General features: G+C 42.1%; 1 protein-coding gene across 1 annotated transcript; it reads left to right on the top strand.

Annotated features, from left to right (window-relative positions):
* Window positions 1-29,679: 29,679 nt before the first annotated feature.
* LOC109158521 lies at window positions 29,680-30,198 on the top strand. The gene has a single exon (XM_019306434.1). The coding sequence runs from the start codon at window positions 29,680-29,682 to the stop codon at window positions 30,196-30,198; it is 519 nt and encodes a 172-aa protein (XP_019161979.1).
* The last annotated feature ends 113,981 nt before the right edge of the window (window positions 30,199-144,179 follow it).

The following is a 144,179-nucleotide window of genomic DNA, read 5'->3' as shown; positions in this document are numbered from 1 at the left end:
CCGCCTTGCAGGAGGCGGCTAAGTACAGAAATAAAGGCTCACCCGCCTGAGGGGTAGACAATACCGAGGGTGTCGAGAGGTATTGTTTCAATTCCTCAAACGACTGCTGGCACTCCGGGGTCCAAGCGAATCCTTCCTTCTTCTTCATGGCTTCGAAGAAAGGCACGGTCTTATCCGCCGCCTTGCTCAGGAAGCGGCTAAGGGCGGCCAATCGGCCGGTCAGCCGTTGCAGGTCTTTTACAGTGCTGGGAGGCTGCATGTCGACGATGGCCTGTACTTTCTCAGGATTAGGCTCGATACCTCGCTTGGTGACCATGTAGCCCAGGAACTTTCCCCCTTGCACGGCGAACGCGCATTTCTTAGGGTTCAACCGGAGGTTGTACTTTATCATCACTTTAAAGCAGTCGGCCAGATCTTCGGCGTGTTTGCTCTCCTCTCGGCTCTTGACGAGCATGTCGTCGACGTACGCGGCCATTGATTTTCCCAGCAGGTGCTGGAATAGTCGGGCTACCATTCGGGTATATGTGGCTCCGGCGTTTTTGAGCCCGAAGGGCATGACTCGGTAACAATAAACCCCGTCCGGCGTAAAAAATGCGGTCTTTTCTTCGTCCGCCGGGTGCATGAATATCTGATGATACCCCCTAAAGGCGTCCATAAAGCTCAACAGTGCCGACCCCGCTGTCTCGTCGACCAATTGATCGATCCGAGGTAAGGGAAACGGGTCTTTTGGGCAGGCCTTATTAAGGTCGGCGTAGTCCACGCACATCCGCCACATCGGGGGCTTGGGTACAAGGACCACATTCGCTAACCACTCCGGGTACTTAACCTCGCGGACGTGTCCGGCTGCTAGTAGCGTGCTCACTTCCTTCTTCACAAATTCTCTTCGGTCGTTGGCCAGGTACCGCTTCTTCTGCATGACCGGTCGATGCTCGGGATCCACGGCGAGTCTGTGCGATATGATCGATCGGTCAACGCCAGGCATGTCCTCCGGGCCCCAGGCGAAAACCATCTGGTGTTCCCGGAGCACCTTTATAATCTCTTCCTTTACTTTCTCGGGGAGGCCGACTCCAATTCGGACCCGTCGGTCCGGCTGTGTGGGGTCGATCTCGACTTCTTCCAACTCGACGACAGGCTCTGGCCGAGGTATTATCGTCTTTTTTGGGGGCCTCTTGGTGATCTCATGGACCTGCATCTCGCGTTGGCCCATCCCTCTGCATGCCTGTAGATAGCAGTCGCGGGCGACTTTACGGTCACAGCGCACCGTACCTATTCCGTTTGGCGTGCGGAATTTTAAACAAAGATGCTCGATTGAAATCAGAGCTCCTAGATCCTCGAGACCCGGTCGGCCGAGTATAGCGTTATGCGAACAGGCCAGGTTCACCATAATGAACTTCATGCTGAGTTTCTGTACATCTGGGTAACTGCCAATCTCAACTGGAAGCGTGATTGATCCTTCCGCCTCCACCGAGTCCCCTGTGAAACCGGCGAGGGGAGTTTTGACAGGACTCAGCTGTTCTCGAGTCATTCCCATTTTGATGAAGGTTTCTAGGTATAGCACATTGACGCTGCTTCCGGTGTCTACCAGGATTCGTCGAACGACAACGCCATTGATGTCCATGGCTATAACCAACGCATCCCGATGCGGTATTTCCCCGGCTGGTAAATCTCGGTCGGTGAACACGATGGGCTCTCGGCACACCTTTTTAGGGTTCTCCTCGCGTCCATACACCGTCCCAACGTACAACTGGCGGGCACAAGCTTTTCTGGTGTTCGCTGAGTCACCACCTTCCGGCCCGCCGACTATCATGTTGATAACTGGCTTCTGGCGCCACTGAGCCTCCTCCTCCTCGGGAGCCGGCTGCTTGCCTCGACTGTTTTCGGCAACTGCGGCGGGATCCTCATCCCCTCGATTGACTGATCTCCGCCTCCACTGATTAGGAGGCACGGTTCCTTGCTGAATGATACCCTCCATGATCTTCTTCAGGTGGAAGCATTCCTCCGTGCTGTGGGTATAAGATTTATGATAACGACAGTACTTAGAGGTCTTACCAGTCTCTTCGTTCGTTGCGCGATCGTCGGTCGGCGGAGGTGGAGGCAGGGCAACCGCTTGTATCTCGTGGACCGGCCGTTCGGGAACCGGCCGATAGGCGTGGACGACGGGTCTGTCGTACGGTCGTCTGACCTCGGGTCGCCGAGTTACGTCCGGGCGCCTTTCCTTGGTTTCAGCTCGCGTCCTCTTCCCGCTGGCGGATCCGCCGACTTCGCGCTGCCGCTTATGCTTCACAGCTTGCTCTGTGTTGGCCCTCTTGTTGGCCATATGAATGGCTTCTGCGTAGGTGGCCGGGTAACTGTCCCTCAAGTCTCGGTATAGCTGGCCGGACCGCAAGGACTCGATGAAGAAGGTGAGCGCCGTCTGGTCCTCGACCTCCTCTATGGACTGGATTTCTTTCTGCCAGCGGGCTAGATAGGTTTTCAAGGACTCGCCCTCATCCTGATGAATGTCGCCCAAGTGTGTTAGGTCCTTTTGTGGTTTGATATTAGCGGCATAGTGTGTAACACCCCGTGTTACGACCCCTAAAACCAATTAAATCGTTTAATTAATCACCTAAGAGAAAGAATTAAATCACAACAATTAATTAGGGAGGCCCACCATAGTCCACGGGTCCTTATCCCTAAACCCAATCCTTAATCCCAAAAGAAATAGAGTTAGCAAACCTATAGTAATTAGGCCTAAGTAAGACTCTTAGATATATAAATAGGGAACACAAGGAGGCACTTAGAATCCCCACCACAAGAATAACGCCCCACCACCCCAAAAAGAGCTCCAAGAATCCCCTTAGAAGAAATCAAGAAAGCAAGAAAGCTTAAAGAAAGATCCTTCGTAGCCAAGGAATTAATTAAGGCTAAGAGGTAACCCATGTCTCAACAAAACCTATTTTCATAGCTATGATTCCCCCTTAGGATTTCCCCATATTATTGTGTATTGATGATTTGTGATATTATTATTGATGATTGATGGGATAATTCCATGGGTAATCTTGATAATGGGAGATTCTTGATAATTATGGTGTTCTTGATGCTTATGTGATTATTTGTACCGAATCTTGTAATTAGAAGACGAACCGTATTCTTGTTGATGCAAAAGTAATTAGAACCCTAGGTTGATGTTCTTGTGGCGTTCTTGATGCTTGTGTGATGTTCTTGATGCTTACCGAATCTTGTAATTAGAAGACGAATCGTATTCTTGTTGGTATAAAAGAGATTAGAACCCTAGGTTGTATCGTATGATATTATTCTTGGTGTATCGGGTGGGGAAATCGCATGTTTGGGTGTCGATTATGTTTAGAAAAGCATGATAGGTTATGTGCCGTACGTTTCTCGTATGTGATCCGTTAATTGTCTACGTGTTGATCGTTAATTGCGTTGTAAAGTGTCTAAGCATGGTTTCGGTTTCCACAATGGTTCCCGGGGCGTTTTGTGTATAAAGAGTCAGTGGGGGGTAGGGGACCCGCCACCTACCCGCGGCCAGAAGGGACGTCTCTGGCAGCGGGAAGCCGGCGGGCGGGCCGCTGCCCGCCGGCGACCCGCTGCCCGGAACAGTGCTTACCGGCGGGTGGCCCCCCCACCCACCGGCTACCCGCTGGAAATCTCTCCCATTCGGGACCCCGGCTTCCCCGTTTGATGTTTCCCCGATCCCCGTGGTGTCCCAACGGACTCCGTTCATCGTGCCGTGTCTAGTTTGATGTTTCGGGTACCGTTCGTAGGTTTATGAGTCTTATATATTGCATGCTAGTTGAATTGGTATCCCGTTGACCTAGGTGGAAGAAGTATGAACCCCTTAGGACCATTCTTAGTATGTGAAGGATCACGCATAGGTTTTGTTATACGCTTTCTCCCCTTCCCAATGTGTTAATGTGGGTTGCATGTGCTTGCTATGTGTTATGTGTGCATGACACCCCAATTCGGTTGCGATCGGATTGGTTATTCCTGAGCTGCGGTTCAGAGGCTGGCTGTAGTCAGATTTACACTCTTGGGCTGCGGTCCACCGTTTGGTTGCGATCAAACGTTTCTACATGAGCTGCGGTTCATACTTTCCTGGCTGCGGTCAGATGACATACTCTTGGGCTGCGGTCCACTGTTTGGTTGCGATCAAACTATGATGAGCTGCGGTTCATCGGTCGGTTGCGATCGACCCCTCTGTGTTGCGATACGAGGCAGGGTGCTGCGGGGCCGTGTCAGAGCTATATGCGCCGACCCTCATGTATGGGCATGCGATTGGTCCTGTGGCGCCAACAAAGTGTGCTATGTGATGAGATATGGATGAGTTGTGATTATGAGTATCTTGGGGGATGTGACTATGGGATTTATGCTGGGGATTGTTTATGTTGGTTTATGATTATTAATTGTGCTCAGCTTTATCTGTCTTGCCTGTTGTGGATTGTATACGCTTGTTATAACTGTTGCTTGTGTCTAGCCTTATCTGTCGAGTCATTCCCGGTTTTAAAAGCTAGAGTTCGTAGGATATATCTTCATGCTCAAAATGGTTTTCGTATATCTATATATATCTCTATATGTATTGTATTTCAACGCGTTGGAGTGGGTTACCAGCATCTCTCGCTGAACAGATATATTTGGCTTTCAGGCACAGAGGATTAGAGCACTGGAGCGCGCTAGATTAGAGCGTAGAAGTAGAGTAGTTTCCCTTTCGGCCTGCGTTCCATGTTATGCATTTATATTTCGGAGGATATTAGTTAGATAGCCTGTGCACCTGGGTCCTCTAGCCCAGGTGTGGCATAGCACCCCGTACGCTTATGTTATACTTTGGGATTTAATGAGACGTTATCCTTGTTATATAAGATTTAAATGTCTTGAAAATCTGGGGTGTTACAGTTGGTATCAGAGCCTAAGTTTGACCCTAGGAAAAGACTCTTATGACCGGACTTTAGGACATTAGGCTTGAACTCTAGGTACCTAGGAACATAGGACTCGGAAATCTTAGGGCGCGCAGTGAGATTGTGAAACCTACACATAATTCCCCGCACTTTACCCTTCCCATTCTAAAGCCCTCCCCCACTTATCACTTTATAAGAAGTGCATCGAACTCTAACTTAACGTTCTTATAAACGCTGACCAGAAAGACGATAGCATGGCCCCAAACAGAAGACAATCAAGGACCCCAGAGCCCGCCACTGACGATCCCTTGACCCAGACCTTACAACATCTAACGCAAGTCGCGCATGCACTAAGTGACGTAGCCCTTCGCAACAACAGGCCCCCACCGCCTCCATCAAACGCAAACTCAGACATCGCCTGACAAGTTTCAAACCACCGACCACCAACGTTCTCAGGAGAAGAAGACCCCACGGTCCTAGAAGAATGGATCCGGACCCTTGACAAGATTCTAGGAGTAGTAGAATGCCCGGAGGGACGTCGCGTAGAGATAGCCTCGTTCTACTTCGGACACGAGGCCGATCTCTGGTGGATCCACGAGGGGCCCACTTACCGACAAGAACCGGGATTCAACTGGGAGAGCCTCAAGACACGACTACGAGAACGATTTTATCCAACCCATGTGAAAGCATCCATGTACGAAAAGTTTCTCCATCTGAAACAAGGAACGGCCACCGTCATGGAATACCATAAACGATTCCTCGAGCTGGCGCGCTTCGCGCCAGAGCTAGTCCCCACCGAGGTGACCAAAATAGAAAGATTCGTATCGGGCCTCAACTTCGAAGCCCGGAAGGCACTAGTGGTAAGCAGACCTCAAACCCTCAATGAGGCTTACTCCAGTGCCGCAAATCTCTATCGAATCCAACTACTCCAACGCGGAGTTCAGGAACAAATACGAAGGAGAAACACCGGGAGTGGGGCACCGCCGGCGAAAAGGACGAGAAACGACACCGGCGCAAGATCGAACAATCCGGCCAATCAAAGACCGCCCCTGGGGAACAATGAAGCTAATCCAAGAAGCTACCCTTGCCCGAAATGCAACAAAAGCCATAGAGGCAAGGATTGCATGGGCAACCCCTGGCGATGCTTCAATTGCGGAGAGGAAGGACACAAGCCCTTCCAGTGCACTCGACCCCAAAGTTCACGCCCCACCGCCGTGGGTCAACACGGGGGCACCGGTCATCAAGGGAGTTACGGCGCTCCTGGGAAAATATTTGTTATGAGCCACACTCAGGCCAACCTTGGAAACGAGGAGGACCTCGGAGAAGGAAATCCAATCCCGGAAGACGAGGACCATGCGGACCCCACGGAAGAAAATCAAGAAAGCGAATACTGTCTGGGATAAGCCGTCACACCCCCTTGTCATAAAAACCACTTACTTAGCTTAGCTATTTCGGAATTATTATGAATAAAGATTTTTGGTCGAATTTCGATTCCACCACAGAGGTAAAACACAAGTTATATCACCAACCCAACCCTTCCCCCATTAAAGGACAAAATAAGGAAAAAAAGACAAGGACCACACCATCAATAAATATTTAATGTTACCGTTAGGAATGGAACCTTGCACCTCTCCTCTACAAGCTAAAGCCCTAACCACTAGCCCATGAGTGTTTCTTAAAACCACAAGGGAACACCCCCTTGTTAAACCCCTCCAAATCCCTAAAACCCACAAAACCCCCAAATCAAAAACCCTTCTCCTTCTTCTTCTTCCTCCCCTTCTCCTTCCCCATTATTCCCTTCCCCCTCTCACACCACACCGCCCCACCCAAGGAACCCGGCGACCACCCAACGCCACCGCCAACGAATCTCCACCGCCCGCCAGCGCCACGCCACCGCCCCAGCGGACCGCCCCAGCGGACCGCCCCCGTCGCCCACGACGCACCCGGCAGCAACCCGCTGCCACGCAACGCCGAACGCACGAGGCTGCCGCCACCAGCACGCCGTCGCCTCCCCTCGACGGACCGACGCCAGAACGCCGCTTGCCGACGTCTCCCGCGAAAACAAAGAAAAACCGCCACCGAGAATTCACCGGAAAACTCGCCGGAAAACCGCCGCCGTCTCGCCGGAAAAGGAATCGCCAGAAAACGTCACCAACAAACGAGCACCACAATGCCAAAGAAACCCCTCGGAATTCGCACCCCGGAGTGGAGCAATGCCGATTACACCGTAATCGGAGGTAAAGCACTTGAACCCGACCAATTCTCTCCGGAATTGGTTGACATGCTTAAACATCAAGGGCTCTTAGACACTTACCTCGCCATCAAAGGGGATACATACCCCGACTTGGTGAAAGAATTCTACCAAAACCTTGTGGCCACCAAACGAGGCGACAAGGTAGAAATCACCCCCAAGGTCCGTGGTAAGGAAATTGTGCTTTCCGAGGGCCGGCTGGCCAAGCTCTTAAAATTGACCACCACGGGTGTGTCTAACTATGACCGAAAGGGGTGGATTGATACCCAAACTACAGGATACAAGGATTACCTCGGGTACCTACTCGGGAAGGAGGACGGGTTCACCTTAGCCACACGGCCAAACCGGAAGTGGCTATCGGCGGAGCAAAAGATATTGGTTATGATTGTAACCGATAGCCTCTTACCCACCAATAATAAAAGCAAGGACGTAGGGAGCCTAGAGTGCACCTTTGCTTATCTCTTGAAACATAAAATCAAGTTCAACCTGCCGGCACTCATGCTAAAGCACATGGAATTCTGCAAGACAAACAACCGGCTTAGTCTACCCTACGGGATGATCCTAAGTTGGATCATGGAAAAGAAAGGGGTGGACCTAAGCCACACCGAGGTCAAGACCGCCAATGGCATGGTTTTCAATGCCCAAAACCTCCACCGCAACGACATCTACTACACCGAAGGGGGACATTACCTCACCCTCGAAGAAATTTGCCAAAAACCCGAGGAAGAGCGGAGAGAATTGGTTGACCGGTTGGACATCTCCAACAAGAAGCTCAAGCGAGCCATGCAAGATTGTGGGGGGCTCGGAGGGAAATGAGGAACAGGAGGAGGATAACGGGCCTAACCCGTCAGTGCACCCACGGTTAGGAGGGGACCCGAGGGGACAAAACGAGGGTTCGGTCAATGAGCGCATTCTCGCACAACTCAACCGACAGAACCAAATCATGGAAGAAGGGTTCTCATCCTTGATTCGCACCACGCGCGCACTCGATCAGAGGGTGGCAGCGATCGAGGCCGCCTTGGGCACTCGTGGGGCATCCAGTTCCAGCGCAGGAAACCGAGGTAGACCCAAAACCCTTCTATCACAACACCACCAGAAATCCAGTCTACCCCGACTAAGGCGAAACGTGGGGCCACATTCCTAACCAGGAGGCCAAAACGTATGATGCCTAGGGGTGAAAGAATGGTTTAACGCACCGGGCTTCGGGGACGAAGCCCCCTTGTAAGGGGGGGGAGAGTGTAACACCCCGTGTTACTGTAACACCCCGTGTTACGACCCCTAAGATCAATTAAATCATTTAATCAATTACCCAAAAGAAAGAATTAAAACACAATAATTAATTAGGAAAGGCCCACCATAGTCCACGGGCCCTTATCCCTAGACCCAACCATTAGTCCCAAAAGAAATAGAATTAGCAAGCTCATAATATTAGTTCCTAACTAGGACTCCTAAATATATAAATAGGGGACTTAAGAGGCACCTAGAAACCCCCCACAAGAATAACGCCCCACCTCCCCAAAGAGCTCCAAGAATCCCCATAGAAGAAATCAAGAAAGCAAGAAAGCTTAAAGAAAGACCCTTCATAGCCAAGGAATTAATTAAGGCTAAGAGGTAACCCATGTCTCAACAAAACCTATTTTCATAGCTATGATTTCCCCCGTAGGATTTCCCCATATTATTGTGTGTTGATGATTTGTGATATTATTATTGATGATCGATGGGATAATTCCATGGGTGATCTTGATATTAGGAGATTCTGGATAATTATGGCGTTCTTGATAATTATGTGGAGTTCTTGATGATTATATGTCGTTCTTGATAATTGTATGGCGTTCTTGATGCTTATGTGTTATTTGTACCGAATCTTGTAATTAGAAGACGAACCATATTCTTGATGATGTAAAAGTAATTAGAACCCTAGGTTGACGTTCTTGTTGCCGTTCTTGATGCTTGTGTGATGTTCTTGATGCTTATGTGATATTCTTACCGAATCTTGTAATTAGAAGACGAATCATATTCTCGTTGATATAAAAGTGATTAGAACCCTAGGTTGTATCGTATGATATTATTCTTGGTATATCGGGTGGGGAAATCGCATGTTTGGGTGTCGATTGTGTTTAGAAAAGCATGATAGGTTATGTGCCGTACGTTTCTTGTATTTGATCCGTTAATTGACTACGTGTTGATCGTTAATTGCGTTGAAAAGTGTCTAAGCATGGTTTCGGGTTCCACAATGGTTCCCGGGGCGTTTTTGTGATGAAAAGAGTCAGTGGGGGGTAGGGGACCCGCCACCTACCCGCGGCCAAGACGGGCAGTCCCGGCAGCGGGCAGCTGCCCGCCGGGCACCCGCTGCCCGGAACAGTGCACGCCGGCGGGCAGCCGGCGGGTGGACCCCCACCCACCGGCTACCCGCTGGAAAATACCCCAACCCGGGATTTCGGCTTCCCCGTTTGATGTTCCCCCGACCCCCGTGGTGTCCCAACGGACTCCGTCTATCGTGCCTATGTCTAGTTTGATATTTCGGGTACCGTTCGTAGGTCGTATGAGTCTTATATATTGCATGCTAGTTGAATTGGTATCCCGTTGACCTAGGTGAAAGAAGTATGATCCCCTTAGGGTTATTCTTAGTATGTGAAGGATCACGCATAGGTTTTGTTATACGTTTTCTCCCCCTTCCCAATGTGTTAATGTGGGTTGCATGTGCTTGCTACGTGTTATGTGTGCGTGTCACCCCGAATTGGTTGAGATCAATCGGGCTATACGGGCAGTCGGGTGGGCTGAGAACCATACCGGCTGTTAACCAGGCCGGTAGAGACCGGTCAGGTATATAAATATTATATAGGACTAAGTTCCACTATACGGGCAGTCGGATGGGCTGAGAACCATACCGGCTGTTAACCAGGCTGGTAAAGACCGGTCAGGTATATAAATATTATATAGGACAAAGGTCCACTATACGGGCAGTTGAATGGGTTGAGAACCATCCCAACTGTTAACCAGGCTGGTAGAGACCGGTCAGGTATATAAATATTATATAGAACTGCGGTTCATTAGTCGGTTGCGATCGGCTCCCCCGTAAGGTGAGATGGGGCAGGGTGCTGCAGGGCCGTGTCAGAGCTATATGCGCTGACCCTCATGTATGGGCATGCGATTGGTCCTGTGGCGCCAACAAAGTGTGCTATGTGATGAGATATGGATGAGTGTGTTTATGATTATATTCAGGGATGTGACTATGGGATCTATGCTGGGGATTGTTTACATTGGGTTATGATTATTAATTGTGCTCAGCTCTATCTGTCTTGCCTATGGAGGATTGTATACGCCTGTTATAACTGTTGCTTGTGTCTAGCCTTATCTGTCGAGTCATTCCCGGTTTTAAAAGCTAGAGTCTCATAGGATATATCTTCATGCTTTAAAAGGGTTTTCGTATATCTATATATATCTCTATATGTATTGTATTTCAACGCGTTGGAGTGGGTTACCAGCATCTCTCGCTGAACAGATATATTTGGCTTTCAGGCACAGAAGATTAAGTCACTGGAGTGCGCTAGAGCTTGGAACATAGAAGTAGTTAGTTTCCCTTTCGGCCTGCGTGCCATGTTTATGCATTCATATCATTGAGACATTAGTTAGTTAGCCTGTGCACCTGAGTTCTCTAGCTCAGGTGTGACATAGCACCCCGTACTCTCGTACTCTGTTTGGGATTTAATGAGATTTCACCTTTATTTTATAAGTTTTAAATATCTTGAAAATCTGGGGCGTTACAGTTACGACCCCTAAAACCAATTAAATCATTTAATTAATCACCTAATAGAAAGAATTAAATCATAACAATTAATTAGGGAGGCCCACCATAGTCCACGGGCCCTTATCCCTAAACCCAATCCTTAATCCCAAAGGAAATAGAGTTAGCAAACCTATAGTAATTAGGCCTAAGTAAGACTCTTAGATATATAAATAGGGAACACAAGGAGGCACTTAGAATCCCCACCACAAGAATAACGCCCCACCACCCCAAAAAGAGCTCCAAGAATCCCCTTAGAAGAAATCAAGAAAGCAAGAAAGCTTAAAGAAAGATCCTTCGTAGCCAAGGAATTAATTAAGGCTAAGAGGTAACCCATGTCTCAACAAAACCTATTTTCATAGCTATGATTCCCCCCTTAGGATTTCCCCATATTATTGTGTATTGATGATTTGTGATATTATTATTGATGATTGATGGGATAAATCCATGGGTAATCTTGATATTGGGAGATTCTTGATAATTATGGTGTTCTTGATGCTTATGTGATTATTTGTACCGAATCTTGTAATTAGAAGACGAACCATATTCTTGTTGATGTAAAAGTAATTAGAACCCTAGGTTGATGTTCTTGTGGCGTTCTTGATGCTTGTGTGATGTTCTTGATGCTTATGTGATATTCTTACCGAATCTTGTAATTAGAAGACGAATCGTATTCTTGTTGGTATAAAAGTGATTAGAACCCTAGGTTGTATCGTATGATATTATTCTTGGTGTATCGGGTGGGGAAATCGCATGTTTGGGTGTCGATTATGTTTAGAAAAGCATGATAGGTTATGTGCCGTACGTTTCTCGTATGTGATCCGTTAATTGTCTATGTGTTGATCGTTAATTGCGTTGTAAAGTGTCTAAGCATGGTTTCAGGTTCCACAATGGTTCCCGGGGCGTTTTGTGTATAAAGAGTCAGTGGGAGGTAGGGGACCCGCCACCTACCCGCGGCCAGAAGGGACGTCTCCGGCAGCGGGCAGCCGGCGGGCGGGCAGCTGCCCGCCGGCGACCCGCTGCCCGGAACAGTGCTTACCGGCGGGTGGCCCCCCACCCACCGGCTACCCACTGGAAATCTCTCCCATTCGGGACCCCGGCTTCCCCGTTTGATGTTTCCCCGATCCCCGTGGTGTCCCAACGGACTCCGTTCATCGTGCCGTGTCTAGTTTGATGTTTCGGGTACCGTTCGTAGGTTTATGAGTCTTATATATTGCATGCTAGTTGAATTGGTATCCCGTTGACCTAGGTGGAAGAAGTATGAACCCCTTAGGACCATTCTTAGTATATGAAGGATCACGCATAGGTTTTGTTATACGCTTTCTCCCCTTCGCAATGTGTTAATGTGGGTTGCATGTGCTTGCTATGTGTTATGTGTGCATGACACCCCAATTCGGTTGCGATCGGGTTGGTTATTCCTGAGCTGTGGTTCAGAAGCTGGCTGCGGTCAGATTTACACTCTTGGGCTGCGGTCCACCGTTTGGTTGCGATCAAACGTTTCTACATGAGCTGTGGTTCATACTTTCCTGGCTGCGGTCAGATGACATACTCTTGGGCTGCGGTCCACTGTTTGGTTGTGATCAAACTATGATGAGCTGCGGTTCATCGGTCGGTTGCGATCGACCCCTCCGTGTTGCGATACGGGGCAGGGTGCTGCGGGGCCGTGTCAGAGCTATATGCGCTGACCCTCATGTATGGGCATGCGATTGGTCCTGTGGCGCCAACAAAGTGTGCTGTGTGATGAGATATGGATGAGTTGTGATTATGAGTATCTTGGGGGATGTGACTATGGGATTTATGCTGGGGATTGTTTATGTTGGTTTATGATTATTAATTGTGCTCAGCTTTATCTGTCTTGCCTGTTGTGGATTGTATACGCTTGTTATAACTGTTGCTTGTGTCTAGCCTTATCTGTCGAGTCATTCCCGGTTTTAAAAGCTAGAGTTCGTAGGATATATCTTCATGCTCAAAATGGTTTTCGTATATCTATATATATCTCTATATGTATTGTATTTCAACGCGTTGGAGTGGGTTACCAGCATCTCTCGCTGAACAGATATATTTGGCTTTCAGGCACAGAGGATTAGAGCACTGGAGCGCGCTAGATTGGAGCGTAGATGTAGAGTAGTTTCCCTTTCGGCCTGCGTGCCATGTTATGCATTTATATTTTAGAGGATATTAGTTAGATAGCCTGTGCACCTGGGTCCTCTAGCCCAGGTGTGGCATAGCACCCTGTACGCTTATGTTATACTTTGGGATTTAATGAGACGTTATCCTTGTTATATAAGTTTTAAATGTCTTGAAAATCTGGGGTGTTACATAGTGGCTCATGAAGCGGTCCGCCAGTTCTTCAAAGCTGTGAATCGACCCTGAGGGCTGCGCCACTAGCCACCTTTGCGCTGATCCTTTCAACGTGGGTAAGAAAGCGCGGCACATGACCGGATCTCGTACCCCCAAAACCTGCATCTTAGCCTGATAGCTCTGCAAATGCTCTCGGGGATCGCCGGTTCCATCGAACATGGCCTGCTCCGGGAACTTGAAATCACCCGGTATCTTAAAAGCCATAACCTCGTCCGAGAAGGGTAAGGCGATCAATAACGTACGTCCTGGGGATTTGGCTTTCCCCTCCATCCGTTCTTTTAGATTTCGCACTTCTTGGACTAAGTTCGCCACTTCGACCCTCTCCCGGGTGCAATTTCCCGTGGATTCCGTGCTCTCACCGACTTCAGACTCGGCCGGTTGGTCGTGGTTGCGGGGGGGTTGCTCCACGCGGCGAGTCTTAGTCCTGGTTCTTTTGGTACGGTTCCTCTCTCGTTCAGCTTGCCGATCGCGAGCAGCTAACGGGGCACGACTGGGTTCCTTCCGACCCAATCGTTCTCTTGCCGACCGCCGACCGACGCTAGGACCCAGCCGAGAATGAATGGACTGTACCGGTTGGCTTTCGGCCCGTCGGTTCTGTTGCCGGTTATCGGGCCTATGGGGCGGCTGTGAATCGCGTTGTAGCTGGCGAGTGATGGACTGCTCTCTCACTCCCAGGCTTGCTTCGGCGCAGGCACGCCCGATTGCACGTAGTTGCTCTGGGGTGAGCAGCACTTGGGGCAACTGTTGGTTTATCGGTGGTGTCGGCGGCGGTGTTGTCTCATTTTCCCGGCTCCGGGTGTTTTTTCGATTCAGCTGGCTTCTCAGGTCTGCCTCCCGTCCATTGTCATGACGGCCCAAGGAGGTCCAACACAACCTTCGGCTGGAGGATACACCTTTCAGTAAAAATGTATGCCTATGCTAGAAACAATGCTAGTACTCGGAATCTCTCTGGTATTCTCCCCTCTCCGGGTACTCAATCGTCTGTCCTTTTACAAGAGTGGAGGAGCCTTTATATAGCAGCTACTCCTCTACCGACTTGAAGGCCCTTAATGGCCGACTTCAAGACTAATCAAGATATGGAGCGGTTGGACGCCATTACTCGGTCGACCAACGGCTCTTCCAGGCTTGTAACAGCCTGACCGAGTCCTGCTTTCAATGCCCTAACGGCTCCCTTTTAAACGAGTCTCTTCAATGCTCTCAACGGCTCCTTGGACCGAGTCTTTCCCTGGGCTTGGGCCTTGGTCGACTCCTCGTCTCAGCCTAAGCTCTCACTGGGCTCCTCTTTAGCAGTTCTGAACCGGGCCCCTTGCCTGGGCCTGGGCCGACTCCAGGACTTGGCCCAATTGCTCTTCGGGCTCCTCGGACGCTGGCCCACTTCTTCGAACCATTTCCTTTGGGCCCCTATTTCTTGGGCCGGGGTCCTTACCCCATCAATTATTATTATTATTATTATTATTATTATTATTATTATTATTATTATTATTATTATTATTATTATTATTATTATTATTATTATTATTATTATTATTATTATTATTAATGATATTACATAAATGCCTCTAAATTTTGGGAGGAAAATTTGACTAGGACGATTTTACTTATTTATATATATATATATATATATATATATATATATATATATATATATATATATATATATATATAGATTTGCTTCAACGATTAAAAAAACATTTTCCTTTAGACCGGTCAAATCTCACTTTTCCCATTCAAAAAGAAATTTTAAAAATTGATTTTTCTACTAAATAAATAAATAAATATTATGCCATGATAGTAATTGACCAACTATTCATTTCAATGACTATATATTAATAATTAGTACTTTAAAAAAAAATATTTATGGTTCTTGTAGTATCTGTTCTATACTTTTTCATATATTTTCAGCTAAAAAAAAAATCTAAACCCCCACTACTAGGCTCTAGCCATGACCAAGGTTCCGATTCCGGTTTCGCTCTATGAACCGGCGGTTCCGGTTGTTTGAACCGCCGGTTCAAACCATGATATTTTTTTTAAAAAAACATTTTATGTTTTGTTTTAAAATTGTCGAAATGCAAGTATTAAACAATTATTTTTTTCACCTATAATTTTTTGAAAAATAGTTATGTCAAATATTTAAACTTTAATGTTAACTAAAAAATATAAAAATAATTTTGGGCTTGCACTTAATTTTACCAAGATTAAGTTGCATACGTATCTTATTGAAATTTCAATAAGAATCAAAACCTACGTTAGTTCTCTTACCATTTTTTTTTAAGAGTCAGTTTGTTCCCTTTCGGTTGCTGTGGTTGTATCATCGGAAAAGAAATTGTTGATGATGTTTGATTTATCGTTTTCTTGTTTTCTAAGTTTTGTCAATTCCCAATCAGCTGATGTGCAAACTTAAATTTCGATTGATTGCGCGTCATTCTTGAACGAGTCTCGTCCAACATGTTTCCACATGCACTAATTCCTGTTCTACTACCACAGTAGGAGTTCAAAAAATTTGTTTTGCAATAATAGATAAAATAGGATTTTTTTAATGGTCTTTTCCACCATTGCAAAACATCAACACTATCATTATCCAAAAATACAAAATCAGTATTTAAATATATTTCTGCCTTGAATAATATAATGCTGGAGATGATGATGAACCTGTCTCGCTTGTCTGACGACTTTTACTTGCTCTAGCTAACATGTTAAAGCCTCTACTTTGTAAAAATGATTGTGAGCTCTGCGAACTACTCCGAGAATACATACTAATATTCAAGGAAGGACCATAAGCCTGTAAATACTCTTCACACAAACTATGAAATAAATTTGTTATTTCATTATGTACTGAATTAATATTAACATAATCTTGGTCCATAGGATCAACTAATTCTAAACCTTCATAATAATTTTGAAAAATACATTTGAACCTACTAATTTACAGCGAGGATCAAAACGTGTTGCAATTAAATAAATTAAAGGAGCAATTCTATAATATTCTAAGAATTATATTTAATACATAAAATATCATTAGACAATATATGATCATCACGAAATTCATAAAGCTTACCAACAATATTTACAGCATAAATTAAAAATAAATGTGTTGTCGGATAATATACACCAGACAAAGCCAAAGTAGCATCATTAAATTCTTTTAATAATTCACAAATTTTTGTACATGCATCCCAATGTTGCATAAATAAATGAATTTCACTATTATTTGAAAAAAAAAACATAACAAATCTTTGTATTGAATAGTACTACTAAGCAAATTAAATGTAAAATTTCAATGAGTTGGTACATCACGAGGAAATCTTTTTGGAGGCATATTATTTCTTTTACAAAATTTACTAAATTCCTTTTGTGCGTTAGGATGTTTCCACAAATAAACTACAACATCTCTAATGGGTCTAATACTACTATTAAGTGAAGTCAAAACAACTTGAACACATCAGTTTAAAACATAGCCTACACATCTTTGATGAAAAAACTTACCTCCAAAATATGGAATGCATAAATCCTTAAGAGCATGGATTGCAGTAATATTATTGGAAGCATTATCAAAACCAACTGCAAAAATTTTGTGACTGAATTTATATTCATAAAAAATACTTTGTAACTTACTATAAATATTATGTGCAATGTGTTGTTCATCAAAACAACGAAAAACAGGAATTCTTTTATGCAACACCCAATCATTATCTACCCAATGATATGTAACATCCAAATATTAATGTTTCCTCCGATGATCGCTCCAAATATCAGCACATACAGTCACACGCCCAGAATGTGCTTCCAAATAAGAAACCAATTTTTTTTTCATCCTTATATAATTTATACAAATAACAAGTAGCAATTGTACAAGGTAAATCACACATTTGAGGATTTAATGCACCCCGACAAAATTCTTTAAAACTAATTTTTTGTCCAAAACTAAAAGATAATCCATCAATTGTAATTATTTCAACAAACTTGCATCTAGTTTGCTCATCTGAAAAATGAAATATAACATTTGATTTAGTGGCGTCCCTGCTAATTTATTGTTGAGTTTGTGTATTTACCTCTTTATCCGGATGCTTTGAGCTTATATGCTTCCGGTACGTCCAGTAGCCACCGGATTTTGATCATTGATACTCCTTATCGCAATAATTACATTTTACTGTAATTTATCCATCAGGATGTTCAATTTTCTTCATGTGTATCCTTAAAAGATCATATTTTTGTTTGAAAGGTTGAATTCCTTCGGCTTCATCGTCCTACAAGAAAGTAGCATTGTTAGAATCAAAAGAAGAATGAAAATGTTGAGAGCCAAAAGAGGAAGGTTGAGGTTTATTTATGACTAGTTGGGGGTTTGGATTTAAGTCTTGGTAGTATGATTGTTGTTGTAAAAATTGATGGTATTGATATTCGCTTGGAAACCCATGAACCGAATGCTATGGAGGTTCAAAAGAAAGAGATTCTCTTGGAAACTCATGAACTGAATGTCGTGGAGGTTCAAAAGAAGGAGATTTGCCATGATATTCACAGCTTGCAACAAGAGGTATAGAAGTTCCGGCCAGGCTGGATAAATGCAGCAAAGATCTTAGTAAGTGGGGTGGTGATTATGGTCAGTGTCTCAACAGTAGTAAGTAGGGTGGTGATTATGGTCAACGTCTCAACAGGGAAGTGGCTGACATAAAAAACGGATAAAAAATCTAAGAGGCAGACAAGATGCAACTTCCTGAATAGAACTCAAACGTCTTGATAGAGAGCTAAGCATTGCGTTAAATAAATTGGACTTTTTTTTTTGGAAACAACGTACCAAACAACACTGGCTCTCGCAGGGAGATAGAAATACCAAGTTCTTCCATTTATATGCATCCAACAGGAAACGTAGAAACTAGATAAGCAGACTGAGGGACGGAGAAGGTAATTGGGTTGAGAAGAACGGATTATGTAATCTGGTGAAAGCTTTCTATACAGATATCTTTACTAGCAGAGGAGTCTCCAATATTGATAAACTTATAAATTGGATACCCCCAATCTTAGAAGATAACAACTTAACACTCACTAGAAGCTATTCTCATGAAGAAGTAAAGCACGCAGTATTCTCAATGACACCAAACAAATCTCCTAGCCGGAACTGCTTTAATACTGCTTTCTTCCAACATTTCTGGATGCAAATTGGGAATGACGTATCAGATTTTGTCCTCCGATGTATCCAATCATGCACCTTCCCGTAAGGCCTTAACGATGCCACGATTGTGTTAGTTCCTAAAATAACATCTCCAATAGTAATGGGAGACTTGAGACTCATCGCCTTATGCAATACAGTATACAAAATCATTGCAAAAATGATAGCCAACCGACTAAAAGGAATTTTGGAACAACTAATCATATCGATGTTACCTTTGAGTGCTTTTATTCCTGGAAGACTAATCACAGATAATGTCTTGATTGCATCTAAGGTGGTGCATTATTTAAACCGTAAAAGAACCAGCACAGTGGGTTAGTTGGAGCACATTAAAACTGGATATGGACAAAGCATATGATAAAATAGAATGGAATTTTCTTCGTGAAGTTATGATACTCATGGGATTTGACTTAGCCTTTGTTGACCTCATCATGCTCTGTGTTACCTTAGCCAAGTATAGGGTACTTGTTAATGATGATCTGACAGAGACTATTGTTCCTACCCGTGGATTGCGACATGCGGATCCATTGTCATCCTATCTATTCATTATCTGCGTGGAATGGCTCTCCTTTCTGACCAAACAATCGGTTATAAAGGGGGCCGGGATTGGACAGCTTGTAAAGTCTGTAGAGATGGGAAGCGATAAGGGTTAAGAATTGTCTAGACACCTATGAGCAAATGTCAGGTTAGACAGTAAACATTTCAAAGTAATGCATCACTTACAGCCACAATACTCCAGAAAACCAACGCCAAATAATAACAAACACCCTTAATTGGAGTGACTATGGCCCCAATATAGGAAAATACCTGGGCTTTCTTATGGGGATTGGCAGAAATAAAAAGGAAGTGTTTTCTTTCATTGAATCTCGGGTAAGACAAAGAATAAGTGGATGGGGGAAGAAAATCTTATCCAGAGCAGATAAAGAAATCCTTCTGAAATGCGAGGCACAAGCGCTACCTACATATTCCATGATCTTATACATGCTCCCATTAACCTTTTGTGAAAAGTTCGTTAGAGCGCATTATGAACAAATATTGGTGGGAATATAAGTCCTTGGGGAGAAGGAGGAGTACATTGGATGTGCTAGAATAAGTTGTGTGTCCCAAAGGGGGAAGGCGATTTGGATTTCAAAAAGTTACACATTTTGAACAAGTCCTTAGTGGCAAAACAGGGATGGAGATTAATGACCAACAAGAACTCAATGGCAGCCAAAATACTAAAAGCATGCTACTATCCAGGGAATACCTTTCTAAACACCCAATTATATGTTCCAACCCAAGTTATTGCTAGAGTTCAATCCTAGTCAGTCAGTCTCTGTTGGCTCAGGGATGTGGTCGAAGGATTGGAAACGGTCGACAAACGAAGATTTGGGACTTGCCATGGTCATCGGACTCGAGCAACCCTTATGTAGAAACTGCAACCTCTCAGCTCTATGGGGAGGCCAATGTCTGTTGGAAGTCCATTCAAAGAGGCAGCGACTTTTCTGGCTTCAAACCATCCTTTCCGATATTTGTGTACAAATTGTGGGGGGCGTGCTTTTGTTCAAAACCACTCCCTTGATATTCGTTGGTTTGTGGCTGGTGGTGTCATTGCCTTGTAATATATAAAGGAGCAATACAATTGTAACACCCTGTGTTACGACCCCTAACCCTAACCAAATATTTAATCACTTGCCCTAAAAAGAGAATTAAAAACCCATTAATCAACTAGGAAAGGTCCACCATAGTCCATGGGCCCACATCCCTATAACCAACCCCTTAGTCCTATAAGGAATAGAATTAGCAAGCCCATAATATTTAGACCCCAATTAGGACTCTTGGGAATATATATATATATATATATATATATATATATATATATATATATATATATATATATATATATATATATATATATATATAGGGTCATAGGAGGCACCTAGACCACACACCATAAATAATCTCTCACCACACAAGAAGTTCCAAGAATTCCCTTAGGAGAAATCAAGAAAGGAGAAATCTTAAAGAAAGACCCTTCATAGCCAAGGAAATTAATTAAGGCTAAGAGGTAACCCATGTCTCAACAAAACCTATTTTCTTCGCTATAATCTCCTTCCTTGGCCTCCCTCTATATTCTTGTGTCTTGATTGAATTCTTCTATGATAATTATGTTATGTTCTTGATGATTGATAAGATGATTTATATGCTTTCTTGATAATCTTGATGATCTTGATGTTAAAAAGAATTTCTTGATTATGATGTGATGATTCTTGATGAATCTTGATATTTTCTTGATGTTAAAGATAAAATATGTTCTTGATAATTTGGGTGGGATTAGAGCCCTAGGTCGGGTTGGGAATTTGTGTTGTGATGTTCTTGGTTTATATTTGGGTGGGAATTCGCATGTTCGGGTGTTGTTTATATTTAGAAGTCGTAATAGGATAAGTCTTACATGTTTCTTGCTTTTGATCCGTTAATTGCTTACGTGGTGTCGTTATTTGCGTTTAAAAGTGTCAAAGCATGGTTTCGGGTTCCACAAAGGTTCCCGGGACGAGTATATGAGTAAAGAGTCAGTGGGGGGTAGGTGGGGGTGGGGGAACCCACCACCTACCCGCTGCCCAAAGGGGTACTGCCCGGCAGCGGGCAGCCACCGGGCAGCCGACTGCCCGCCGGCAACCCGCTGCTCGGAACAGTGCCCTCCGGTGGGCAGCCGGCGGGTGACCCCCACCCACCGGCTACCCGCTGGTCCGTACCCCACCCCGGGTCCCCGGCTTCCCCGTTTGATGTTCCCCATCCCCCGTGGTGTCCCAACGGATCCCGTTTGTCGTGCCCGAGTCTAGTTTGATGTTTCGGGTGCCGTTCGTAGGATAAAAGAGTCTTAGGAATTGCATGCTAGTTGAATTGGTAACCCGTGGACCTAGGTGGAAGTTGTATGATCCCTTAGGAATTATTCTTAGTATGTGAATGATCACACGTAAGTTTATTTATATGCCTTTCCCCTCCCAATATGCTATTACGTGCTCCTACGTGTTATGTGTTGCATGATCCCCCATTTTGGCTATAGGCCAATTGGGTGGTTCCTGGACTAAGGTTCGGAAGTCGGTTGAAGACGGAATGGATTGTTCCCGGACTGAAGGTTCGGAAGTGGCTGAAGGCTAATGGATTGTTCGTGAGCTAAGGCTCAGAAGTGGCTAAGGCCAAATTGATACACTTCTTGGACTACAGGTCCAAATATGGGCCTCGGTGCTATGACCCACCGGACATGAACGCGCCAGGACGGTGTGTAGGGCCAATAAGCTGAGGAAGGCTGTAGTCCACCAAGCTGAGTAATCAGGCGGTGTGTTGGGCTACGGCTGGCTGCGATCCACCGAATGATGGGACAGCGGTGTGTAGGGCCATAGTCTCCGAGGATCTTCGCCCACCGACTGAGTATAGCTCAGCGGTAAGCGGGGCTTGATCCGCTATGGTCCACCGACTGTACGCATCGACGGTGTGTAGGGTCGTAAGTCCCTCCTTGTAAAGGGGATCGCGGTCTACCGACTGTGTGCGTCAGCGGTGTGTCGGATCGTGGTCCGACGTTGAGTTCTTCAGCGGTTCTCAAAGGGTTGGTTGCGATCAACTCCCCTCGTACCACGGTACTGAGGTAGGGTGCTGCGGGGCCGTGTTAATGCTATAAGCATTAACCCTCATGTTCGGGGCATGCGATTGGTCCCGTGGCGCCATCAATGATTATGTGATATGAATGACGATTGGATGATGATGTGTTTGGAATTGAAAAATGATTGGTGACCTGAAGTATGTATTCCTGGTGATACTATCTCTATATAACTGTTTATTATTTGATGTGCTTGTCCCTAATTGCTGAGTTTATTCCTGCTTTTAAAGTAGTGTCACTTAAGTATATATCTTCCTGCTTCGAAATGACTTTTCATATATCTATATATATCTATCTATAATGTATTTCAACGCGTTGGAGTGGGTTACCAGCATCTCTCGCTGAACAGATATATTTGGCTTTCAGGCACGGATGAGTAGACAATGGAGCGCGCTAGAGTTTGGAAGCGTAGAGTAGATAGTTCCCTTTCGGCCTGCGTGCCATGTATTGACATTATTAAGGATTTTAGATAATTAGCTTGTGCACGTGAGTTCTCTAGCTCAGGTGTGGCATAACACCCCATACTTTTATATTATACTTTTGGGAATTAATGAGAATTTAACTCTATTATATAAGTCTTAAAAATTGAAAAATTTCGGGGTGTTACAGATGGTATCAGAGCCTAAGTTTGACCCTGGATAAGACTTTTAAGACCAGGCTTTAGGACATTAGGCCTGAACTCTAGGAATTTAGGAACATAGGACTCAGGAATCTTAGGACGCGCGGTGAGATTGAGAAACCTACACATGACCTCCCCTCACATTACCCCGCCCTAATTTAAATAAACCCCCTTCGCTTATCACACCGAGCTAAGGGTGCAACCCTCTAAATCACTATAAACATTTACTCTATAGATCAAGAAACATGGCACCAAACAGAAGACAATCAAGGACTCCGGAACCCACCACACACGACCCCCTGGCTCAAACCCTACAGCAACTCACCCAGGTCGCCCAAGCACTAAGCGACGTAGCCCTCCGCAACAACAGGCCACCATTCCCTCCACCGAACGCAAACTCAGAAGTCGCCCGACAAGTTTCAAACCATCGACCACCCACGTTCTCAGGAGAAGAAGATCCCACCATCCTCTAAGAACGGATACGGACCTTCGACAAGATTCTGGGGTTGGTAGAATTCCCAGAAGAGCGTCGTGTCGAGATAGCCTCGTTCTATTTCGGACATGAGGCAGACCTTTGGTGGATCCACGCGGGACCCACTTACAGGCAAGAACCAGGATTCAACAGGGAAAACCTGAAAACACGTCTGCGAGAACGATTTTACCCGGCACACGTAAAAGCCTCTATGCACGAAGAGTTCCTCCACCTAAAACAAGGAACGGCTACCATCACGGAATACCATAAACGATTCCTCGAACTGGCACGCTTCGCGCCAGAGTTAGTCCCCACAGAATCAACAAAAATAGAAAGGTTTGTATCGGGCCTCAACTTTGAAGCTCGGAAAGCACTAGTAGTAAGCGGGCCCCGGACCCTCACGAGGCTTACTCCAGTGCTGCCAACCTCTACCGAATCCAACTACTACAACGTGGGGTCCAAGATTAGATTCGAAAAAGGAACACAGGAGGAGGTGCACCACCAATAAAGAGAATGAGAATTGACACCAGCACGAGGCCAAACAACCCAACTGGACAAAGACCACCCCCAAGAAACAACAAAGCCAATACAGGGGGCCTCCCTTGCCCAAAATGCAACCAAAGCCACAGAGGCAGGGACTGCATGGGGAACCCCTTACGGTGTTTCAACTGTGGAAAAGAAGGACACAAGGCCTTCCACTGCTTACAACCCTCAAGCTCACGCCCCATGAACATGGGACAACACGGAGGCGCAAGCAACCAAGGGAATCACGGTGCCCCCGGGAAAGTATTCATCATGAGCCGCACACAAGCCGAACTTGGGAACGAGGGCAACCTCAACGAAGAGAACATGACCCCGGAAGACGAGGATCACGCGCATCCACCAAAGGGAAACCAAGAAGACGAATTCTGTTTAGGATAGACTAAAAAACCCCTTGTAACCACCCTTGTAAAAAAACTACTTAGCTTAGCTACTCTGGAATCATTTTTAAATAAAATCGAAATATTCTAGCGTAAAAAGAGAAAATTAGACAACAAACAGACCACAGGGATGACCAATCAAATTCCCCACCACTAGAAGACAAAAGAAGGAAAAGGACAAAAACACACAACAAGGAGGACTAAATGCTACTAATGGGAATGGAACCTTAAACCTCCCACTTATAAGACCAAGTTCCAAACTACTAAACTATGAGTGTTTCTTGAAACCTCAAGGGAACACTCCCTTCTTAAACCCCCACAAATTCTTAAATTTCATGTGGCGCTGCATTCACAAAATTCTGCCAGTTTGTACGTGCAACACTGATAAGAAGATCCACTAGCACAGAAACAGTCATTCGCGTCCAAAGTTAAGACTAAAAGGCGTCCAAAATTGCTTGTACACGGATGTAGGAGACTCCGATTGTATAAACAATCAGCGTCCAAAGTAACTTTGGACGCGCAAAACTACAATTCGCGTCCAAAGTTCGTGAACTTTGGACGCGAATTGTAGTTATTAAAAAAAAATAATACCTTTGCGCGTCCAAAGTTCACGGCCAAAGGTATTTTTTTTTTTATAAAAAAACTACAATTCGCGTCCAAAGTTCATGAACTTTGGACGCGAATTATATTTTTTTTATATATTTATTTGATATAAATTCCAGTTTTAATCCTGTACAAAAAATATTATTCACATCCCCTGAACATGTAGTCACAGTCACTACCACTTCATAGCTTTCAACTAAACTTTAATACATACATCAAGACATCATTACTAAACTAAACTTCAACACTAAACTAAACTTCAACACTTTAGGACTAAATTAAACTTCAATACATTCAATTCACAACATACTTCAACACTTCAAACTAAACTAAACTTCAACACTTTATCACTTTATAATCCATACATTCACAACAATATCAACATACTTCAACACTTCAAACTAAACTAAACTTCAACACTTTATCACTTTATAATCCATACATTCACAACAATATCAACATGCACTTCAAAGTTCTCAACACTTCAAATTAAAGTTCGCAACACATGCTTGTAATAAGATAGCTAAGTACCAACAATACATTAAAATTAACTAAATAAGAGTTCAAAAATTTATATACATTCTTCAATAAAATATTTAGACCAAACCTCACGAATCTCATCAATTTGCTCTTGTGAGTAAGACTTTCCATCAAATGCCTACAAAAAATTAAAATAATCGAATAATTAGTTTTAACATTAATAAAGTGTAATTTAAAACTATCTAGTTTTAATAAATTTTACATACTGTGTCTAAATGTTCAAAATCACTATATAGAGTGCATATTTCATACATGAATCTCATCACATAATACCCGCACTCCACAGAACCTTGTTGTTGAGGACACTACAAAATATAAGTTTTTATGTATATATATTATTAAGTTAAACAATAAAAACATAGTAATAAAAATGTAAAAATATTACTACTATAATCTACAATTCTAATAAGAGCCAATAATGTTAGGCCCTTAACTGGAATAAAAAAAAAATGTCGGTACTAATTGTTTTTTAAAATGAATGGTTCATATTATTTTGATTTTAGTATTTTTAATGATTTTCCTTATTTACCCTTTATTATATTATTTTCTTTCCTTAAATAACCTAAAATTCCGTTAGTATAAACTTTATTAACAGAATATTCCGTTAACTATTGATTATTCTTAACTTACTCATTAATTTCTATAAGAAAGGTTTTAGGTTCGAACCTCATTCCAATTAGAGTTAGCATAATTGTTAAACATATACTACGAATATGTTAAAATGTATTAAAAAATATAATATAATAATTCACATAAACTTTGGTCAAATAATTAGCCCGACTAAATACATAGCATTCTATGATTATAAATTAGGAACTTTGAAAATCATTTGATTTTCTTTCATTAAAAAAAACAATAAATTTAAGTTCAATTTTTTTTTTCGTTCAATTAATCTTCTTTTGATTATTGAGAACTAAACTTAATATTTCGGTTATACTTTTATTAATGCATGAAAACTTCTAAAGAAATTTATAAGTTAATTTTTACTATATATTACTCCGTATTATAATAATATCTATAGTAATCTTATATTTTGAATTATTTATTATCATCATCTATTGACAACAATTGTCATTGACAAACTCTCAATACAATTTGTCTCAACAACAAATGAAAATTAAAAAAAAAAACAATAATTTCATTATTGTGGATGAAAAGTATGTACGCCACTTTATTCAATCGTTATGCTGTGTAACTGTGTCCACCTTGCAATGTGGACATGGTTCTATGTTCATAAGTACTGAACTATATGTTTATAATTATAAAGCTATATATTCATAATTTTTGAACTTCATATTCATAATTATTGAATTCTATATTCACAATTACAGAACTCTATGTTCATAATTACTGAACTATATGTTCATAATAATAAAGGTATATATTCATAATTTTTTAACTTCATATTCACAATTATTGAATCTCTATATTCATAATTACAGAACTACCATAATCTCATATACACAACAAGACAAATCTAAAACTTTATACACCATAATCTCATTGCATGATGAATCCTTCTATGATACCACCAATAACCCAATTGCACATGACACACTACCAATAATAAAAAAAAAAAGACATGTACTAAAGAGAATTAGAAAAATTTAAACCAAAAGGAGTATTTATTTAGACTATCGCTTTTAGACTTAGTACTTAGATTAGCGTTATCACAAAGTTGCAAACATTTATTTTGTGACAATTATATATAATCAATCTCTCATATATTATCTTGCATTTGTATACTTTAAATTACCGATTTAAATAAACAAATTCAACATTTATTTACCTGTGCATGAACATCTTCTATATAATATTTCATTGATATACTTTGAAATACTTATTTAAAAATAAGTATTAGGCATTATCCTATTCCCGCAAAGTGCGTAAAAAAACTAGTTTTGATATATACCTCAATTAGATTCCAATCAACGTTGTTTTTAGGTCTTCTCCCTCTTAAAGTTGCAATCGATCGAAATGCCCTATAATATACACTTATAAATAATTTATAAACAATAATAGTTAATAATTCTCAATATATACATACATATATATATATATATATATATATATATATATATATATATATATATATATATATATATATATATATATATATATATATATATATATATACACATATATATACACACGTACTTACACATTCAATGTGGCCTTAATCTCCAACTCGCGCTTACATGCACGAGAGTCTAATACATAGACTTTTCTTGATTGAACAGAAATAACTAGAAGCATCCAATGATACCTAGGGCCTTTAAATAAATATGTTAAACGTTATTCACAAATAATTCAATTATGTTATATAAATAATTAAAAATATAAATTTAGTTTTCTTACTCTTGATGGTATGGAGCTAAAATGAAGTTTCGATCCTTCTATTCTTCCAGGGCACTAACAAGATAATTTGTGATCTTACCAGTATTCTCAACTACACGGTCCTTAGAAACAGTCATTAGGCAGAGAAATCCAATTGTAGTAACTCCAATTTTGTCGCACATCCGATGAAGACATCTACAACGTATGTAGATTAATAAAAATGAAAGACTAAAGAGAATTTTTAAATATAAAAACATTATAAAAAATACTTACATTATAAACATTTGTAATATGTTCACATCAAGGCATTGCATTGTCAACATGTCTTTAACATCTTGAAACATCACGTGAATGGACTCCACATCTAAATGATGGAAGATTGCCTCCAATAGGTCCACATCAATGTAATCTAAATCGGATGGCAAGTTTCTAATATGTCTGGCCAATTTTTTGCATTCATCCAATTGCTGCAGTGTATCATCATCAACAAGAAGTGGTCGTAATTCTACAACAGATTGATCACCACATTCAAAATTCATTATTCTTGTTGGTTTTGGATTTTCTTATGAATCAAAAATTAAAAAACTGAATAACAAGTGATGGAATAATCACGGAGCCGAAGCGGGACAGGATAATACGCACCGGGTCGGGCCCCGTGCCACCTGCGATGCAGGACGAACCACCCCAGGGTCGGCCCAGTAGGGGTCGGCGTGGGCCGACCCCATGCTCGGCCCCTTGGCCGAGCTCCGTGCTCGGCCAAGGGCCGGGTCCTCGCATGGAGCGAGTCCCGCGACGCGGGCCGCGGCTCCTCCCGCGGGCCCAGGGCCCATAAGCTCGGCCAAGGGCCGGGTCCTCGCATGGAGCGAGTCCCGCGGCTCCTCCCGCGGGCCCAGGGCCCATAGCAACCGGGGAGTATATAAACACCCCCCGTTGTCCTAATTAGACATCTCATACTTTTCCTACAACATTTGTCTTGTTATTACACGTCCCGAACCTCTGTAATAGCATTTTATATCCAATTAATACAATAATTATCGTATTATTATTCGTTCGTTATATCCCATTTCATATACGGGTTGTATAATCCGGACCCCCTGGTTCATATAATCCATCATTGGTGCTCTTCCTGAGAGCGGCTGTACAAGCTTAAGCGCTCTCCCTATTATCCTTCATTGACAGCAATGACAAGATCCGGGTTGAACACCCACAACTCACAGGGTTTGCGCAACCCACGCGACCTCGCCCTCGTCAACCGCCCCAACGGGATCGTGGCAAGCCGACAGACCATGTCCGTGGGGGCCGGGGAGGACCTCCGGGATCAGATCAACGGGAGTCGGCAGGGGGCCGTGGAGGACCTCCGGGGACGTCTCACCAACAATCGCCCTCTCGGCGGGACAGCGCCACCCGCGCCACCGCAGGTCTCGACCTCCCAACAAGATGCCGCCATATTGGAGCAGGCGGCGAACGCGCTCAACTGCGTTGCAGCGGGGCTGCGTCGGGGTGACCCAGCACCTCCGCCCCCTCCGAGGGTGCGCAGTGGCCCTAGCACTCACGCACCCCGGGATCCCGCAGCGCTGGCTTGAGGGGGAAGTCAATTCACCACGACCTTCTGAGAGGCGCGACGGGGCGGAGGCCACCCGAGGCCGACACGAGCAGCGGGAGGAAAGGCGGACTCGGTCGGCGCAAACCACCTCCGCGCTCGGGCGGTTGGGCTCACGTGCACCAGCGCGAGACCGCCTAGGGCCGGGGCCGGCCACACACGTCAGGCAGGAGGAGTCATCGTGCTCACGGAGGTCCCGGAGCCACGAACCCCGTGTCCCGAGGCCGCGGGAGCCGACCCCACCAGTGGAACGCTTATGGGAGACCAGAGGCCAACCTCCGAGCACCCAGCGTGAAGAGATGGAACAGTTGCGTCGACAGATCCGCGAGTTGCAGCGCAAGATGGAGGCGCGCGACGGGTCACCAGAGCCCCGGGACGCCTTGGCCACACCCTTCACGGGGGCCATCATGGCCGAGGCCCTACCTCGGGACTTCCGATTCCCGACCATCAAACCTACACTGGGGCGACGGACCCGCGGGACCACCTCAACAGGTACAAGGCGGTCATGATGATGACAGGCGTTAATGACACCATCATGTGTCGCGATTTTTGCACGAATCTGGATGGGCAGGCCCAGGATTGGTTCGGGTCCCTCCCGGGGGACTCCATCCCCACTTTTGCGGTCCTGACCAAGAAGTTCATGTCGCACTTTGCGGGCAGCATGCAACGGCGGAAGCAGTTCGCCGACCTATGTTACCTGAAGCAAGACAACTCGAAATCTTTGGCGGAGTACCTGAGTAAGTGGAAGAAAGAAGCTATGGGGGTGACAAATTTTGACGAAAGGTCCGTCATCCCGTTTTTCACTAATAACCTCAGGTCGGGTCCTTTCCACAGCGACCTTGTTCGGAATGAGCCGAAGACGTACACAGAATTGATGGACCGCACCGCGCGGTACGCCAACGCAGAGGCAGCAGAGAAAAGGAAGAAGGAGGAGGAGGAAGGCCGCGAACGAGGCGACAGGGCATCTCACCCTCAAGAGGACCGCGCCCTCCCTAGTCGCGATGTGACCGGGGTCCTCGACTAGCCCCGCCACGACACCTGACCCCATTGACACAGCCTGTAAGCGTCATCCTGAACCACGCAGAGGACATGGGCATCATGTCGTTCCCCGATGAGTGCTTAAAGATCTCTCCCAAGGCCGACCCGAAGAAGTACTGCCACTTCCATCGGCAACGTTGGCATGACACCGACGAATGTATGGTCCTCAAGAGGCATATTGAGGAGCTTATTCAACGAGGATACATGGGGTAGTACGTGAAGAGGTCCGGGCAGGACCACGCTACCTCTGCCCCGCGCAAGAGAGAGCTTGGCCAACTCACGGAAGACAAGGAGACCGAGCCAGATAGCCCACCAAAGAAGAAGATCATCCATGTCATCTTTGGCGGCCCGGAGGGAGGAGACACATCCGCCGAGAGGAAGAAGTGGGCGCGGAGCTTGTATGTCGGGGAGGTCGTCCGAGCACCCCATGAGAAGAGGACACGCAGGGAGCCCATAACGTTCACTGACGAGGACCTCCCGGACGGCCCCTTACCCCACCGGGACGCATTGGTAATCAGTTTGGAACTTAAAGACATCATTGTCCACCGGGTACTGGTAGATACGGGGAGCTCCGTGAATGTCATGTATTATGACACTTTCACGCAACTCGGGCTATCCAGGAAGCAGCTTTCCCAGGTTCAGACCCCGCTATCCGGCTTCACCGGAGACTCCATTGAAACAGAGGGATCCGTCACCCTTGAGGCACAGATCGGCACCCCACCGCATGTCAAGACATGGGAGGTAGAGTTCGTGGTGGTGAAGATCAGCTACGCCCACAACATCATCCTCGGCAGACCTGCCTTGGAGGACCTCAGGTGTGTCATCTCCATGGAGCACCTTTGCCTCAAATTCCTTACTCCCACCGGAGTGGGCATCACGAGAGGAGACCAGAAGATTAGCCGGAGTTGCTACATGAAGGCCTGCCGCCAAATAACGAGGAAGGACCTCCAGGTGCACACAGTAACCGAGAAGGCACTCCGGGAAGAAGAGAAGCAGCCCCGCGCAGAACCCGTGGTGGAGACAGAAGTGGTCATCCTGGACCTCAGCCGACCTGATTGGATGGTGAAGGTGGGCACAGGCCTCCCGGCCGACCTCCGAGGTCGGATTGTCGAGGTCATCCGCAGCTATAAAGACGTGTTCGCTTGGGGTCCCGAGGACATGCCGGGCCTCAGCCGGGAGGTCATCACGCACAAACTGGCGGTGGACCCCAAAGCCAAGCCTGTCCAATAAAGGAAACGCTACCTCGCTGCAGATAGACGGGAGTTCGTGAAGAAGGAGGTCGACACCCTCCTGGAAATCGGGCACATTAGGGAGGTCACATACCCAGCATGGCTTGCGAACGTAGTCCTCGCACCCAAACCGCCCACGTGGAGGATGTGTGTGGACTACACGGACCTCAACAAGGCATGCCCCATGGACCCCTTTCCACTACCCAACATAGACCAGCTGGTGGACGAAACAGCGGGATGCGCACTCATGAGTTTCCTAGACGCCTTCCGGGGGTACCACCAAATTTTCATGCACGAGGAGGACGAAGAAAAGACGGCGTTCACTACCCCCAAAGGGGTCTTTTGCTATCGGGTCATGGCGTTCGGGCTCAAAAACTCGAGAGCCACGTACACAAGAATGGTGGCCAAGGTGTTCAAGAAGGTCCTCGGCCGGAACTTACAAGCCTACGTGGACGACATGATTGTGAAAAGCACGGAGGCCGACCTGCACATAGCCGACTTGACTGAGGTATTTTCCATTATGAGGCATTTTGATTTACGTTTGAACCCCAAGAAATGCACTTTCGGGGTACACGGAGGGAAATTCTTGGGGTACATGGTCTCAAAGAGGGGTATTGAACCCAAACCCGAAAAAGTCAAGGCCATCCTTGTAACACCCCGTGTTACGACCCCTAAGATCAATTAAATCATTTAATCAATTACCCAAAAGAAAGAATTAAATCACAATAATTAATTAGGAAGGCCCACCATAGTCCACGGGCCCTTATCCCTAAACCCAATCCTTAGTCCCAAAAGAAATAGAATTAGCAAAGCCCATAATATTAGTTCCTAACTAGGACTCCTAAATATATAAATAGGGGACTTAAGGGGCACCTAGAAACCCCCCACCACAAGAATAACGCCCACCACCCCAAAGAGCTCCAAGAATCCCCCTAGAAGAAATCAAGAAAGCAAGAAAGCTTAAAGAAAGACCCTTCATAGCCAAGGAATTAATTAAGGCTAAGAGGTAACCCATGTCTCAACAAAGCCTATTTTCATAGTTATGATTTCCCCCGTAGGTTTTCCCCATATTATTGTGTATTGATGATTTGTGATGTTATTATTGATGATTGATGGGATAATTCCATGGGTGATCTTGACATCGGGAGATTCTTGATAACCATGGTGTTCTTAACGATTATGTGGAGTTCTTAATGATTATATGGTGTTATTGATAATCGTATGGCGTGCTTGATGCTTATGTGTTATTTGTACCGAATCTTGTAATTAGAAGGCGAACCGTATTCTTGTTGATAAAAAGGTAATTAGAACCCTAGGTTGATGTTCTTGTTGGCGTTCTTGATGCTTATGTGACATTCCTACCGAATCTTGTAATTAGAGGACGAATCGTATTCTTGTTGGATTAAAAATAATTAGAACCCTAGGTTATATCGTGGAATTCGTATGGTATTATTCTTGGTATATTGGGTGGGATTTCGCATGATTGGGTGTTTATTATGTCTAGAAAAGCATGATACGTTATGTGCCGTTTAATTCTTGATTTTGATCCGTTAAATTGTCTACGTGTGTTATCAATTGCGTTTGAAAGTGTCTAAGCATGGTCTCGGGTTCCACGAAGGTTCCCGGGGCGTTTTTGGTGTTAATGAGTCAGTGGGGGGTAGGTGGGGGTAGGGGACCCGCCACCTACCCGCGGTCAAAAGGGGCAGTTCCGGCAGCGGGCAGCCGGCGAGCGGGCAGTTGCCCGCCGGCGACCCGCTGCCCGGAACAGTGTTACCGGCGGGCAGCCGGCGGGTGGCCCCCCCACCCACCGGCTACCCGCTGGAAATTCCCACACTTGGGACCCTGACTTCCCCGTTTGATGTTTCCCCGACCCCCGTGGTGTCCCAACGGACTCCGTTTATCGTGCCTATGTCTAGTTTGATGTTTCGGGTACCGTTCGTAGGTTGTATGAGTCTTATATATTGCATACTAGTTGAATTGGTATCCCGCCGACCTAGGTAAAAGGAGTATGAACCCCTTAGGACTGTTCTTAGTATGTGAAGGATCACGCATAGGTTTTGTTATACGTTTTCTCCCCCTTCCCAATGTGCTAATGTGGGTTGCATGTGCTTGCTATATGTTATGTGTGCATGCTACCCCGACTTGGTTGAGATCAATCGGGCTATACGGGCAGTCGGGTGGGCTCAGAACCATACCGGCTGTTAACCAGGCCGGTAGAGACCGGTCAGGTATATAAATATTATATAGGACTAAGATCCACTATACAGGCAGTTGAATGGGTTGAGAACCATCCCAACTGTTAACCAGGCTGGTAGAGACCGGTCAGGTATATAAATATTATATAGGACAGAGGTCCACTATACGGGCAGTTGAATGGGTTGAGAACCATCCCAACTGTTAACCAGGCTGGTAGAGACCGGTCAGGTATATAAATATTATATAGAGCTGCGGCTCATCGGTCGGTTGCGATCGACCCCTCCGTGCTGTGAGACGGGGCAGGGTGCTGCCGGGCCGTGTCAGAGCTGTATGCGCTGACCCTCATGTATGGGCATGCGATTGGTCCTGTGGCGCCAACAAAGTGTGCTATGTGATGAGAAATGGATGAGTTGTGTTTATGAGTATATTGGGGGATGTGACTATGGGATTTATGCTGGGGATTGTTTATGTGGGGTTATGACTATTAATTGTGCTCAGCTTTATCTGTCTTGCCTGTTGTGGATTGTATACGCTTATTATAACTGTTGCTTGTGTCTAGCCTTATCTGTCGAGTCATTCCCGGTTTTAAAAGCAAGAGTCTCGTAGGATATATCTTCATGCTTCAAAATGGTTTTCGTATATCTATATATATCTCTATATGTATTGTATTTCAACGCGTTGGAGTGGGTTACCAGCATCTCTCGCTGAACAGATATATTTGGCTTTCAGGCACAGACGAGTAGATCACTAGAGCGCGCTAGAAGCTTGGACGTAGCTTAGATTGTTTTTCCCTTTCGGCCTGCGTGCCATGATTTAGTACTGATACTATTTGAGGATATTAGTCAGTTAGCCTGTGCACCTGAGTTCTCTAGCTCAAGTGTGGCATAGCACCCCATACTCTTGTACTATGTTTTGGGATTCAACGAGATTTCACCTTTATTTTATAAGTTTTAAATATCCTGAAAATCTGGGGTGTTACAGTTGGTATCAGAGCCTAAAGTTGACCCTAGGATAAGACTCTTAAGATCAGACCTTAGGACATTAAGCTTAAACACTAGGTACTTAGGAACATAAGATTTAGGAATCTTAGGACGCGCGGTGAGATTGTGAAACCTACACATAACCTCTCCTCACTTTATCCCTCTCTAACTTAAAGAAACTCCCCCCTTCGCTTATTGAATCAAGGTAAGGACGCAAAATAACATCGACCTATGAACTCCAGGATGGCACCGAGAAGAAGACAGGTAGGAACACCGAAACTCCCCACTGAGGAATTCCTGACTCAGAATTTGCAACGCCTGGCCCAAATTGCCCAGGCACTAAGTACTACCATTCCCCAGCCTTTACCAAACGAGAACTTGGAGATCCACCACCAAGTCTCGACACACCAACCACCCACCCTCTCAGGAAACGAAGACCCCACGACCCTCGAGGAGTGGATTGGGACTTTCGACAAGATATTCAGGGCAACTAAATGCCCCGAGGGCCACCAAGTAAGAATGGCCTCCTTCTACTTCAGACACGAGGCCGACACCTGGTGGGCTCACGAAGGATCCACCTGCGAACAAGACCCCGGATTCAACTGGGAAACCCTAAAAGCGCGGCTACGAGAACAATTCTATCCCAACCACCTAAGAGCCACCATATACGAAGAATTCCTCCACCTAAGACAAGGTGCAACCTCGATCACGGAATACTACCAACAATTCCACCGACTGGCTCGCCTTATCCCCGAGCTAGTACCCACTGAAAGGATCAGGATCGAAAGGTTCATAACAGGCCTTGACCCCGAATATCAAAAAGCCCTGGCCACACAAGAGCCAGGAACCCTCGGGGAGGCCTATGCCAAGGCGTCCCAACTACAACAAGTGCCAAACCAACCCCGGGAAACAAAAGAAAATCAGAAGGAAATCACATGAACCCCACCTGCGGTCTTAAAAACCCCAGGGCCGCCTCACCTCGCCAAGTCACAGCGCCAACCGCTCAAGGAAGAATCCTTACTCTGAGCAAAGCCAAAATTGGGGATAGCAACATAGTCTCCGGAACCTTCCTAGTACACGCCACCCCCGCCACAGTGTTATTTGACTCGGGGGCTACCAACTCGTTTATAGCAACCGAGTTTGCCACTCAGCTCGGCCTCAACACCAGCACCAAGGTCCGACTCCAGGTCAAAGTGGCCTCCGGCGAAATCCTAGGATGCGACCGCATGTACGAGAATATAATGATCACCATACAAGGGGTGGAATTTCCCAGCAACTTAATCCGATTCAAACTGGATGGGGTACAGGTGATTTTGGGCATGGATTGGCTAGGGAAATACCAAGCACAAATCCTATGCGGAGAACAAAAAGTGGTCCTACGGGGACCAAACGGTAAGAGGGTATCATATCATGGGACCCACCGGGAAGCCGGGATCAAAGTGGTGAACATGATAAAAATGAAGAAATACCTAAACAAGGGAAGCGAGGCCTTCTTATGTTCGGTCGAGGACCTCAGCACCAGAACCCCCGAACCACAAACCATTCCAGTGGTAAACGAATTCACCGACGTCTTCCCGGACGAAATCCCCGGGGCACCCCCAGCCAGAGAAGTCGAGTTCACCATAGATCTCGTACCGGGCGCTGCCCCAATTTCTAAACCTCCCTACCGATTAGCACCAAAAGAAATAAAGGAACTGAAGACGCAACTGCAAGAATTGCTAGACAAGGGCTACATCCGTCCTAGCACCTCCCCATGGGGAGCGCCAGTGTTGTTTGTTAAAAAGAAGGATGGGAGCATGCGCCTATGCATCGACTACAGGGAGCTTAACCAAGTCACGATAAAGAATAAGTACCCCCTTCCCCGAATCGACGACTTGTTCGACCAACTTAAAGGGGCAGGGGTATTTTCAAAGATTGATCTAAGATCCGGGTATCACCAAATACAGGTGGCCAAACCGGACAGTCAGAAAACAGCCTTCCAGACACGTTACGGTCACTATGAATTCACCGTAATGCCCTTCGGACTCACCAACGCGCCTGCCATATTCATGGACCTCATGAACCGAGTATTCCGACCCCACTTGGATGACTTCGTCATTGTATTCATTGACGACATCCTAGTCTACTCCCGAAACAAGGAAGATGTAATCCTCCTACTCCACTTGCTCTTTTCTCCAAGAGCCAATTCACTATATCTACCACTCCTTGGTTCCAAGATACAATGAATTTCCGTGATCTAGTGCTTTGATCACAAAGCCCGCACTAATCACGCCCAGTGACACCACACTGCTGCTTCGGGTTTCACGTCGCCGCGCTACTATCCCAGGATTTCACGACTCCGCGTTACTTTCCCCCCGTCTTCCACACTCCGGTAGAAACGTATCCCGTGATCTGGTGCTTTGATCACCAAGCCCACACCAATCACGCCCAGTGCCTCCGACACTGCTGCTTCGGATCTCACAGCTCCGTGTGACAATCCAGGATTTCACAGCTCCGTGCTACTTTCCTCCCTTCTCTTGTTTTGCTCCAAAACAAGTGTTGTCTTGCTTCCAACTTCTGAGACTCTATAGATGATCTTCAATGATGCGCAGGTCTCTTTGATGAAGATAAACACTCTGGAATGATTTCTCTTGACAGCTCTGAGTGTTTTCTCTCTTTGAATATATCAAGTAAAGCACTTGATATTTATGCTCTGTTTTGCTCTGTTTAAGAACTCTCAGAATATTTCTCTTTTGAAGCTCTCTAAGTTCTTTTTCTTTTCTCACTTCTCACTTGAAGATTTTTGGTATGCTCTGTACCAAATGAGATTTTTGCTCTATGCTCTTTCAAGCTTAATTGCTCTATTCGATCCCTTTGATGGATTCGAATTTTCTGCTCTCTTGTTCGTGAGTTCGTTGTCTTCAAGTACTCATATCTTCATCATTTTATAGCTGGTAATGAGAATCTGTCCGTTGGAAAGAGACGCTCTCATTTTTGAAATCTTGTATCTTTTGTCAGAGATCTTATCTTATCTTCTGCAAAAATGTCAGAAAGAGATAAGCTAGCCGTTGATGGAGTTTCATCTCCATGTAAATGAGCTCCCAAACTTCATCTGATACTCCTCTGGTTTTACGTTGAGTGGAAAATATCCGGGTCTCAGTTTTGGTGTAGAATGGCTTCTCTGATTAGCTCTGAAGTGGTCCTTGTATCTTTGGGATTTTAAAAATATTCATCAATTTAATCCCATACTAGTTAAACTAGTATTTTTTTCCTTGTGAGAATATTTTCACTGTAAGTTCATCTTCATCTTCTTCATTCTCACGTCTGGGTGTTCTCAGACTTCAAACTGGCTTTGAACTTCCACCCAATTTGAATTTCTCCATTGTAATTGACACCCAATTTCAATTGGCTTGTAATTGGCTCCCAGACTTCTCCTGGTATTTGAATTTCATCTCAATTCAATTTGATCTCCATGTCTTCTTTGAATCGGTCCCCAACTTTGAAATTGCATCCCATACTACAACCTCAATTGGCTCCCAATTTCAATTCTACATTGGCTCCCATATTGAATTGATTTCCATTTGTTGTGGTCCTCTTGAAAGGACCAATGTTGGTTAAAATTTAATAGTTGAAGGACCATGAGTGGTAAACTTAGACTACGGATGGTTAAATTTTAAAATCGAAGGGCCACAAATGGCTAATTTGAAAGTTTAGGACTAGACGTGGCAAAACCACTATACTCGGAGGACCTCGATTGGTAATAACTCATATATATATATATATATATATATATATATATATATATATATATATATATATATATATATATATATATATATATATATATATAGAAGAGCGCTCATATGCGGCGGGGTCTTATCGTGTGGCGGTACGGTCAAATTCCAGAATACACCAACAGTGTTAACAATATGCACCAACAGTGTAATAAAAACACACCACAATGAAATGCAATAAAACATCACAAAATACACAATAGACTCAAAAAAATACACCATATAACTCACCACCCCCAATGGTGTATTTCCGAACAGTGTATGGTGTTTTTACTCACACCTAATGGTGTGTGTTTGGTGATGCAGGGCTCTGTTTACTCTATTTTGTGTGGTGTATTTTCCTAACGTTGATGTTGCATATTTGTTAAACTATTGGTGTTGCCGCACCGTAAGAAATAACCGCACCATAAGACACTGCCGCACCTGAACCCGCCTATATATATATATATATATATATATATATATATATATATATATATATATATATATATATATATATATATGTGTGTGTGTGTGTGTGTGTGTGTGTGTGTGTGTGTGTGTGTGTGTGTGTATGTATATATATATATACATAGCGCCCCCTAGGCGCCAAGGGGGCGCCTAGACGCCGATTTTTTAATTTTTTAATTTTTGTTTTTATTTTTTTTTATTAAAAATAAAATAATTTCAAAATTTAGTAATAAAACATAAGGTTTCAATAGTTATTTCTTAGAAACTATATACGAAAGTGGTTGAAAATTGGCTCCCAATTTCAATTCTACATTGGCTCCCATATTGAATTGATTTCCATTTCTACATTGGCTCCCATATTGAATTGATTTCCATTTCTACATTGGCTCCCATATTGAATTGATTTCCATTTCCATGTGAAACTTGCTCCCAATTTCAATTGATTTTGATTTCTCTGAAACTGGCTCCCAATTTCAATTGCTTCAAACTAGATTTCCACTTGTAATTGGCGCCCAAAGCTTAAACTAGCGCCCAACTCCATCAGATTAATTTAATTTGACTTCTCAAATTTTACCTTGTAAAATTATTGATGGTGAGTTTCGAACTTGAGCCATTTCAGATAATATATCAAGCATCATCCACTTCGTCCGTACAGCTTTTGATTAAATCTCTAATCACATTTGATGTACTTCTTTCTTTCCATAGATGCTTGATCTCCAAGTCAATTTCATGCATTCTTCCAATATTAATTTTCTTCACGAAAATTCTTCTGGGATATCTTCTTTGAGTAGTAGCGACGTGAATATTGTATCATTCATCTTCTTCTTCAATTTGTCATTTTCTCCAGACAAATTCTTGATTTTCGGCTTTATATCTTCTTCTTCTATTTTCATCCATCTTCCTCTGTTTTTATCTTTTCATAATTAAATAATTTCCCGATCACGGTCTAAGACTCTACTAGACCTATAAATAAAATTGGGGGATCTACAAATACAAATTTGGCATATCAAAACCATTACACTTTATTCCTAACAGTACGTACACGACCCGAGCCACGTGCTTCAACCCGAGGCCGTGAACCTCGACGAATCACTAGTATACGAAGAAAGACCCGTGAGGATTCTGGACACCAAGACAAGAAACACCCGTCGCCGAGCCATTGAAATGGTGAAAGTCCTCTGGACCAACCATGGGACCGAGGAAGCAACGTGGGAGCTCAAAGACACAATAAGGGAACGCTACCCCGAACTTTTCACACCAGGTAACTAAAATAAAGTCACTCGGCAAGGACCAAGCTTCGGGGACGAAGCTTCCCGATAAGGGGGGGAGAGTGTAACACCCCGTGTTACGACCCCTAAGATCAATTAAATCATTTAATCAATTACCCAAAAGAAAGAATTAAATCACAATAATTAATTAGGAAGGCCCACCATAGTCCACGGGCCCTTATCCCTAAACCCAATCCTTAGTCCCAAAAGAAATAGAATTAGCAAAGCCCATAATATTAGTTCCTAACTAGGACTCCTAAATATATAAATAGGGGACTTAAGGGGCACCTAGAAACCCCCACCACAAGAATAACGCCCACCACCCCAAAGAGCTCCAAGAATCCCCCTAGAAGAAATCAAGAAAGCAAGAAAGCTTAAAGAAAGACCCTTCATAGCCAAGGAATTAATTAAGGCTAAGAGGTAACCCATGTCTCAACAAAACCTATTTTCATAGTTATGATTTCCCCCGTAGGTTTTCCCCATATTATTGTGTATTGATGATTTGTGATGTTATTATTGATGATTGATGGGATAATTCCATGGGTGATCTTGACATCGGGAGATTCTTGATAACCATGGTGTTCTTAACGATTATGTGGAGTTCTTAATGATTATATGGTGTTATTGATAATTGTATGGCGTGCTTGATGCTTATGTGTTATTTGTACCGAATCTTGTAATTAGAAGGCGAACCGTATTCTTGTTGATAAAAAGGTAATTAGAACCCTAGGTTGATGTTCTTGTTGGCGTTCTTGATGCTTATGTGACATTCCTACCGAATCTTGTAATTAGAGGACGAATCGTATTCTTGTTGGATTAAAAATAATTAGAACCCTAGGTTATATCGTGGAATTCGTATGGTATTATTCTTGGTATATTAGGTGGGATTTCGCATGATTGGGTGTTTATTATGTCTAGAAAAGCATGATAGGTTATGTGCCGTTTGATTCTTGATTTTGATCCGTTAAATTGTCTACGTGTGTTATCAATTGCGTTCGAAAGTGTCTAAGCATGGTCTCGGGTTCCACGAAGGTTCCCGGGGCAATTTTTGTGTTAATGAGTCAGTGGGGGGTAGGTGGGGGTAGGGGACCCGCCACCTACCCGCGGTCAAAAGGGGAAGTTCCGTGCCCGCCCGCCGGCTGCCCGCTGCCCGGAACAGTGTTACCGGCGGGCAGCCGGCGGGTGGCCCCCCCACCCACCGGCTACCCGCTGGAAATTCCCACACTTGGGACCCCGACTTCCCCGTTTGATGTTTCCCCGACCCCCGTGGTGTCCCAACGGACTCCGTCTATCGTGCCTATGTCTAGTTTGATGTTTCGGGTACCGTTCGTAGGTTGTATGAGTCTTATATATTGCATACTAGTTGAATTGGTATCCCGCCGACCTAGGTGAAAGGAGTATGAACCCCTTAGGACTGTTCTTAGTATGTGAAGGATCACGCATAGGTTTTGTTATACGTTTTCTCCCACTTCCCAATGTGCTAATGTGGGTTGCATGTGCTTGCTATATGTTATGTGTGCATGCTACCCCGACTTGGTTGAGATCAATCGGGCTATACCGGCAGTCGGGTGGGCTGAGAACCATACCGGCTGTTAACCAGGCCGGTAGAGACCGGTCAGGTATATAAATATTATATAGGACTAAGATCCACTATACGGGCAGTTGAATGGGTTGAGAACCATCCCAGCTGTTAACCAGGCTGGTAGAGACCGGTCAGGTATATAAATATTATATAGGACAGAGGTCCACTATACGGGCAGTTGAATGGGGTGAGAACCATCCCAACTATTAACCAGGCTGGTAGAGACCGGTTAGGTATATAAATACTATATAGAGCTGCGGCTCATCGGTCGGTTGCGATCGACCCCTCCGTGCTGTGAGACGGGGCAGGGTGCTGCGGGGCCGTGTCAGAGCTATATGCGCTGACCCTCATGTATGGGCATGCGATTGGTCCTGTGGCGCCAACAAAGTGTGCTATGTGATGAGAAATGGATGAGTTGTGTTTATGAGTATATTGGGGGATGTGACTATGGGATTTATGCTGGGGATTGTTTATGTGGGGTTATGACTATTAATTGTGCTCAGCTTTATCTGTCTTGCCTGTTGTGGATTGTATACGCTTGTTATAACTGTTGCTTGTGTCTAGCCTTATCTGTCGAGTCATTCCCGGTTTTAAAAGCTAGAGTCTCGTAGGATATATCTTCATGCTTCAAAATGGTTTTCGTATATCTATATATATCTCTATATGTATTGTATTTCAACGCGTTGGAGTGGGTTACCAGCATCTCTCGCTGAACAGATATATTTGGCTTTCAGGCACAGACGAGTAGATCACTGGAGCGCGCTAGAAGCTTGGACGTAGCTTAGATTGTTTTTCCCTTTCGGCCTGCGTGCCATGATTTAGTACTGATACTATTTGAGGATATTAGTCAGTTAGCCTGTGCACCTGAGTTCTCTAGCTCAGGTGTGGCATAGCACCCCATACTCTTGTACTATGTTTTGGGATTCAACGAGATTTCACCTTTATTTTATAAGTTTTAAATATCCTGAAAATCTGGGGTGTTACAATCCTGAAGATGGAACCCCCGAGGTCCCTCCGCGAGGTCCAGCGCCTCAATGGTCGGCTGGCGGCCCTCGGCCGATTCCTCTCGAGGTTGGCCGAGAGGTCCTTGCCGTTTTTCGGGGTCCTCAAGAAGAACCAGGGGTTCGAGTGGTCAGACGATTGCCAGAAAGCCTTTGAGGACCTCAAGACGTACCTTATGACGCTACCCCCTGGCCAAACCGGAGAAAGGGGAGGTGTTGTATTTGTACTTGGGCATCTCGCAAGCCGCGATCAGCTCCGTACTGGTCCGGGATGACGCGGGGACCCAACGCCCGGTGTACTACGTGAGCAGAGCCCTCCGAGGCGTCGAGCTCAGGTAGTCAACCACGGAGAAAGCAATCTTCGCCGTGGACGCCACGGCCAAGAAACTCGGGCATTACTTCCAAGCACACCCCGTACGGGTCCTCACCGACTTCATAGTCGAGTGCACCGCTCGCGAGGCCGCCGAACTAGCCCGGAGCGACGAGGAAAATTGGTGGACCCTGTCCACGGATGGCTCGTCCGGCCCCAAAGGGTGCGGCGGAGGGGTGGTCCTCGTAACCCCGGAAGGGTTCCGGGCCTACTACGCCCTTCGTTTCCACTTCAAGTTGTCCAACAATGAGGCCGAATATGAGGCGCTATGATGTTATCACATCTTTGCTTGTTATTATAGATATTTTGAATCATCTCAGCATTTAAGTTCTTTAATTTTGCTTATTCAATACATATTTTCCTTGCTATTATCATTTAATTATGGTTCACACTTGTTTTGAATGTTTTACGGTGTTTGTTAGTGTTTTTGAACCATTGTAGGTCAATTCTATGAGCAAGGGAAGTTCAAGGATGAGTTTGGAGCAATTTTGGACGAGTTCGGAGCCCAGTGGACTCGACGCATCGAAAATTTCCAGTAGCATCAGAAATCGAGACCATCAGGTCTCGACGCGTCGAGCGAGGCGTGAAGTTGGCTGCAATGTACCCCAATTCACATTTTAATTCCAAGTCCCAATCAACTTCAATTTCAAAGTCCAAAGTCCAACTTTAAACTAAATTTAATACGGCAATTGTTTTATTTAAATATAGGAATTATAATTTGAGTCCAATTTTGTACAAGATTCCTATTTCATCTCAACTTTGTACCCACTATAAAATCCCTCCTTCCTCAACCCTAAGACACACCGAGAGATTTTTAGAGTTCTTTGTAGACAAGAAAGAGAGAAATCAAGAGGCTCAAGTCGGCTTTGGAAGCAAGGAGGAAGCCAGGGAGATTTGGGAGAATCGCTTGGTTAATTCTTGTACTCTTCTGATGATTTGTAATCCTTTATTCATATTTGCTATGTATAATTTAGCCATGCTCGGCTAAATTCCTTAGAGATTTTTGGGTGAATTTGTTTATGAACCTATGTGCCTAGTTCGTTAATTTCTTAATATATTTATGTTTGGTTTTTTGATTTGTGCTGCAATCTTGTTTTAATCTGTTGTTGTTGGTAGTTAAAGGCCTAAATTACTAGCTTCACAGTCATGTTTGTGTCACCAATGGGAGTTGGGGCATAAATTAGGACACACACGATTGCACCTAATGGTTGTTCCTTGGGAAAGGGGAACTTATTAGGGGAAGTTTATTCTAGATTATTGCTCATCGGGAGATGGTAGTAATTAGGAATAATTGAATGCTGATCTTTGATCTTATTGGGTGTTTAAGCCATGGGAGTGGAAATTCACTAGGAATAGAGATTACGGGAGTAATTCGATTCCACTTTGCATTCCCATACAAATCTTAATTCCAAACCAAATATTACAAACGTTAATTGGCACTAGGTGATTAAACATTGTGATCCCAAGAATCCTATTTTGCTCTATTGTCTACAAAACCTTGCTACTTATTTTATTCTGCTTGTTATTTTATGCAATCAATCAACCTTCAAGTTTTGTTCGGACTAGTTTCATATGAGTAACCTAGTAGCTAGTGATTAGTACACCACCTCTCTGTGGTTCGACAACCCGAATACTCCGGGTATTATTTGTTTGTCCCAAATTACAGCAATCAAATTGGCGCCGTTGCCGGGGAGGTGGCGTTACGTACTGACATTAGTGAAAGTCTTACTTTAGGAGTCTAGTTCATTTTTATTTATTTATTTATTTATTTTATTTGCTAATCCATAACAAGTTCCTTGTTCTTGAGTGTGATTTTGCTTTGAATCTAAGAACTTGGCTTTTTATGCATACACGATCCCGTGGGAAAGAAGGATTATTACCTTTGAATCTTGAGATTGAGAAAAGAGCCAAGTTTCTTAGGAAACAAACTAGGATGGCACAGGTACAAGAAAACCAAGCTGGAGGGAGATCAACGTCTGACTACCTTGCTCCGGATGTTGAGGAGCATGGTAGCATCAATATTCCAAATGTGGAGGCCAATAACTTTGCGATCAATCCGGCCATACTCAGCATGGCTGCGGCAGATCGATTTGGAGGGATGCCCACGGAAGATCCCAATGCTCACGCCACCACGTTCCTACGACTTTGTGGCACTTTCAAGATAAATGGAGTCACTCAAGATGCCGTCAGACTTAGGCTTTTTCCCTTTACACTGAAGGACAGGGCTGAAGATTGGTTATCCTCACATCCAGATAACCATTTTGACACTTGGGACAAATTACATGGAGAATTTTTGAAGAAGTTCTATCCTATCTCCAAAACTCAAAGGATGAGAAGGGCAATTCAAAACTTTAAGCAACTGGCAACCGAGTCCCTCACTGAGTCTTGGGAGAGATTTAAGGAATTGAAGAGGCAATGTCCACACCATGGATTTCAGAGTTGGGATTTGATGATGTCTTTCTATGAAGGATTGCTTGATAATTCTAGGATTTTGGTGGATGCTTCTTCGGGTGGTTCGTTCACGATTCTAGAGCCAACACAAGCCGAGGAACTATTGGAGAAAATTGCTATGAATGGATCTACTTGGTACACGGAGAGGTCTCCACAAAAGCTTGTAGGAGGAATTCATGATGCGGGGCAACTGGCCGATTTGTCAACAAAGTTGGATAATGTGGTCTCCTTGGTTCAAAAACTTGCCCAAGTCACCATCCAAAATCACAATGTGAGTCATGTTTCTAACCCTCCTACTCTTGGTCGAGTTTTGATGTGTGAACTTTGTGGTGGTGGACACAAGTCAGGGGATTGTATCGACGAGTTAAATTCCCAAACCTCTATGGAGCAAGTTAATATGTTGGGATATAATAGGCCTCATCAACAGTCTTACCATCCTCATGGGACCTACCATCCTAATAATTCAAGGAACCATCCCGGCTTTTCATGGAGCAACCCAGTGGGAGCTGCCAACCCTCAACACTTTGTTAATAGAGGTCCTCTGGGTTTTCAAGGTACTCAAGTTCAATCTAAATTTCCCGTTTCAGAGGCCCCACCACAATCGAATATGGAAGTTTTGTTGGAAAAATTGATTAAGGGACAGTTAGAGATTACAGAAAGGATGGATAAAATGGAAGCTCGCCAAAATATGGTTGAAAGGCAACTAGCAAATCAACCTTCTATATCAAGTACTAAAGTCACAGGGAAGTTGCCAGCTATGCCTGAAAATCCAAGGAGCATGTAAATGCAATTGTTACAATGAGTGGCAAAATACTTGGAGAGCCACCTCTTCCAATCAAAGCATCAATTCCTAAAAAGACAGTTGAGGAGAAGATTGAAGAGATACTTGGTGGTATAGAAGATGAGCCAATTGCTGTGCAAAATAATCCACAAGTTCAAAAGGAAGTAGAGAAACCTGTGAGAAGGTACGTACCCCCATTGCCTTTTCCTCAAAATCGTGAAACAACAAAAGAAAGTAGATGGAAAAAGTTTTTGGAGATTGTTGAGAGTTTGAAAGTTTCAGTTCCCTTACTTGATTTGTTTTCACAAGTTCCCTCTTATGGAAAATTTTTGAAAGAGATTCTAGCTAAGAAAAAGAAATATGGGGAACGAGAGATGGTAGCTGTGGCACAAGAGTATCACGCGTTGACCCCGGGAATTGGGAGGAATATACCTAAGCATAGAGATCCGGGGAAGTTCACAATTCCTTGTGTGATTGGAGGCCGACCTTTAAAGGGATCCCTTTGTGATTTAGGAGCCAGTGTGAGTGTTATGCCTCTTACTCTTTGTCAAGGGTTAGGGTTGGGAGAACCAAAACCAATCCAATTCACCTTAGAAATGGCGGATAGATCCATCGTAAAGCCTATTGGAATTCTTGAAGATGTCCCAGTTCGTGCGGACAAGTATTTTGTGCCTTGTGATTTTATTGTGATAGATGTCCGAAGGAACCTAGACGTTCCACTCATTTTGGGGAGACCCTTCCTAGCCACTATTGGAGCAATGATTGATGCAAGGAAAGGGTCCATGATTTTTGACTTTGGGGAGGAAAAAGTGGAATTTAATGTTCTTGATGAGCCAAAAATCATTGAATGCAAGTCAATTTTGCACATCGACCCTACTCTCAAGGTGACACATGATGAGTATTTGCATTTGAAGAGTCTATGGGGTGATGAGATCAAACTCGCGGATCAACCAGGATGAGCACTCCATAACCAGGTTAGGTCGAGCTAGCGACGTTAAACTTAGCGCTTCATGGGAGGCACCCCATGTTATCTTTTATTTATTTCATATTTATTGCTTTCTAGTTCGTGATTATTAGTTTTCTCTTTTCTCTTGTTCTACTTTTCTTTTATTTTGCATCAGGGACGATGCAAAGTTTTAAGTGTGAGGGGGAGGAATCATTAATTTGGGGATATTTCTAATTTTTTTTAAAATTTTTGCTTTTGCTTGGATGACTCATATGCTATTTTTGGTGAATAAGTTACTTGTCTTAGCATGCAGTTACAATTATTCTCTCTTGTTGGTTTGTGGTTTGTTTTAGTGGTGCTGGCTGCATCTCAATTTGTGATGGATGATTTGAGGTGTAACACATATTTGATCTATTCCCTTGCCAATAGCTTTGTTAACCACTTAATAATTGGATTAATTCTTGATCTTGTGTTTTGCATTGCTAGTGAAGGCTTATGTGAAATTCCGGTCATGGGTGTTTTGCTAGAACTTGCCTCATTACTCCCTAAGTGATGACTAAGTTTTGCATGTTTTGAAGTGATTTTAGGCCATTTTTGTTTAGCCATACCCTTTAAACCTGTTCATATATATATTTTTATCCTTCGTGTCCCCATTGTGCCTTTTGTTTGTTCAAATAAGTGCTAAGCACTTATCCCCTCTTTGTGATTATTTTTCTTTGATTTACCCCATTATTATAACCATTAGCCCGTGGCCAAATATTTCCCTTCCACCCTTGAGAGAATGAAACTTTTATCTTTATCTTTTCCGTAAGAAGAGTTTTATGGAGTTGTGCTACGAAAAAAAAAGCAGCCAGTGTTACAAATGCTCAAGTGTGGAGGTCATGAAAGTTTGGATTAAAATTATCTTGCTATATCCAAAAGAAGTCCAAAGACAAAGAAAAGAATGAGAAAAAAAAAAGAAAAAAAAAAAGAGATTGAAAGTTTTTGAGTTTGGATCCCCACTTTACCAAAGAGTTGCTAAGTTCTTAAAAGAAATTTGCTCCTTGGAATTATGATTATCTCATCTCTTCCAAATTTTGAAAAGTTTAGATAAATTGTGAAATTCTCTCTTTTTGATTAATTTTTCCATACCACTTCTTTGTTAGCTATCACCCGTAGCCCCATTACAAGCTAAATAAAGTCCTATTTGATCTTAGCATGCATTCTTAGATTTGATCTAGGGGAGTATGAAAGGCAAGCCTATGGGATCTCATTCATGAACCGTGTCTTGCATAATCTCAACTGAGTACTTGTACACACTTGATCCTCACACACTTTAAATTCTTGGTGCTCGGTTATTGGCTTGAAAATGGGTCTCTTATGTGCCAAACTAATTTGATTCTTGAAGCTTGTTGTTTTGTAGCAAGTTGGTTGGTGGTTTGAAAGGTTGTGCAAGAGAGAGCATGAGTAATTTGTATGTTTTGACTTGTGATTTTATTCCCTGGTTTTGCTTGAGGACAAGCAAAAGCTTAAGTGTGAGGGGGTGATGTTATCACATCTTTGCTTGTTATTATAGATATTTTGAATCATCTCAGCATTTAAGTTCTTTAATTTTGCTTATTCAATACATATTTTCCTTGCTATTATCATTTAATTATGGTTCACACTTGTTTTGAATGTTTTACGGTGTTTGTTAGTGTTTTTGAACCATTGTAGGTCAATTCTATGAGCAAGGGAAGTTCAAGGATGAGTTTGGAGCAATTTTGGACGAGTTCGGAGCCCAGTGGACTCGACGCGTCGAAAATTTCCAGTAGCATCAGAAATCGAGATAATCAGGTCTCGACGCGTCGAGCGAGGCGTGAAGTCGCAGGCGTGAAGTTGGCTGCAATGTACCCCAATTCACATTTTAATTCCAAGTCCCAATCAACTTCAATTTCAAAGTCCAAAGTCCAACTTTAAACTAAATTTAATACGGCAATTGTTTTATTTAAATATAGGAATTATAATTTGAGTCCAATTTTGTACAAGATTCCTATTTCATCTCAACTTTGTACCCACTATAAAATTCCTCCTTCCTCAACCCTAAGACACACCGAGAGATTTTTAGAGTTCTTTGTAGGCAAGAAAGAGAGAAATCAAGAGGCTCAAGTCGTCTTTGGAAGCAAGGAGGAAGCCAGGGAGATTTGGGAGAATCGCTTGGTTAATTCTTGTACTCTTCTGATGATTTGTAATCCTTTATTCATATTTGCTATGTATAATTTAGTCATGCTCGGCTAAATTCCTTAGAGATTTTTGGGTGAATTTGTTTATAAACCTATGTGCCTAGTTCGTTAATTTCTTAATATATTTATGTTTGGTTTTATGATTTGTGCTGCAATCTTGTTTTAATCTGTTGTTGTTGGTAGTTAAAGGCCTAAATTGCTAGCTTCACAGTCATGTTTGTGTCACCAATGGGAGTTGGGGCATAAATTAGGGCACACACGATTGCACCTAATGGTTGGTCCTTGGGAAAGGGGAACTTATTAGGGGAAGTTTATTCTAGATTATTGCTCATCGGGAGATGGTAGTAATTAGGAATAATTGAATGCTGATCTTTGATCTTATTGGGTGTTTAAGCCATGGGAGTGGAAATTCACTAGGAATAGAGATTACGGGAGTAATTCGATTCCACTTTGCATTCCCATACAAATCTTAATTCCAAACCAAATATTACAAACGTTAATTGGCACTAGGTGATTAAACATTGTGATCCCAAGAATCCTATTTTGCTCTATTGTCTACAAAACCTTGCTACTTATTTTATTCTGCTTGTTATTTTATGCAATCAATCAACCTTCAAGTTTTGTTCGGACTAGTTTCATATGAGTAACCTAGTAGCTAGTGATTAGTACACCACCTCTCTGTGGTTCGACAACCCGAATACTCCGGGTATTATTTGTTTGCCCCAAATTACAGCAATCACGCTACTGGGTGGCCTCAGGCTGGCATTGGGCCTGAGGGCCTCCAAAATAAGGGTGCGGTGCGACTCCCGGCTGGTGGTCGGACAGGTGAATTTCGAATTCGAGGCCAACGAGGAGAGGATGAGGAGATACCGCGACGTGGTACTCCAAGTCCTCGGTCAATTGACTCTCTACGAAATTTTGCAGGTACCCCGAAGCCAAAACGGGGACGTGGACTTGCTCTCCAAACTGGGCATTGGCACCCCGGAGCATGTCTCCAAGATAGAACGGATTGAAGACCTCCAAAGGTCCAGCCTGGAGGCCTACCCCGTCCTCCCCATACAGACACGGTCCCCATGCTGGTTGGACCACCTCGTGGAGTATAAGAGATCAGGTACCCTGCCGGCAGACGAGGCAGCCGCCAAGGCGGTCAAGAGGAGATCACCAACATACGTCTTCCTTGGAGACACCCTTTACAAAAGGTCCTACAACGGCGCCCTCCTCCGATACCTATACCCGGACGAAGACAAGTCCGTCAAAGAGGAGATACATGAAGGCACCAGCGCTGCACACCAAGGAGCTTTCGCCATGGCGAGGAGGGCCCTATTGCAGGGGTACTTTTGGCCAAAAATGGCCAAGGAATGCGCAGAGTACGCCCGGGGGTGCCCGACCTGCCAGCACTTCCATGCAGAGCCGGGGCGGCCAGCGACCAGCTACACGCCTATCAGCACGGTGATCCCGTTCTCACGGTGGGGAATCGACATCGTCGGGGCCCTACCCATGGGGTCCGCAAAGAGGAAGAACATAATAGTCGCCATTGACTATTTTACAAAGTGGGTGGAGGCGGAGCCCCTCGCCACCATCATGAGCACCCGGTGCACGGAGTTCATACGGAGGAACATTTTTTACCGCTTCGGGGTCCCCATGCAAATCATCTCCGACAACGGGCGCCAGTTTGAAAGCAAAGAATTTAAAGCGTTCTGCGACCAATGGTACATAAAACACACCCGCGTGGCGGTGGCATACCCACAGGTAAACGGGCAGGTGGAGAACGCCAACAGAACTACAGTTAACGGCATCAAAAAGAACCTGGACGCAGCCGGAGGAACATGGGTAGAGGAGCTGGACACCGTTCTATGTGCATACCGCACCACCCCAAGAAGGGCCACCGGGGAGGTACCCTTCGCGCTGGCATATGGTTTCGAAGCACGGGTTCCCACCGAAGCTGTGATACCATCCTATCGGGTTGCAATATACGACCCCGACCTCAATGAGGAACACCACGCCGCCGACCTCCACCTCATCGATGACAGAAGGGAGGAGGCCATGGTCCGCGCAGAAAACTAGCAGCGTCAAACAAAAACTTACCATGACAGCCGAGTCCGACCCCGTTACTTCCAGGTTGGCGACTACGTTCTCCGGAGGAGGGAGGCAAGCCGACCCCAAGATGGAGGCAAATTTGCAAAGAAATGGGAAGGACCATATGTTATTGACGTCATAGTACGACCAGGTAGCTACAAGCTAAGGACCACATCGGGCAAGGTGGTAGACAGGGTGTGGAACTCGGAGCACTTGTTAACATTTTACCAGTAGAAATTCAATTGTATGGCCTGTCCCCTCCCCAATAAAGGGCCAGGTTTCCCACAATAACGTCTGTTTACATTCGTAATGGAATAATGAAGTTGTTGAACAATTATCCTATCCCGACTTGGGGGCAAGCATGGACACACACAGAGTCGGGCGCAAGGGCACCCCAAGGCCGGCCTACCCGAGGTAGGCTAACACGGGGTCGGCCAGCGCGGGGTCAGCAGACCTCGAGGTCGGCTGGCGCAGGTGGGGTCGGCGTAAAGCCGGTCCTCCGAAGGACATGCACGCTAGAGAGTCCGAACATGACGGTCGCGTGCGCGAAGAGCCCGACGACCACATCAGACATAACATACGCCCTAGGGGCGGTACGAGATCCGGCCTCGTCTACCGCCGAACGGAAGGATTCGGGACGCGAGTCACGGAACTCCATCCCAAGAATCGCTAAGGCATCCTAGGGGCGATATGAGGTCCGGCCTCACCTATCGTCGGATGGATGTAATGCAACCTCAACACCACAGGGGTGGTACGAGGTCCGTCCTCGCCTACCGCCTAACGGGAGGATTCGGGACGCGAGTCATTGGACTCCATCCCAAGAATCGCTAAGACGTCCTAGGGGCGATATGAGGTCCGGCCTCACCTATCGCCGGACGGGCGTAACGCAACCTCATCACCCTAGGGGTGGTACGAGGTCCGTCCTCGCCTACCGCCGAACAGAAGGATTCGGGACGCGAGTCATTGGACTCCATCCTAAGAATCGCTAAGACGTCCTAGGGGCGATATAAGGTCCGGCCTCACCTATCGCCGGACGGGCGTAACGCAACCCCAACACCCTAGAGGTGGCACAAGGTCCGACCTCACTCACCACCGGAAGGGCAACCTAGCAGCAGACCCCGAGAGGTCGGCCGGCCGACCTCAAGGGGAGAGGTCGGCCAGTCCTGCGATGGCGGGCTAGCTGATACCGTGTTGGCGGGCCAGCTAAGTTCCCGCGCTGCCAGAGTTCTTTTGTCCCGTGTTGGCAGGCACAAGGCAAGTTATGACAAGGAAAGATTAAGATAAATGCGCAAGTAAAACAGACAGAAGTATAAGACGAAATAGACGAGCAGTGTCATAGCAAACAACGTCATGGCGAAGCCAACAAGTCTGGTGCAAACAAAATAAACAAAAGAAACGTATGGGCGACAACCCGAGTAACGAGATAACACCAATCTAAACAAAACAAAAGAGATAGTCTATGCAAGCAACTAAATAAAGATAAGGGGCCGCCAACACGAAAGGACATCAAGACTGCGTAGCCTCGCAGGCACCGTCATCACCACCCAGGTCAGCCTGAGTCTCCTCCTGGGGGGGCATCCACGCCTGCAAAGCGAAGAAGGTCGGCCGCGAAGTCTACACTCGACGAGCGGTCGGCCGCCAAGTCCACTGGTGGAGGCACGCCACCCTCTCCCACCGCCACATCCATGGGATCACTTGGCTCCTCCTCCAACTCCTCGGGCAGGCCCCATGCCGCGGGGTCAAAGGATGCATCTCTGGCGCGAAGGATGGAATAGATCTTGCTCTGGATGGAGGACTCCCCCGCCTCGTACATCTCCATCCCCTGCAAACCCAAACACTCATTCCCCTCGGGGAAGCTCGAAAGATAAGTCAAGATCTCCTGGGGGTGCGCGGAGATATAGGCCTTCGTATCCGAAGTGAATTCCATTTTTGGTCCTACTGTTATAGGGGTGTTTCCAATTTCATTCCACTTTAATTTTTTTTGCCACTTTACAACCACTGTTATTGAATGTGTTCTACTTTTAGTCCACCGTTAATATTTTCGTCAAGAGGCCGTACAATCAAAGGGTATTTTGGTCTTTTTATGTTTGTCTCTTCTCTTTTAATCCATGCGCTTCGTCCTCCTCCTCCGATATTCGAAGATGGCTCTTCGAACAACGAGAATGGGAAGCCAAAGCTACATCGTTTCGTTCGTTCCAACATGGGCCGACGAGGTTTCTTAGGTTTTAGGTTTAATGTTCTCATTTCTTTAGTCAAACATAGTCTTAGATGAGAAGAAATGTCAAAATACCCCTAGATTACACGGCCTCTTGATGGAAATACTAACGGTGGGACTAAAAGTGGAACACATTCAATAATAGTGGTTATAAAGTGGCAAAAAAAATTAAGGTGGACTAAAATTGGAAACGCCCCTATAACAGTAGGACCAAAAATGGAATTCACTCTCGTATCCGCGACAAAGGCCTGGGAGTCCTTGTAACCCGTAACAGCCACCCTCGAGGCCTCCTTCAGGGCCACCTGATGCGCTGCGCGCTCCTGCAACCGGCTGGCAATCAACTCATCATACTGACCCTCCAGCGCCGCTAGTTTGTTGCTCACGTCCTGGCGAGCCCGCGTCTCGGTCTCCAGCTGCTCGCGGGTACTCCCTATGACCTTCTCCATGGACGCGGCATGGATAACTGCCTATACAAGGGCAAGCATAAGCAGGAAACAAGATAACAAGGAACAAGAAAACACATCGTCATCAGAAAAGGGTACGTACCTTTACCAAAGGGCGGAAGATGGCATGGTCCTCGTGCATGGCCGCGTCGCGGGGCAAGAGAAGGTTGCGTGCCAAGGCCTCCGGGGGGACATCCCTGCAAAGTATCGAGGCTGCAGACGGGAGGTGGATGGACCAATCAGCCAAGGCACCCGGATGCGGCGCCGCGGTCGTCGGAGCTCGAGGAGTGGGGTCGGCCGGACGACCATCCGACAGGTGGTCCTCGTCAGTGGTGGACCTCGCCTCGCGGCGGCGCGATACCCGGGGACCTGGGGGAACCCGAACGCCTGAGGAAGCATGGCTAGTCTCGCCAGTCTTGCGGCGCTTCGGGTCCTCGCCGCCACGGTTCCGCAAGCTCTCAATAAGGTTCGTGATGGCGGTGCGACGGGGAGCCATACCTACACCAAGACAAGCCAGTGAGCACTTCAAATGAAAATGCATAAACAAACAGGCACGCAGGCACGTCGACGAGGTGACAAACCAGAACTGGTAGGAGGAGGCGTCGAATGTCCGGCTAGCAACTCGATAACGTCGTCATACTCTGAATCATCGCTCGCAGACTCCTCCTCGGTCTCCCCCGCGGAGTCTGGAGGAGGGGGAGCAGCACCAGGAGGAGGCGGCGGAGGGGGGTCGCGAGAAAAGCCCGCCCTGGTCAAGGACTCGTGATCAACGAGGGCCTGGGAGTCCAACATATCAGCTGTGTCACCTAAAAAATCCCGAGCCAGGGCCTCAAGCTCCGGGGTGGACTTCGGGCAACGACACTTACGAAAGTACCCTACCCAAGGCACCTAAAAAGGGAGCGCCTCGCCCGTAGAGACGAACACAAACCGGGGCTTCCAACCCTTGGAACCGGGGCTTCCAACCCTGCCCGGCCGAGCTGAAAACGCCATGTAGCCCTTGCTCTCCTTAGACGAGGAATTGGTCGCGGTGAAAAAAGAGTGGAAAAGGGCTAGGTTTGGGCGAATATCCACCTCAACACATCGAACAATAAAGGCTGCCTCCGCCCGGTGGGAGTTACGGACTAGCTAACCCACAGACACACGGTGAAAGTTCAGGAGCTCAATCATGAAGGGGTGAAGCGGGAAAGCCAAGCCCATGAGGAGGGATGTAACATGGACCCTAAAAAAATTGGGTCCGGGAGGCTCTATTATACTCGTCTCGGGAGGCAGGACATGAACCACAGCCGACGGGCCAACCAAGGCCTTCGCCACGGCGATATCGTGAGGACTCAAGGAGGACCCGAGTCCCCGAGGGATGGCGGAGTCAAGTACAGTGTATTGATTCAAGGGGAAGGGATCCGGGAGTGGCATAGGAGTCCACATGAAGGGGGGATGCGTGGCTAACGGATCTATATAGGGGTACTCAATGTAATAGTGCTCAGCGTAGGGGGAAGGAAACCGGTCTATGTCAATGGACTCGTCATCACTAGGCGGGAAGTCCGCGTAGTCAATGGAATCTAGGACGGTCCAATAACTACTAATCACGGGTAGGTCTACCGGATGCGTGTCCTCGACAAGAGGCACTATACTCATAAAAAGCTAGCTATGGAACTCTAAAAGAGGGTTTGCACGAAACTCACCCGACTCAAGCAAGGAGGGGATGAATGAAGTGTACACGGAAGGAGGACACGGCGGAGAGCACGGTCGGTCTCGGCGGGGCGGGGGTCGGCCGGTGGCTGCTCGGGGTCGGCGGGGGCAGGTCAGCCTCGGCAGGGGGGGGGGGGTCGGCCTCGGCGAGGGTCGGGGTCGGCTGGTCGGCGGAGGCGGTCTGCGGCGGTCGGCGGTCGGCGGCGGCGTCCGGCAGCAGCGGGTTGGCTGGAAAGTTTGGGGAGGAGAGGGAGAGAAATTATCAAATTTGGGGAGCTTTTGTGTGTGTGTGGGGAGTGAAGGGAATGCTACCTTATATAGGGGAGGGAGGGGGGAAAAGCGGGGGGGGGGGGGGGGGGGGGAATGAGAAGACATTTTTTTTTGGGAAAAGGGGGGAAATTTTGGGGGAGAGGGAAAGGTGTGGTGTTGGGAATGTGAGGAAGTTTGGGGAAGATGGAGGGGGTATTTAAAAGGAAAGTGGAAGGGTTGTAATAGGATAAGGACTCTTAAACTGATAAGAATGTGTACAGGCTTGAATTCCAGTCCGGTTAGGAGTCCTATCGCGCCAAGAATTCTACAGTAGGAACGGTTGAATTTTTTGGGGAACATGATTCGAGGCCCTGTAATTATTAAGTTTATTTTACTCTCTCGCGCTGACGACTCCTCGCAGCCCCGAGAGTGGGGGGCTGATGATGGAATAATCACGGAGCTAGAGCGGGGCAGGATAATACGAACCCGTGCCCACCCGCGATGCAGAACGAACCACCCCGGGGTCGGCCCAGTAGGGACCCCCGAGCTCGGCCAAGCCCATGCTCGGCCCCTTGGCCGAGCTCCGTGCTCGGCCAAGGGCCGGGTCCTCGCGTGGAGCGAGTCCCGCGGCACGGGCCGCGGCTCCTCCCGCGGGCCCAGGGCCCGTAGCAGCCGGGGAGTATATAAACACCCCCCGGTGTGCTAATTAGGCATCTCATACTTTTCCTACAACATTTGTCTTGTTATTACACGTCCCGAACCTCTGTAATAGCATTTTATATACAATTAATACAATATTTACCGTTTTATTATTCGTTCGTTATATCCCATTTCATATACGAGTTGTATAATCCGGACCCCCGGGTTCATATAATCCATCAACAAGTGTAATATCATATATTCAAAATATTAAAGATATTCAATATTACCTTAAACTTGCTTAATTGATCAATAGAATGGCAACGGCTCCGAGTTGGTGTGCCAACCTTTGGACTTGCTTGTGCGTGAGATTGCATCATTTCAAACTTGGATTGCATATCTTCCATTGTTTCTTTTCTAATCTTTTTAGCCACTTTGTCATATATTTTCTTCTCTATGATCTTCTCCATATCACTAACTGAAACAACCACATCTGAATCTCCACAACTTATGCTCTCCGATTTACCAAACACATCCCGAATATTGGAGTGCACTCCAACACCTCTCACATAGCCACCGTACTCATTGGTGGCAAGAGCTGCTGTCAATATATAATTTTGTCTTACCTATTTCAACACAAACAAGATTTAAAATTTACATGTTAGCTACCATTCTCGTCAATTATATATATATATATATATATATATATATATATATATATATATATATATATATATATATATATATATTGAATCCGGTGCACACCCCCTAGTCAGCCGAGTTCGTGAGCCCACTCCCTGGTCGTTGATTTTTAATTTTCAACGCATCAGATTGTTTGCATTTAAATTTCACGTGATGTTGAGTTTATATGAAGCCAGGGTCATTTTTGTCATTTGTCACGGTCTTTATTACTTTCCATTAAATATTTTTGTTATTTGAATGGGCGTGCAGCGTTATTTTTGGTCTTCAAATCAATTTTAAAGATTTTCTCACTCCTTGCTGTCGCTTCAGTTGCTCTCTCATCGGTTTCTTCTCCGCTCAGCATTGCAAGGGAAGCCAGCCTCCTCCGTTTTGGCGAGCTCGTTGCCTCTCCGGTGCCGCTGTGCCCGTGGCGTCCAGGTAGTGTCCATGGCGGGATCTTCTATCAGGCATTCTAATCAATAATAAGGTAGTTCTTCCGTTCTTTTTTTGTGTGGTTTTCCTCTCTTGTTTTGTGTTGTTGTACGTATTGCGTTTTCCGGCGTGGGAGTCAGTGCCAGCGTGGGTTTTTAGAGCTTCAGAGGTGAACATTGTTCTCAGAAACTTGATCTTTACAACTCCTTTTTGTTCTCACTGTTCTTTGAACTTATTATGTTTGTGCTTTAAAAATATAATACTCTGTGTCTTTTACCGTCAGAAATTGTAGTGAACTCAGCTTTATCATGCCTGTTAAATTCAAAATCGAATGGTCAATGTGATGGATTAACATCACATCATTTAGCCAGGTAATGTTCCAGACTTGCGGTCTTCTTGCATTTGCCTTTGACAGAGTTTATCATATTAAAACAGCTTATAAGCTTTAACTTTAGGCCAATAGCTATTACTGAATGCTGATTCACCAAAGGGGCATTTAGAGGTCGATTTCCTGAGTTGTAAAATCTTTCTTAGTAACCTCTAGATTGCTAACTGACGTGATAATATTATATGCACCATTTCTATATGTCAACACTCACATTAACTAAACCAAAAATGTGATGGATGACATAATAGGTATGTTACCCTTCTTTCTCAAAGTGGACTTTGTTTGCCTTAGGTTCTAACATTGTTTCCTTATGCTCCTGCTAATTATAGTTTCTGATTGCTAATGATGCCAAATACATATATTCCTTTTTGCATGCTTTACTGTAGACTTGTTGATAAACAGAAGTACTAATCTGTCATTTTTTTTGTTATGCATCACTATCATAATGACCGAATATGGCGTGTTAATATAGCTTTGTAATTTTTAAGCCACTCCTAGAAGAAAGGGGTTCTCTTCTGCTTTGGTGGAACTTATTGGCATACCATCCAATATTGTTTTGACCCATGTTTTCTTCTTTTCTTTCATTATTGTTTTGTTTCTGAATAGTGTCAATTACTCAATATAAGTTATTGCCCACCAACTGAGGAAGATATAACAGAAGGGAAGAGTTTGGTAATCTTCCATCTGCATATAAGCCTGCCACATGAACTACCTATTTTCTCATGAAAATCTCACTTCATATGGTCGTTAATTACAGGTTGTTGTGGCCTATAATTCACTTGGATGGAAGCGTATTGATGTCATCAAGATACCAGTAAATGCATACTAACTGTAGTTTTTTCATTTATTAACTACAGTCAAAGACATAGAGGTGAGTGTTATTTGCAGTAACAAACTGCATGTAGTGGGGCTACAATGGTTAGAAGATTGTTTTGAGAAAAACCAGAAGTTGCCTAGGGTAGTTATAGTCTGAAGCCCAAAGAATTTTGAAGAATCTGTCATTAAAGAGAGGTAATTGTAGTTAAAATGTTATCATTCATTTCTTTTTACTTCTTGATATTTGGCTTCTGTGGTGAACCAAAATGCTAAAAATGGGTCATTGTTCCTACTTCCTATACCAAAATTTTAATTTTGCTTTTCAAATACTTCCTCCCCCTCCATATTTCTTTATTGCATGTTTCTTTAACTTAATCCATTTACTTACTCAGGTGAAGTATTATAATTCAAGGAGGTGGAGTTCTCAAATTCCTTATTTCTCATTGACTTCATTGTATGCTAAGGATGAAATGGGGGAATCATTGAGATTAAGTTGCCGGCCAAGATATGATTTTGTTGACATGCCGTGTTGCATAGTCGTTGCACATATTTATTTATGCATGTTCGTAATGTAATCCTTCAGCGTAATATATACATTTAACTCTAGCCTCTATTTACTTTGTTTACTTGTTATCTTCTTTTAGTTTAATCGTTCTTTGGGCTCTTTCAGCATAACGCACACATCTAACACCGATAATGCACACACACGGTCATTACACTCTTTCATTCAGAGAAATGCACACTCCGTTGACCGCTCATGCACACACTGGTATGTTCAGACAAATTAATAATAGCTAATGTATGTGGTTTAATAGCTCATGCACACACCCCACGTCAGGCACGCAAACACCTACGCAACATGAACCAAAATTAAAATACAATCAATATTTGCACATGCCAAACGTCATAAACGCACACATCGGCGCACCATAAACCAAAATTAAAATTACTAATGAACTTAACGGAGACGTGAACTCTTAGACTTTTCACACGCTCACCTTCATAAGTGCAACCACCATCACATCACCAAAAAAAAAAAAACATGATGCAAAGTTCCATTGCCAAGCTTGTTCGGTCCACCATGTTGGTGTGCCCAGAGTTATTAATTGTTACACTTGATTCATTAGTGACTTCCCAGTCCTACAGTGTTTTGCACACGCCCAGATGAAGTAACGCACCCATCCCTAAGCTTTGCACACACCTCCGTAAATTCATCTACGGTGTCCAAAAAAAAAAAAAGAAACTACACGTACTACTATTACAATCTTCTTCTTTAAAACCAACCCCATATACATAAATTCACGCACACACATATAAACTATTTTCGTAAAATTGCCAAAAAAAAAACTCATCCATACGATTTGCACACGCCATATTACATACACGCACACACCGTCGTACATAAACAATTAAAAATATCAGCTCTCAGTACAAATTATTACTAGTTATTACCTTTAATATTCTACCTAGTATTATGCTCAAGATTACAATTTAATACTAACCAAAAATAAACTCAATACTAGAATTACTTTTTAATCTTTATGTTTTAAAAATGTCCATAATTAGTTTAAAAGAATCTTTCAATCTCAACCATCCATGTAAAATGAATCAATGGATATCATGAGAACTCATGATCTCATATATCATAGGGGTTGCACCAGATTCGAAGAATATCTAAAAACATAATAAGTGTGAATGAAAGTTATACCCCTCATTTATGTCCGTTTTTTCCGTTAAGTTTTTTTGTACATTATGCTATAAAAGTTGTACATTAAAATATTTTTGACAAACATACCCCTACCGTTATAACTTCCGTTATCTTTTCCACTATTGTTACCATGCACATGCATCCACCATATATTTTCTTATATTCTTCATTAATAATAATATATACACATTATATATTTGAGTTATATGTTAATTATCACCTAAAATATAAATATCAAATGTATAAAAATGATTTACATTATTATTATTATTATTATTATTATTTAGAATAATTTAAATATCTATAAATAAATTTAAAATTTTAATATAATGTACTAATATTGGGCACCTATTTTTTGCGCATCGCGCATAAAAAATACTAGTATATATATATATATATATATATATATATATATATATATATATATATATATATATATATATATATATATATATATATATATATATATATATATATATATATATATATTTAAAGTATTTGTATTACTTACAATTTTTTCAAACATTCCCTTCGTTTTTTCGTTGGGAATGTAATAACTTTCATCTTCAGATTTTTTAGATCGCGCTCGAACCCAATCCAAACTACGATCAGTTGATGCTATGGTCGAGGTAATAGTAACACAAGAAGATTGTGAAGACAATGGGTCGCATAATTAAAATCACTTTTTAATTAAAATCAAACTATTTTCTAAATTGCCATTAAACCTATTATTAGCCAATGCCTTGTAATTAAACCTGATCTGCCAATGCAAAAGAAACCTAATCAAACTATTACGACCAGCGAAATATATTAATTGCGACCCCATTATCCATTAATTTTCTGTGAACAGAGACAACCAGTGTTAAAATAGAGAGCAGTACTCCTCCTAGCACTGCATTTGAGTCAGGTAAATTAGATGATTTTACAAGATGAATCACCTTCCTTGGACACCAACACGCTAACAGGTTGTACAGAAAACCAAATGAATGATGACAAGATCAATGGCAAATAATGTAATGGTCTGTTTGAATTGTGCAGTTTGAGCAATTGGTATTTGGTATAGATTTTTGCTTACAAGAAAATAGACAGATATGCCACCAGGAAGCAGAACAAAATTCTAACATGAAAGAACAAAATTCACATAGTAAACATGAACATAAAGTGAAATGAAAATTTAATTTCGTACCTTTGGCATGCGTACTGCGGCGGCGAGCTTGGGTGGCAGCGGCGGGGACGTCGATCGGCGAGCTGCGACAGTGTGGCGATGGACGACGGGATGTCGATGGACGGGAAGATGGAGAGCGGCGGACGGCGGGGACAATGGAGAGCTGATAGATGGCGTCGACGAAGGATGAAGATCGGAGCTGATGGAACTGATGCGGTGCGATCTGATCTCTGCTGCTAGGGCTTTTAGGATAAAAATAATAAATCGCATCCAAAGTTAGACACTTTGGACGCGTATTAGGAATGAGTTTCAATTATTCACGTCCAAAGTATTGAGCTTTGGACGCGAATAATAGAGGGCTTTTCATATAGGCGTCCAAAGTATAGAGTTTTGGACGCCTATACTGTTTAAAAAATATATATATATTTATATAGTGGTATTTTAATTACAAAAATGTCCGCACTATACTTTAGGCGTCCAAAGTTCTCACTTTGGATACGAATTAGTCGATTTTATTGATGTTTTTTGTACTAGTGAGAGGAATTGATCTTGATGCAGTATGTCTCCTCTGCAACTCAACGTCTGAAACAATATAATGGAACATCTATTTATGTATTGTGGCACTAGTACTGCAATCTGGATGGTCAACATGCAAATTATTGAGTATGAGGGAAATTTAAATTCTTGGCTTACGAAGGTATCCACTTCAGAAGGTGAAGGTGGTGGCAGTTCTTTAATTTGGTCATTATGGAAGGCACGAAATGCACACATCTGGGATGGGAGAAAAAATAGCTGCGCGGTAATGAAATTGTCATCGCGGCCTCCATACTCCTTAGCGAGTGCCGAGTGGTGTACAGTTAACGCGACCCAGACTTCCAGGCAACATATAGATAGACAATCGGCACAAACTCCTTCACTATGGGAACTACATATGAACCCTCCGGCCTCAAACTACACGGTAACTTGCTAAGTTGATGCGGCAGTACAGTGGCCACAAACAGTGAGCAAGCTAAGCTTCCATTGCAGCAATCCTGTTGTCCTCTTAGGTGTGATAAATGGCCCGATCAAGTGTCAAAACGACCCCCACTTAGTGGAAGCTTTAGCAGTGAAAGAAGCCTGTCATGGTTAAAGGATAAAGGATGTCAACAAATAAAGATTGAGATAGATTGCCAAAATGTCTATAAGCTCTTAAATAATCCATCACCTGATCATTCCTATATATGCTAATTGTGTTATTAATGAGTGTCGTAAATTGGTTAGTGATACTACTAATTCTACGTAAGCAATATTTAAATAATACCCGAGACCAACTAAAGCAAGTAAATATCTTTATTGATCACGGTAGAGGCCCTAAGTACAATCTACTTGGTTGCTCTGAGTACCGACTGACTGCGGTCGGGATTCTCTAATAACAACCTATCGATCGTCCAAAAGTCCCCTACACTGTAGCTACTGTGGGTATTTATAGCCGCTGCGCCAGAGACACAAATCCGGTTGTTCGGCATGCTCTCCACGTAGCCACCACGTGTCATCCTCCCGGGTGCCCTATCTGTCGCCACAGAGAGCCGCCACGTGTCCCTTATCAGCTCCCTCGCCAAAGGGCTACCGCTCGGGGGTCGACACTACTGCTCGGGCAATTCCCGGTCGCTTCCCGACCGGGTTCTTCATAAAAAGCCCGACCTGCTACCTGCAAAGACAAAAAGACAAAGACAAAGGCACTTCGGTCGTGGTAGAGCTATGGCGGTCGGGATATTCCCTACCAAAAGCCCCCCCAGCCCGGGCCTTTTTGACCGTCCGGGAAAAAACGGGACGGGATGAAGAAGCCCAAACGTTGGCCATCAAACCGACCGGCTAGCTATCATTCCTTCCCTCGCCACGTGTCGGCCACTGCCGGCCTCGGCGATTGCAACGGTCGCCTCGGAATCAGTGCGGGTCGTGTCACGCAAGTGGACTCGTTTTCCCGCCTAAATGCTCTCCTATAAATAGGCCCTTGAGGCCTTCATTTGAACTTTCCTCAATCCACTGAAGCAATCGGTACCCTCAAAGAGTCCCGAGCAGCAGTTCAGCGAACCAATCGAGCAAACCAAGCTTCAAGTTTTCTTCCAAGTATCATCAGCCAGTAAGCTCTTAACCCCTTATCTTTTTCTTCGTTCTTAACTTTGCGCAGGAGTAGGGTAGAACTAACTTCGAACTAACTTCCCGAACCCTGTACTAACCCCGACCGACCTTTAGGTAGAACCACATGTCGGACTCGGATAGCCAAAACGTCTCGGTCGCAGACTACGACCACGGTTTCGAGCAGATTAGCGACGAGGAGATAGAGATCATGTCCTATTCTCCTGAGGTCGTTCAACGACCGGGGAAGGCTCCCGAGCGAGCCCCCGAGCAGCAGGAATCCTCGAGCACAAACGACTCTTCGGGATCGGGCTCGAGCAGTTCGGGAAACTCAGGCCGCGAGAGTGAGGTCATTAGAGAAACGCCCACCCGGGTGATAGGGGATCACCCGGAAACCGTTCCTCAAGGAGAAGATCTGCCGGGCAGAAGCGAACCGGTCGAGGAGGAGATGACCGAACCGGAGACCGGTAAGGATGACGGGTTCGAATATCTGAATAGCGAGAGCGTCGCCCAGCAGATGAGCGAGCTGACCCATGGGGAGGCTGCACGGATCGCGGAAAGACTAAGCAGTCGAATAGAGTTTGACACAAGTCGGCGGCTCGGGAACGTTATCGAGCGTCACCAGGGCAAGTGGATCGAGATGCATTATGACTCCCTACTGGCCCCGGTCGTCTTCCCATTCCCCGCCATCTTGACCGCTTTCCTGGGCTACTACCAGGTCATGCCAGCCCAAATCTGCCCGAACTCGCATCGCATCATAGCGTGCTTTCCGCAGATTTGTGCTCGGCATAAGGTACCCTGTACGATGGAACTCTTCAACTACATCTATCAGGTGAAGGTCCTCTCGGGCAACTACGGAGGTGGGTTCTTGATGGTGCAATCCCGAGAGGGAAGGTGCTCGATCGCAGGCCTGCCCGGGAACAACAAAGGGTGGAAAAGGAGGATCTTCTCGGTCAAGTACGACCCATGGATCCTCCCGATCGACAGAGTCTGGAGCACCCGTTTCAGGAAACAAGTCACGCCGGTCGAGACCCCGGCTCTTCGGGAGGCTGCCGTCCGGATCTCAAGCGAGATCCACGAATACAAGATCTTCCAGTCGGCAGAGAGCCTTGAAGCCGCCCGGTTACCAGATCCGGTATATGATCTGAAAGAGAAGTACAAGCCCGTGCCGATGGGCGTGGTGGTAGCAGGTCCTCCCGCTCGGGGTAAACGGAAGAAGACAGGTTTAACCTTAACTAACTTTCCCGCTCGTAACTCCTCGAGCAACGAATCTACTCCCGAGCTAACGTAGTTGTTTCTTTTGCAGATATGGCGCCGAAACGCTTCAACAGCGGAGCTCCAAAATCTCCTCCCCGAACGAAAATAACTTTGGGGAAAAAGAAGACAACCGCTGGGTCTTCGGGAGGGGACTCCATCCCGGTTGCCCGACCCTTGTGCCCCATGCCGATCATCACCGACGAGGGCGGGGTCCTGGATGCCACGGACACATTGGTCACCCGAGTGACTAGTAAGCCGAAGGGACAGGCGACGGAGAGAGCGGTCGAGGAGGCGGCCTGGAGCAAGAGGCCAAGGACAGAGAAGAGCCCGAGCCCAGCGGTCGGGTCTGCCATGGCTGATGCCTCCATACTATCTCGGATCGGCAATCTGACGTCGGTCGAGATAGACCTGACCAAGCTGAGCCCGACCCAACTGGCAGAACGGCTCGGTCGTGAGCTGGCCAAGGTAAGAATTCTTCCTTCTTTCACTTCTGTATTAAGGACCCTCAATCGAGCTAATATGCTACACTTTGCAGGCATCTCGGATCGGGGCGGCCCTCCACGGCCAAGCGCTACTGGCCACTGAGGCCATAAGGCTCAAAAAGGTCGCCGATCGGCGATTCAAGGAGCTGGAGGAAATGTCAGCCGAGCTGAAGAAGGCCAGGGAGGCGCTGAAGAAAGCTCGGACCGACCGGAGCGCCTTGTCGAAGGCGTTGCAGAAGGAAAAGGAGGCTCGGGAAGAGGCGGTCAAGAGGAGCACCGACCCGACCGCTGCGATCGAGCACTTCTTTCGGGAGGTCGATCCCGGAATGGCTTTCATTCGGCAGATGCGAAAGAACGCCGTTGCGGACGAGCTCTTCTGGTCCTTCGGTCATTGGGCGTACAACAGCGGCCAAAGGGATATGAGGGAAAGGACAGAGGCCAACATGAGGGAGGCACTCGAGGGCGAAGACCTCGAGCTGGTCTTGACCACCCTCCCGACTGAGGTCCCCGACCCCGGGCTGGACCCCTACGATCCCGAGATCGAGATCGTCGGCCCGAGCGGAGCTGCTGTTGAGAAGCCGGCCGACCTTGCCGATACCGAAGCTGCAAAGAAATGAAGCCTGTCGGTTTTAATTTATCCTTTTTTTGTAAACACTTAGTCGGGAGCCCGGTCCCGAGTTGTACCGGGCACGTTTTTTGATCAATGACAATTTCTTTTGTGTTCAACTTTTGCCGTTCGTTTTTCGCTTTACATTTTTGTTTTCAACGCGCGTATACCGATCATAAATGCTCGACCTCACGGCCGTTTAGCCCGGTCGTTCACTACTCCGCTCACTCAATATCCGACCTTGTGGCCTTATGGCCTAGTCGTGCTTCCAAGATTTCGACGTCACATTGGCCTACCCGACCGAGTTTACCCGATCCTCGGACCTTTGTCGAAATTTTGAGAATAGGTAGGCCTCCACGTTCGGGATATCTCCGAACGACGGACCTATGTCGACGTCATACTGGCCAACCTGATCAGGTTTACCCGATCTCCCGGCCTTTATGAAATTTTGAAAATGGGTAAGCCCCCACGGTCGGGTTTTTCCGAGCGACGGGCCTACAGACACTTCCTTATCCCAGCCCCCACACTATTGTGCTCTCGAGGCACGAGTGAGTGCGATAGTGGAAAGAAGTTGAATGAATCGGGGAATTATGCTGAACGCTCCTGGCTTCCCCGATCAAATGGCGTGACCCGAATGTCCGCCGAAGAGGAGCGTATTTGGCCAGTCGATAAACTCGCTCGGTCGATGTAACTTGATCTGCATGCACTAAAGGTATAGAAAATAACCGACCGGGCCGCCGCATGCAAACGGTCGAGCAATCACCGATCGTATATACATTAAACCTTCCCGCTCGCAGGCAGTTAATAAATATTTACAATAATAAATTTAATTACAAATGACGACCGGGACCAGCTCGCATGTCGAGCCCCCACTTCGTCCAAAGATTACAAAAAATAGGCTAGTGCCTAAACATAACGAGGTGCTCGAAATTCCAAGTCCCCTCGATTATCCGACCGGTTGTCGTCTCCAGTCGGTATGTACCCGGCCGTATGATAGCGCTGATGATGTACGGCCCTTCCCAGTTTTGAGCTAGCTTTCCGCCTTCCAAAGGCTGACTGGCCTCCCTTCATCGTAGAATGTAATCTCCCACCTGGAAATAACGAGGGTTGACCCGAACATCCTTCGAACTCTTGACCCGCTTCTGATACTCGGCCATACGCCGAGCGGCTAGCTCTCTTTTTTCCTCGACCCCGTCGAGATCCACGACCATCGCATGTTCGTTCTCCTCCGCATTGTAGTTCTCTCTCGATCGGTCGGGATCCAAGCCTCGATCGGGAGTCGGGCTTCTGCTCCATAAACCAGGGCGAAAGGGGTCTCCAAAGTAGCTTCCCTCGGGGTCGTCCGATAAGTCCACAACACATATCGCAACTCATCGGCCCAACTACGACCAGCCGAGTGTAGCTTCTTTTTTAGACCTTCCAAAATCGTCCGGTTAGCGTTCTCCACTTGTCCGTTTCCCTGCGGGTAAGCCACCGACGACCGGACGTGGGTCGTCCCGATCGTGGCCAAGAAGTTTTGGAAATACTGGCTTACAAATTGGCGGTCGTTGTCGCTGATGAGATGCACGGGCACACCAAAGCGGGAGATCACATTGCGCCAAAGGAACCGAGCACACTGCTGAGAAGTGATCGTGGCTAAGGGCTCGGCTTCTATCCATTTGGAAAAGTAATCGATGGCGACAATCACGAACTTTCTCCGACCGGAGAGCTGAGCGAAAGGGCCCAAGATGTCTACCCCCCACCTAGCGAAGGGAATTGCAGTCGTGACCGGCTGATAGAAAGTTGCTGGTCGTCCAGGCATCCGGGCAAATAGTTGGCACGTCTCACATTCCCGAGCTAACTTTTCACAGTCTAGCTAGAGGGACGGCCAATAGTACCCGATCAGCATGATACGACGGGCTAACGATCGGCCTCCTTGATGCGAAGAACAAATTCCCGAATGCAAATCCTTCATGACCAGATCGGCCTCAAATGCGGTCAAGCAACGCATAAGTGGACCTCCGTACGATCGCCTGTAGAGACGACCGTCCAAGACTTGGAACCTCGGGGCTCTAAGCTTGGCCTTCCGAGCACGCTGGGGGTCGTCTGGGAGTCGACCGTGCTCGAGGAACTCCTTTAGATCGGTGATCCAATTGTCTTCTACCGGTTGGATCGGATTGACCGGTAGGCGATGGATGCTATGTCTCGGGATCACCAAAATTCGTGCTATCTTCGACATATGTTCCGGGGCGTCTTGAGCCAACTTTGACAAGATGTCCGCGTCGGCATTATCCAATCGGGGTATGTGCCGGACGGTATACCCCCGGAACTGAGCAAGCTTCTCCATGGCTAGGTCTCGGTATAACTGCAGACGCTCTCCGTTGACTTCATAATCTCCGAGAACCTGCCCGACCACGAGTGCGGAATCTGTTTGAGCTCGAATGTAGTCAGCCACCAAGTCTCGAGCGCACTGTAAGCCGTTAACAAAGGCTTCGTACTCGGCTTCATTATTGGTCGGATGGAACTGATACATGAGAGCAAAATAGACTGTGAATCCTTCCGGGCTCGTGACCACCACTCCTCCTCCTGCTCCTTTCTTGCTACTCGACCCGTCAGTAGCCAACGACCACCACTCAGCCTCGGGATCCGCAACCTCGGGGGGTCGGGTATCCCGGGCGGTGCACTCGACCAAGAAATCAGCCAAAGCTTGACCTTTGATAGCTGGTCTCGGTCGGTATTCGATCGCGTACTGGGTCAGCATTAACGCCCACTTGACTAGGCGACCGGATGATGAAGCAGTTCGGAGGACTGGCCTGATCGGTTGATCGGTCAACACGCGAATCGCTCGACCCTGGAAATAGGGAGCCAACTTCTTCGCGGCAATGTATAAGGCGTAGACGACCTTCTCTAACCGAGAGTATCGGAGCTCGGGACCATGTAGCGCGTGGCTTACATAGTACACCGGTCGCTGGACCCCTTCCGGATCGGTTCGGCACAATACTGCGCTTACTGCACGATCGGAGACGGCGAGGTACACGCCTAGCTCTTCTCCGAGCTCGGGCTTTGAAAGCACGATCGGTGACATGAGATATTCCTTCAGCTCATCAAAAGCCGCTCGGCATTCTTCGTCCCAGACGAATCCATTAACCTTTCGCAATACCTTGAAGAAAGGTAGAGCACGCTCGGCTAACTTAGAGAGGAACCGGCTGAGGACTGCCAACCGACCGGTCAATTGCTGGACTTCCCGAACGGTAGAAGGTGGTTGCATGTCCAGAATTGCTTTTACTTTGGCCGGGTTGGGCTCAATTCGTCTCTTGGTCATCATGTAGCCGAGGAACTTGCCGGTCTGAACCGCAAATGTGCACTTGGTTGGGTTCAGCCGCAACTGGTACTTCCTCATGATCTGGAAGCACTCCCGGAGGTCCCGAGTGTGGTCGAATCGGTCCCGACTCTTGACCAGCATATCATCAATGTAAGCTTCCATCGTTCGGCCCAGCAGATCGGCGAAGAGCATATTGACCATTCTTTGGTAGGTTGCTCTCGCGTTGCGGAGACCGAACGGCATCACTCGGTAACAATACAGCCCGTCCGGGGTCACGAAGGCTGTCTTGCTCTCATCTTCATGGTGCATCATGATTTGATGATAGCCCTTGAATGCATCCATGAAGCTCATCAACTCGGCCCCGGCCGTCTCGTCGACCATCTGGTGGATACTCGGTAGAGGATACGGGTCGAGCGGACAGGCCTTATTAAGGTCGGTGAAGTCTATGCACATCCTCCAAGCTGGGGGCTTTGGAACGAGAACAATATTAGCTACCCACTCGGGATAAATTACCGGTCGGATGTGCTCGATCGCCGCCATCTTTTTAACTTCTTCCCTGACGAACTCGCGGCGATCGGAAGAAAGGTGCCGGGTTTTTTGCATGACCGGCTTTGCTGCGGGATCGACGGCTAACTTGTGGCAAATTACCGATCGGTCGATCCCGGGCATGTCTTCGGGCCCCCAGGAAAAAATGTCGGCATACTCCCGGAGTATGGCCAAGATTTCCGCTCGGAGCTCGGGGGTGAGGGCCCGGCCAATCTTAATCTTCTTATCCGGTCGGTCCTTGGATAGGGGAACTTCTTCTACCTCCTCAGAGGGCTCAGGTTGTTCCTTCCGATCCTTAGCCTCCTCCTTGGCTATGGTGTTCACCCGGGAAGACGGACCGGAGTCGCGTCTGTTGACCGCTCGGGTGTAACACTTCCGGGCGGATTGGACGTCGTCGCGGACTACACCGACCCCATTGGGGGTGGGGAATTTCATGCACAGGTGGGGCATTGAAATTATCTCACCGATCTTCATAATGGCGGGTCGGCCCAAGATAATGTTGTGGACGCAATGGAGGTTGACACCACAACGAATTCCAGCTCCGTCTTGATCGACTTTGGGGCTGTGCCGATCTCAACCGGGAGCGTTATCTTTCCCTCGGGGTAAATAAGAGCCCCGGTAAAACCCGACAGTGGTACACCGACCAGAGTCAGCTCCTTCCTGTCAAGGCCAAGTTTCTCAAACACGTCCAAATAAAGGACGTTCACACTGCTGCCAGTGTCGACCATAACCCTCTGGACATCCGTCTCTTTCACATCAATCGTGACCACGAGCGCCTCCATGCCATGGTCACCACTGCTGGGTTGATCTTCAAGGGTGAAGGTTATGGGCTCCATCTTTTGCCTCTTCCCGGTCTCCCGGGAATCCACTACGGCGATCGGGCAATTACTCCGTGGTCGGGAAGCGTCTTCCAATCCACCGAAAATAACGTGGATGGTCGGCTTTCCTGCTGGTCGGCTGCTAGACGGAGGGTCAGGGTCCCGTCGGTCATCACGACGATCATCTCTTCGATCGTCTCTTCGGTCCTGACCTGACCGATCGGAGCGTCCTTCACGATCAGACCGATCGGAACGGTGATGGGAGCGCCGCTGATCTCTCCGATCGGTGTTTCTCTTGGGGTCTTCTCTCCTCCCCACACACTTGTCCAACTTGCCAAGATTGAGCAAGTCCTCTAACAGTTGGCGCAAGTGGGTACACTCTTCAGTGTCATGCCCGGCACATCGGTGGTAAGCGCAATGCTTACTCTTGTCGGGGCCGTCTCGATCGGGATGGGGGAGTTTGATGAGATTGCAGGACTGAGTGTACTGCATGGCCTCCGCTGTGGATCAGTTCAAGGCCATAAACTCACCAGGCCTGGTGCGGGATCGGGGATGGTCATCACCCGACCGATGTTCCGCCCGGCCGGCCGGTTTACGGGACGAAGACCCGACCTCCGGCGAGCGCTTTACGGCATTCGCCTTGCCGGCGTTGGCATAATCTGTGACCCTTCGAAGGGCCTCCTCATAAGTGTCCGGGGGGTGTAGGATGAAATCTTGATATAAATATCCCGCCCGGAGAGAGATGTGAAGCATATGGGTGGCGGTCGCATCGTCCATGGGTTCGACCTCCCCGACCGCCGCCTTCCATTTGATGAGGAAATCGGTTAAGCTCTCCCCTTCAAGCTACTTGGCCTTCTCCAGATACATATAGGGCTTCCTTACCACTTTGGAAGTGATAAACTTCCTCACGAACTTGATCGCCAACGTGTCAAACTTGTCGATCGAGCCCGGCTGCAAGGTTCGGAACCATTCCGCCGCCCGGCCGGTGAGCGTGGAATAAAAAGCCCTACACATTACGGCGTCTGACACGCCCTTCAGCATCATATTGCTGTAGAAGTCGTTAACGTGAGCCTCAGGGTCCGTCCGGCCATCATAACTTTTCTCTCCAGAGACCTTTAAATCGAGCAGGTAGGGCTGAGCCATCACTGCCGCTGTAAAAGGCGTCTGGTGCAAGGTCGATTGGTCGACCGGGGGTGTTGCAGGGTGCGCGTTTCTAAATTGCGCAAACTCCGCCTAGAGGTTGTAGAGCAATCCTCGGGTCTCGTTGAGCTCGGCGGTTTGGGCAGCTTGGGCTGTATCCCGAGCGCGTCGCCGTCGGTGAGATCTCGACCCGCTATACCCGGATGAAGCCTCCTGGCTGGCTTCCTGCATCTGCACGTCTTCCGGCTGACGGTTCGGGTCTTGGGGCCCCAAACGCTGCCGCATCTCCGGTCGAAGACGATCAAAAGCTGCCGCTCGGGCAACTTCTTCGGGGTCCTCCGCTTGGGCGGGAACCTCGGCCGCTTGCTGGGCCTGCCATGGTGCCTCCATCGCATCAGCACCCCCCGACCCCAACCGCGAACGAGCCGAGCGTCGAGCCCGGGAAGCGGACTGACGCTGCGGCTCTACCTGTGCGGTCGGGTAAACTGGAGGGGCGGCGGCTGGAGCCGTGTACGCAGGCGTATATGGTGGATATCCAACCGGGGGAGTGTAGTACATCGGTTGGCCAGGCCAATACCCGTACGACGAAGGTGGGACCGGGTACGGATACTGACCGGGATACATCACCGGCTGTTGTTGATACGGCTGACCGGGTGTTGGGTATCCCGGTTGAATGTAGTTCACCGGCTGTTGGGCAGCCGGGTATGTGTTGGATGGATGTGGTGGTGACAGATTAAGATTCAAGTCCACCGTCTGACCTTGCTGTTGGGTGGCGTGGTGATCGGATGAGTTCGCTGCATCCACCTGGTCGTCGGCGAAATTGTTGTATGCCCACGGATACATCGTTGGAAAGGAACCGAGTGCTCGTCAAGACGTTGCTTTCTCGCACGGGTCCCCACAGACGGCGCCAAAATGATACTACTAATTCTACGTAAGCAATATTTAAATAATACCCGAGACCAACTAAAGCAAGTAAATATCTTTATTATCACGGTAGAGGCCCTAAGTACAATCTACTTGGTTGCTCTGAGTACCGACTGACTGCGGTCGGGATTCTCTAATAACAACCTATCGATCGTCCAAAAGTCCCCTACACTGTAGCTACTGTGGGTATTTATAGTCGCTGCGCCAGAGACACAAATCCGGTCGTTCGGCATGCTCTCCACGTAGCCACCACGTGTCATCCTCCCGGGTGCCCTATCTGTCGCCACAGAGAGCCGCCACGTGTCCCTTATCAGCTCCCTCGCCAAAGGGCTACCGCTCGGGGGTCGACACTACCGCTCGGGCAATTCCCGGTCGCTTCCCGACCGGGTTCTTCATAAAAAGCCCGACCTGCTACCTGCAAAGACAAAAAGACAAAGACAAAGGCACTTCGGTCGTGGTAGAGCTATGGCGGTCGGGATATTCCCTACCAGTTAGGTACTTTGAGTAGGTGTTCTACCATTTCATCTGTAAATCAGGGAATGTGTCGGCTCACGCTCTTGCAAAGGCCATAGATTCATTGTCTGATCCCTTTATTAGTTACACTTCTATTCCTTCCTATATTCAACACTTATTTCCTACAATAGTTATTGTGTCCTCGTTTTGCTCAATTTTATTTTTTCGTGTGCCCAGCTGCAACATACATTTTTATAACTCATAATGTACATTATTTTATAACATAATGTACATTATATTACCCCAAATGTTTCATTATTCTAACACGTAATGTACATTATTCTAACACACAATGTACATTATTCTAACACATAATGTACATTATATTTACTCATAATATTCACAATAATGTTTTTAGACCCAGTCGTTATATCGTAGACCACGGTGCACATGCACCACGGTAAAAAACGGCGTCGTTTCTATAAGTAAAGAAATGGCCCGCCGTTACCATTAACGGAGTCCGCATGTTTGGTGTATTAAACACCAACTGACACTACAGTACATCTAAACCGACACTGCTTCACGTATTATTTTTATATTATCAAATGAAACTGCAGTTATATCAAAATGATACTGTAGTTGTGGTGAAATGAAACTGCAGTGTATATAAAATGAAACTGAATACTCCGTAACATTTTACATATTTGAGTGTATATTGTACAATGAAGCTGTAATTATATCAAAATGATCATGTAGTTGTGTTTTAATAAAATTATAGTGTATATAAAATAAAATTAAATAACATTTTCACATATTTGAGTTTATAAAAATCGAATGAAACTGTAGTTATATCGAAATGAAACTGTAGTTGTGTTGAACTAAAACTGCAGTATATACAAAAGGAAACTGAATAACAGAGTTATTTTTTGCGGAAGGGTGCGGAACGACGGAAAACAAATGCCGTTTCTTTTCATTTAACAAAACGACGTCGTTTTGATGGGCGGTGCATAATCAACTATGCACCGCAGTGCACGATATAATTTGCGAGGACCATGATCTACACAGCTATGTAGACCAATAATTTGCCTATTTCCTATTCTTTAATACATAAGCTATTTATTTGGTTTTAAAAAAAAAAAAAAATCTTGAAGAACCCTGAAAGGTGGCAAATTATTGTGTGGACTATGGTTCATACAATGTTATATGGACCATAACAAAAAGTACATTTTTAATATACTAAATTACATTATTTTTGTACTCAATGTACATTATACAATATAATGTACACTCAGAACAAAAATAATGTACATCCCCTGAATACAATGCACATTATTTTACAGTAGACAAAATATGATCCACACAATAATTTTTTATTTCTTTATTACAAGGGAAGGGGATACCCAAACTACTAATTGCCTCCATTGAGACTCGAACCTTTCACTTGCCACTTAGGGGAGCAACTAGATACCATTGGACCACAATAATGATTACTAAAAGGTTGCATTAATTCGGCAAATTATGCTGTGCATCCGTATGCACCCTGCATGGTGCATACGGATGCAAAAACGACGTCGTTTTGCATAAAACGCGCGCCCTACTTAAAAAAAAAAATCAGTTTCGATTCCCAGCAACAACATTATGTTATTCATTTTTAGTTCATTCATTTTGGATTTTTTAGTTATGAAATTCTGGAAGTGTAGTTATGCAATTCTGGAAGTATAGTTATGAAGTTATGGATGTGTAGTTATGCAATTCTAGAATTATAGTTATGAAATTTTAGAAGTGTAGTTATGCAATTCTGGAAGTGTAGTTATGCAATTTTGGAAGTATAGTTATGAAATTATGGATGTGTAGTTATGAAATTAATTTTTTTTTTTTTTAAATTAGACGCCAAAACGATGTCGTTTTTGCATCCGTATGCACCATGGTGCATAGGGATGCACAGCATAACGCTCCGCATTAAGCCATTAACCATGAATTTGAGCCCATTCTTAGTCAGGCTGGACAACCAAATAATTAACAGAAAGTTGTAATTGGACATGGGCCTGGGCTTTGATACCTCAAACAATTTCATCTTTATTTATTACCATACCCAACTCATCAAATTATATGTTTAAAGAGTGCGTTTAAAAGAGCAAATGGAGACTGATGAATAACAGTTTCAGAACAACTGGAATCGAAATTCAAACTTGAATTATTTGGGAAAGGTTCGGTTTCACTTCTAGGAACCAGTTTGAACTACATTTTTTTTAAAAAATTCTTATTTTCTACATTTTTCAAATTCTAAAATTTCTTAGTTTACACATTCAAAGTTCTAAATTTATGTGTGAGTGTGTATATGTAGATATATTGTGTTTCAAAATCGTAATTGGAACTACTATACTGGTTATGGTTCAGAGTTTCCAAAAACAATTATCAGAATCAGTTTCGATTAAGATTCGATTTGTACATATTAATGTTTGAACTAAATTGCGATCATGCCTAGTAGACACTATTGTTCTAATGACTACTTCTCGAAAGATTATTGAACGAACTAATTGGAGAAATAAAGATTTGGCGTGAATATATACTGGGATGGATGGAACTAACTTGGTTGTGCAACTATGCACACATTCTTCTCCCAAAAGTTTGAATTCCCAATCTCAAGGGCCCCACAAAGCATTTGACAGAATATAAATTACGGTGACTCAATAGCTCAGCATACATGACCAAATGACAGTGTGCATAAGAGATCTGTCAACTTTGGACATAATCCCTACACTGTCGCCGCTAAGATTCAAACTTTCATCGTTTTTTTTTTTTTTTTTTTTTTTTTCAAGTATTGCCTACTATGCACACATTGTTGGATACTATATTGAAGCAATGAAGCACACATTGTTGGATACTATATTGAAGCAATGAATAATGCAATCCAACCGGATATTAGGTGAAGGGTACACAATTTACTTCTTTTGACCAAATGTGTGTTCACTTAGTACAGAAATACAATAAGCAAAGGCTTTGTTGGACCCATACCATAATTTCCAACTTCACATGTCGAGATAGCATTCATTTTCCTATATATTGTCAATTAATGTTTGTGGGTTGTCAAAATGCTATCTATGACTTTGTAACCTCCGACCATTTTATTTAATCAGAATCACTTGTATTTTCAGTGTTTTTTTAATGAGTTGTATAATCCTTTTTTTTTTTTTTAGTTTTTAAATAAAACTGAGGGGATAGTGGGTTGAATCTTTGACAATAATATGTTGTAATATGGTATTCAAAGTGTTTTTTTTTTTTTTTTAAACCAAATACGGAGAAGTACCAGAAATAAAATTCATGACTATTTAAAATTAGGAAATCGTTTGGTCCAACAAATTCTGACCCATCATCCAATAAAAACCGGCGGTGATAAAATAATTATGGCGAATAATTATTTGTTAGCATTTGTTGTTGATGTAATAATGCATATTTTTAATTATGGTGAATAAAATAATTTTATTGTTGCTTTCAAAAAAAAAAATTGTATTGTTATTATTTATTATTATTATTTTTTTTTAAAGCATAGCTGCAGAGTACATTTCATCTTGTTGTGGAGGGAAAATCAATGCTTTGGGCCCTTTGGTTCTTTTCTGTTTTGGCGCGCTTCATAATATATCCTTTTTTTTTCTTTGCTGGAAATTGGAATGCTGGCCAAAGTTTGTCCAAACGGGATCAACAAGTGCAATTAAAAGTACATCCTAACTATGATTAGATATAATTAAAATTTTAAATCTAATGTCATCTTTATTCCTAAAATTTTCTCTCACTTTCAAAAATGGGTCCTACCTCCACAATTTACAATTCATTCACTATTTTCTCTACATATATACCTATAATATTTTCACTTTCAAAAGCAATCCCACCTTCAAATCACATTATAATATAATAACAAAATTATACTATAATAATAAATAGGAATAAGGGTCAAATAGGCCATCGAACTGCACAAGATAATGCAATTAGGCCACTGAACCTAAAAAATCAACAATCGGGTCCCTAAACTAACCAATTTCAAACAAATTTTCCAATTTGTAGGTTTCCAACAGGTTAACAGGTCACCCTCCCAAATTAATTATTTTTAAAAAAATAAAATTAAAAAATTAATTATTTAATTAATTTAAAAAAAAAAAAAAAAAAACAGAAACGGCCGGAGACGAAGAAACTTCTTCGTCTCCGGCCAGTTTCTTCGTCTCCCCGGCCGGAGACGAAGGCCATGGAGACGAAGAGTTTCTTCTTCTCCATGGCTGGAGACGAAGAAACTCTTCCTCTCCATTGCCGGAGACGAAGAAACTCTTCGTCTCCGGCCGTGGAGACGAAGAGTTTCTTCGTCTCCGGCAATGGAGAGGAAGAGTTTCTTCGTCTCCAGCCATGGAGAAGAAGAAACTCTTCGTCTCCATGGCCTTCGTCTCCGGCCGGGGAGACGAAGAAACTGGCCGGAGACGAAGAAGTTTCTTCGTCTCCGGCCGTTTCTGTTTTTTTTTTTTTTTTTTAAATTAATTAAATAATTAATTTTTTAATTTTATTTTTTTAAAAATAATTAATTTGGGAGGATGACCTGTTAACCTGTTGGAAACCTACAAATTGGAAGATTTGTTTGAAATTGGTTAGTTTAGGGACCCGATTGTTAATTTTTTAGGTTCAGTGGCCTAATTACATTATCTTGTGCAGTTCGATGGCCTATTTGACCCTTATTCCTAATAAATAAGTAAAATAACAAAGGTAAAAAGTACAACCATTTGAAAGCTTTTTAATTTTGCAATCTTTCAAGCCATGTAGGACTTAAAATAAAAAATAAAAAAACTCCACCTAGATTTGCAATAAGAAGAATTGCAAGGATAAATCTAGCCAAGATTGAAATTTACACTATTAGATTTAATTACTCCATACTCATTATATGTTCGTGAAAAATACTATCTTTTTGGAGGAATAATTTATTTAATCTGATTAATTAATAGTCAAAATGCAGATAAATAATAATGTATTTACTTATATATTTTAAAATTAGAAAACATAAAAAGATATTTTTTTTGAAAGGAAGTAAAAAAATTTAAAATTGAAGGAATTAAAAAATACGCCTCAGTTTTTTGTGAATATTCTCAGTTCTGATATAATGCATTAAGCTTTTATTTTAAAAAAGGGGGGGGGGGGGGGGGGGGGGGGGGTTAAAAAAATAAAATTGAATATTCTTTTAACGAGATAAAACTTATTTATCTGATTGGTTATTACACAACTATAATTTGACCTGATTGCCAAAATCATGTGATTGCATATGCCCCCCCATCTCCATATAACATGTAAGCAGATGTCATCACGTGACACACAAGTTTAATCCGTCCAAGAAATATTTTTTAAAAAAAATTAATGTAACATCATTTTCTCTGATCCCACCCAATCAAATAATGTGTTAGGTTTATTTGTCCACATTTCTTTTTCTTCCTGTCTAGTAACTTATTTAGTTATTACATTGATGTTCAAGTATCAATCGTTATATCGTAAGGTAGATCTTGACCTAAAATTACATTTTGTAACTTGTATAAACATGATCTTTAATGGCATTATTATTTTTCTTTTTGCGCAATAAAAAACAACATTATTACTACATGTACATAATTTGTTAACAACATGTTTATAAAATCATACTTTAAATTCATAGCAAAAATGTGTTATTTTTTAACTAAATATCATTGAAAATCATATAATTATAATGATTGCATGTCAAACATTCAATTTACGAATATTTAGCTTTAAGTTTATAAATGCTTATAATTTACATTTATGAACTTAAAACAATGTTAGAATAACTTGTGACATAATACATTTAGATTAGAACAATAGTTCTAAGAATAATCTTATTATTGATCAATCCATGATAATCTAAATTAAAGTACATGATGAAGAGGTTATTTATAAGTATGGGGCCATGGGACCCTGGCCCATTTTATTAGATATATAAGTCTTGACCCAATGGGGCAAAGAAGGAAGTTTGGAGCAAAATATTATAAGAGGTTTTACTAAGGGATTTCGAACATACAACCTCCCACTTAACAACACAAGCACTAACCACCTAAGTAATTCAAGATCTTGTATACTATAGGGCAGGAAGCTCCACTGACGGGTGGGCGTTTCGATCTTCGGTTCGGGTTTTTTTCGGTTTCGATTTTTTGGTTTTAAAAGAATTAAACCATTCGGTTTAACATTATAGTTCGGTTCGAATTTAATTTGGTTCGGTTTTAATTCGATTCGGTTTAATATCCCCAAATTTCAACATTTCCTAATTTTCTAAACATACTACCAAACAATACATATTCACATAATCACATAATCCATATCCAAAATCTAAACATTATATAACAAAATAACAATATAATTCAAAGTTTAAACATACTACTAAGTACTAATTACCAAGCATCACATAGTTCAAATCCAATGTTCAAAGTTCAAACATTACAAACATGAAGCATTACATAGTTTAAATCCAATTTTCAAAGATTACAAATATGAAAAATCACATAACACAAATCCAAAGTCTAATATCTAAATAAGAACTAGAACCGAAATCAAACTGGAATGAAATAAACTGGATGTTTCAAACTGGAATTTTAAAATTCCAATTTACTTGAATGAAAATTCCAGTAAAAATTCAAGACCCCTAGCTAATTTCAATAGAAATTCAAGAGCCCTAAATCAGGCTATAAGGTGGAGAAATTTAAAAACTTATTACTAAGCCTAAATAAGTAAATAAAAGTCTTAAATCAGTAAGTCAAGACTATTGAAATTTAAACAAGAAGATGTACAAACTATAAAGTAGAAAAGAGTAAGGCAAAGTGACAAACATGACTTGTTTGGTCACCGGTGGCCTTCAACGGTGGTCAGGCGAGTGGTGGCTGCGGCGGTGGGGCCAATGTGACAACGATGGATGGTTGTCAGGCGAGTGTCTAGGGCGGAGGGTGGAGACATAGAGTGGCGGACTACATGAGTGTGAGAGTGTCGGCTATGTGAGTATAGACGACTGGTTTGGGACTTACGACTTAGGGTTGAGGTCTGAAGACTTGAGGGAGTTGAGGTTATTAATTATTATATTATTTATAATGTGTGTGATTGTGTGTGTGTATATATATATATATATATATATATATATAACGATCGGTTTTCAGTTCGGTTAAGTTAAAAACTGAATCGATCGGTTTCTCTAAACCTTGTACTGATCGGTACTTCGGTTTAAGAGTTAAGACCTGACCGTTTTACCCAGGCCTAGCTCCACTTATGCATGGGAGTGTGCTAGAAGCAAAGTAGTGGAGGGACACGTGTGTGGCCAAGAATGAAGGTTGCTTGATGCAGTCCATTTGTCAACCATCCGTCCCCTTAAATAGGCATCATTCTCTCCCCTTAATAACCATCCCTTGCTTCACCAAACCCCTTCTGGTCCATTGGTCTGAGTCTTCTCCCTCTTTGTTGGCATACTAGGATTTAATTCCTAGCGGTAACATTGTTATTTTTATTTAATTATTTTGGTTATAGCTTGTATTGTTTATTTATTATTTGGGCTGGTGTCTCGGGCTTTGTATGTATTCTTTTGAGCCTAGCGCCCTAGGTAATAATATTACTATTTTCGTACCCTCGTCCTGTACCTATATACTCGGTTTATGGTAGACCCGATTCCAATAAAACAATCAATAAGGATACAAAGAGTCTCAGTCATTATAGGAATGATAAATGGTAATATTCCTAATAATATAAGGAGAGGGAGAATGAATTCTAGTGTGTCTAGAATACAGAATCCTAATACGCCCCTTAAGCTTATGGTTATCTAGAGAGAACATTGAGCTTTCCCTTTAGATCATTTAGTTTTGCTGTGGTTAGTGACTTGGTGAAGATGTCTGTTAGTTGGTCGTTTTGTAGAGATGTAGTTTCCTTGTAGTTTCTTTTATGCTACTTTGTCACGAACAAAATAAAATAATCCTAATGGACCAAATTTTCGGCTACATGATCGGCTATAACAGAACACTCATCAGGAGCGCAGATATAACGGAACAATAATTCAGAGCACAGCTACAATGGAACACTCATCTGGAGAGTAGCTACAACAAAACACTCATCCAAAGCGCAGTTACAACAAAATACTCATCCGAAGCACAGCTATAAGTCTATACCGGGATACTCATCCAGAGCACAACTATTGCGGAACACTCATCCAGAGCGTAGCTACAGTAGAACACTCATCCAGAGTGCGGCTTCAACAGGACACTCATCTAGAGCGTGGCTACAACAGGACACTCATCCTGAGCCTTAATAAATGAAACTGGATACAAAACCGTGTCTTCAACGTATCCACTGTGATTTTGACCGTGGAGATAGGGAACAAATCGAGTCTCCTGAAACAAATAGTTTGAGGAAGTAAGTTTAATGGAGATAAAGTGATGGGTTGTTTGTAGGGTATTTATTAGGGCTATGGTTGGATAGGCAACATCGTAGATGGTGTGAGAAGAGGGGGTGATGTCGCCGATTGGCGCTGACGGGGGGTTAGTGGCGACGACGAGGTTTTTTTTATAAGGTTTGTAGCCATTGTTCATTTGGTCTACTGATACTAGATGAGAACAATAATTTTTAGAATAATCTTATTATTGATCAATCAATAATGATATAATGTACATGATGAAGATATGTATTTATAAGGATACAGAGAGTCCCCGTCAGGATACAAATGATAAATGGTAATATTCTTAATAATATAGGAAGAACGAGGATAAATTCATTCTAGTGTCCTTAAAATACAGAGTCCTAATAATTTATTGTTAACATATTATATACCAATACATGTAAGTTTATGTACATATAATTAACAAATTATGTACCTACTACAAGGTGAATGGCGTTAACCAAACAGAAAAAGATTAAAAGAAAATAAAAAAAAAAATTGCACTAACTTAAACAAAAACAAGATTGTTTTAGACCAAAGTTCACAATACAAAATGAATTTTAGTATATGATCTAATTTCAAACAAGATTGTTTTAGACCAATGTTAAAAGGCGCAGTTTCCAATTACCAATTTCAAACTTCAACTTCCAAATTCAATTTTCAATTCCAAATTCAAGCAAAGGGCACGACAATTTCTATTAATTAATAATAAAGTTCTGATTTCGGTCCAGATACAATTTCAGTCCAATTTTGAAAAGAATTCCTATTTCAACCCTTTTATTTAGACCGCGATAAAGATGCCCGGATAGGAGTGTAAAGCTCATAGCTTTGAAGCCTTTGAGTCTTCTCTGCCATTGAAGAAGTTTTTTTTCTAGGGGGAAACTTTTTTTTTTTTTTTTTTGTGCTTTTATTTCTCATGGATCTCTATTGCATTTGAGATTTGGTATTGGGTTCTGGGGATTTTTTTTCTCAGGTTTCTTGCATTTGCAGATGATAGGAATGCAGTATAATAGCAATAGCTTGCAGGGGAAAAATGTTCTTAAAGTTTCTCGGTTTGGGTCTGCAATTTCTTTCTCCTTGGTGCCCCCCCAGATGCGGCCAAGTTCAAGAAAGATGACGGCTTTGCGAGCAGTGAACCGGTTTCTGTTCTAGATACAAGGAGTCCTAGCCCCTCCGCTTCCTCATCCTCCCTTGGCGGTGGCGATGGGTATAAAACAGCAAGTCTAGTGGCTCCTTCCATCGCCACTACCATTCAAACTATGGAGGCTAATCCAGTTGGCATAGGCTCCGGGCGGAAAGAGAAGTGCGTGGGAGAGCTTCACCCTGCGCAGGAGGGGAGTGAGGGGCCGGAAAATTTTGATCATGGAATGGAAGACTAGGAGTGTTTGGAGCGGCGGGTCGGACCAGTATCTTCTCCGGTGGATTTCTAGCGACGTGGAGGATCCATCTTTAAGCTTGAAGCAGCTGCTGCAAGGAGGGAACCCAAGTGAGATCCACTGCAATGTGGGGTTTGGGGCTTCTGATCAAAGCTGTACTAAATTCTCTCGAATCTCTATTCTCTCACGTCTCTCTCTCTTATCTAGATATAATTATACACACCAACATATACATAAGCACTGCCATCCCCCACCCTCTTGGTTTCTATCCTCCGACGACCAACACCGCAGTAGCAGCAAGTGGATCTGGCAAAGACTGAACAACGACGAACAACAGCATCTCCGGTGACCTTGGACCTTGGTTTTCCGGCGGTGGGTGACTGGCGTAAGTAAAGAAGCAGAGCAGACGATGATGAAGAAGGAGGTAGGATGAAAAGACGCAAATACCCCTTTTCAAACGGGACATCTAACGGGAAGAGTGACGGATGACTAAAATTGTCCTCGCCACAATAAGAATGTCCACAAATTGTCTATTTTTTTATGGAGTACCAAAATTGTCTGTGCCACTATAAGTGTAGGGCCAAAAATGTCTTTTACTCATTAATTTGTTTTCAAATTTACTACGCTTCAAATTGGCGCCGTAGCCGGGGAAATGGCGTTACGTATTAACATTAGCGAAAGTTTTATTTTAGGAGACTAGTCTATTTATATTTAATTTTATTTATTTATTTATTATTATTATTACTAATCGATAACGAGTTTCTTGTATTGAGATTTGATTTGTGATCTGCGGACTTGGTTTTATGCGAACTCGTTCTTCGAGAAACGAAGGATTAGAACCTTTTAACCCTGAGATTGAGAAGCAGGTCAGGCTCCTTAGGAAATAGAGAAGGGAGGCGCAGGAAGCAATTCGAAACAATATGAATCCCGCTGAAGAAGTTGATCAACCACCACCCGTTGCGAGGTCCATGTCGGACTACATCGCTCCGACTGTGGGGGAATATGGAAGCATCAATGTGCCAGGGGTTGAAGCCAACAAATTCGAGATCAAACCGGCGATTGTGCAAATGGTTGCTTCAGACAGGTTCGGAGGAGCACCAACAGAGGATCCTAATGCTCACATTGCAAGATTCCTGAGGATCTGCAGTACTTTCAAGATTAACGGAGCTACTGATGATGGAATCAAGCTTCGAATATTTCCATTCTTAGTGAGAGATAATGCTAATAGATGGCTTATTTCTTATCCGGAAAATTACTTCGAGACATGGGATCAGTTGCACAGGGCGTTTTTGAAGAGATTTTATCCCATCTCCAAGACTCAGAGAATGAGGCGTGCGATTCAGAATTTCAAACAAATAGTTGGTGAGTCTTTAGCCGAGTCATGTGAGAGATTCAAGGAATTACGAAGACAATGCCCACACCATGGTATTCAGAGTTGGGACTTGATGATTGCATTCTACGAAGGATTACAAGATAATTCAAAGATCCTAGTTGATGCTTCTTCGGGTGGATCATTTACAGTTCTAGAGCCGACTCACGCTGAGGATCTTTTAGAGAAGATCGCAATGAATGGGACTGCGTGGTACACAGAGAGAACTCCTCAGAGACTTGTGGGTAGCGTAAATGATGATGGGCAAATGTCAACCTTGACAACTAAGGTTGATAATGTGGCCACCTTAGTGCAGTAGTTAGCTCAAATTACTCTAAAGAATCAAAGCGCGGGTAATATTTCTACTTTTACTGTTACCCCAAAACCAATTATGATGTGTGAGCTATATGGAAGAAAACACAACACCAGAGAGTGTTACAACATTGAAACACAGGGTACAATGGAGCAAGTTGATCTGGTAGGATATGGTCAGCAACAATAATCATATCCACAACAGGGAGTCTACAATCCCAACGCACCAAGGAACCACCCTGGTTTCTCATGGAGTAATCTAGCTGGGGTGGCTAATCCCCAAAATTTTGGTAATAGAGCTCCACCTCCAGGGTTCCAGGGACAACAAAACTATAGAGGAGGAAATCAACAATAGTTTAGGCCAAATCAAGGATATCAGGCTCCAGGTACTCAGCCTAGGCAAATCATGCCTAGATCGGAAGCACTGACCTCGTCAAATTTGGAAGTTTTGGTGGAAAAGTTGCTTAAGTCTCATGAGCAAAGTGAGGAGAGGTTCAAGCACCTTATAGAGAGAATTGATCAGCTGAGCGCCCACAATAAGATGTTGGAGAATCAGCTTGCAAATCAAGCTTCAACCTCCAGTACGAGAGTCACAAGAATGTTGCCCGCTAGCACCGAAAATCCAAGGAAGCATGTAAATGCAATTGTTACAACGAGTGGAAAGATACTTGAAGAGCCACCTCTTCCAATCAAAGCATCAATTCCTAAAAAAACAGTTGAGGAGAAGATTGAAGAGATACTTGATGGTGTAGAACTTGAACCAGCTGCTGTACGGAATAATCCACAAGTCATTGATGAAGGAAAGAAGACCGTAAGAAAGTATGAAAACCCATTACCCTTTCCTCTACAAGAAACAAAGAAAAGTATATGGAAGAAATTTTTAGAAATAGTTGAAAATTTGAAAGTTTATGTCCCTTTACTTGATTTGCTTTCCCAAGTCCCCTCCTATGGAAATTTTTTGAAATAAATACTTGCTAAAAAGAGAAAATATGGAGAACATGAGATGATTGCAATGGCACAAGAGTATAGGACCTTGACACCCGGAGTTGGAAGAAGAGTCACTAAATATAAAGATCTGGGGAAGTTCGTATTGTTGGAGATCGTCCTATAAAAGGATCCCTTTGTGATCTTGGAGCCAGTGTCGGTTTCATGCCTCTTTCACTTTGTATGAAGATGAATTTGGGTAAACCAAAACCAGTCAACCTCACATTGTGCATGGCGGATCAGTCTACTTCAACCATTGTTGGTATACTTGAAGATGTCCCTGTTCGCGTGGACAAATATTTTGTCCCTGTTGATTTCATTGTAATAGATGCTCAGGAAAATCCAGAAATTCCACTCATCTTGGGGAGACCTTTCTTGGCCACAATCGGAGCATTAATTGATGTTAGGAAGGGAACAATGATTTTTGACTTTGGAGAAGAAAAAGTTGAATTCAATGCCTTCGAGGAGAAAAGTTCATGCAACATGGTTCATCTAAATGGGATGAAGACAACCTCGAAAATCAGCCGGGATGAGCACTCCATAACTAGGTTAGGTCGAGCTAGCGACGTTAAACATAGCACTTCATGGGAGGCACTCCATGTTATCTTTTATTGCTTTCATATTTATTGCTTTCTAGCTTAGTTTTATTGCTTTTTAGTTTCGTATTATTTTAAGTTTTATTGCTTTTTAGTTTGTGTTATTTTCTTTTTTTCTTTCACTTTTCTCTTATTCTCCTTTCTTTTGTTTTGCATCAGAGACGATGCAAATTTTTAAGTGTGGGAGAAGAGTCAATAATTGGGGATAATTTTAAAATTTTTAAAATTTTTGTTTTTGCTTGGATGACTCATATGCTATTTTTAGTAAATAAGTTACTCGTCTTAGCATGCAATTGCAATTACTCTCCCTTGTTGGTTTGTGGTTTGTTTTGGTGGTGCTTGCTGCATCTCAAATTGTGATTGATGATTTGAGGTGTAACACATAATTGATCTATTCCCTTGCCAATAGCTTTGTTAACCACTTAATAATTGGATTAATTCTTGATCTTGTGTGTTATGCATGGCTAGTGAAGGCTTATGTGAGATTCCAGGCATGGGTGTTTTGCTAGAACTTGCCTCATTACTTCCTAAGTGATGTCTAAATTTTGCATGTTTTGAAGTGATTTAGGCCATTTTTGTTTAGCAATAGCCTTTAAACCTGTCCCTACATATGTTTTATCATTTGTGTCCCCATTGTGCCTTTTTATTTGTTTAAATAAGTGCTAAGCACTTATCCCTCATTGTGATTGTTTTTCTTTGATTTACCCCTATTATTAAACCTTTAGCCCTTGGCCAAATATTTCCCTTCCACCCTTTGAGAGAATGAAATTGTTATCTTTATTATTTCTGTAAGAAGAGTTTTATGGAGTTGTGCCAAAAAGCAGCTGATATTACAAATGTTCAAATGTGGGGGAGTTGAAAGATTGGATTAAAATTGTCTTGCTGTATTCAAAAGAGATCCAAAGAAAAGAACCTAAGTAAAGAAGAGAAAAGAAAAGAAAAGAATGAAAGGAAGAAAGATTGGAAAATTTGAGTTTGGACCCCCACTTTCCAAAGAGTTGCTGAGTTCTTAAAAGAAATTTGCTCCTTGAAATTGTAATTTATCTCATCTCTTCCAATTTTGAAAGTATTGACAATTGTGACATTCTCTCTTTTTGTTAATTTTACCATACCACTTCTTTGTTAGCCATCACCCGTATCCCCATTACAAGTTTAATAAAGACCTATTTGATCTTAGCATTCATTCTTAGATTTGATCTAGGGGAGTATGAAGGGCAAGCCTATGAGATCTCATTCATGAGCCGTATTTTACATAATCTCAACTGAGCTCTTGTGCACACTTGATCCTCACACACTTTAAATTCTTGGTGTTTGGTTATTGGCTTGAGAATGGATCTTATGTGCCAAACTAATTTGATTCTTGAAACCGGTTGTCTTGTAGCAAGTTGGTTGGAGGTTTGAAAGGTTGTGCAAGAGAGAGTAGGAGTAATTTGTATGTTTTGACTTGTGATTTATTTCATTGGTTTTGCTTGAGGACAAGCAAAGGCTTAAGTGTGGGGGAGTTGATGTGAGCCTAATTATGCATATTTTTAGTATTAACTTGATTATATTTATTTGGCTTTAGTTCATAATCTTGGCGTTTTAATTGCATAATCCTTTATTTTATTATTTAATTATGGTTCACACTTGTTTTAAATGTTTTACGGTGTTTGTTAGTGTTTTTGAACCATTGTAGGCCAATTCTATGAGCAAGGGAAGTTCGAGGACAAATTTGGAGTCAAAATGGACCAAAAAGTGCGTGCACAGAAGGTCTCGACGCGTCCAAATTTTCCAGTACGTGTTTTGGTCGAGACCAGTAGGTCTTGACGCGTCGAGCGATCCTAGCACAAAGCGCAAAAGGCGTTGTTTCGTTGAAAGTTAAAAGGCGCGGTTTCCAATTTACCAATTTCAAAATTCAACTTCCAAATTCAAGCAAAGGGCACGGCAATTTCTATTAATTAATAATAAAGTTTCGATTTCGGTTCAGATACAATTTCAGTCCAATTCTGCTAAGAATTTCTATTTCAATCAGGATTAGTTCTGGACTTCTAGCTATAAAATCCCACCTTCTTCAACCCTTTTATTTAGACCGCAATTTTGGAGAAGAACAGAGCAAATTGAAGAGGAACAAGATTAAAATCTACAATCGGCCTTGGAGTAAAGAAATCGATAGGAAGATTCGAGAGAATTCTTTCCTTTTTTCTTTTACTTCAATCGTTGTTCTGTTTATTCCTGATTTTGATTTGAATGTTATTATGACCATGAGTGGCTAAAACACCTTAGGGATTTCTTGGTGAATGTGTTTATGAACCTATGTGCCAAGAGCTTAATTTCTTTAATATATTTCTGACAGTTTTAATTACTTGTGTTGCAATCGCGTATCTGAATGTTGTTGCTAGTAATTAAAGGCCTAAATTGCTTGCTTCATAATCATATTCATGTCTAAACGGGAGTTAGGCATAAATTAGGGCACACTCGTTTGCACTTGACAGTTGCGCCTTGGAAGAGGGGAATTTTGTTAGGGAATTTAATTAATAATTATTGTCAGTTCGGGAGATGGTGGTAATTAGGAATTAACGAATGCCGTTTCTTGTTCTTATTGAGTGTTTGTCGCACGGGAGTGGATAATCACCAGGGATTGAGATTATGGGAGTAATTCAATTCCACATCTACATTCTCACACAGGTTTAGAACTAAATTAAATATTACTTCTTTAATTGGCACTAGGGAATTAAACACTTATTAGATCCCAGGAATCCTATTTTGCTCTTCTGTTTTCATCAATCTGTTTATTTTTTAGCTATTTAATTTTCTCAATTGCCAAAATCACCTGTTTTGTTAGGACTAGCTTCACGTGAGTAGTCTAGTAGCTAGTGCTTAGAACCCCACTTCCTTGTGGTCCGACTACCCGTACTCCGGGTATTAATTTGTTTGCAAATTTACTACACCAGAACGAAATGTCAAAAATGCACCCAAAAAATAGGGAAAGGATCAGGTGCATTTGAGCCTTCCCGTGCGATTGTGCGGGTGGACGCACGTTAAGCATTGGTAGGGTATATCCCGACCGACATAGCTCGGGTTTTCTTGTTCTTTGTGCAGGTTCTACAGGTCGGATGCTCCTAAAGGAAGCCGGTCGGACCCGACCGGGGTCTTTTACCCTATTATTGGCCCTTATCTTACGAAGAGTCAAGGATCTCGAGATGAGGCACGTGGCAATGCTACACGTTGACAGAGAAGGCTAGCAGGGTGAAGACGCGTGGATGCTACGTGGATTACATGCCGGTCGGCTGGAAGTGTGTCTACGGCCTAGCGGCTATAAGTACCCACGGCGGCTACAGTGTGGGGGACTTTTGGAACGATCGATAGACTATGTACAGAGCTGCCCGACCGCAGTCAGTCGGCCCTCGGGATAGTCACTTAGATTGTATTAGGTCCTTCTTGATCAATAAAAGACTTTACTTGCTTTGACTTGATCGTATTAAGTACCTTGACCGCTTAGCACGTGGAATTAGTACTATCATTTTGGTGCCTTCTATGGGGATTCGAGACAAGAAAGCTATTGTAGACGTGTCCGGATCCTGATCAACATCATGTATCCTTTCATGTACTAAGCACTCGAGGATGACCAAGCAGATGCAGCAAGTTCATCCGACCACCAGCGTACACAGTATCAGGGTCAGACCGTTGACCTGAACTTAAATCTATCACCACCTCACTCGGCGGCTCAGAATCCGGTCAATTACATTCAACCGGTATACCCGCCGCCTGGTCCACAGTATCCGTTTCCCGGTCAGTATCCATACCCGGTCCCTCCTCCACAGTATGGGTATTGGGCCGGAACGCCAATGTATTATCCACCACCGGCTGGATATCCACATTATACGCCTGCGTACATGACTCCAGCTTCCGCTCCTCCGATTTACCCGACCATTCCGACCAAGCCGGAGCTTCAGCCCGCTCCCCGGGCTAGGCGCTCGGCTCGTTCGAGGTTGGGGTCGCAGGGTGCCGAGGTCATGGAGGAACCACGGCAAGCTCAACCTGTTCAGCCAGAAACACACGCTCAGGTAGCTGAGGACCCTGAGGTAGAAGCCAACCGGCCGATGGCATTCGAGCGACTCCGACCAGCAATGTGGCAAAGATTGGGACCGCAGGATCCAAACAGACGCTCGGTTGATTCGCCTATGCGAGCGGCGAGCGAAGAGGGGTCGTCCGGGCATAGTGGGTCTAAATCTCATCGACGACGACGGGCCCGGGAACCGGCCCAAAAGGTCATACATGACGAGACCCGAGGAATGCTCAACAAGCTCCGGGCGGAATTCACTCGCTGGCAAAACGAGCATACTGTGAGGCCTCCTACTGATCATTCAGCCTCTCTCTTTAGGACACCCTTCACGGCGGAGATTATGGCCCAGCCTTACCCGCTCGATTTGTGCATCCCCGGTAATAAGGAATATGATGGGCGAACTAACCCAGAAGTTCATGTAAACACCTATTATGGCAATATGTTGATGATGGGCGTGTCAGACGCCGTGATGTGTAGGGCCTTCTACTCGACGCTTTCTGGTCGAGCGGCCGAGTGGTTCAGAACTTTGCAACCGGGATCCATCTCTGATTTCGCCACTTTGGCGGCCAAGTTCGTGTGGAAGTTTGTCACTTCCAAAGTTATTCGGAAGCCCTACATATACCTTGAGAAAGCCAAGAAGTTGGAGGGAGAAAGCTTGACTGACTTTTTAGTCAAGTGGAAGGCGCGGTCGGAGAGGTTGAGCCGATGGACGATTTGACGGCTATACACATGTTGCACATCTCTCTCCGGGCTGGCTATCTTTACCAGGACTTTATACTTCACCCTCCAACCACTTATGAAGAGGCCCTCCGTAGAGTGACGGATTATGCCAACGCTGGTGAGGCAAATGCCGTCAAGAGGTCGCAGGAAGTCGGGACATCATCCCGGAAGTCTTCCGGTCGGGCAGATCATCGGTCGGCAGAAGATCATTCCCGACCCCGTAACCAACCAGGAGAATTCACGGCGTTGAACCGATCAGCGGCGGAAGCCATGCAATACGGCCAGTCTTGCAATCTTATCCGTTTACCCCAACCGGGACCGGATGGGCCCGATAAATCAGAACATTATGCCTATCATCGATGTGCAGGACATGACACGGAGGAATGTACGCATTTGAAACAGCTGTTGGAAGATTTGCTTAACTTGGGAAAGTTGGACAAATGTGTCGGGAAGAGAGAAGAAAGTAAAAGAATGGGCGAGAGGAAAGATCAAAGGTGATCCCATCATCACTCTGATCGGAAAGATCAAGATCGGCGAGATCCCGATCCTCCATCTAGTGGTCGACCGGCGTCCGAACCGACCATCCACGTTATATTCGGAGGTTTGGAAGATGCTTCCCGATCTCGGGAAAGTTGCCCGGCTGCGACCGTTGACTCTCGGGAAACCGGTAAGAGGCAAAAGATGGAGCCCATCACCTTCACTCTAGAAGACCAGCCAGAGAGCGGCGATCATGGAATGGAAGCCCTAGTTGTTATGATTGACATTATGGGAACCGATGTTCAGAGAGTAATGGTGGACACGGGGAGCAGTGTGAACGTTCTTTATTTGGACGTGTTTGAGAAGTTAAAATTGGACAAGCAAGAGCTGATTCCGGTCGGGGTGCCATTGTCAGGATTTACCGGGGCCACCATTCGCCCCGAAGGCAAGATCGTGCTCCCGGTTGAGATCGGCACCCCACCAAAGTCAGTGAAAACGGAGCTGGAGTTCGTTGTGGTCAACCTTCATTGTGTCCACAACGACATCTTAGGTCGACCAGCCATTATGAGGGTCGGCGGAATCATATCGATGCCTCACTTGTGCATGAAGCTCCCCTCTCCTGCCGGGGTCGGAGTTGTGCGAGGCGATGTCCAATCGGCTAGGAAATGCTATATCCGAGCTGTCAATTGACGTGATGTTGGTTCTTCCCAAGTGAACACCATTATCAAAGAAGTCGTCAGAGATCGAAAGGAACAACCCGAGCCCTCCGAAGAGATTGAGGAGGTTCCTTTATCTAAGGAACGACCAGGGACGAAGATCAAAATTTGTCGGGCCCTCACCCCTGAGCTACGTTTGGAAGTGTTAGCGATCCTCCGGGAATTCGCTGATATATTTGCATGGGGGCCTGAAGATATGCCCGAGATCAATCGCACTGTAATTTGCCATAAGCTAGCTGTAGATCCCGCGGCGAAACCAGTCGTTCAAAAGACTCGGCATCTATCATCCGATCGCCGAGAGTTTGTCAGAGAGGACGTGAAAAAGATGGCAGCAATTGAGCACATCCGCCCGGTCACTTATCCCAAGTGGGTGGCCAACATTGTACTCGTTCCAAAGCCTCCATCCTGGAGGATGTGCATCGATTTCACCGACCTCAACAAAACATGCCCGCTCAATCCATACCCTCTGCCGAGCATTCATCATATGGTTGATGAGACGGCCGAGGCCGAGCTCATGAGTTTCATGGATGCATTCAAAGGCTATCATCAGATAATGATGCATCATGAAGATGAAAGCAAGACGGCTTTTGTCACACCAGATGGTTTATATTGCTACCGAGTGATGCCGTTCGGCCTCCGCAATGCAGGGGCAACTTATCAAAGGATGGTCAATATGCTCTTCGAGGACCTGTTAGGCCGAACGATGGAAGCTTACATTGACGACATGCTAGTAAAGAGTCGGGACCGAGCTGACCAGACTCGGGATATCCGACAATGTTTTCAAATCATGAGGAAATACCAACTGCGATTGAATCCCAAGAAGTGTACGTTTGCGGTGCAAACGGGAAAGTTCCTTGGTTACATGATGACAAAGAGAGGAATCGAACCCAACCCCGCCAAGGTCAAAGCTATTCTTGATATGCAACCACCCACGACCGTTCGGAAGGTGCAACAATTGACTGGCCAGTTGGCAACCTTGAGCCGTTTCCTTTCAAAATTGGCTGAGCGCGCCTTACCATTTTTCAAGGTATTGCGCAAAGTTAATGGTTTCGTGTGGGATGACGAGTGCCGAGTGGCTTTTGACGAGCTCAAAGAATATCTGATGTCACCGTTCGTGTTGTCAAAGCCTGAGCTCGGAGAAGCACTATATGTCTATCTCGCCGTTTCCGATTGAGCTGTGAGTGCGGTTCTATGTCGAACAGACTCGGAGGGAGTGCAACGACCGGTTTACTATGTGTGCCATGCGCTCTATGGTCCCGAGCTCTGTTATTCCCGGCTAGAGAAGATAGTCTATGCTATGTACATAGCGGCAAAAAAGTTGGCCCCCTATTTCCAAGGTCGAGCCATTCATGTGTTAACCGATCAGCCGATCGGGGCAGTTCTCCGCGCCGCTTCTTCTTCTGGACGCCTAGTTAAGTGGGCGTTGATGCTGACTCAGTATGCAATTGACTACCGACCGAGACCAGCTATAAAGGGTCAAGCTTTGGCAGATTTCTTGATCGAGTGTACCGCTCGGGAGACACGACCCCCGGTGGTCGAGGATCCTGAGGCGGCATGGTGGTCGCTGGCCACCGATGGATCGAGCAGCAAGAAAGGAGCAGGTGGGGGGGTCGTGATTACAAGCCCGGAAGGTTTCAAAGTCTACTATGCATTGATGTATCAGTTCCATTAGAAATTTGGTTTCTTTGGTTCCCTAGAATTGATATGAACCTAGTCCAAGGTCCAAATAAAGATGGAATATTGTCCCAAGAATGCTCTCAAAAGTAAAGATAGAGATGGATCAAAATACCTTAAACCTCACGAGAAACCCTTAGTCCCAAATCCTCAAAGACTTTGAAGAATCCCATGTAGCTTCAAGTACCTCGATGTTGCAATCTTCAATCAACTAGAGTCGGATCTAGTTTCCTTCGATTCAAGAACGAATCCACGAACCTAAATCTAAGGTTCAAGAAAGTAAGATTGATTCGAGTCCACGAATCAATTTGCTAGTTGAGTCCACGACTAGCCACTAATTGAGTCCACAATTAGCCATAAGGTTTCTTACACAAGTGTAAAGAAAAACTTAAGAATTTTATTGAATTAAAGCCTCCTCGAAACTGATATGGATGTGCCCTATATATAGGTATAGGGGCAGCATTATAATTATAAATACAATGGGAAAAAGAGTTCTAAACCTAATCTAGAAAACAAGTAAATAGAGTTTTATTTAGAAAAAGGATTTAAGGAATCCTTTCTAAATACAACTAGTTTTTTCACTTTTATGTCAAACAATTTAAATTAATGATGACCAAAAATAATAGGGCTGATTTGGGCCGAATTTAATCACCAAAATCAGCACTTAAACAATTATAAAAAAGCCTTGAAATCTTCTTCATCTTTTGTAAATGGGCTTGACTTGGATTTCCACCATCTTTGAATATCACCAATGAAGAGTTGTCTTAATCGTTTGGACTTGGGCCTTGTGATTGGCTCAATTGGTACTCTTGATGGATCTTCATTATGTTGGGCCGCATCATCCTCACCTTCTTGAAAATGATTCGACCTTGAATCTTGTAAGCATTGTCTTCGATCCATGATATCACTTGAAATGGGCCACTATAATACTTTCCTCTATCGAATGGAATTATTATTGGGCCTTCTTGTTTCTTCCACCAATGATTCTTTAAGGATGTAGTTATGGGTCTTGTGATGAGCCCACTATAGACCCTTATTGGATTCCATGTGTACTGGTTCTTATTATTCCCCCCTTCTTGAAAAGGATTCGTCCTAGAATCTAAATCTTCAATGAAAGACAAAGTACGAAGCTCACTTTCTGTTTTATCACGCTCATGGAACTCAATGAACTTCTTCTTGGGATGCTTGACATGAGTTGCTCCAATCTTCATCCTACAATAAACAAGTAAGGCGATTAAGTCTAATGACACAGCATGAGATTTAAACATTCTGAATGGTAATAGTTCAACAAAATTAGACATATTAAATTTAGCCATTTTGTTTGAATTATCAACAAGCACAACATCTTTCCTCTTAGAGCTTAAGGCTAAACCGAACACAAAATCCATGGAAATATCAAGTAATGATTTAGATGCATTGTGGTGGTAAGTAGCACAATTATGAACATAAGATTCTACATCTTTTTTCTTCTTTGGCCAATGACAATATCCATGCAAAACATCATCATTCTTTGGAAAACCAAATTGTCCCTTATGTGAATCAATAATTAAACCATTGCTCAAATCCAAGCAAAAAGTGTCAATCCCATTGACTTTGAACCAAAACTCCTTGAGCAAGTAGTATTTGCCATAAGAAGTTTTCAAATGTGCCTTATAACTTTCCAGTGATTCCTTATCTCTATCAAATAAAGTTTTAGTAAAATCAAAGTTAAGGAATCTCGGATGTATGGATGCAAACAAATTTCTAACACATCTAGCAAGTAGATCATTAATAGAAACATGGCAAACAAATCTAGAGAAATTTAATGCATGCTTTTGAAATAAAAGTGAGTAAATAGTTACTCCCCTTCTTTTCTCTTGCTTAATATCCTTTGTAGTGACCAAGAGAGGTTGCACTTTGACACCTTGGGCTGGTCCTTTCCACTGTATCACTGATTGTGATCCCTTTGTTTGGCTACAAACTGAGTTAGAGGATTGGAGTGGTGATTGCAATTCCAAACATGGAGGTTCCATTTTTCTCTCTTTGATTTCTTCCTTCTTTGAGGCTGGTTTGAGAGCTTGCATCAATGTCTTCTACTTGTTTAGGATACAAACGAGGCAAGACATATGTAACTCCATTCATGTGAAACACATAAGTGTTCCTCATTCCATCATAACTGATTGCTATAATCTGCAAGCGCACAGAGTCAATCACAGTATAAATTCCTGGAGTATTCCAGGGTCGATCCCACGAAGAATACTATTAACTGTTATCTTGAATAATCAACTTTTATGATAATGAAAAATGCAAATAAATAGTATTAATGTAATTAACAAGAATAATTATGAATCTAAAGTTAAGAAAAATTCCAATTAAGAGAAGACTAGGGATTTGGGTTCACCTATTAGATAATTAACTAACTCTCCTAAATATTAATTCTTGTAATTATAGTGATGATTGCTCCAATTATATCCTAATACTCCGTCGAGCTACTAGGTTGTATCCAATTAACTGTGATCATCCGTCAATATCTCACCAACATTAATTGAACCCATTAAGCAACAATCAAATCTCACCACAAATACCTAAAGCTATGTCTAGTCTAGGTCAATTGTGTTTATCTTACGAGTTCTAGGTTCATAATTCACCTGTCAGTTCTTCTTATAAACCCTGATATTAGAATTATGCAATGGCCAGTCACACAATCCACAAATAAAACACATCAAATAAATATAATCAAGTTCAATAATTAAATTGAAATTGGAAGAATCAACACATGAAGAATAGTCAATTAATCTAATATAGGCTAATCCAAATCCCTAATTAAAGTTCTAGCCAAGAATCATAATTAAATATATGCAATGTTCAAGAAATAGCATTCTGGAAATTTAAACAAAATTAAATAAGGAATGAAAATAATTTAAGTCTAAGAGATGATAGCTGTGATTGAAGCTTGAAAATTTCTTGCGATGGAGCCTCAGATTTTCTCGCCGAATCGCTGCTGCGCACCCTAGTCTTTCTTTTCTTCCTCTATTCTTTTCTTCCTTCTTTTTTCTGTTCTGCCGTCCCTAATGATAAAAACCCCCAAAAGCCTAAAACCTTCTCTATTTCTTTTATTGCTGCGCAAAACTCCAAAGAAAACAATCCAATAATATAAAAATAAATTAACGTTAAAATAAACACAATTATTATTATAACCTAATAACATAACTTAATTAAACTTAAATTAAAACACTAAAGTTGACGAAATAAAACTACTAAATAAATTTAATCCTATAGCTAAAAATAAAACTCCTAATTATACTAATAAAAATGCAACATTAGACTAATATTTATTAAAATCCATTTAAACTAGTAACATATAAATAATATAATATTTATAATAAAATTAACCCTAAAACTTAATTTATTTATGCAAATCACTAACTAAAATTACTCTAGATAACACCTAGAAATTAAGCTTATCAATAACTTATTTTTCTGTCAAATTGCCATGGTCTACCTAACAAGATATGAGCAGCCTGCATTGGGATATTATCATACAAGATTTCATAAGAGTAACTGTTAATAGATAAAGGAATAAGATCCTATTTGGTTACTCTAGCTTCTCCTGCATCAGTTAACAATTGCAAACAATAAGTATTTGGATGATTAAGCAAAGGTAACTGGAGAAATTTACCCATAACTGCACTAGCCATATTTGTGCAACTTCTAGAATCTATTATCATAGCACAAGCATTCTCTCTAATTGACCCTTTAGTACAAAATATATTTTCTCTTTGAGACTCATCTTCTTTTAAAGGGTGAACATTCAAAACCTCCTTAACAACAACAGTATGACTAGACTCACTAGAAACATATTTAGAATCAGAATCTAAAGGTATGAATGGTTCTCCCTCAACATGTTCATTGAGAGTTCAAAATGGTCACATACCTCATCCTTAGACTTATATTCAAGACAAGAAGCAAAATTTTCAGATTGTTTTGTTATCTTAACTACCCTCTTGTTAGGGCAATCACGAGCTATGTGGCCTCTCCCATTACATCTATAACAAATCAATTCTCTATCATGTTGAGGCCTCACTTACATTTTCCTTACCTTTGTCTCGTGAATCATCTCTTGGAGGGGGATGTTCATCACGCCTTTTAGGGGCGGAACTTGTGTTGTTCCATCTTGATGCACCATTGTTGGACTTGTACAATTTCATCTCCTTGATTTTTGCCTCAGATTCACGTGCAGCATACAAGGCATCATAAAGGGTGTCATATCTCTGAATACTCATTCCACATCGAATTTCTAAGTTCAACCCATGTACGAAACGAGCAACAGTTTTTGTCTCTTCTTCATGTATGTCTCCCTGTTTAAGCAAAATATTTATAGTTTGGTAGTACTCATCAACTGACTTTTTTCCTTGCACCGTTCCCTGCAATTTTCTTTCAAGATCATAGAAAAAAGATTTAGGACGAAAGGTTAGGCGCATATCTTCCCTCACTTGAACCCAAGATTCATAGGGAATAAAATTAGCAACTCTCTCTCTATTTCTTTTTCGCCACCAAGAGGCCACCAAGATAATGCATACCCCTTAAAAGATGTAGCAACTAGCCTAATTTTTGTAAGATCAGAATATTGCTTTAAATAAAAAAAGTTTCAACAGAATTCTCCCATTCTATGTATTCGGTAGGTCCTTTCTCACCGGTGAAGTTAGGAATTTCATGTTTAATGTTTCCTAACTCCGCATTACGCTGCTGGATCCTTTGCCATCTAGGATCCACTCTTCCTGCTGGTGGCAGGTATCGCTCATCATTGTGTGGTGGTTTCACTTGCTGTGAGCGTTGCTCCAAATTATTTATTCGTTTGAGTAACCTGTCTATCTTTTGTTTTAATGTCTGGGGCAGGTTTGGAACTTATTCAGCCATCTGTATAGGAAGAAAAAAAAATCTAAAAACAAGAAGATATGTGAGTATTCATGTTAGTGAAACCAAAAAGTTGGCTCGCTCCCTCACTATTCTCAGCTCGCAGGTAAGAGGTGGATTATATGGCTCTGGGGGTGCACTACACACTCTTACAAAGACACACTCCACTCGTGTATCACTCCAAGTGGCAGATACTCTCACAAGCCTTTTTCCAAAAAGGAAAATTCTAGTCTGGAACTCAAGTTGATATGGATTCAACCTCAAAGTTCAAGAAAACGTACCTTGGAAAACTTCACAAGCCTTTGAGAGTAAGGTGTATCGCGAGGTATGTAATAAAATTGAGAGCAAGAAGGAAAGAAAAAGGACAATACAAGCAAAGAAACTAAGCAAGATTTGAAAGAAAAAGGGAAGCAAAGAAAGAAGTATGGCAGAAAGATATGCAGGACCAATATCAATAGATAGACACAAATAGAATGTAATAGGGGTTCAAGTGTACCACAACCAAATAGGAATATATCAAGAACTCCTTCCAACCTTATACTTTTCCCCTTATCCCTCTAAAATTCTCCTACCAGCCAAATTCTTTCCCCAACATTATTCTTCTTCTTTATTGCTTTCTCTTTTTTTGCTTTTTTTTTTTCAACTTTCTTGATTTTTTTTGATAGGTAACCTCCAAATAACTACTTTAAATGAAAACAAAAATTTTGGACCAAGAGGAACCACACAACCCCGTCAAAACAGAATCAAGAATTTCAAGAATCGCCCAGAAAAATAGAAACAATTCTATGAATTTGAAGATCAATATCTCACTAACCAGAAGGAATTAGACAGTGTATAATATATCAAAAGAACGCCCCAAAAGATATCTACAACATATCCAAATTTCAGATAAAACTAACTAGTGGATCTCGAGATATAGGTAATTCTTTGAAACTGGTCATAGCTCGCGGAAATCTGGACAGGGTGTGATTGAGACATGATTGCGTGTAAATTTGCTTTGGATATAGGTACGGATGAGATGGGTTGTTTTCTTGACCAAATATGTGGTAATATGGTGCTTAGGAGGTGTGAGGTCTCATAGATATTGGATGGGAAAAAAAGGAAAACTTTTTCGGGATAGGTTTTCAAGAAACTAAAGAACATGTATCAAGATTCAAGAAAATAATCAAGAATGCAAAGGAAATTTTTTTTTGGGAGTTTTTAATGAATAAGACACGAATAAAAGTAGTATGTAAGATAAGAACGAGATAAACCTAGGAAACCAAAGAAACCAAATTTCTAATGATAATGAGATAAACCTAGGCTCTGATACCAAATTGATATGAACCTAGTCCAAGGTTCAAATAAAGATGGAATATTGTCCCAAGAATGCTCTCAAAAGTAAAGATAGATATGGATCAAAATACCTTAAAAAAACCTCACGAGAAACCCTTAGTCCCAAATCCTCAAAGACTTTGAAGAATCCCATGTAGCTTCAAGTCCCTCGATGTTTCAATCTTCAATCAACTAGAGTCGGATCTAGTTTCCTTCGATTCAAGAACGAGTCCACGAACCTAAATCTAAGGTTGAAGAAAGTAAGATTGATTCGGGTCCACGAATCAATTTGCTAGTCGAGTCCACGACTAGCCACTAATTGAGTCCACAATTAGCCATAAGGTTTCTTACACAAGTGTAAAGAAAAACTTAACCTAAATTGGCTTTAAAAAGTCGCTTGCATATCAGCCGGACAATTGACAATGCTCAGCTTATTGCGCTCATCTTCGGCGGACACTCGGGTCACGCCATCGATCGGGGAAGTCAGAGCTTCAAGACAAATACCCGATCAGCTTTACTTCTTTCCACTATCATGTGCACGGCAGTGTAGGGGCTAGTGTGGAGGCCAAGAGGTCGGGCAAGTGCCCGGACGAAAAGGCCAACAAGTCAAAAGAGGCCAAAAGGCCGACAGGTCGGATAAACAAACGACCAAAAACGATCGAGTAAAATCGCAAAAGGCGCGCAAAGCAAAATCAAAGCAAAATTTGACGAAACTTAATATATTTAATAAAAGAAGTGCCCGGTACAAGACGGGACCGGGCTCCCGATTGAGTTCACTTCAAAAAAGCAAAAATAAAATCTACATGGTCCGCAACTACACGACCGTGTCTATGTCCTTCGCGGCGCTACTGGGCTCGACCGCGACTTCATCAGATGGCTCGGTGAAGGGCGTCGGGTCGGGGTCGGCAACCTCGTCCAGAAGGGTCGACAGCACGGACTTCAAGTCGTAGCCCTCGAAGACCTCCTCCATGATGGATCGGGTCTCCTCCCGCATGGTTCGTTGATCGGACTTGAAGGCCCAGTGCCCGAACTGCCAGATTAAGTCCTCCCCGACCTTGGTCTTCATTAGTTCTTTGAAGAACTTTTCACCCGACGCTTCATCACGGCAAAGAAACTTCGCAAGGCCCTCAAGGTTCCCCAGTCGGGCTTTGAGGTCGGACGCCTCCTTCACGGATGCCCAAGCAGCTTTCTCGGCAATAGCCAGGGCTTTTTTGGTCGACTTTTGCTTGTCCCGAAGCTCGGTGATTTCTTTCCCTTGCCGATCGGCGATCTTCTTCAGAGCGTCGGCCGCATTGGCCAACATCGCTTGGCGCTGAAGGTGTTGGATCGATCGGGACAGCTGCAAGAGCAAAACGAGTTAGCTCGACCAATTACAGTTGACAAAATAACATAGTAATAAAATCCTACCTCGACCAGCTCCTGACTGCTCCGCTCGGCCACTTGCGCAGGCATCAATTTGCTCCGCTCGGGGGGCTGTTTTGCTTCCTTCGGCACTTGAGCGCGCCCCCTCTTCCGTGTCTGCCACGGTCGCCTTCTCCTTCCCCTTGTGGCCGACGGTTCGGGCGACCAAGACATCGGTCATCGTATCCTCGACCACGGCCCCTTCAGCCGTGGTTATTGTGGAAGCGCCCACTGGGCGAGCGGTCGGGATAGGCTCGCCCTCGGTTTCTTTATTGCCGAACGATCCGGCATCGTTCTTCTTCTTCCCGAGCGTTATTTTGGCTCGGGGGGCTCAGGGTGCGCTACCCGACTGGAAGCTGCGTGGAGGACCCATTTCTGCAAATAAAACCATGCGGTTAAAATAATGAATCAAATTTTTAATCGGGAAAAATTCTGGTCGGGAAGGTTAGATTGGTGTTAGACCTTTCTTGGTCGGGTTAGCCCGAGAAACCGCCACTGCTATCGATACACCCGTTGGTCGGGGTTTGTACTTCTCCTCTAGGTCGTATTGAGGTGGCGGCAGTCGGGCGGCGTCATAGCTCTCCCTCGACCGGAATATCTTGTATTCGTGGATCTCACTGGAGATCCGAAAGACTGCATCTCGGAGGGCCTGGGTCTGACCGGCTGGACTTGCTTCGTGTAATGCGTCCCCCATGTCCGGTTGTTAGGAATAAAGTGTAATGGTTTTGATATGCCAAATATGTATTTGTAGATCCCCCAATTTTATTTCATAGGTCTAGTAGAGTCTTAGACCATGATCAGGAAATTATTTAAATTGGAAAAGAGAAAAATAGAGGAAGATGCATGAAAATAGAAGAAGAAGATATCAAGCCGAAAATCAAGAATTTGTCTGGTGAAAATGACAAATTGAAGAAGAAGGTGAATGATATGAAATCACGTCAATGCTACTCAAAGAAATATCCCAGAAGAATTTTCGTTGAAGAAAATTAAGATTGGAAGATTGCATGAATTTGACTTGGAGATCAAGCATCTATGGAAAGAAAGGAGTACATCAAAAATGATTGGAGATTTACCTAATAAGTTGTATGGATGAAGTGGAAGATGTTTGATATGTTATGCAAAATGGCTTAAGTTCAAAACTCACCATCAACAATTTTACAAGGTAAAATTTGAGAAGCCAAAATTAATTAAATCAGATGGAGTTGGGCGCTAGTTTGGCAAGCCAAAATTAATTAAATCAGATGGAGTTGGGCGCTAGAAGCAATTGCACATGGGAGCTAGTTTCAGAGAAATTGATTGAAATTGGGAGCAAGTTTCACATGGAATCAACTCAAGTTGGGAGCCAATTGAGATTGTATGCAATTTCAAGATGGAGACCAATTAAAAGTTGGGAGCCAATGTAAAATTGAAATTGAATTGAGATGAAATTCAATACCAGGATGCAATTTCAAAATGGGGACCAATTAAAAGTTGGGAGAAATGATTTTACCGTAATAAAAATGTTGAAAGAAATTAAATTGAGATGAAATTCAATACCAGGAGAAGTTTGGGAGCCAATTGCAAGTCAAAGTCAATTGGGAGCCAATTACAAGTCAATTGAAATTGGGTGTCAATTACAAAGGAGAAATTGAAATTGGGGAAAGTTCAAAGCCAGTTTGAAGTCTGAAAACACCCAGACGTGAGAATGAAGAAGATGAAGGACGTGAGAATGAAGAAGATGAAGATGAACTTACAGTGAAGAATTTCTCACAAGGAAAAATACTAGTTTAACTAGTATGGGATTAAATTGATGAATATTTTTAAATCCCAAAGATACAAGGACCACTTCAGAGCTAATCAGAGAAGCCGTTCTACACCTAGATATTTGCACTCAACGTAAAACCAGAGGAATATCAGATGAAGTTTGGGAAACCATTCGTATGAAGTTCAAGCTCTCAAACGGCTAGCTTATCCTTTCTGACATCTTTGCAGAAGATAAGATCTCTGACAAAAGATACAATATTTCAAAAATGAGATCTTCTCTTTCCAACAGACAAATCCTCATTACCAGCTATAAAATGATGAAGATATGAAGACTTGAAGATAGAGAAGAGCATAGAGCAAGATATACGAACTCATCAAAGAGCTTAAAAGAGCAAAGAGCAAAAATATCATTTAGTACAGAGCATACCAAAAATCTTCAAGTGAGAAGTGAGAAAAGAAAAAGAACTCAGAGAGCTTCAAGAGAAAAATATTCTGAGAGTTCTTAAACAGAGCTAAACAGAGCATAAATATCAAGTGCTTTACTTGATACTTTCAAAGAGAGAAAACACTCAGAGCTATCAAGAGAAATCTTTCAAGAGTGTTAATCTTCATCAAAGAGACCTGTGCATCATTGAAGATCAACTACAGAGTCTCAGAAGTTGGAAGCAAGACAACACTTGTTTTGGAGCAAAACAAGAGAATGGAGGAAAGTAGCACGGAGCTGTGAAATCCTGGATTGTCACACGGAGCTGTGAGATCCGAAGCAGCAGTGTCGGAGGCACTGGGCGTGATTAGTGCGGGCTTTGTGATCAAAGCACTAGATCACGGGATACGTTTCTACCGGAGTGTGGAAGACGGGGGGAAAGTAACGCGGAGTCGTGAAATCCTGGGATAGTAACGTGGCGACGTGAAACCCGAAGCAGCAGTGTGGTGTCACTGGGCGTGATTAGTGCGGTCTTTGTGATCAAAGCACTAGATCACGGAAATTCATTGTATCTTGGAACCAAGAAGTGGTGGATATAGTGAATTGCTCTTGGAGATAAGAGCAAGTGGAGTAGGAGGATTACACCACCTCGCGAACCACTATAATTGTCTTGTGTTCTTTACTGCTTTCTTTACTTACTGCTCTTTACTTAATTGCTCTACACGAGATATACTGCTCACACAATCTCACACACACTTTATCTTTATTTAATTTCGCTGTGCACCATACTCTAACAATCTAGTTAAGAGTTTTGGTTTATCTCTGGCTTAGCAATTGTTGTGCTGTGCGAAAAAGTTTGAAAGTCTATTCACCCCCCCCCCCCTCTAGACTTTCACCTTACCTCTTTTGGGACCAACACCGGTCGACCGGGAGAATCCAAGGGTCGTATTCGACCGAGAAGATGCGGTTCTTCCATCCGCGGTTGTTCCCGGGCAGGTTGTCGATCGTACATAGGTCAGCCCGGGACTGGATTACCAAGAAGCCGCCCCCATACTTCGCCGCTAAGGTTTTGACTTGGTAAATGAAGTTGAAGAGCTCCATCGAGCATGTGACCTCATGCCGAGCGCATATCTGGGGAAAGCATTCGAGGATTCGGTGGGCGTTCGGGCATATCGGGGCGGGTAGTACCCGGTAATAGCCCAAGAACGCGGTTAAGAGGCCGGAGAAAGGGAAAGTGATCGGGGCCAGCAAGGAATCATAATGCATCTCGATCCCTTTCCTTGGTAGCGTTCCTTTATATTTCCTAAGGATCGGCGGGTATCGAATCGAACCCGACCGTTCAGCCTTTCAGCAATTCTTGCTGCTTCGTCGGTCGTCAGCAGGCATTCTTGCTGTTCGACGCTCTCGCTGTTTAGGAAGATAAGCTCCGGCACAACGGCCGGTGCGGTCGGTTCTTCCTCAACCGGGTCTGGTGTGGCTTCCGGATCATTGGCTGAGGTAGAGGCCCCGGGATCAGCTCCTATTGTCCGGGTGGGCGTTTCCCGAACGTCCTCAACCGGAGTTCCACGGCCACTTGTTGAGGTACCACTGCCACTTTCGCTGCTCGAGCTATCTGAACCACTCGACCCTGATGAGCTCTCTGAGCTGGAAGAGTGGTGGCGTTCGGGAACTCTGTGTGGCCGTTGAACGACCTCGATAACTTCAGGCGAGGAGGCCTCTATTTCTATTTCCGCGTTAAGTTCCTCAACCGCATCATCGTAATCCGCTCCCGAGATATTTTGGCTGTATGAGCTTGACATTTCCTAAAGGAGACGGTCGCGTTTTCAGCAGGTGGGGTCGGTTACGGTTCGGTCGGGGTTAGTTGGCCGCCGAAGTTAGCCGTTGTGCGAGTAAAGTAAAAGATAAAGGAAAAGAACAGGGAAACGAAAGCTTACCGATTGACTGCTGATTGATTGAAGTGGTTGAAAGCTGTTTGCTTGACCGACGCGCAGGTTGATTCGCTCGGGATGCTCCGATTGATTCTCACAGAGTGGTAAAAGTTCAAATGAACCTCAGAAGCGCCTATTTATAGGAAAAGTTTGGACGGGAAAATGGTCCACTTGCGCGACGTGGCCGTTACAGACTCCGAGGCGTGCAGAAGCCGACACGTGGCATGACAAGCAACACCTGTCCAGTTGGGATCGCAGGCCGAATGATTTGACCTTTCCATCCCGTCCCGTTTTTTCCCGAGCGGTCAAAAATGCCCGGGCTGGGAGGCTTTTGGTAGGGTATATCCCGACCGACATAGCTCGGGTTTTCTTGTTCTTTGTGCAGGTTCTACAGGTCGGATGCTCCTAAAGGAAGCCGGCCGGACCCGACCGATAGACTTCCCGACCGGGTTTTTTACCCGATTATTGGCCCTTATCTTACGAAGAGTAAAGGATCTCGAGAAGAGGCACGCGGCAATGCTACACGTTAACAGAGAGGGTTAGCTGGGTGAAGACGCGTGGATGCTACGTGGGTTACATGCCGGCCGGCCGGAAGTGTGTCTCCAGCCTAGCGGCTATAAGTACCCACGGCGGCTACAGTGTGGGGGACTTTTGGAACGATCGATAGACTATATACAGAGCTACCCGACCGCAGTCAGTCGGCCCTCGGGATAGTCACTTAGATTGTATTAGGTCCTTCTTGATCAATAAAAGACTTTACTTACTTTGACTTGATTGTATTAAGTACCTTGACCGCTTAGCACGTGGAATTAGTACTATCAAGCATTAATCTGACGCACTTAAAGTACACAACACACGCACATTAAGCACACAAACCTCACTCATGTTAAGCACAAGTCTCACACATGTTAAGTACAAGTCTCGCGCATGTTAAGCACAAGTCTCACACATGTTAATCACAAAAACACACGCACCTTAAGTTTTAAAAAATAACTCACATTAAGTACACACTCACGCACATTAAGTACAAAACTCATGCACCTTAAGCACACGAATCACGCACGTTAAGCACAAAACTCATGCACAATAAGCATAAAACTCATGCACTTTAAAATTTCAACAACAACTCACATTAAGCACAAAACTCACGCACCTTAGGCACAATACTCACACACCTTAAGTACAAAACTCACGCACATTAACATTAAACAATCACGCACATTAAGTATAAATCTCAGGCACCACAAGACTCACGCACATCCACACGGGAAGCACTCAACCGCACTGGAACTTTTAAAATATATATATATATATATATATATATATTTTTTTTTTTGATAGTTACTGGCTCTATTACATTGTAGTATCTGTTCATATACTTTCTCAACCTACTGAAACACAAAGAACCAATAACGCCTCCACTAAGGCTCGAACTCATAATCTTCCAAATGGAAGTCCAACCCGGGTACCATTAGACCACATAGTCCTGGTATATATATATATATATATATATATATATATATATATATATATATATATATATATATATATATATATATATATATATATATATATATATATATATATATATATATATACTAGGACTATGTGGTCTAATGGTACCCGGGTCGGACTTCCCGGGTCAGACTTCCATTTGGAAGGTTGTAAGTTTGAACAGATACTACAATATAATAGAGCTAGTAGCATTCAAATATAAATATATAAATATAAATATATATATATATATATATATATATATATATATATATATATATATATATATATATATATATATAAGCTCTAATTTTTATTGACAAATTGATGAAGAAAGATTTTGGGCTGTCTGACTATTGTAGTACTATTTCGTGACCCGCTTATTTCGCGAAGAAAAAGTCATCGCCAGTGGAATGGATTTGGATAATCCCATTTTCTTCTTTTCTAGATTCTCAATGTTATCATCACAAATTTCTAAGCATATATAAAACACTAAGAATTAACCAATCATTGAATAGAAGTGTGTATGTCTTTCCATTTTCTTTGTTTTAATAATAATCTTTTCCATGTTGGTATGCAGTGGGTATAAGAATTGTTACGTCTTTGGGAGAAGAGATGTTCGAATCTTGACTGCGGTAGTGTAAGATTATGTTTAAAGTGGACAAATTTTTTGTACACATCAATATTTAGCCTTATCTATTAAACCATTGAGTTATTGTGATTTACATCCTCTCACATGTTTTGTCAGGTCAGAGTGTGGAAGGCTTTTAGGGTTGGGGATTTAAACCTTTGTGAGAAGAGGAATTGTTACGCCTTGAATTGATATATTTTATGTATGTTAGGCTGGCGTTTGGTATTTTCAAGATTTATATATTTTTGAAGAGTATCTTTTGCATGGATGGCATTTATGGCCTTAATTGTTTTATATATTTTTTTTTCAATTTAAAATGTTGAGAAAACATTAAAAATTAAAATCCAGTAGCTTGATATCAAATAATTAAGAAATAAAGGTTAAATAGGTCATGAATTGCACACGATAATGTGATTAGGCCACTGAATCTAAAAAATTAACAATTGCTTCCCTAAACTAATCAATTTCAAACAATTCTTCTAATTGGAAACCTTCAAATTGGAAGAATTGTTTGAAATTGATTAGTTTAAAATTAATAAAATAAAATAATTTATTAAATGTTAACCGTCACGTCAGCGATTAACCTGAATGACCCGTCACTTTACGCAATTGCAAGATTTTGGCTTATTCAGGGGCTAATTGCATTTTTTTTAGTTGGATGGTCTAATTGCATTTGTGTGTAGTTCAATCGCTGATTTGACTCTTATTTCTAATAATAATAATAATAATAATAATAATAATAATAATAATAATAATAATAATAATAATAATAATAATAATAATAACAACAACAACAACAAGTATATGAACAGATACTACAATGTAATAGAGCTAGTAGCATTTTTAAAAAAAAAAAAGAAAAAAAAAAGAACAACAACAACAACAACAACAACAACAACAACAACAATAATAATAATAATAATAATAATAATAATAATAATAATAATAATAATAAAAGGGCAAAAAAGTCTTTTTTCCTTTCATCCTCATGCTAAATTGTAATTTAGATTGGGAGAGGGTATGAATTCCAATTTCACAAAAAGAGGGAATTACTCCAACCAAACAATGTAATTTCTGATGCCAAAGAAAACATTGCAATTGAATTGAACTACACTCTACCAAACACCCTCTTAAAGTCTTAAAGTAGTGAATTTATGTACTGTAAATTTATTTTAAAAATTGAAAAAAATATGGTATCATTCAAAAAGCACAATTAAAATTTTTAATGATATATTTTTTATACACTAATTTTATTTGTACAAAAAAATAATAATGAGATTTTAAAATTTTTTGGATCAGAGACCATCTTACAAGGTTGACTCTGGTCCACAATATAACTTTTGATACTAATATAGATGTCAACTTAACTACATAGTTGATAATTAAATAATATATATGAGTAAATTAAATTTTAAAAAAATGATATTTAGACACATTTTTATTATAACCAAAGGAATAAATGATATAACTTTGGTTAATTATCACATACAATCTTTCATGATTTGGCTTAACTCAATATTATTTAATTAATTTCACATATATATGACAGATAATTAATACTATACATTAAGATTTTCAGAATTTTATATCATCATTTCATTAAACTTGTTATTTGATAGAGTTAATTTCACCAGATCAGAGGTCCCTTGTCTTTGGTGGCAATTCCAAATTTAGTTTCAGACTATCATTTTTTCATTTAATATCCCAGACTATTATTTTTTAGACATTTTGAATCCTTCTCATAATTTATCCTAATTTTAATAAGGGCATTTTTGTCTCTTCATATTTTTCTTTTATAATTTTTCTAGTTTCAACCGGTTTAATTGGTTTAGAACTTTACTAAAGACCGATTGAAAAATATGATTACTAAAAATCAGAGGTTACCTAAAATTCTAAACCAATTAAACCGGTTGAAATCAAAAAAATAACAAAAGAAAAATATGAAAAGACAAAAATGCCCTTAGTAAAAATAGAAAAAGTCATGAGAAGGACTAAAAATGTCTAAAAAATAATAGTTTGGGATGTTAAATGGCAAAAAGATAGTCTGAGGCTAAATTTAGAATTGCCATTAAAGACAAGGGACCTTTATTGGAATTAACTCTATTTGATATATTGAGTGCTCTAGGTTTGAGCTCATATTCTGAATCTAGTTGACAAATGATCATAAGTAGGTAAATCATCTTAAATTACGAAGACCAATAATCAAATCAACTTGGCAATCATTGCCCATTAAAGTTGTTCTAATTAATATGTAATATAGCCTGTTAATTAATTTGTTTGTAATTAACAATGAGGGCATCCACAATTCTGGTTTTTGATGTGATTTTTTTAGGAAGCCAACCTTATGTGGAGGAGAGAGGGTGAGAGAAAAGATTTGAGTGCACATTGCAAACACTTGGGGGCCATTTGGTTAACGGAATGTTAGATTATCTTAAGGAATGTTAGATTGTTGGGAATGTTAGATTATTGAGAATGTTAGATTCAGATGTTTGGGTAAAATTGGGGTATGTAATATAAACTTGTTTGGTTTAGGGGTTATCTTTTATGTTATAATTCTTAATTTTACTTTAATACCCTTAACATAGTTTCATGTATTTGAATAAACTTTTAAATTAAATTAAAATAAATAAATAAGATAATGGTATCATATATAATTACATGATTTTAAAATAATTAATTAACATAATTTGTGAAACAAAATTATTTTATAAGTTAATATGACGTAATCAAAATAAAATAAAATATATAATTACAAAAACAATTAAAAATGATGCATATAATAATTAATAAGTCCACATAAACTATATATTTTATAATAATTAGAATTAAAAGAAAAAATGTTTAAACATGCATGGTAATCTTAAATAACCTAAGAAATGTAAGGGAATCACATTCCCTTCAAAATCCTATGTGGATGGTATGTTGCATTCCTTTGGGAATGCTACATTCCCTTAGGAAAGTAAGATAACATGAACCAAACATGAGAATGTAAGCTTAGGAATGTCACATTCTCTTGATTATATTGGATAACTTGAACCAAACGCTCCCTTGATTTTTGGCAGTGAAGTGGACCCCACTACAGTACAACAATAGCGTCATTTGTGGCGTGTGAGGCGCAACACAATTCCCAATTGGGTGCGTTAATCTAAAAAAAATTTGTTTTATATTTTTCAGATTTTTTTTTCTTTTCTCCTATCTTTTTTTTTCTTAGTCGCATCACATCTTCAAAAACTACAATTATTCAAGATGCTCTGAAGCATGATCACATTTGTTATTTGTAAGATGACTTGTAACTTTTCTTTAAGAAAAGAATATTTCATAATACATAAAGCATATGCTGAATGACCACATTATGCCGGGTTACCCGCTGTCGGCATTATTATTATACCTAGTAAAAATGTATAGTAGTACACAAATGAATTAAATTTGTCACTGTTGACGTTAAATACTTTAATGTGAAAAAAATAAAAAAAGAAATGCCACACAATTTTTTTTCCCTAAAATAATATAGTTGGTTTTTTGCTTTAAGATTCGGTTAACATACAATGTTATTAAACGACATTATATTAAGTAGTACAAGTTAAAAATGATAAATATAATTTATGCAAGGTTGCAAAACACGTTAGGCACTTAGACGCCCCTTAGGCGCTTAGCGCCTAGGGCGCCTAGGCGTCGATTTTTTATTTTTTATTTTTTAAAAAAAATAAAAAAAATAAAATTTAAACTAAAAATTTTAAAATTCAATAGTAAAACATAAGGTTCTTCTTGTTTTTTCTTACAAATTATTTACGTAAGTGTTTGTAAAATCGTTTTGAATATTGTTGAAACCATCTAAATACATAAAAAAAAAAATTAAAATTAAGAGCAAAAGAAGCAATTTTTTTTTGGGAGAAATTAGAGGGCCAAAGTTTCTACACTTGAAACGGACAACCGAGTCAAAAGTTATGCCTTGCCAAAGTTTCTACACTTTTCAACACAAAAAAAAAAAAAAAAAAAAAAAAAAAAAAAAAAAAATTAAAATTGTTCGGCCGGTTCAGCCCGCTAGGCGGTCTAGGCGGCCGCCTAGCCCCCCAGCTGCGGAGGAGTCCGATTCCGGTCTAATCGTCTGCGGCCGGGCGGCACTTAGCGCGATTTTTGCAACACTGAATTTATGACTACATTAATAATGAGGACTAAATACCTTATTAGAGCATCTCTAATAGGAATAGATTTTGAGGAGTTTTTGCAGGTGTGACTAAGAAATAGAAGATAGTAGGGAAGGGAAAAAGGGGAAAAAATTTGAAAAACAAAATTTGAAAAAGAAAAAGAAGAAAAGTGTTAGATTAACTCGCTCGGCTGAGCGCGTTTGGTGCGCCTCATGCGCACCAAGGAGCTTCTTTGCTTTTTCGATGGACCCTACTTTTCTTGCAAAAATCAATGATTTCTGCAACAACCAATTTTCTTCTATGCTTTTCCCCTCTCAGCCACATAAGCATTAGCACTTGCAAAAACCAATGAAATTCCAACTTATTCAAAACTGCCCTCATCAATTAACCCAAATAAGAATAATAATAAAGTTGCCTTGAAATGACATTCTTTACGTCATTGGTAAATTAGAATAGACAGGGAATGCCAAAAACCTTAAATTGTGGTTAACCTGAATAATTATGACTCTCTCAAATGAAATATTACAAATTTAACATTGGAGCATTGACTCTTTTTGAGTCATATAGTACTCAAAAAGAATAGACAACGAAGCTTTTCAGCTTTTCTAGCGTACAGAGTAAATAAAATGATTAACGCTGTTGTGAAATTGGATTTTCTTACAAGAAAGGCATAAAAAAAAAAATTTAGAAGTTTTTATTACCAAGTTAACCTGTCGGTGTGCAATACAATGTAGATCAAACTACATACGTTCACCAAGCCCAACTCTTAAATACAAATATTTGCACAAAATTTAATTACATATACTTATGTCAAAAGGTAAAATCATGCCTTATCCCTAAGATATTTCGGAATAAATTTGTAAACAAACTTTTAAAATGATAGTAGAATGTTAGCATGAAGTACACATCTATAAAGAACGGAATTGTGAATCATCGGACCTGTACGAGGTGGGCCTGGAAGTAGTGGTTCAGCTTCTTTGTCGTCGCATCTACCGCGAAGATGACCTTCTCCACGGGTGTGTACCTGATCTCCGCCCAGGTACAGATACAGGACCTCCCCCTTAACGGCTTGTTAGGAATATAGCGGAATAATGCAGAAGCGAAGAATCGAAAATTGAGAATTATAGAAGTTAAATAATAGGGAAACTATATAAATGACAGAATAAGAAATTACTAAATTGAGAAAATATAAAATAAATAAATATATAAATAAATAAATAAATAAATAAATAAATATATATATATATATATATATATATATATATATATATATATATATATATATATATATGTCTACGTGAGAAATCAAAGAAGGAAATGAATGAATTGCAATTGATGTTGCAATGATGAGTGATTACAAAGTGAAAAGCAAATGCTATTTATACAATAAAAAGGGGAGAAAAAAACAGCATGCAAAATTTTGGTGGAGGACGCGCGAAGCGGAGATAGAGCGCGACGTGGATGTATGAAGAAAAGCTTCATTAATTTGAGCCACACATTATTTTCTTAACAATCTCCACCTCGGATCAAATCCATAGTGAGACTTAACAACTGAAAAAGTCGACTAAACTCAAGCACTACTTGAACTTAGCAATAGGAAGAATCTCAGAATAACAGGATGGATCACCATCAACTTCCTATGCGACTGAAAGAGCATAAGCAACCATGTTGGTTTCATCATCACTAGCATACCTAGCAGGTTTTCTAATTGTCCTCCTAGGACGATCCATAGCAATGGAATACTCTCGTTGTGGCTCGACGAGAGGTGCGGAGCTAGTAGATGCATCATCTTTAGTATTACCATCGGTGGTAGGAATACTGTCAATAGGTCTGAACTCAAACTCCACCTTCTCACCAGTACTCTGCGTCTCATCTGTACTGGGAACTTTTCCAAAAGAAAGTAATGCATTTTCATCAAAAGTGATATATCGACTCAGAATGATTTTCCGAGAATCAGGAGACCATAGATGATATCCTTTTGACTCAGAAGCATAACCAAGGAAAATGCATTTGACAGCTCTCGGGTTTAATTTACCCGTACTGGAATGAGCATAAGCAGGACATCCAAAAACTCTTAACATAGAGTAGTCAACAGGATTTCCTGACCAAACTTCCTCTGGAATTTGAAATCAAGGGATGAATGTGGAGATTTATTTACCAAATAGCAAGCAGTAGAAACGGCCTCGGCCTAAAAATCACGCCGTTTCCATAACCCAGCATTAGAGAGCATACAACGAGCTCTTTCCAATAGAGTCCTGTTCAAACGTTCGGCAACACCATTCTGCTGGGGTTTAACAGGCAAGGTCTTGTGCTTGGCGATTCCATTTGCCGCACAAAAGTCATTGAAATCTGACTCACAGAACCCCAAGCCATTATCTGTCCTAAGCTTCTTGACTTTTTTACCTGTCTGAGTCTCAACAAGTATTTTCCACTTCTTGAAAATAGAAAATGTCTGATTTTTATATTTCAAGAAATAGACCCATAGTTTGCGAGAAAAGTCATCAATAATAGACATAAAATATCTACAACCTCCCATAGACTGGAATTTAGTTGGTCCCCATAAATCGGAATGTATGTATTCCAATACATCTTTGGTACGGTGTGTAGCAGTAGAGAAACTAACCCTCTTTTGTGTCCCAAAAACACAATGCTCACAAAATTGTAATTTACCCGTACCTGAACCACCAAGGAGGCCTTTCTTGCTCAGGAGATGCATGCCTTTCTCGCTCATATGCCCCAGACGCATGTGCCATAATTGAGTGAGATCCGCATCAAACATCGATGAGGATACCGCTACTGAACCTGTCACAGTACTGCCGTGCAAGACGTACAAACTTCCAGAACGAGAAGCTTTCATGAGAACAAGAGAGCCTTTTATGACTTTCAGAACTCCACCTTCAGCTATGTACTTGCACCCCAGAGATTCCAAGGTGCCCAAGGATATCAGATTGCGTTTCAAATTAGGAATATACCGAACATTGGTAAGAGTCCTGATAACATTATCATGAGTTTTAATCTGCACACTTCCAATTCCACTAACCTTGCAATGGGTATCATTTCCCAGCAAGACAACTCCACCATCAACCGGTTCCAGAGAGACGAACCAGTATTTGTGAGGACACATGTGGAATGTACAACTAGAGTCCAGAATCCACTCGGTTTCGCTCCGTTTGCAACCGGAGCTAATAGATAACATAACATCGCCTTCTGAATCACTTTCAACAACACTAGCTTCAGCGGACTTTTCTCTCTCTTGCTTGTTTTTCAACTTAAAGCATTCAGTCACATCATGACCATGCTTCTTGCAGTACTTGCAGGATTTGTTGGACTTACGTCCTTTGGACTTGGATCTAGAATTTTTATTGCTACTCCCTGATTCAAGTGAACGACCCCTTACAATCAAGCCTTCACCTTTATCCTCAGACTTAATTTCAAAGTCAAACTTTTCTTTTGACAATAGGTTTGACTTAACATTGTCGAAAGTAAGGGTATCACTACTATTACCATACAGCATAATTTCTTTGAAATGCTTGCACGATTTAGGGAGAGAGACAAGCAATAAAACAGCACGATCCTCATCGTCAATTATGACATCAATATTTTCCAAGTCCAACAAAATAGAATTGAATTCATCCAAGTGAGATTTAATAGAAGTACCTTCCGTCATACGGATTGTGTATAGACACTCCTTCAGACGCAGCGTGTTCGCCAGAGATTTGGCCATATAAAGCGTATTCAGCTTGGACCATAAATCTTACGCAGTCGTCTCACTTACTACCTCACGTAGAGCTTCTTTAGACAGGCACAAAAGAATGGTTAAACGTGCCTTGTCATCCAAATCTTCATCTGTCATTGTAGCCGGTTTCTTCTTCTTCCCAGCTAGCACTTTCTTCAAATCGTTCTGGGTTAGAACGGCTTCCATCTGAACCTTCCAGATAGAAAAGCTAATTTTCCCGTCGAACTTCTCGATATCGAACTTGGTAATAGTCGACATCTTTGAAAATAACTCTCAATTAAACAGCTCTGATACCACTTGTTAGGAATATAACGGAATAATGCGGAAGCGAAGAATCGAAAATTGAGAATTATAGAAGTTAAATAATATGGAAAATATATAAATGACAGAATAAGAAATTACTAAATTGAGAAAATATAATATAATATAATATAATATATATATATATATATATATATATATATATATATATATATATATATATATATATATATATATATATATATATATATATATATATATATATATATATATGTCTACGTGAGAAATCAAAGAAGGAAATGAATGAATTGCAATTGATGTTGCAATGATGAGTGATTACAAAGTGAAAAGCAAATGCTATTTATACAATAAAAAGGGGAGAAAAAAACGGCATGCAAAACTTTGGTGGAGGACGTGCGAAGCGGAGATAGAGCGCGACGTGGATGCATGAAGAAAAGCTTCATTAATTTGAGCCACACATTGTTTTCTTAACAGGTTTGGGCAAGGGGGGAGCGACATTAGGTACGTCTTGAGGTCCTCGAACACCTTCTGGCACTCTTCAGACCACTCGAAGCCCTTCGTCTTTTTGAGGACTCCAAAGAACGGCAACGATTGCTCGGCCGACCTCGAAAGGAAACGGCCCAGGGCGGCCAACCGCCTGTTGAGGCACTGGACCTCCCGGAGGGACCTCGGAGGTTCCATGTCCAGGATGGCCTTGACCTTGTCGGGGTTGGGCTCAATGCCCCTCTTCAAGACCATGTACCCCAAAACTTTTCCCCTGTGTACCCCGAAGGTACACTTTTTGGGGTTCAACCGTAAATTGAAGCGTTGCATAATTGAAAATACCTCGGTAAGGTCGTCCGTGTGGAGGTCGGCGTCGGTGCTCTTAACAATCATGTCGTCGACGTAGGCCTGTAGGTTGCGACCGAGGACCTGCTTGAACACCTTGGCCACCATTCGGGTGTAGGTGGCACCCGAATTTTTTAGCCCGAAGGCCATGACCTTGTAGCAATAGACCCCTTCTGTTGTGGTGAAGGCTGTCTTCTCTTCGTCAGCCTCCTCCATGAAAATCTGGTGGTACCCCCTGAACGCGTCTAGAAAGCTCATAAGGGCACAACCTGCAGTTTCGTCCACCAGCTGGTCAATATTGGGGAGGGGGAAGGGGTCCATAGGGCAGGCCTTGTTGAGGTCGGTGTAGTCCACGCACATCCTCCAGGTGGGTGGCTTCAGGGCGAGGACCACGTTGGCTAGCCATGTGGGGTATATGACCTCCCTGACATGGCCGATCTCTAGCAGAGTGTCGACCTCCTTCTTGACGAACTCCCTCCTCTCGGCGGAGAGGTACCTTTTGCGCTGCTGGACTGGCTTGACCGCGGGGTCGACAGCCAACTTGTGCGTGATCACGTCTCGGCTGAGGCCCGGCATATCCTCGGGGCCCCATGCGAAGACTTCCTTGTAGCTCCTGATGGTGTTGATTATCCGTGCCTGGAGCTCGGCCGGGAGGCCGACCCCTACCTTCACGACCCGGTCAGGTCGGCTGAGGTCGAGGGTGACCTCCTCTGTCTCGACCACGGGCTCGGCCTGAGGTCGACCTGCTTCCTCCCGAAATGCCTTCTCGGCGATGGTATGGACCTGGAGGTCCTTTTGACCAATTTGGCGGCACGCCTTCAAGTAGTAGCTACGGCTTACCTTTTGGTCCCCCCGGGCGACCCCGACCCCGGCTGGTGTCGGGAACTTGAGGCACAGGTGCTCCATGGAAATTACGCACCTGAGGTCCTCCAGGGCGGGTCGACCGAGTATAATGTTGTGGGCGCAACTGATTTTCACAATTACGAACTCGACCTCCCACCTCCTGGTGTGAGGTGGGGTGCCTATCTCCGCCTCCAAAGTGATCGACCCCTTTGTCTCGATTGAGTACCCCGTGAACCCGGATAGGGGGGTTCGTACCTGCTCCAACTGCCCTCTTGAGAGTCCCAGCTGGGTGAATGTGTCGTGGTACATGACGTTGATCGAGCTACCTGTGTCCACGAGCACCCGGTGCACCACCACGTTGTTGGTGTCCAGCTTGACCACCAAGGCGTCCCGGTGGGGGAGGGGCCCGTCAGGTAGGTCGGCGTCGGTGAACGTGATGGGCTCCCTCTTTGGTTTCTTCTCGTGGGGTGTTCGTGTGACCTCCCCCACGTACAAGCTTCTCGCCCACCTCTTCCGCTCGGTTGGCGAGTCCCCTCCCTCGGGCCCCCCAAAGATGACGTAAATGACACGTTTCTTTGGGGGCTGGGAGTCCTTCGTTGTCTTCTCCTCCTCCTCGGAGCTGTGGTCGTGGTCCCTCTTTCGGGGTGCCGAGGTGGAGAGGTCCTGGCCTCCCCCTTTTCTCCATACATTGCCTTGCTTCTGGTCCTGTGCCTGGCCTTGCGCCTGGCCTGGCCTCTTAATGAATTGGCCGAGGTAACCCATTTGGATGAGCTCCTCGATCTGTTTCTTTAGGAGGATGCATTCGTCTGTGTCGTGCCCCTTCTGCCGGTGGAACCTGCAATACTTGTTGGGGTCCCCCCTCGCCGATATCTTCATGCACTCCTCCTTTGGGAATACCACGATTCCCTGGTCCTCTGCGTGCGCCAAGATGGTACCCACAGGTTGTGTTAGCGGGGTGAGATAGCGTGTGGGGTTCAGCCTGGGCCCCTCCGCGTACTCACGTCGGGGCGGCCGTGGCGCCCTACGCTCCTCCTGGGGTGCTTTCTCCTTCCGACCTCTCCCTTCCTCCTGTTCCTTCTTCCTCTTCTCGGCAGCCTCGGCGTCAGCGTACCTGGCTGCCCTGTCCATCAGGTTGGTATAGGTCCTGGGGGGATACCTGATGAGGTCCTGGTGAAAAGCGCCCGATCTCAAGTTGTTCCGGAAAATTGGCATGGCCGACTTCTCATCAAAGTTGGCGACCCCCATGGCCTCTTTCTTCCACTTGCTGAGGTACTTGGCTAATGACTCCGAGCTCCCCTGCTTCAGATCGCACAGGTCAGCGATTTGCTTCTATCGTTGCATGCTGGTGGCGAAATGGGACAGGAACTGTCAGGTGAGGTCCGTAAAGATGGAGATGGACCCCGCCGGGAGGGATCTGAACTAGTCATGCGTCTGCCCGTCCAGGGTGGCGAAGAACCCCCTGCATAGGATGGCGTCTGTTGCCTCGGTGATCATCATGGCGGCTCTGTACCTGGTGAGGTGTGCCCGCGAGTCCGTGGTCCCCGAGTACGCTTTGATGGTGGGAAAGCAAAAATCTCGAGGAAAGGGCTCCGCCATGATGGTGTCTGCGAATGGGGAGGCCAACACATCCTGGGGCTCTGGAGACCCGTCCCTCTCATCGATCTTCTTCTGGAGTTCGTCCATCCTCCTCCGCAGCTGCTCGACCTCTTCCGGATGGGAGCTCGGAGCTCTAACATTCGTTTCCCCCGATCGTTCGACCCAGGAGGCCTGCTCACGTCGCGGGCGGGGTCGGGGAACCCGCCCTGCAGACCCCGCGAGGCTGCCTCGTGTCGCGGCTGGGCGCGGGGCCCATGGCTCGGCGACCTCCGAGTGACCGGTTCTTGTCACAGTGGCCGGCGGGAGCATGATTCTGCCGCTGGTGGCCCGTTGGCTGGCCCCGGACCCAGCCTGTCCCGGGCCGACACGCGATCGCCCAACCTCTCCAGGGCGGGTCTGGTTTGGGTCGATGCCCCTCCATCGCCGTCGCGCTGGCAGTCTCGGCGGGAGTCCATTCCTCCCCGCCTCTCCGATGGTCGAGGCGAGTTGACCTCCCCCCTGGGTGATAGGTGCCTGGTGTGGTCGGGTGCTTGGACCGCTGTGCCCCCGGGTGGGTGGAGGTGGAGGTGATGCCGGCGCCCCTCGGGTGGCGCCTTGGTCGGCTTGTTCCTCTGCCCAAAGGCCCGCCGCGACACGCGCCATCACCGTGGAGGCTTGTTCAAAGACCGCCACCCCCTCCTGGATGAGTGCGCGAGCCGGAGCGGGGGTGACAGGGGGTGGCGGCGGTGCACCACTGCTACGGTGGTTGGTGAGTTGGGCCCTTGGATCTTCCCCCGACCGGGTGGAGGCGGCCGGTTGGATGCTGGGGGCGGGAGCCCCGTTGGGGCCGTTCCCGTTCGCGACGAGCTGGGTGCCGCGGGAACCGTTGGTATGACGAGAGTTGGATCTCGATCTTGCCATCGCTATGGATGAACGATATTAGGGAGAGCGCTTAAGCTTGTACAGCAGCTCTCAACAAGAACACCAATGATGGATTTAATTACCCGGGGTGGACCCGAATCACTAAATCCGGATAAGGATATGAATAATAAATAAAGAGATAACACAATGTCGTAAAGGCCGTGAGACCGTGTATTATATTAAATGCCGTAGAATTGACTATTACAATAGTATTTTAGGACAAAGTATGCAAGTAGAATAGACCGTGTCATAATGAGACAAGGTGGGGGGTTTTTATACAACCCCCACCCCCAACCGCCACCCCCTAAGGCGGGGGGTGGTTGGATCCGAGTTGACCGCGCCCGGTCTCGCGACCGGGCCGTGCTGCGGGGGCCAGGCCGAGCCCACCATAGGCTCGGACCGGGCCCATGTGGAGGTCGGCCCGGCCTCCAACGTGGTCCGTGCCGGGGCTACGTGGCGCCGCCCCGGGACCCGTTCTTGCTTCGCGCCCTTGGGTCGGTTCGGGTCGATTTCCAATATATCCGTCAGTCCTAACGAAAGTAGCTTATATGTATGACTTAGGCTTTGGAGAGTCTTTTGGTGTTCATCAACGAGTTAGGTTTTTTGTTTTCAAAAAAGGTGTTATGGGAAGAGACAGTTGAGGCTGTGAGGAAGAGGGTTGGTAGGGCCGGGCACGACTTGATTGGTGATCATTTTTTGTTGTCGTTCTCTCTTTTGATAAAAAAAAATAAATTAAAGTAACAATAAACATTTTGTATTATACCTGATACAAATACATAGGCGTAGCGAGTTATGTCGAATATTGTTAGCACTTATTTCAACCTTACTTGACCGGTATATTTTATTACACTTGGACGAAAAACAATTTGTGAAATACTAAAATATATACTGGTATCCTTTTTTACAAATTTTTTTTTAAGGATTCAATACATCATTTGTTGATTATTGATTTCGAAACTGATATTTAGCTGCACTAAAGTACATATTGTGGGCACAATCATTGACATAATCACCTGCACAAGAGATAATAATTTGAAGCGAAGATAGCCTATTGATCACATCATTACATAATGGAAAACAAAAATTAGCTGCAGGGGACTTAGTTCAATGGTTCAGTAAGCAGTATTTGAGAGAAGAGACTAAAGTTTAAATTTCGGCGACGGCATTATAGGAATTATGCTTGAAGTGGACAGATCTCTTGTGTGCACCAACATTTAGTCTTATTTGTTGAGCCATTGAATCACTGTGATTTAAATCCTCCAAAATGTTCTGTCGGACCGGGATGTGGAAAGCCCTTAGGATTGGAAATTCAACCTTTTAAAGAAGAAAAACAAAAATTAGAAAGAAATTTCATATATAATATAATATTCCTGCAGAAATATTCGTGCTTTGATTAGCAAAAGGTTAGAGTGAACGTAAGAAAAACCTCAGATTTAATTAATTTGGTCAACTTGTCGGTGTGATCTCCATTGTTTGTTTGTCAACATTAAAAGTATGTAACCCAAATTAGAAAGAAGAGGTAATAAGCTAAGTCAGAATAAAATAAAACCAACCTACTCATTTGGTACGCCGTCCGTTTATTAAAAATTGTAAATTGTAAATACTTATTATTTTTAATAGTTTAATAAAATTACCATATATAATAACTTAGAATATTTTAAAATATATTTTTTAATGATGAGAAAAATTCATAGTCACTATCCAAAGGTGTGAAATGTGTAAATTAAACTCTGTTCCTATCTAATAGCCCACAAACCACACGGAATAGATAAACCAGATTTAGAATTCTTTAACATAGAATTTGCATTGCATGACAATTATATTTTTATGGATTGAGCTAGGGAGTATTAATTTACTAATCTACCCCATATTTCGTTTCTCCATTGTTGAATTTTTAGATATATGTTTGAGAAAAATAATGGTCCAAAAAGTGGTTAGATGCAAAAGGAGAATCCAAGGATGTATGGTGGAATGGAATCCAATATAATCTATAATGGAACAAAAATTGGCAGTTGTCGTTGTTATTGTTGAGGATTTTAATTTGTCTGTCTATTGACTAGTTCAGATAGTATGGGCAAATACTACTATACATTAGATTAGATTGAAGATTTGTGGAGTCTTTATTATCTCTTCATTAATATAATCTGCAGTATTATTGCGGCTCTAATTAAGTTCAACATATGCCAATTATCATGTAGTGTGATGGCATCCTGGTTACCATTCTAAATGGGTGGTTATAGATTCGAACCCCGGTGTGGGCTTATATTTCTTGGGTTGAAATTGTTTGAGAAAAAATATTGAACAAATACTACATTGTAAAGAATCATGAGTATTTCAAAAAAAACAAATACGTTTACTCGCCACGAAGGTGTAGCCGGGGTAGGTAAAACACGATTATCATGATGGTCAAGGGGCTCTCATGTCATGTGTGGTTTGCGAGTAATTATACATAGGAGCAAAGTTTACGCAATGCACAGCTTCAGATAGTGATTTCAAATTTCTCACATCATTCAAAAAATACAATTTTCTCTAGAATATAACGTCCGTCTAATCTTAAATGGTAACAATTAACTAACATATATTTTGTTCAGTCTTCTTCTACACAAAATCTTTAATATAATTTCGTGAGCTAAAACTGAGGTGCACCTACCATGAGAGTTTTGGAAATTTAAAACATGATTCACATTATCTTAATTTAGGTTTCTTCAAACTTGTACGATGAATTCTTGAAATCAGTGTTCGCATAGTAGTACAGTTTCTGTGGGCGCTTCAATCATTGACGACCATGGTCCACACAGGACCATATTTTATATATTGTAAAATAATGTACATTCAGTACAAAAATAATATACATTATATTTTAAGAATGTATATTTTTTTGTGTATTAAGTGTGCATTATATTTTATAATGTAAATTTAGTACAAAAATAATGTACATTTAATATATTAAAAATATACATTTTAATTTGTTATGGTTCATACAACATCGTGTGAACCATGGTCCACACAATAATTTACCGTCGGTGCTTAGTCTGGACTTTGATTTTTCCCCACAACAACCTCTCTTAAAATGATGAGTATTTTGAGATATTTTTTAAATACATTTTTTAATCTAATAATATAATGCAATTATTACCACCCTCCATCTCATATTAATAGTTCATCGTGTGATGACTTGTATTGAGAAAATTTGGACCCAATGACCTTTTTTTTTTTTTTTTTTTTTTTTTTTTAAATTCAAATGGAGGGGAAATCCCGACTATGTGTGTTGACTACACAAGGTCCCGGTACATCCATGAAGTCATTGTTAGAAGTCCAAGGATCTTAGTCTCGGGTTGAGGCATCTTTCTTAAGTCCCGAGGTCATTCAAGAACTTTTTTTAGCCAATCAATTTGCCACTTTATTCTGCTCTCGATATACATGCACAACCCGAACATCTCAATCTTTTCGAATCCACGGCTTACACTCGCTAATGATAAGCCCCACGAGGTCATCATCTCTAATGTCTACAATAGCATGGGTTGAATGAGCTCATCTCGGTTCCTGGGGTCCAACTGCAATGATTATGGCCTGGGATCAACAATGGCTCCTGAATTGAAAGACGCATATATGGATGGAGTTAGCATTAGAAATCATACACATTGCCCATGCCTAAATTTCGTTATACCACTCGTATAAATATTGTACACATTACCTAGACAATGACAAACTAGCCACATTCTATTCAAACAACACTCAATAAAATTCATTTTCTAGGTAACCCCAACCAAGATGAGTAAGAAAACAAATTTGTACATATAAGGTCACGACTTTGTATCCCAGCCTTCTTGTTTGAGTCGGTCAACTATGGACAACCTATGTTAGTTTATATAATTGTGATTCCTTGTCAGCTAGGGTCACAGAGCAGGACTGAGGTTTCCCTCTTCAAAAAAAGTATTCATTCTCTTGCCCCATAGAGTGCATGTATGCATGTGCGATGTTCATCGTAAGAAGATACTATTTCTATGTCTCTTCAATTATCTAATGATACAATGTAATATAATGAATGTCTTGTACATACGTTGATGTTGATTCAAGGATAGAGAAAAGCAAGACTTGGAGAGATCAGATAAAATTTTGTCTTGGAATAGCTAGCTAGCCCACTTTTTATCTGCATTGGGTTTTGGCTTCTGGCTGGGAAGTAAGAAGAGATATAGGATGATATGTATGTGATGTCTATCACCTTTATCTGCAAGGTTTATATACTTGATTACCAATATATATATATATATAGGCCTCTCTTATTGTGCATACAAATATTTACAGTATGTCTTGCCTTGAATAATTTTCTTACACTTATGTAGATGATTTTGTGCATTCATGTTGGACGGAAAGAGGAATTCTCATATGCACAAATCAAAATGCTCTATATGTACATATGCATTACGTTATTAATTCTTCCAATTATCTCATTCATAAATCTATTTTTTAACTCACCTGATTCTTATGGACTCATTGGTTTAACCTTCCCGGCCCCTAAGTCCATAAGAATTAGATATAGTGCCCGCACGGGCAGCTCAACTGGTCATAGATGTGAAAGTTAGAAAGAATGACCAGGGATCGAGTCTCACCAATGACAGTGTGGAAGCAACCTCTCAAAGTGAGGGGGATCCTTGTGCACGGTAAGTTGAGTAAAAACGCTTGTGTACATATACGACATTTTGATGTATATGGGAAGTCTCTAAGAATCAGGTGTATTAAGTATTTTGATATATATATATAGGGTTAGGTTTCTGTGAAAACATGTCTTCCCGTGTGGTCAGTGCGACATACAACATTAGGTATGCATGCATAAATACACCACATAATGTTTGAAAATACAGAACAGGTCTTCCCTGTGCAGTCAGCGCGGCATACACCATTAGGTATGCATAAATACACCACACAGTGTTCAAAAATACACCATTATGTGTGGTGTATTTGTTTTTTTTGTGTGGTGCATTTTTTGGCATTTCATTCTGGTGTATTCTCGAACATTGTGTGGTGCATTTATGCATACCTAATGGTGTATGCCGCACTGACCGCACGGGAAGACCTGTTCTCACAGGAACCAATATATATATATATATATATATAGAGGGTGATCACATGTGGCCATGTTGTTAAGTGTGGTTATATGGTCAATTATAAGTCATTGGATTAGATAGATCCAATGAATCATATTAATCAAGAGTTTTTCAGTATTTTCGCGCACATTCTCCTCCCCAGCGAACTGCAAGGGTAAACTCGTCATAAAACATCGGAATAGGGAAAATCACATTGTTGTGTGTTTTATTACACTATTGGCGCATGTTGTCAACATTGTTGGTGTATTCTGGAACTCGGCCGCTATAAATGGCCACTGTAATTACCATAACACGGGAATACGCCATTGGTGTTTTTCACTGTGGTGTGTTTTATTACACTATTGGTGTATGTTGTCAACACTGTTGGTGTATTCTGGAACGCGTCTGCTAAAAATGGCCACTGTAATTACCATAACACCCCCACTTACCAAGACGCGCGAAAATCATCAGAATTACCACTGCCGTTAGATTAAACTGATTCAACAATACAAATATGACCACACGACCACACCTAATGACATGACCACATATGAGCGTTCTTCTATATATATATATATATATAGAACTGGTCCAAAACCAAAAACCAATACCAGAGTTCCAACAAAAACTGCCATGCCGCCTGCCTTGGTGCCATGTGCGCATGCTACATGAATTTATTGTTCATCACATTTGACTTTTCTAGTTTAAATTTACATAACATGATGACAACATTCACTTTCTATGAGCTATCTGTTTATTTATAGTATATGTTAAAATTAAGCATAATAAGATGCATGTAAATACACATAAAAATTAATCTTTAACCGTTGTTCAATTGTTTTCGATCTAATTATTTTATTGCAAGATAGATGTTGTGTTATAGGAAAGTTCGTTACAATTGAGCTTGGGATGCTCTGTTTTGGTCGGTACAATATAAGACAATTGAAATTGGAACCCCCCAACAAGTTTGTGAAATGTTCTATATATACTAGTAGCACAAGGAACATCCTGATAGTGAGTATATTTTGAAAGAAAGACCACCGTAGCATTCCTTGGTTATTGGATGTTGGAAAAAATAGCTTAAAATGTCATAAAATGGCATATTAAGTGACTATTTTGTGGTACAATTATCAGTGGGGTCCACTTTTGATTTGAGTCGGGTCAAAGTGGATTCGGATTCTTCGTAGTGAGACAAAGAGATCGATATATTGTACGCTCAAAACGGATAATGGGTGAATGAGATATTGATTCTCAAAGTAGACCCATTTGAGTTGGAAAATGAAGGGAAAAAGTGAGCTTTTGTCCAACTAGACGAGATTGAAAAAGGCTTGATTCAAGCGGGCACGGATGTCGTCCGAAAATTGGCTGGCCTTGCGGGCTAAGTTATGCCAAACTTCGGAATCATTTTCCAACAGCAGTTTTGTGACCGTTGGGTGTTCAATTCTACTGTTACGGAATTAATTTTTTGAGTTAATTCCAATTTTTAGTTACAGGAAGGTGGAGGGGTGCCCTTAAGTGCCTAAATAAAAGCTATTAAATCCTTCACCCCTATATAAAGAGGAGTTGGGAAGTAGAGTTTTACACACAGAAATAGAACACGAAAGTTCTTCTTTTTAGCCTCAAAACCTCTCTGCTTCTACTCCTTCTTTAGCCTCCTGTGTTCATAGCCGTGTCTTGCTCGCCGGATTCCTTGTTTGAGTGCTCAAATATTGAATCACTAGCAAGTTTTATCCTGGGAAGCCTAGGCCACAACGCTCCTAGCATCTTTGGGAGGTGGCAAATAAGGTTTTGTTATAATAATATTATTATTATAATTATTAAACCAAGCAAGTAATTAATAATTAGTTAATTTGTTGGAAATAATGAAAGTAATGGGTGTGGGTCGTGCATTGTATGTGAAGAGTGGCCTAAATTATAGCATTAGTACATGGAGCATTAGCTTCCTGATTAGTAGCTTTCATTTAGTATAAATATGTGGTTTGTATTCATTTGTTAATCATCCCTTCAAATAACATTATTCATTCCTCTCTCTTCTCTCTCAATATATAAATATAATATATTGATATATTATAATTAATATATATTATATTATATTTAATATACATTATATTAAATATATTATATTTAATATATCTAACATTTGGTATCAGAGCCAGGTTAACCTTTCAACCCCGAGGTATTTTTCATAGTGAATTATGGCCACAAATTTCAATATTGTATGGTCGGGTCCCAAATTGGACGGGAACCTCGATTACAATTATTGGCAAATTATGATGTCCACACATTTGCAAGCTCAAAATCTTTGGAGCTTTGTTGATCCCGGTCTACCCGAAGGAGCTGATGCAGGCGCTATACGGCGAGATAAATTGGCCTTGGGTTAGATTCACCAAGGTGTTCATTATTCCATTTTTGGGCAATTAGCTCGTGCTCAAACAGCAAAACAAGCTTGGGACATCTTAAAGGTGTCACACAAAGGAGTCGATCGGGCGCAGAAGTCTAAGTTGCAGTCGTTGAGAAGGTTGTACGATAATTGTGAGATGACCTCTACAGAAACAGTAGATGCGTATTTCACTCGTCTTATTGATATGGTGAATAAGATGAGGCTATATGGAGATACGATTGAAGATGGTGCAGTGGTTGAAAAAGTTCTTCGAACTATGCCGATGAAGTATGACCATGTGGTGGCTTCAATAACAGAGTCACACAAAACCGAGCTCTTATCAATTGCAGAGCTGAAAGGTATGGTAGAAAGTCATATTGACAGGATTGCGTCAAAATCGGAACCACTAGCAGAAGAAGCTTTGAAGAGTCAAGTCACCCTTAATGTGACTGGCACTAATCAAAGAGGTGGAGGATCTGGTAGAGGTCGTGGAAGAGGAAGAGGAGGTTCTAGTGGAAGAGGTCGTGGTAACTTCAACCAAGGAGGAGGACGTGGTAACTCCAACCAAGGAAGAGGTGGAGGTAATACCAAACAAGGTAAATTTCCATTTCATTGCTACAATTGTGGCAAGTATGGGCACAAGATTGCAGATTGTTGGTATAATGAGGACAACAATCGTGGAAATCAAGCAAACATTGCTGAAAGCACTGCTGAAAAGTCTGGTGAGAGTTCTGAAACTTTACTTTTGGCCAGCGATAGTTTTTCTGCAGATAAGAACATATGATTCTTGGATACTGGGTGTAGTAACCATATGTGTGGGAAGAAAGAATTGTTTTCCGAACTAGATGAATCAGTCCGGTCTGAAGTAACGTTTGGCAATAAGTCAAAGGTGCCAATTTTGGGAAAAGGTAAAATCTCTATTCAGTTGAAGGATGGTACTCACAATTTTATATCCGATGTATTCTATGTTCCTGAACTACACCAAAATTTGTTGAGTATGGGTCAGTTGTCAGAAAAAGGATATAAGATACATATTGCTCAGGGGTGTTGTACCATTGCAGATGCTAAAGGGGTTTTGATTGCAAAGGTAAATATGTCCCAAAATCGACTATTTCCTTTGAAAATTAAGCATACTCTCCTTGCTTGCTTTAATTCTGAAGTTTGTGATGATAATTGGTTATGGCATATGCGGTTTCGGCATTTTCATTTTTCTGGGTTAAACTATCTTGCGAGAAAGGAACTTGTTTCTGATTTACCTGTTGTGAATGTCCCTAATTGTATCTGTGAGATTTGTGTGATTGGGAAGAAGCATAGAGATCCCTTTCCCGTGGGCAAGTCAAGGAGAGCCACAAAACAGTTGGAGATTGTTCACTCAGACCTGTGTTCGTTGGAGGTTCCCTCATATGGAGGTTGTAAGTACTTTATTACTTTCATTGATGATTTCAGTAGGAAAACATGGGTTTACTTTCTGAAGCAAAAGTCTGAAGCATGTGATGTTTTCAAACAATTTAAGGCTTTTGTTGAAAAGCAAAGTGGTTATGAAGTTAAAATCTTGAGAACTGATAGAGGTACAGAATATATTGCTTGTGATAATTTTCTGAAAGAAAAGGGTATTCAGCACCAAATGACAGCTAGATACACTCCACAACAAAACGGAGTGGCTGAGAGGAAGAATAGGTCAATCATGGATATGGTGAGGTGCATGTTGAAATCTAAGGATCTGCCTAAGCCTTTTTGGGCAGAAGCTGTTGCTTGTGCTGTCTATGTGTTGAATAGGTGTCCAACTAAGAGTGTCCGTGATAAGACGCCCGAAGAAGCTTGGAGTGGGAGAAAACCCTCTATCAAATATCTCAAGGTTTTTGGATGTTTGGCATACGCACATGTGCCAGATCCATTGAGAAAGAAGTTGGATGATAAAGGTGAGAAGTGCATATTCATTGGTTATAGTGACGCTTCAAAGGCTTATAAACTATACAATCCTGAAACTAAAAAGGTTGTTATAAGTCGTGATGTCACTTTTGATGAATATGGTGCTTGGGATTGGTTAGCTAAAGATGAAAGTTCAGTTGTTATTCCTGTTGTTGAAAATATTGTTGATGAGCAACCGATTCCAGATAATGTCCAGTCTCCTTCACAGCCAGAGTCGTCAGTTCGACGATCTCAGCGCGAGCGCCACTTACCAGCTCACTTGCAAGATTATGTTTTGGGTCATGATAATGACCTGTCTGATGAAGAAATTGTTCAATTTGCTCTCTTTGCAGATTGTGATCCTTTAACTTTTGAGGAGGCTGCTACAGAAACTCATTGGCTTAAGGCGATGGATGAGGAGATCCGTGCCATTGAAAAGAATGGTACCTAGGAGTTAACAGATTTACCTCCTGGAAAGAAGCCAATTGGAGTGAAGTGGGTTTACAGAACGAAGTACAAGTCAAATGGAGAAATTGACCGTTTTAAGGCACGGTTAGTAGCAAAGGGTTACAAGCAGAAACCAGGTATTGATTATTTTGAGGTTTTTGCTCCTGTAAGTAGACTTGATACAGTTCGAATGGTTATTTCTCTTGCTGCTCAAAATGATTGGAAATTGCATCAAATGGATGTCAAGTCTGCTTTTTTGAATGGTTTTCTTGAAGAAGAAATATATGTTGAGCAACCTGCAGGATTTCTGAAGAAAGGGGAGGAAAATAAAGTGTACAGGTTGAGAAAAGCCTTGTATGGCTTAAAGCAAGCGCCTAGGGCGTGGTATGGTTGCATTGACTCATATTTTGTTGAAAGTGGTTTTGTGAGATGTCCTCATGAACACACTTTGTATGTCAAATGCACGGATTCTGGTGATATTGTTTTAATCTGTCTGTATGTTGATGATCTGGTTTTTACTGGAAACAACTTGAAGCTAATCTCAGAATTCAGGGAGGCACTCATTAAGAGGTTTGAAATGACCGATATGGGCCTTATGTCTTACTTTCTTGGCCTTGAGGTTATTCAGATGGATGGTGGAATCTTTATTTCACAGAAGAAGTATGCTGCTGATATTTTGAAAAAGTTCAAAATGGAAAACTCCAAACCAGTTTCGACTCCGTTAGCTGAAAAGTTAAAGATGTCCAAAGATGAGTGTGGTAAGAATGTGAACGTTACATCTTATAAAAGCTTAATTGGGAGTTTGAGGTATCTGGTGGCAACAAGGCCAGATATTTCTTTTGGAGTTGGAATTCTTAGCAGATTCATGGAGGAACCAAAAGAATCACATTGGGCTGCAGCAAAGCGAATTCTGAGATATGTCAAAGGTACAAGTAATGATGGAATTTTTTACTCTACTAATGAAACTGTGGAACTTGTTGGGTACACAGACAGTGATTGGGCTGGAGATGTTGAGACTAGAAGAAGCACGTCAGGGTATGCCTTCTATCTTGGTTCGGCCATATTTTCTTGGTCTTCAAAGAAGCAACAGATTGTAGCACTTTCAACCGCAGAAGCAGAATATATTGCAGCAGCAAACTGTGCTACTCAAGCAGTTTGGCTGAGGAGAATTTTGGAATTTCTACAACACAACCAAGAAGCACCTACAACTATTTTTTGTGACAACAAATCAGCAATATCGTTGTCCAAAAATCCAGTCTTTCATGGTCGCAGCAAACACATTGATATCAAGTATCACAAAATCAGAGAGTTGGTTGCTGAAAAGCAAATCAACATTGAGTATTGTTCAAGTGAATGTCAAGTTGCAGATATCTTTACGAAGCCGCTGAAGACAGAGACATTTCTCAAATTGAAGAAGGAAATTGGAATGACCAATATATCCAACTTGGTTTAAAGGAGGCAATGTTATAATAATATTATTATTATAATTATTAAACCAAGCAAGTAATTAATAATTAGTTAATTTGTTGGAAATAATGAAAGTAATGGGTGTGGGTCATGCATTGTATGTGAAGAGTGGCCTAAATTATAGCATTAGTACATGGAGCATTAGCTTCCTGATTAGTAGCTTTCATTTAGTATAAATATGTGGTTTGTATTCATTTGTTAATCATCCCTTCAAATAACATTATTCATTCCTCTCTCTTCTCTCTCAATATATAAATATAATATATTGATATATTATAATTAATATATATTATATTATATTTAATATACATTATATTAAATATATTATATTTAATATATCTAACAGGTTTTAAGGAAAGAGCGCTCACTTGACTCTTGCAAAAACCCAACACCAAACACTAGCCAGATTTCTTCATCTTTTCTTCCCTTCTTTCCAGAAAATAATAGTCAATTTTATTTGATTATTATTTGTTTTCCTACCAACGATTCTAACATTGGACATTCAGGTTGGTCATAACATGTATTAGGCATTGACATGATATCAAGTATAAAGTGACAATAGAATTAACTTGTCTAATGATGACTACATTCAACACTAATGACCAGTTTAATTACCTTGTATCAAGTTACTAGGCCAATAAAATTGTCATATAAACTTATCAAATATATTGAATATTTTTACCCATACCATATCATGATGCACCATGTATAATATATCAAGCAATATAATAATCCACCGTACCGCAATAATTATCAATATGTTTATCATGAAACTTAAATTCAAGATTGGTAAAGAGTACGTTTTGTATAGTATTATTAAAATTGTGTGGAAGCAAGTACACTCCTGATTGGTCACGTACCCTGCTTTGCGAATCCTAAGATAAAAGGCCCACTGCAAGAACCCAAAGAAAATGATGTTAAAGAAAAAACTAAGTTTTCGTACATATATAGCGTGGAACCCATAGAGAACATTGTGCACTGGATGGATGGTGGATGGTCATCCATTTTACTTTGGTGAATGCATACACAACATAATGGAAAGGGGACCAAAGGACTCATTATGGTCTAATCATTTATGCCTAGACTACTACTTTGGTCCTTATGTAGCTTTACCTAGCTAGTTAGCTAGGTGGTGTCTTATTAAGGTTGTTCTTATTTCTGTAATACTCTCTAAAAACAATTATATTAGTAGATTTTTAGAATTTTTTGGTATAGTACAGTGAATTTTTTATTGATGTGAGAGGTAATTTTTTGTAGCATTTAACTCCTACACGCAGTGGCGGAGCCACATATACACCTCCATTTTTTTTTTATTAATATTATAAGAACTTATTTATTTATTTATCTATTTATTTTTTTTTGCGAATTGGCCCCCCTTGTCCCATCCAAAAGGTTCTAGAATAGACTAAGGTCTTGTTTGGTTGGATGTAGTTGTTGTAATTGAATTGTAATTCAATGAAGGCCTTAATTACAGTGTTTGCTGGGAGGGAATTGCAATGAAGGCCTCAATTAAAATATTTGGAAGGACATTGTAGTCTTTATACTACTTTTTCCTTCACATCCCTAACGATTCTATTCGTCCCTACCAAACAATGTAATTTGAATTCCTAGAGTTTTTTCCCAAAATGGTCCCTCGACTATTGCTCATTCTCAATTTTGCATTTCGACTTTTAATTGCACTCAATGTGGTCCCTTGACTTTTAAAAACTCCCCCAAATTGGTCCTCCGTTAGAAATTCCGTCTATTGAGTGTTAAAATGAAGGGCATTTTTGTCCGTTTACCTATTATATGCCTAATATATTCTGAAAAATAGTCGAGGGACCATTTTGGGAATAGTCGAGGGACCATTTTGGGAAATATTTATTTATTTATTTCCATTTTTTTAAGACTATCATATTAGAATTTCTATAGATTTTTTTTCTTACAAATATAAATAGTTTTTAAACTTTCTCTACAATTTTTTCCTTCTGTCTAAACATACAAATTTTTCCTCTATCCCTATCAAGTTTTACAATAAGTTTCGTACTTTGGTAAACAAGTTTAACTTTCAAATTTAAGTTTATTAATATTCATATATAAAATACAAACAAACTTCAAAATGGCAAGAACTTGTAGTATTGAAAAATGATGAGGCTTTAGGTTTAGAATTGATTGTTTTGTGCTAATTATTTTTGCATTTAGTTTATTTTACTTGTCCTTTAACACATAAAATTGATAGCCATAGTTGTAGACTCTCTTTAGCATGATGTACTTCTTGGTAGATAGGCATTTGGAAATGGTAGTTATGATTTGTACTAACTTTGGAATGAAACTAATGGCCTTGCAAGTTAAGTTAAGCCAACTTTTTAAAAATATTTTCTAAGATTTTGTCATTGACCGAGAAGTGACGCGTACTTCTCAGTTTCAAGAAGTGCTAGAAGTATAGCGATTGATTGTAAAAATAATAATTTTATTTTCAAAGGCATACTGACCGAGAAATGAAGCGTACATTTTGGGTGTCTAAACTGATAAAAATAGTAATGTTATTTTTATTGGTAAAAATAATATTTAATGTAATACATAGTGATTGATTGTCTATTGAAGTGTGTGTGTGTGTGTGTGTGAACATAAAAAATATATGAGTATTATATTTTTGAAACTTACGGAACTTATTGTAAAACTTGATAGGAATAGAGGGAAGTTGGTATGTTTAGATAGAAGGAAAAAATTTGTAGAGAAAGTTTAAAATTTTGACTTTTGATTGTGGATTTTAACTATTTATATTTGTAAGAAAAAAAATGTATAGAAATTCTAATTTGATAGTCTTAAAAAATGGAAATAAATAAATGAGTTTTTCCCAAAATGATCCCTCGACTATTCCCAAAATGGTCCCTCGACTATTTTTCAGAGTATATTAGGCATATAATAGGTAAACGGACGAAAATGCCCTTCATGTTAACACTCAATAGACGGAATTTCTAACGGAGGACCGATTTGGGGGAGTTTTTAAAAGTCAAGGGACCACATTGGGTGCAATTAAAAGTCGAAATGCAAAATTGAGAATGAGCGATAGTCAAGGGACCATTTTGGGAAAAAACTCTGAATTCCTACATTATTCTTTTTCCTCCGAATTGCAATTCATTTCCTTCCTAATTTCTTCTTCCCAACCAAACACCCCTTCAGTGTAAGCTTTGAAAAAAGTTCAACTCCAAAAGCTTCTCAGAGTACTCTTTACTCCAAAATTCAGCCACATTCTCATCCAAAAAATTCAGCCCCTCACCCCCACTCCCACAGTCTCATCCAAAAGCTTTAAAAAATTTTAGCTCCAACAAAAGGATCTTACTTTTCTAACAATTATCGTGATTGTGCGCACCCCCCCCCCCCCCCCCCCCCCGCGCATTCCTAAATCCTGGCTCCGCCCCTGCCTACACGAACAAATTTTTAATGGCCCCACTGATTGAGAAATTAAAGGCAAAGCAACATATGGGTAGTCACATGCTAGAGACGCAACGCAGCAGCTAGGTGCGTGCACAGCACGCGCCAGCTGGCGTGTCTGCTAGCCTGTTACGTCATATTTCAATTTTTTTTTTTTATTCTTCTCACACTCTCCTCTCTTTCCTAGTGCCCCCTAAAAATTGTGTAAAATCTTCTACTGATATGGATGCTCTAACTATCAAAAGTGGGTCCTACTTTCACATCACGAAATTTATAATTTCCTTACTATTCCCTCTACATCACTACAATTCTCTCTCACTTTAAAAAAGGGTCTCACTTCCAATCACATCACATCAAAACAAAATAAATAAATAAATAAATAAATAAATAAATAAATAACGTAAATGAAGAAAAAAAGTAAAAAAGGTTGTAATAACCTTTTGTCAGATTAGCGAACTTACTGTAGTAGCAAGTTTGTTAATCATGTCATCATTTAACAAAATTTTGGTTTTTAATGTGAAATGTCATCTTGCAAGGGAAAAATTTGCTGAGATGATGTTAGTATAAGTTTCAAACCACGCATGATTCATGATTGGTCTCATCCTAGCTATTGAAGATGTGTCATGAGCCATTCACTAGCCTTTTCCATTTTGTTTCCATAAGTTATAATTGTGTATGGTATGTCTAATTATATTGTATATTAAAAAGACGGTGTGCTAATAGTTAGTATATGATTTGCCTTGGCAAGTTAGGAATTACCTTGCCATCCCAGGTCGGAGTCCATTTTGTAATGACTTAATTTGCTTGTTGTTTAGCCTAGCAACTTTCATGTTGCATGATCATGGTGCTGTAGACGCAATATTCAAAATGTTAGCAACTTTCATTAGTAGAACCCCACGGCAAACAGAACGTGACTAATAATATTATTTTAATTTAACATTTTGGTTCATATGTTTTGGTATTGATTTTTTCACCAATGAGTAAGTCTTATATAAAACCATTTTATATCAGATATGTACAAAAATGATTTTAAATTAAATTATAAATTTTTTATACTGATATAAAATATTATTACGTACATTTTGACCATGTTTGGTTATTGGCGAATCCGACATTTTTGGCGGTTTGACATGGTCAAATCGCAAAAAAAAAAAAAAAAAAAAAAAAAAAAAAAAAAAACCGTTTGGTTAGCAACGGTTTGCTCCAAACCGCTGCTTTTGCAAACGCTGCACTTTGCAGCGTTTGCAGTTGGCGTTTTGGGGGAAAATTAAACCGCCAAAAAACTTAAAACGCCTTCTGTTTATATTAATTAAAAAAAAAAAAACTTAAAACTTATTGAGGAGCCGAAATGGCTCCTTAATTTGAGGAGCCAAAACGGCTTCTCAATGTTGCCCATCTGGGATGGGCAACAAATTTGTGGAGCCTTGAGGCTCCTTAAATAGGAGCCTCAAGGCTCCATTCCCACTTTTCCCACCGATGTGGGACGGTGGGAAAAGTGGGAATACAAGAGGGGAGCAGCTCCCTTCTTTCGTTCTTTTTTTTTTTTTTTTAAATTATTATTATTATTATTATTATTATGAATTATAAATTATAAATTATAATGTATACCCTTATGGCCATTTTACATGTTAACCGCTAATCTAAACAGCTAATTTTACCAAACACTTTTTTATAAACCGCTAATACAATCTGCTGGTCAAACCTGCTAATACAATCCGCTATCTGATAATCGCTAACACAACCCGCTACCGCTGACCGCTAACCGCTGATAACCAAACAAGCCCTTTAACTAAAAAGTACTATTCACTATCTTAGTTATGTTGTCCCAATTCAGCTGCTAATTCCTTACTATTTATTGGGACATTGACGAATTGAAGGCTTAACTCCTTATTTTCAAATACCTAGGGGTGTTAGCGAATAGAACTTTTGGTAAACTACTTGTGTTTGTGTTCGGTAAGCGTTCGTTTATTAATGTAAACGAATATAAATGAATAAATTTTAGAGCTCGCTTCATAAACAAACAAAGTTTGAATAGTTTTAGACTCGTTCACTAAGGGTTCGTGAACAAGCACGTTTGTGTTCGTTTAATAATGTTTATGAATATGTTTATGAACAAGCAGTTAAGCGCGTTCGCGCACACACACACACACACATACATATATAATACGGATCAAATGCAGATAGTGTGCTCAGGTGAAAACATAGAGTGAGATGAGAGCCATTGATCTTGCCAAGATCAACGTTCAGGATTAACAATGATTAAAAAAAAAACTCGGTGGGAATTTGGTCTTTTTACATCTAGGTCAAATTTAAGGTGTGCGATTTTCCCTTTTATGGTGCGTGATTTTTGTGCTTAAGGTGCATGGTCTATGTGTTGTGTGCTTAAGGTGCGTCAGTTGTTGAAACTTAAGTGCGTCGGTCTAAATTAAAGCTTTAGATGTGTGGTTTTCCTTCTTAAGGTGCGTGGTTTTCCTTCTTAAGGTGCGTGGTTTTCCTTCTTAAGGTGCGTGGTTTTCCTTCTTATGGTGCATCGGTTTAAAAATTTAGGTGCGTGGTTTTCCTTCTTCAGGTGAGTGATCAGTCACCCTTTCGGGAAGTGTAATTGAAATGGTTTATGGCTATGCCATATACATGATATATATAGCTATATAACTATACATATGTGCATGCCTAAGTTCATTATCGAGTATTTGTAGGGCTGTTAACGAACTAAACATGAACAAACGGAAGTTGTTCGTATTCGGTTATTAATATTTTTGAAGTGTTTGTGTTCATGTTTGTTTGTTAAGACTTTTGAAAGTTCTGTTCGTGTTCGTTTGTTAATCGTTCATTAGTGTTCATTAACATTTGCGAACACGTTCACGAACGTGTTTGTTAACGTTAATGAACACGTTCATCAACGCTTAATAATTCTATCTATAGGTGTGTGTGTGTGGTGAAGATGCTCCCAGGTGAAAGATGGGGTTAGATTTGAACCGTTGATCAAATCTAGGTCTTCGGCTCGAATAAATGAAGTATATTTTTTAAAGGTTTTGTTATAAACCAGGATCTGCTACTGGACACTTATAAGCAATTCTACTTTCTTTAATCTCTATTCTATGGCTGAAACATGATTGAAAAAGGATAATGGTTGTGTTTTGGGACTCCAAAAAATAAAAAATAAAAATAAAGTGTGTCAATTAAAGAAACAAACCGTAAAAATGGCACACCTTAAGAAGGAAAATAACGCACCTTAAGAAGGAAAACAAAGCACCTTAAGAAGGAAAACAAATAGGTCGAACATGATTTTCGTACTAAAAGATAAGGGATTCAATTTTTGTTAATATGCTCTTGGTCAAACTTAACTTGTTACATGCACTAATGCATATGGTCTTCTTAGTGCGGTGCACACTCTTAAATAGTCGGCAAAACATTTACACTATGTATGTATATGATTAACATATATATTGGTTGAAGGTCATCGTAAATTAAAAAGCAAACTAATCACTTTCATGAACATAAAATATGCTCCGTAATAGAATAGCTATATGTACATGAGAGATTAAATTTTATATATTTCTATTATCTTAGGTAATAAATCCACCATTTCCATTTTAGGAAATTAAATGCAATCAAAAATGTATTTTTATTTGTATTTTTTACAAAAATCATTGGGGCTTTAATTTGTGAAGAAATAGAGTCGGGTGGGATAGAATCCCAATACATAACATTAGTCTGATCAAAAGCAGTCGAAGTAAGAGTATAAGCTATCAAATTAGCCGACTAGGAATGAAATTAATAAAGCACTGATTAAAAGTAGATATAAGTTGCCTGCAGTCGTCAATTACAAGACCACTTAATTAAAATTAATTAGTTTAGAAATAAATCCTTCTAAAGGAGAGAATTGAAATGGTAAATCGAAGCCTATGTTTCAACCAATTAGGTAGAACATTATTTGAAGTCATGAATTCATTTCTTATAAATATCTTATTCGTTGAGTTCGTCACATAAAATTTTTATTATTTTTTTATGTGATTTGCAAGTTACTATTCAAGAGTAGAGTTTACTTAATGCACATTCTTTTTTATTATAAGGAAGAAAATGAATACCCTACATATACACACTACTTGCCTCAAGTAAGGTTCAAACCTTTCACCTCCCACTTACGGGAGCAACCCAATACCAGTGGACCAAAAACCACTTAGTACCTAATGCACATTCTTATATAGTAATTATGAATTTCATTCGTCAAAAAAAAAAAAAAAAAAAAAAAAATCTTTTGCCGTTGCTATCTTACCTTCCGTTGATATTTTCTTGAGGTCGTGGTTTAGAAAACATTAATTATATGTGAAATTTGTGATTTAAGTGATATAAAGTAAAAAAAAATGAAATTAAATAAATTATTTAATTAAAATAAAATTCTACCAACTCAAAGAAAATTTCCCATTTTTTCTATTGGTTTGTGTAAACATTTGGTATCTCACAACTGTGACACTAATCCATAATCAATATGCAACAAATTAATCCAGATTCAAGTCTTGATGAAAGACTAATCTAAATTTTTGCTTAGGAAATTCTTGGTTTATAACTTTTTAACATTACATATACCTTAAAAAAATCAATTCTAAAAAATAAAAAACTAATATGATCTCACTTTTACCGGACTAATCCTAAACTCACAGGACCCTTCCCTTAGAACTACTGCCGAAATAAACCACGAGTTATGCATGCAGTTAGTTCACCTATTAGATCCTAGTATTCAATTTTTTAATCTTATTTTAATTGCATAAGTTGTGTTCATTTACTAACCACTACAACCTGATTGATTAACTGATTTTAATCCACAATGATTAATTAATTTTATATTATTAGAAAAATAGTAAATTGTGGAAGTAAATGCGCTGATAATGGAGTTCCACAATTTGGAGTTCCAAGCAATCATAATAATTAGCGTAGAAAACATAATATTCTAACAATAATTCTAAAAATGGTCAACATTGATTAATTTTTGTCTTGCGCAAGTGATTAAGGACCGCCCAACAAACAACATACGTGGTCGGGAAAGTGTGGCGTTCACGTCTCCCCATTTCGCACAGCAAATCGCGCAATTTCGTGCCAAAATTTCCTTTACGCTTAATTGAAAAATCCAAATTAAAAAGGTTTGCTTGGACAAAAACCTCAAATCTAAGTAAAGAATGCCCACATTTATCCTTTCATATTGCTTTTTGGTTTGTTAGGGCATAAAACATATACCCATAAACTTCAAACAAGTCCATGCATAATATCCGGTTTTGCTTGCTTTGGGTTCATGGAACCAGTTATTGTGCAAAAGTAATTACCATGCACAAAACACTATAAAAAAAATGATGAAATTACATGGGCTAAATATTTTTATCAAAATCCTTTATTATTTGATCTAGTATTAAAACGATTTTTATTCATTGGTTATCCGTTTGATTTTTTATTTATTTATTTTTTTTATTATTTTTTTTATTTTTATGTATGGCTTAGATTAATTCATATTTCTTTTTTGAGCGTTTATTTTAACTAGAGTGCTTCACTGCTTATATATATATATATATATATATATATATATATATATATATATATATATATATATATATATATATATATATATATATATAGGCGGGTTCAGGTGCGGCAGTGTCTTACGGTGCGGGGATTTTTTACGGTGCGGCAACACCAATAGTTCAACAAATATGCACCATCAACGTAGGAAAATACACCACACAAAACAGAGTAAACAGAGCCTTGCATCACCAAACACACACCATTAGGTGTGAGTAAAAACACCATACACTGTTCAGAAATACATCATTGGGGGTGGTGAGTTATATGGTGTATTTTTTTTGAGTTGTTGTGTATTTTGTGATGTTTTATTACATTTCATTGTGGTGTGCTTTTATTACACTGTTGGTGTATTATGAAATTCCGCCGCACCGCCGCATAGGACGACCCCGCCGCATTTGAACTTTATTCTATATATATATATATATATATATATATATATATATATATATATATATATATATATATATATATATATGTGTGTGTGTGTGTGTGTGTGTGTGGGATCAGGTGCATTTGTGGCTTCCCGTGCGGTTGATTAATGTGCGTGAGTTTTATACTTAATGTGCGTGAGTCTTGTGCTTAATGTGCTTGAGATTTGTACTTAATGTGCGTGAGTGTGTAATGTTAATGTGCGTGAGTTTTATACTTAATGTGCCTGAGTATTGTGCTTAATGTGCATGACTTTTAACACAATCACACATGAAGATATAAACAAAATACATTCAGACCACAAACTCACACACATTAAACACAAAATTCAGACAAAGACGAAGACATATATGATGAAGAACAGAGAGAGAGTGGAAGAGAGGAATAAGAGAATAGGAAGAGAAGACGAAGACGTATATGATGAAGAACAGAGAGACGGGAAGAGAGGATTAAGGGAATAGGAAGAGAAGACGAAGACGTATATGAAGAAGAACAGAGAGAGAGAGAGGAAGAGAGGATTAAAGGAAAAGAGAGGAAGAGAAGACGAAGACGAAGACGTATATGTACAGGATCAACAGGAGCACATTAACATTACACACGCACATTAAGTACAAATCTCAGGCACATTAAACACAAGACTCAGGCACATTGAGTACAAAACTCATGCACATTAACATTACACACTCACGCACATTAAGTACAAAGCTCAGACACATTAAACACAAGACTCACTCACATTAAGTACAAAGCTCACACACATTAGTCAACTGCACAACCGCACGGGAAGCACCCAACCGCATTGGAACCTTTCACTATATATATATATATATATATATATATATATATATATATATATATATATATATATATATATATATATATAGATTTATATATATTTATATATATATATATATATATATATATATAGATTTATATATATATATATATATATATATATATATATATATATATATATATATATATATATATATATATATAGATTCCGGATCAGGTGAGGACCTATCCTTAGGTGAGGACGTGAGGACTAATCCAGATCATCCATTTTGAGTGATCTAAAGGCTACGACAAAACAAAAACGCGTTGCCCAAAAAAGTGGGAAGGATGCACAATAATCACACTATAGATGCACAACAAACTGGGACAGAATGCACAACAAATAAACATAGAATACACAACAAACTGAGAATGAATGCACAACAAACTGAGTACGAAAAATTAAATTCTTTGCATATAATTAAATCATAGCCGTTGGCTTAATTAAATGAAAGGATCAGATTAGTCCTCACGTCCTCACCTAAGGATATGTCCTCACCTGATCCGGAATATATATATATATATATATATATATATATATATATATATATATATATATATATATATATATATATATATATATATATATGGAAGGGATCAGGTGCATTTGTGGCTTCCCGTGCAGTTGTGCGGTGGATTAATGTGCGTGAGGTTTATACTTAATGTGAGTGAGATTTGTATTCAATGTGCCCGAGATTTGTACTTAATATGCGTCATGTTAATATGCGTGAGTTTTGTACTTAATGTGCCTGAGTATTGTGTTTAATGTGCGTGAGATTTGTGCTTAATATGCGTGAGTATTTCAGAATTATGAGCTCAGAAGGAAGTATATATATGTATATGTACACACACACACACACACACACACACACACACACACACACACACACACATATATACTTCTGATCAAATGCGATTGTGCATTCATGTGCGGTCGCTTGAAAAGGGCACCAAAAGTGTTAACAAAAAGGACCAATAGTGTTAGAAAAATGCACAACAATAAAATGCACAAATACATAAAAATGCACAACACACCTAAAATAATGCACCATAACTCCCCACCTCTAATTGTGCATTTCCGAACTGTGTATGATGCTCTTATGCATACCTAATGGTGCGATTTTGGTGATGCATATCTAATTGTGCATTATTTTTGTTGTGCATTTTCTAACATTGTTGGTGCATATTTGTATGACTATTGGTTAGGTCGCACTGACCGCACGTTAAGGGCGGCCGCTCTTGACTCTGCTATATATATATATATATATATATATATATATATATATATATATATATATATATATATATATATATATATATATATATATATATATATATATATATATATATAGTGAAAGGTTCCCGTGCGGTTGTGCGGTTATTAATGTGCGTGAGATTTGTACTCAATGTGCGTGAGTGTTGTGTTTAATGTGCCTGAGATTTGTACTTAATGTGCATGAATGTGTAAAATGCAGCAGAAAATATGGATATCAGCTTCTTCCCCATCCCAAGTACCTGCACTCTGTGAGTTGCTTCAGAATAACTTCGATTATTGGGTTGCTCATAATGTGGTATGGAATATGCTGGCCTGTGCTTATTCGACATCTGAGATGGTTGCTGATGCTCTTTTTGTTCTATCCAAGATGAAAGATTTGAATCTTCAAGTTTCAATAACGACATATAATAGTGTGTTGCTCTGCTTTACTGATGTTTACAATGAAATAAAAGCTTCCCAAAGTGAATACACAAATTCTATCCTTATCAATGGTCTATGCAGACCGATCTTGGTGCGAGAATCTGAAACTTCTGTTGTTTGCTTCAATTCCAGATTGTTGAAAATTCTCTTATTACTCACGCACATTAAGCACAAATCTCACGCATATTAAGCACAATACTCTGACACATTAAGTACAAAACTCACGCATATTAACATGACGCACATTAAGTACAAATCTCAAGCATATTGAGCATAACACTCACGCACATTAAGTATAAACCTCACGCACATTAATCCACCGCACGGGAAACAACAAATGCACCTGGTCCCTTCCCTATATATATATATATATATATATATATATATATATATATATATATATATATATATATATATATGGGAATTCACGTGCGGCCATGTTGTTAGGTGCGGCCGTGTGGCTAACTACAGTCCATTAGATTAAATAGATCTAATGAATCACAT

This window comes from Ipomoea nil, unplaced genomic scaffold, assembly GCF_001879475.1.
Source record: "Ipomoea nil cultivar Tokyo-kokei standard unplaced genomic scaffold, Asagao_1.1 scaffold2821, whole genome shotgun sequence".
NCBI classification, from domain to species: Eukaryota; Viridiplantae; Streptophyta; class Magnoliopsida; order Solanales; family Convolvulaceae; genus Ipomoea; species Ipomoea nil.
The sequence above is the reverse complement of the archived record's forward strand: the minus strand, read 5'-3'. Positions and strand labels throughout refer to the sequence as shown.

What these genes read in the sequence shown, in the direction of transcription:
- LOC109158521 (XM_019306434.1), top strand. Translation starts at nt 29,680, where the DNA reads ATGATGATGACAGGCGTTAATGACACCATCATGTGTCGCGATTTTTGC.